Below are 134374 nucleotides of genomic sequence, written 5' to 3'. Positions count from 1 at the left end.
TACACAAACACACACTGTATACACCTTGCACACACAGTACACAAATGACACCGTAATCTTATATTATTACATACGAATCGAATAAATTCAAGATACAAGATCTTTGGACCAATTTTATGAATCAATATTCTGTTAAACGTCCTTGATTCGGTATCAATTTCCTAAGACACATAAAGCAGAATAATAGAGCAACAGAGTAAAACCAGAACTCAAACTAATCAATCGTGCCTCAAGAAGATCTCCCTATTTAGATCATATCACCAGATTCACCACATCCATTTCTACCAAATATCACGATGCAGACTATCCGTTCCAAACCATTAACGTAATCCGAATGAAACACTCAAAACCAAGAGCGATGCACACATCTAAACATAAAGTTGATAAAAATCTCAACATTAAAGAACCATTTCAACTATATTGGCATAGAAGAAAAACCAAACGTCTGTGTGTGTGTATACATATGCAACTCAACCACTACATTCCTCATCGAAACTTTTGATTCGTTTATAAAATTGAACAAACAACAATTACCAAAATCAAATTAATCCGAATTCCAACTAATAAACAACCTAATCAAATCATACATCGATCAAGCAAACCAATCAAATCTCCACAATTTCCATCAATAATTTTCAATCAATGGATTTGATTAAATCCAATAAATACCTAAACAGATCCAACGATGATATTGTTGATGGGGATGAAGATCAGCTTGACGAAGAACCTGACGAAACCCATCACGACGAACCCGATCGCTGTCCGGAGCGCGACCTTGGAGAATTCTACACGACAATCAACCATCAAATCTCATCAATTACACATGCATATCAAAGAATATAACTTGTGAGAAAACACAGATCCGACCCGAATGCTGAATTACCTTTGCGATCGGGCTTGTGGCAGCGCTTGACGAGGCGAATGCTGTCCTTGGAGAACTCTCGGAGCAGATCTGTTACATGAAGACGAGGGAGCGGACGACGAGAGGAACAGATGAGGAGCAGGATGCAGATGAGGGCGACCAGGATGCAGCTGACGGCGAGCAGGACGCAGAGATGAGGATGAGGAGGACGACGTGAGGGAGGAGGTCTTACGAATCCGGACGTTTTTGGGGTGGTTCGCTAAGAACTGCTAGCGAAGGGTTTAATCCGTGCGAGTCGGATCTAATCCCATTAAACGTAATCCTTGCCCCTACCAAACATCAGACTACAATACCAATTAGTGTAGTCTAGTCCAGTCCCCCCTAAGAAGGTCAAACAAACACGCCCTAATGGTATTAGTCAGGATCCATTAAGTGGAATATAATCTTAGTCAACACGCATTACTTCTCAACTTACATCTTACGGACATGCATAACACAGTAGGTGTGAGATTCTATCACAAAAGAACTTTGAATTTTTAAAGTGGAACCACATGAATTAACCCACATTTAAAGCTTTCAATTTTCCTATATGAGATTCTTGTGTTCTACCTCACCCCTTAATGTGGAACCACTTCATTATGGGCACACGTGTAACTAATTTCATATCGATCTTAAAAGAACGAAGCAAAACAAAGCATTAAACAAGGTAACTTAGGCAAGACAAGGTAGACCTAGTTGGCCCAATTGATCAATCAACTCACTCTAATACTAAGTTAACATTTCATATACTCGGCCAATCGCCCCCTACTCTAACCCTACTCACTCTAACCCCACTGATATGGTCCCACAATTTACATCTAATGACCTGCACAACAGTACAGTTGAGAGGTTTATTACAAAAGGTTTCCGTCATCTTAGAAGTGGAGCTATTTAATATGTCACATTTAGGTCTATCAACTCTTTATTTTAATTTTTTTTTACAGCTACTAGTATATAGTCTAGTGATTATCTTCTCTATTTTAAAGTAAAAAGTTTCATGTTTGACTCATTTAAATGAGTTCAAGTTGAACCGAAACTTTTTTAAATGAGTCAAACATTTTTCGTTCGGGGTGGATTCAACTTGAACTTTTTACTTTTACCGGTTTTCGGTTCAACTTGAACTCAAACCGAAACTGAACCAAAACTTTGAAGAGTCAAACCGAAACTTTTTGAAGAGTAAAAACTTTTTTATTCGGTTCGGTTTTTTCGTTCGGTTCGGTTCAGTTCGGTTTTCGGTTTTTTGAACCCACCCCTAAGTTCAACACTTAATTAAATAGTGGTATTACAAGCCCCACACTCGTTAGAATATTGTTGCATCACACTACTGATGCCTTAATCAAGAACTTAACTAGACCTGAAATTCGTGTCGTGTTTTTTGTGTTCGTGTCGTTTGCGTATCATACCTGATATCTTAAAAGGTCGTGTCATGTAACACCCATTAAAATAAACGGGTAAAATAACCCGCCCCGAAATCGACCCGATAATATTATAACAGGTAATATGACCCGACTCATTACCCGTTAAGGAAAATATATTTTAAACCAATAAATAATCAAATGAAAAACATAATACTAAATAAGTATATACATACCATATTGTTATATCCAAAACATAAAAACTCAATTTTCTTTTTTAAGTATATTTTCACTTACCTAAATTGATTGCTTTTATTTATCTTACGGCTGGTATTTAACTAAAGTCTTTAATGGTTTTTTAATTAATGTAGAAGTGTAAAAAATATAGAAAAAAAATATATAAACGCTTGTAATGACAAACTTTACAACTTTCATGAAAAGCTTAACTTCAAAATTCACAACTATAATCATATAAATCATATATCAAAATTTAACTGTTGATTGTTGTTTACATTTACGCTTCATTGTTCTCATCAAATTTTGTTCTTTCAGATTTTCTTTTTGAAAACATGATCTATGAGAGGATGCATGAAGATGAATGATTTGGATCGTTGATATTATATTCAGAGTTTTACAATTAGTGAAAATATTGCTTGATGTTTATAAAGTTTCTACAAACTATATGACATCGACTCATATTTTAGTTAACCGTAAATATCGAAACGTGATATCAAAGATATGAACTGTTCATCTTCTTACATCCGCTAGATGATCATGTTTTCAAAAAAAGAAAATTTTAAATATGAATTTCAGTAAGAAGAATAAGGTGTAAATGACAATCGACGGTTAAATATAAATTTAAGGTTTATGGATTATAGTGTTGGATTTTGAAGTTGACTCATTCATGAAAGTTGTAAAGCTTGTCACTATGAGTGATTGTATATATATATATTTTTACATTTTTTACACTTCTACAATAATTATTATTAATTTTGTCCTCAAATAAAAAACATTATTCATGAGGGTTTGGAGGATTTTAAAAATCTAAAAGATAATTTAAGTGTAACCATTATCTACTCGTGGAGGAATAATGATGAATCACAAGTGTTTATTTATTCTTTCACATTTTTCATACTTGTATGTATGTCTTCTTAGTTCTTACCTATATAAATACTATACTAGTTTATTTTAATTTTGGACAACAACATGTTAAGTAAATTTTATCATAGTAATGATAATAATGAACTCTCATAATAAAAATAAATAATGACTAAAAGTTTTTTTTAACTTATATTAATAATACAAAACAATATATTTAATATAGAATATATTGTATTTATTAATATGGCTATTGTATTTTATAATATGTCTTTTAGTAATTAAACTTTAAAATTATCAAAATAATTTTTTTCTTAACGGGTTGAAATGGGTTACCCACGTGTTACCTGCGTGTATACCCGTTAAGAACCCGTTATTAATGGGTCATCCGATAATGACTCGATTAATTATTGTTTTGACCTAAAACCCGTTATTTTCATGTCGTTTTCGTGTCATGTTAGAAACAGCTGGGTCTAAACTCAACCCATTTGCTGGGAAAATAAGGCTTTCACCTTGCACTTCTCTTCAGCCTAGTTTCCCAATTAGGACCCAATAGCTATGTTTTGTTCTTCAACAACTATCAAATTCAAGCCCAATACACACAGATACGATGGGCTTGGTAGCACCTCCTTCCTCTGTAAGGAAATGTACGATTCCTTATTTGGCCACCAAACATTAATTTTGGTGGCCATATCCTCGACTCCATAAAAAGAGAAAGCTGTTAATGAGATTCAAATTATAGGGGAGTCGAGAGAATGAGCGACATACCATCAGTTGTAGTGAGAGAGATGGGGGACAAATCATCCCTACAAATGTTGGAGTTGAAGATGTATTTGAATTCAATACTATAAAAGGGGACATCACTGGCGCTTTAAAACCGACAAGAAACACCAGTTAATGTCGGATATTTGGAAAAAATCTAACATTAAGTCGTGCAATGTCGGATATAGTAACTGACACCAATACTACCGTCACAAAAGGGTAATGACGTCGCTTAGACCCCCTTAATCCGCCACCAAGAAGACAGGTAATATAAAATAAAAATAAACAGCAGTGTCGCTTAAAATCGACATAGAGTCTAACGTCGCTTTTAAGCGACATTAAAATGGCACATTATGTCAGTTAAAACCAACATTACCTAATAAATAAATAATTAAAAATCACACTTACTGTCAGTCAAAACCGACATCATGTAAGTTAACTAAATAAAATTCTCTAGGTACTGTCATCCATAAAGCGACACCACATACATTAAAATAATAAAAATTATAGGAAAATCTCATTTATAGGAAAATAATAAAATTCTCCCTCAATTTTTAGTTATTAACAAATACAACAAATTATAGGAAAATAATTTCAACTATATTTCATTTATAAACCAAGGCTACGATTAACAAAATCTCATAACAAATATTTTATATTACACATAACGTACAAAAACTTATCCGTCATAACAAACATTTAATCCGACATTACAAATTCAACATACGAAAAAAAGAAATAGACCATAAATGCTACCACAAGTGTCATACATATCCGACAAGAAAGCGAACCACATAAACTACTCAGCAGAAGCGGAGCCCGAATGTGACCCAGTTCCTTGCCTGGATCCTTATTTAGATCCTCCTTGTGATCCAAAAACCCTTCCCATGCCAACATCTAAAGGAGCACCTGCGAGCATTCCAGAAAACCCTTCAATTGGAACATCATCAGAAGAAGGCATCCCAGGTTGATATACAGGCATTTCATATGGCGGCTGCTGCATGTATGGCATGTGTGGCTGCTGTATGTATGGCATGGGCTGTGTCGGATACATCGGATGTGAAGGAGGTTGCTAATAATAGCCTGTATACGGATATACAGGTGCTGCAGGAGGATGACTTTGGGGTGACTGTTGAGTTCCTTGTAGGCATGAATATGGATGAGGCTGACTTTGGCCTGACTGCTGGGTTCTTGGGCTATACGGTGGTGGTGGCTGAAATTTTTGCAAAAACACCGCAAACAACTGATTGTTTACTTGTTGCTGGCTGCGTGTTTCTTCAAGCTTAACCTCCAGGTTTGCCACCTTTTTAGCATTAACTTATCCCTTCCTTCTCAATTCATTATTCTCAGTCAACAACACTGCCACTGAACTCCTGGATGATCTTCTGGAAGAATTAAAACTAGAAGATGAAGAAGATGAATACAACACCATATCCAGAGTCACACCATGTCCATACCCACGTACTCTATTATGTTGCTCAGGACCCATAGTCTCTACATAAACCCGGGTCCTAAGGTCATCACTATCCTCTTGTCCAGACTAAATCATAGTTTGAATATGCCCCTCCATAGTTGCCTTGCAATAAAAATTCAACTACAGATAATAACAATAATATACTGCCACAAAAGAAAAAAACAATTACCCCAGTAAACTCAGATGTTTCATCAATCCAAGAGTTATCTTTCCGAGTATGATAGTAACAAAAAAACGAAACAAGATTAGCCTCATTCCCATGCTTTTTCCGCTATAATTATAAGTCAATAAAAAAAAACCAATTTTCAGCAACCATCAAATTAAAAATAAAGTTCTACCAATTATATACTAAATTTAAAATTATCTACAATTCTTCAAATGTACAACCCTTACAAGATCTGCCCGTATTCTTGCATAAGATTTTGCACCCGTTGTGTGATTCATTGTTTTCAACCGTCGATTATGCTTATTTTTTGAGGCAATCTCCCGGAAAAAAAAAACAAATTTATTATACAAATTTTTATGCCACCAAAGTCATTGAAGCAATCTCCTGAAAAAAAAAAAATATTATTAAACATTTACCTTTGTTTTTTCCTTATTCCAATGTGTCACCAATTCAGCCCACTGTTGTGGATCCACATTAGAAGGAGTCTTCTGGTGCTCCTCAACTAGTTTATTAGTATAAAAAAAAATTTAACTTATTTCTATATTCTTTATGTGCATGCTCCACAATAGGAAGTGTCATTTGACAGATCATTGGCATTCTCGGAATATCTTCTTCTTCAAAAATAATAGTTTCCTACACTCATCATAAAATACAAACAAATTAACAATTACTATAAATATTGACTTATTCTACTCTCTTCAAGTAACAAAATTTTTTTATACCTTTATTCTATTCCAAAAAGCTTCCCTGTCATCTTCCTTGATCTTACGACTCACCGGCAAGTAAATAGATTATTTATCATGCATGCAATGTGGACAGGCTTTATAGCCATGTGTACTCCATCTTGACAACATTCCATAAGCCAGAAAATCACTTATAGTCCATAAGACGGCAGCCTTCATCGTAAAACTTTGGTTGGAATACGCATCATAAGTGGGAGTGCCCACCTCCCACAACTCATTCAACTCATCAATCAGTTGACGCATGTATACATCAATCTCTTTACCAGGACTACATCAATCTCTTTACCAGGACTGCGCAGTCCTGGTATTAATATAGACAACAACAAATTTGGTTGCTTCATGCACATCCAAGGTGGCAAATTGTAAACAGAAAGCACCACAGGCCATGTGCTATGATCATTCCTCATTTTCCCAAAATAATTAAATCCATCACTGGCTAACCCTAATCGGACATTTCAAATTTCTGACGCAAAATCCGAATATAAATTATCCAAATGCTTCCATGCTGGAGAATCTGAAAGATGCATTATAAACTCATCCTTAGGATATTCAGTTGCGTGCCACCTCATATGTTCAGCTGTATGCTTCGACATAAAAAATCGTTGCAATTGTGGTTTTAAAAGGAAAATACCACATGACCTTAGCTGCGATCTTTTTTCTCGACATATCATCTGCGTTGGTAATTTTATATCTTGATTCACCACAAACCGAGCACATGGTCAAATTCGAAGTATCATTCCAATAGATCATGCAATCATTGGGACATGCATCAATTTTCACATATATCAGACCCAAGTCATTTATAAGTTTTTTTGCCTTGTAACAAGATTCAGACAAACAATCTCCTTCAGGCAACATTCTTTTAATTAACTCCAGTAAAGTGGTGAAGATCTTGTCTAGCATTCCCGCTAAACACTTGATCTGATATAGTCTTACAACTGCTTCCAATTTCTTAAACTCCTTACAACCTGGCCACAAATCTTGATCTGCCTCTTCAAGTAACCTCAAAAAAGTCTCCACCTCTTTTGGACGCCCTTCCCCAATAGAATGTTCAGTAGACGGCCCAACACCTTCTTCTGTTAATGGTTGGACAAATACATCATTAAGAAAATCATGCATGCCAATCACCTCATCTCCTATTTCTTCTTCTCCAATTGCCACATTTTGTTCTCCAATGTTTTGCTTGCCATGATGTTGCCACAAAGCGCTTTTATAATCTTTATCCATATCGTACAATATGAGATGTTCAACAATAGTGTTCCTAACAAAAGTATATCGATTACAACATCTTTTGCAAGGACATCTAAACTTATCAGGACCAACACCATTTGCAACTGCTTGATCCAAAAACAAATTAATTCCAGCTGTATACGCTTTAAAATTTTGGGGTATCGTCAACCAACTCTTGTCCATGCTTTACCACTTTACGAGCGCAAAATATTACGTGAACACTAAGATGCCCACACTCTTTCAATCCGTATCATGTAGGCATAACTATTAGAATTTTCAATTTCTATCTTTCAACCCTCGAACTCTACCACGATTGCAATCTTTTAATTTTCAACACCTATTATAGTAAAAACAAATTAAAATAACAACAAAAAGTTATCAAAATTATGCTCATCTAATCCATTCTAATAAATAACAACCAAAAGTTATCAAATTAAAATAACAAATTAAAATAACAATTAAAGTGCAAAACAAATTAATTTAACATAATATATTTTTATGTTATTTAACATAAATGCTTATAAATAGTATTCATTTCCATTTTCTCATAACAATTCAAGTGACAAAATTAATTAATTCGACTAAATATTTATTAATTTAACAAAAATAGTAGAAAATTATCTAAGTACTTAAATTAGAATTTTTAAATAAATAAACTTGTGTATTATATAATTTAAAAATTAAAGAATTTAGTGATAGAAACCTGAATTATGGAAGAATTCCGACGTCGATCAACTCTTTATGTACTTAACCAACTCAAATAAATTCCCTACAAAAATAAATTGTAAATAAAAATTAAACATAAGAGGAGAAAATAAAAATATTAAAAGCAAGAAAAACTTACTATTGTGAGGAAGGAACAAATGAAGTTGGAAGAACAAATAAGAAAAGCGCAAGAGAGAGAACACGGAGGGTTTGTAAATTGGAAGAACGAATAAGTAAAATGCAAGAGAGGAAGAAGAAAACACCGCCCGGGGGGGGGGGTTATAATACCATCAAGTTGTCCTTTACAACCGACACCAGGTTTCAAAATATTTAAAAAACTAAAATCTATGTCACTCATAACCAACGCAGACTTTAAAAAATTTAAAAACAATAAGGACAAGTTTGTGTGGCGTCGAAATAAGGACAAGTTTGCGTCGGTTAAAACTGACGTGTCCCTGATAGTCTCGACTGTTGTATGAATGGCCTCGAAATAGGACTTTATGTCGCTTAAAAGCGACACCAGTGTTCAAAAATATTATAATGTATGTTTACGTCGGTTTAAAAGCAACACCAGTATTTAAAAATATTAAAATGTATTTTTACGTCGGTTTTTAAAAAATATTAAAATGTATGCTTACGTTGGTTTAAAAGCGACATTAGTATTTAAAAATATTAAAATGATTGTTTACGTCGGTTTAAAAGCGACACCAGTATTTTATGAACATTAAATCTGACGTCATGTTCAATTAGTGTCGTAACTGTCTTGTCCGCCACTATATTAGATTAAACTGACACCACCCACTAACACTATAAGACCATTTTGTAGTAGTGATTATTACCTTTAAAAGAAAAAGTTTAGGAAAACTAATGAAAAGGGCTTGAAAACTTTGAGTTTTAATGATAAGGACAAAATAAAGGGTAAAGTGAATAGTACCATGATTGACTTTTTAGTGTAAAAATTGTTGTAAACATTCATAGTTTAAGTATGATTGTGTAAATCCTAGATAAGATTTGATTCTAGTTATCCTTTCCTATTACAACTTGTATTACTTGGAGGAGAAGGAATATATTCTCTCCCTTTACTACTATAAATAAAGGCACAATGTAGGAGGGATAATAACACACACATTCCCCTACAATTCTACAAACACACATCTCTCTCCTCTCTCTCTCTGCCGCCGGCCCTAGTCCATCTGTCAGATAAAATAGACCACAACACGTTATCAGCACGCTCCTACCGCTGCGCTTAGGAATCTGACGTTGGAAATTTTTTCTGCATCAAACCAGTTCATCCATATCATCACGCAATCAGGTTCTTTCCAAACAACGGTTTTTAACTCGATATTTTGCAAGCCCTGATAGCATGAACATTCACCATGATGCATGACCCAACTTTACGTTTTACGTATTTTAGATTCTACGTAAATTGTGTATGCTTCATAATCAAAATTGCTATAATTATGTGAATTTGATATTTGTCATGAATTGAATCCTACATATGTACATGCATTGAAACTATTATTTGCATATGCATCAACGTAAATATGTGATTCATTAAAATTATACATGCATATAATATAATTGAATACAAAAAAAAAAAAAAAAAAAAACGAAAAAAAATATTTTTAGGGTTGCACACAGCAGCCCATTCCCCTCTTCTCACCCCGTGGGCCTGTAATCCCACCCGAGGGTTCTTGGCCTATATTTTTAGGCCCCGAGATTTTATTATTTAATTTTTTTTAAATAATATGGGTTTTTTTTATATTTTCACCCACATTTTAATTTGGCCCCGAAGACCAAAAAAAAAAAAAAAAATTAATTCACTTATCATTATACAATATTTCTGCATATATTCTTTGCATATTTGTTTGCATATATATTTGTGTTTGCCTGCAGGAATATATGAACCTGAAGTTCATAATTACTTTGAAACCCGAAGTTTCTTATACACATGCCTTGTTAGAAAACCCGAAGTTTTCACTTAAATATATCACCCATGAAAACCCGAAGTTTTTCATGCAAAATTAAACCAATACATGTCTATTAGAACCTGTATGTTCTACTCCTATGTGAATGGATTGATTTTTTCTCCATTACACTAACCACATCTTGTCCATCTATTTTGTGATAGGACCATGTCGAATTTGAACAAACTCGACTTCACCGCTTTGGAGGTTTCTGGAAGGAACTACCTCAAGTGGGTTCAAGATGTGAAGCTCCACCTCACTGCAAAGAACTTGCGTCCTGCTATTGAAGAAGCAACAGATAAACCTGTTGGCGAGGCTGAAAAAGCCACTGCTATGATCTTCATCCGAAGACATATCCATGACGCTCTACAAACTGAGTACCTTGCTGAGGAGGATCCACGTGCATTATGGGTCGCTTTGGCTGATCGTTTCGATCACCAAAAGGACATATTCTTGCCTGAAGCAAGACACGACTGGCAGCACTTGCGCTTCCAAGACTTTAAGTCTGTGAATGAATATAATTCTGAAGTTTGTCGAATCCGATCACTTCTCAAGTTTTGCAATGAAACTTTGACTGAAGAGGATCTCCTGGAGAAGACCTACTCGACCTTCTCTGCTTCTAATATTGTCCTGCAGCAACAATATAGAGCTCAGAAGTTCACTAAGTTCTCGGATTTGATCTCTGTTTTACTTCTTGCTGAAAAGCAGAACCAGCTGCTGATGAAGAATCATCAAGCTCGACCTACTGGGGCTACTGGTGTGCCTGAAGCACATTATAGCACTAATCAGCACCTAAAACGCCAAAAGAGGCGTGGTAAGGGCGGCCAGAAGCCATCCCACCAAGGTCAACAGAGCCAAGGCCCATCCAAGGGAGGAAATAAAGCCCAGAAGCGCCCAAACCTCGCTCCCAAGGCCCCGAACTTCAAGAATAAGGGCAAAGCACCTGCCACAATGAATGACGATATGTGCTATCGTTGTGGTTCCAAGGACCATTGGTCCCGTATTTGCCGTGCTCCCAAGAAGGTTGTGGATGCATATCATTCTCGTCGTACGAAGTTTGAATCAAACTTCCTGCAAGTGGACGAACCGGAAACTACAAAGATGGAGGTTTCTGATTTTCAGGAGGATACCACTCCTTTGGAAGATTAGAATCTTAGACATAGACTTCTTTTTCAGTTAAAATAAGACAATTGGGGCCGAATTCCACCTTGTGGCCGAACCCCCCCTTGTTTTTTGGTTGATTTTGAACAATTTTCCTTTATGTTTTTGGATTATTAGTTGGCGATTTATTTTGGATATTAAGTTTTTTCCTTGAATAAATGAAATTATTTTGAATTGATACTTGTTTTTATAAACTTTTATGCATGTGACCGATTCAAATTAATTTTTCATTCTAGGTATGACTAGTGGGAAAGTTAGTTGTCTGGCAGATAGTGCAACCACGCATACTGTTTTGCGTGAACGCATCTATTTCACTAACTTCGTACCTAAGAATGCACCTCTGACAACCCTCTCAGGCCCATCCAACCTGATCGAAGGATACGGTAAGGCACGTATAATGTTGTCCAATGGTACAATCTTGACCATTGCTGAGGCACTCTATTCTCCACGTTCCGGAAGAACGTTACTAAGTTTCAAGGACATTAGAGATAACAATTACCACGCTGAAACCCACGTAGAAAACGGAGTTGAATTTCTGTGCGTAACTTCCTACGAATATGGCCAGAAGCGTATTCTAGAGAAGATGGAGCGTAACCCGAGTGGTCTGTATACTACGACCATACGCCCCATAGAATGCCACTATGTGGCCGGCCCTACCACAGGGACCGCGCACGAAATTACACTTTGGCATGATCGTTTGGGACATCCTGGACGAATAGCGATGCGCCGTATCCTCAAAACTTCACACGGGCATCCACTAACCCGAAGCTTAGGTTCGATCCATGAAATTGCATGTCAAACATGTTCTATGGGAAAACTTATTACTAAGCCTTCTTATGACAAGATTCGTTCGAATCCTCCCATTTTTCTACAACGGATTCAGGGGGACATTTGTGGACCGATTCAACCTCCCTGCGGACCATTTAGATATTTTATGGTTTTGGTTGACGCTTCTACACGTTGGTCACACGTGTGCTTGTTGTCCACAAGGAACGCTGCATTCTCCAAACTGTTGGCTCAGGTTATCAAGCTCAGGGCTCACCACCCTGATTATCCGATCAAATCTATTCGATTGGATAATGCTGGAGAATTCACATCTAAAACTTTTGATGACTATTGCATGTCGGTTGGGGTTGAAGTTGAACATCCTGTACCCCATGTTCACACCCAGAACAGCCTGGCAGAGGCTTTCATTAAGCGTTTACAAATGATTGCTCGATCGTTGGTCATACGTACCAAGCTACCGATCGCTGCTTGGGGCCATGCAATATTGCACGCAGCAAAGTTGGTCCGCCTGAGGCTTGTTGCGACACAACCATTTAGTGCCCTTCAGTTGGTCACCGGATGCGAACCCGACATATCGCATCTGCGCGTTTTTGGTTGTGCGGTCTATGTGCCGATCTCGCCGCCCTTACGTACAAAAATGGGGCCTCAGCGAAGGATGGGAATCTATGTCGGATATGATTCTCCTTCGATTATTCGTTACTTAGAACCTTTGACAGGCGGTCTGTTTACCGCTCGTTTCGCGGATTGTCACTTCTATGAGACAGTCTTCCCGTCGTTAGGGGGAGATAAGAACGTCAACGTTCCTAATGAACGACGCGAATTATCGTGGACGACTCCCACTTTGTCTCATTTAGATCCCTGCACCGCTCAGTCTGAAGCTGAAGTGCAGCGCATATTAGATCTCCAGAGCATAGCTCAGAGCATGCCAGATGCTTTCACCGATCTAGCGCGCGTGACAAGATCACATATTCCAGCTGCGAATACGCCTGCAAAGATGGATGTACCAAATGTACGACGGACTACCCTCCTGGAAGCCCGGGACGCCAATTCTGGTGATCCACGTACATTAGCGGCTAGCCAATCATCTGCCCCTACACAAAAGCGTGGCAGACCCCTTGGTTCAAAGGATTCACACCCCCGGAAGAGGAAAACCACGGCACAAGGTCCTGAAGAGCCTACCGTGAATCCGACTATCGCTTACTCATTTTACCCAACTCATGAGGAAATTCTAGATTATGGAAGCGTCCTTGAAGAGACGAATCCTCCTCCCGAGAATCGTGAGATTTCGGTCTATTATGCTAGCTTAGATGATGTGTGGCGTAGAAATGAGATGATTGTCGACGATGCATTAGCATTTGCAGTAGCTACTGAGATCATGTTGAGCGATGACATTGAACCGCGTTCCGTTGATGAATGTCGACGTAGAGCTGATTGGTCAAACTGGAAACAAGCAATCCAAGTTGAACTTGATTCACTTGCGAAACGTAAGGTGTTTTGGACCTGTAGTTCCTACTCCTCCACATGTGAAGCCCGTTGGCTACAAGTGGGTTTTCGTTCGGAAGCGTAATGAGAAGAACGAAATTGTGCGTTACAAAGCTCGTCTTGTAGCACAAGGTTTCTCACAACGCCCCGGGATTGACTATGACGAAACTTACTCACCCGTTATGGATGTGATTACTTTTCGATACCTTATCAGTTTGGTAGTTTCCGAACAACTGGATATGCAGCTGATAGACGTAGTAACCGCGTATCTCTTTGGGGATCTTGATACGGAAATTTATATGAAAGTTCCCGAAGGACTTACATTGACTGGTTCAAATATTTCCAAACCCCGGAACACGCTCTCAATTCGGCTGAGGCGTTCACTATACGGTTTGAAACAATCCGGAAGAATGTGGTATAACCGTTTAAGTGAGTATTTGACTAGTCAGGGATATGTGAATAACGAACTATGCCCTTGTGTGTTCATTAAGAAGTCACATTCCGGATTTGCGATTGTTGCAGTATATGTCGATGACATGAATCTCATCGGAACTCCTGAAGAGCTCGCGAGAACTGCTTCGCACCTGAAGTCGGAATTTGAGATGAAAGATCTAGGTAAGACTCGATACTGCCTCGGCCTCGAGATAGAGCATTGTTCGGATGGAATCCTAGTACATCAATCGAACTACACCCAGAAGGTGTTGCGCCGTTTTAATGAGGATAAAGCGAAGCCTTCGAGTACTCCTATGGTCGTTCGTACGCTAGATGCAAAGCGAGATCCCTTCCGTCCGAAGGAGGATGATGAAGAGATTTTGGAGCCTGAAGTTCCTTATCTAAGTGCGATAGGCGCTTTATTGTACTTAGCTCAATGCACTAGACCCGACATCTCCTTCGCTGTTAATCTTTTGGCAAGATACAGCAATGCACCAACACGCAGACATTGGACTGGCGTGAAAGACATCTTCCGTTACCTTAAGGGTACTACGGATTTGGGCTTATTCTATCCCTACGAATCCTCGAGTGATGCCGCACCCTATGCTCATCGGGTTGATTCTCGCCTTGTTGGTTATGCCGACGCTGGATACTTATCTGATCCGCACAAGGCGCGTTCTCAGACGGGTTATGTCTTTACCGTTGGAGGCACCGCAATATCTTGGAGGTCAACTAAACAGACCTTAGTTGCCACTTCGTCTAACCATGCTGAAATTCTCGCCTTACATGAAGCAACTCGGGAATGCTTTTGGTTGAGAGCAGTAGTGGGCCATATTCGAAGCTCCTGTGATCTTCATCCCGCCGTTAATGCCCCGACGACGATTTTTGAAGACAACGCAGCTTGCATCGAACAGCTCAAGAAGGGTTACATCAAAGGAGACAACACCAAGCATATTGCGCCGAAGTTCTTCTTTACACATCAACAACAAGAGCATCAGAAGATTGAAGTCACGCAAATCCGATCACAAGACAATCTGGCCGACCTCTTCACCAAATCACTACCGAAGGCGACGTTTCAGAAGCTTGTTCATGGAATTGGTATGCGTAAACTTTCTGAGTTGTAACTTTGCTATTTCTCTGTGGAATTATGTCAAACTCAGGAGGAGTATCTTCTAGATACTTGCTTGATCTTAATGTACTCTTTTTCCCTACGATTAGGAGCATTTTTCCCACTGGGTTTTTGCTACCTAACTAGGTTTTAACGAGGCACCCACCTTGGGCTGGTCATATCCCTGATGACGTCCTGTAGACGTTTCTTTTGACTTTGCATTTCTCACGCATTTTTCCTTAGACTATGGATTTTGTCCCTACTTGGGTTTTTGCCATAGCCTTAGGGTTTTTTAGTGAGACTTACTACTTATGCAAGTTCCTACCTTATTGAGAATAAGCGTTGTTCCTTGGAATCAATGCCAACGAGTCGACTTCCTCAACTTCTGCATGATGCTGAATCTACCTTGAGTATTTACCCACTCAAGGGGGAGTATTGTAAACATTCCTAGTTTAAGTATGATTGTGTAAATCCTAGATAAGATTTGATTCTAGTTATCATTTCCTATTACAACTTGTATTACTTGGAGGAGAAGGAATATCTTCTCTCCCTTTACTACTATAAATAAAGGCACAATGTAGGAGGGATAATAACACACACATTCCCCTACAATTCTACAAACACACATCTCTCTCCTCTCTCTCTCTGCCGCCGGCCCTAGTCCATCTGTCAGATAAAATAGACCACAACAAAAATATGGTTTTTCGTTAAAGTGAACAGTACCGGGTGCTTTTCGTTAAAATTCCGTTTAAGTTTTTCAATTATGTAACATCGTGAGTGTAACTATACTGGCTAAATTAGAAGGGCAAAACCGGAAAATTAAAATAGTAATCCATCGAACATCCCTCACATAATTTACCTATCCCATAATCTTCACGTACAGCTCTTTCACCTTCTCTAGTCTTCTTCTTCTGCATTGCTGCGTTCCTTCTGAACTCCTCCAACCAATATTACACACACAGAGATCCGAGGAGTTTGGGAAAACCCTAACCCGGATTCAATCCACCGTCCCGTCATTAGAACGCATCACTTTGTCCAACTCCCAACTGCTATCGGGGTTCGCTCTGTTTTTATTTATTTAATTCCTTTTAGGAACTAATTTAATTATGCTGTCGTTGAATTTCTCGATCCTTTTGCATATAATTTGTTCATAGGTTATGGTTAGATCGATTATATATCCGTGAGTAATTGGTATTGATTTTGATTATTTTTTATGCGCCAAAAGATGGAAACTTTAGGAGAAACTGTATGAACTGATTTACATTGCGGTTTTAGATAACCATATATTTTTTTAAATTTTATTGAATTAATCTATCTCATTGTCCCGTTGATATTGAATTTGGATTTTCAAGATTCCTAGAAAAAATTATCATAAAAAATGAAGGTTCCTGTATAAAGGGTTTGATTTTGAAGAAAGAATACACCTTTCAATTTTGAAGTCTGGGATCATTTGAATGTGATAATTGTGTAAGCTGAGATTATTGCGATAAGGTGAGTTACGATTGTAAGCGTGATGTCTTGTGGTTGATATTTTCAGTTATGGCTGCTGTGGCACCGGAAGGATCCCAATTTGATACTCATCAGTATGATGCAAAAATGAGTGAGTTGTAAGTTTTATTTTGTCCGCTCGCTGTCTTCCTCTCATACTTTTTTTATTCCCGTATTCCATATTTTGAATGTGGTGCATAATTTGTGTTGCCAACGATAAAGATTTATTCTTGGTTTACTGGATTGATGGGAGCAGACTTGGAGCTGATGGGCAAGACTTCTTCACATCGTATGACGAGATTCATGACAGCTTTGACGCTATGGGATTGCAGGAGAACCTTCTTCGGGGTATCTATGCATATGGTAAATCAAACAATGCTACAAATTGTGTTCTCTGGAAGTTAAGAGTTTCTGATATTGTACTTTTTGAAATTTGTTGATGGGAATTTTTTTTTGGCTAGATATATTTGATAAGATGATTTTAGTTTATCAACATTTTAGGAAGATAGAAGCTTATAAATCCATTTTTCATCAATTGAGTTTACTGAGGTTTTCGGACAATGTTGTTTTGTGTGTGTGTGTGTGTGTTTTAGATAACAGAAAATGGTGGGTGGGAGTAATATTTTAGGCTGCAACTTGTAAGATTGTTTACGCGAGAAGTGTGGGGTGTGACCTTCGCTTGAAGTAAAATCCTTTACCATTTAACACTGCCTCTTCTTGATTTACACACACACACACACACACACATGCATATGCATGTTTGTTGGTATGATATACTACGAATGTTAGTCATCCCTGTGGTAAAATGGAAAGCTGATATATGATTTAAACTTTTATTCAAGGTTTTGAGAAGCCCTCTGCAATTCAACAAAGGGGAATTGTTCCTTTCTGCAAGGGACTTGATGTGATTCAGCAGGCACAATCTGGAACTGGAAAAACAGCGACTTTCTGCTCTGGGATTTTGCAGCAGCTTGATTATGGCTTACTTGATTGCCAAGCATTGGTTCTTGCACCCACACGAGAGCTTGCTCAACAGATCGAAAAGGTTATGAGAGCACTGGGTGACTATCTTGGTGTCAAGGTCCATGCTTGTGTTGGTGGGACCAGTGTTCGTGAAGATCAACGCATTCTCTCCAGTGGAGTCCATGTCGTTGTTGGCACTCCTGGTCGTGTTTTTGACATGCTACGAAGGCAGTCTCTTCGTTCTGATTACATTAAGATGTTCGTGTTAGATGAAGCAGATGAAATGCTTTCACGAGGTTTCAAGGATCAGGTCCTTAATTTCTTTTTCATTTGTATTCTCTGTTTCTTCTGTGTGCTGATACTTCTTGCTACAAATAATGAGTTTGGTGATGTTTCAATTTCGCGTGCTATTTTGGTTAAGTGGTGTATTGTACTAACAATCCCATTTCTTATTTTCAGATCTATGACATTTTCCAGCTGCTACCACCTAAAATCCAGGTGGGGGTTTTCTCTGCCACAATGCCACCAGAGGCCCTTGATATCACTAGGAAGTTCTTGAACAAACCTGTAAGGATTTTGGTGAAACGTGACGAGCTCACCCTTGAAGGTATCAAGCAGTTTCATGTCAATGTTGAGAAAGAGGATTGGAAACTTGAGACACTTTGTGATCTTTATGAGACCTTGGCAATTACACAGAGTGTCATCTTTGTGAACACCAGGCGCAAAGTTGAATGGTTAACAGACAAGATGCGCAGCCGTGATCACACAGTTTCTGCCACCCACGGAGACATGGACCAAAACACAAGGGATATCATCATGAGAGAGTTTCGGTCTGGTTCTTCTCGTGTGCTCATAACCACTGATCTGTTGGCCCGTGGTATTGACGTCCAACAGGTCTCTCTTGTGATTAATTACGACCTTCCAACACAACCAGAGAACTACCTCCATCGTATTGGTCGTAGTGGACGGTTTGGGAGGAAGGGTGTTGCCATCAATTTCGTCACCAAGGATGACGACAGGATGTTGTTTGATATCCAGAAGTTTTATAACGTTGTCATTGAGGAGCTGCCGGCAAATGTTGCTGATCTGCTCTAAATAAGGTTTTGCATTGTTTTGGTGAATTGCCATCGAATTTTCGAAGCCGTATTCATCTTTTTCCTAGGGGCGATTGTTTAACATTGTTTACTTGGAACAGGGGAATTCCCGTTTCAGGTGCGGAAAAAACGACTTGAAATTTTTGGTCGAAGTTTTGTTGCGTGTTTTTATAATTTTAGTAGGTCAGAAGTTTTGCACCATTAAACTATGTTAGGATTGAAGTGTTCAAAGTGGTTTTTGAGATAAAATATGGGGTGTGCTATCCACACACCCCATCTTACTTTTCACGCACCCCTTTATAATTTCTGTTTGTTGATCTTCTTTAATTCATCCGATCCGACGGCCGAAAATTAAAAAGGTGTGTGAGAAGTAAAATGGGATGTGTGGATATCACATCTCTAAACTATAAAGTTGGAGTCACGAAAGCTTCTCGCTTGAGTGCGCTGAATATTGATGCAATTTTGACTTTTGAGAATTTTGTTTCTGTTGTGAAAGAGCGAATAGAAAAATGGTAAATGAGGAGATATTCTTATTTACGATTAGGAATATATACATATATCTGATATCTCTACGTGTCTATAACATCGGAAATTCAAATAGTGATGGAGCAAAATGACCCCAAACATAAAGGGGATGGACTAATTGGGATCAACTTCTCAATATAGTCAAAGAAAAAGAAGAATAAGGTTCTTTTTTTTGGTTAAAAGTCCTTAAAAACAAAAAAATAAAAAGAAGAAAGATAGATGAGACTCCCTCATAACAATATTTGTTGACAACCAACTCTTACAACAAAGTGTAGCTATTTGTATAATTGTTTAGTGACCAGTTTGATGATTACCTTCCTAGGTGAAGTCGGGCTTACACAAAATGGGTTTTACCGACCCATGATGAGCATGATAAGTAATTCATTTGTATTTACCAACACATGAAATTTTGATAAAATATGGGCTCCGGATTAAAATAAGTAATCGGATATCTTAAAAAAATCATGAATGAAATCAATTAGAGAGGCAACTTGATGCATACGTATTCCTTCTTTTTAGTCTCCGATTCATGGTTTCTTCCATTCCATATAAGCAATCATCACATTATTGTACGTTTAGCTATCATTCCTCAAAATTCTATTTTTGATTAAAAGTTCGTAACTATTTTATTTGTGTATATTTTTTTTGAAATTGCTTCATGCCAAAACATATTCAAATGTGAAATAACATTTGGATTCATAAAATGGTTTTGCCAAACAAGGGCAAACTTGCTTCTTTATAGCACATATAGAAGGAGAAAAACTTACATGGAACAAGTTCACCGCCACATGACGTCCTATGTCCAATAATACATTGCCAAATGCAAGTTTTTCTCCACATGGCAAGATATTATTAGATTAAGACACCATGTAACGGTGAACCCATTCAATATAAGTTGCTCTCATATAGAAGGCCTAAAATTTGTATTTTATAGCAATTTAACCAAAATGGTCTTTGAAATTGACATAACTCCTTATTTTGGTCTCTAAGATTTGAAATCGATAGAAGTAGTCCCTAAGTTTATCCACTGTGAATCAATTTAGTTATTTCATGAAAATCTCTTGTTACTAAGGATTAAAATGATAAAAATACTCTTATGATAAACAATGAGCCAAAATCATTTAACAAAAATTAAGGGCATTTTTGTCATTTTCACCTTGTTTAACGGAATTTTTTTCAAAAAATATCCAAAATAATTAACAATGGAAAAACTAAAATAGTTAAATTTTAAAAACCAAAATGAAAAGTTATATTAAACTCGAAACGTATTTTAGTTCGAAAGTCTTCTTTTATTATTCCATACTAGCCTTCATGCACGCGCTCACATGCGTGCATAAGACATTTTTTGGATCATAGTGTGCTAAGCGCGACTTAAATGTTTTAAATGTATTTGTATGCGTAAATTGACAACAGGAAAGTCAATTATTTGAAGTAAATGTATAATCTTAGATCATGCTAGAATAAACCCCTCATAAACCAATTAAAACAGCTGAATTTATAGAATAAAATCGGTTTTTATAGAATTTACATTAAGAATAAAGAAAATAATATTTAATAAACAATTGATTGAATCACATTATTGATAGCCCATTGTGAGGCTAAGCCCACCCTTCCCTTTTAGTGCAGATAATATCGTTTGTTAAAAAAAAAGCATTCAACAACTAATTTAATCACATCATTATTCGCGTGCGAAAGACTTTTTTTTTAACAGACATTCAATAAACAACTGATTGAATCACATTATTGCTAACTCATTGTGAGGCTAAGCCCACCCCCTCCACCTTAGTGTAGATAATATCATTTGTTAAAAAAAAAAACAATTATTTGACAACTAATTTAATCATATTATTATCCACATGTGAAAGACCTTTTTTTATAACCGGCATTACATGCCTCTTAAGATGTTTTGAATGTGTTTAAAAATAGAGAAAATAATATTTAGGGTAAATCTTAGTTTACTACCCTCAAGTTTTATGGTTTTCAACATTTAGTACATGAAGTTTTTTTCATCCCAGAGTCATACCTAAAGTGTTAATTTTGGGACAGTCTCATACATCCGTTAGTCTGGCTGTTAAGTATTCCATTAACTGATGACGTAGTACCCATGTGGACAATGACTGAGCACCACATGTCATTAAGGGGTTCACGTGGAAATTAAAAAATTTAAAAAAAATTCCCCCAAATTTAAAATATTAAAATAATTAATTAAATAAAAGTAAAAAATTAAAAAAAAAAAAAAAAAAAAGCCCCCCATAACCCCTTCATCTTCCCCACCCGACACCCTTCATCCCTTCTTCCTCAATTTCCTTGTTATGATTGTTGTCTGCAAGTCTCACCTTATATGAAACTCGACCTTCAAACAGACCCAATAGTTGAAGACCTCGCCACCGTCTACACCTTTCTCCAACAATTGAAGACCTCGCCTCCTTGTCGTTGCTTGAAAAGCAGGAGAAGCAGGACGAGCTCAACACGACAGGGCATCGAATGACGACACGTCGTTAATAGAAGAGACACACAAGGAGAGGAACAAGGCCATTCTCGATTACTACTCTGATTTGCAGGAGTGCTACTCAGAGATGGAAGAATCTGAAACGATGAAGCGAAGAAAATTGAGAAGCGCCTCATGTGCGACGGTAACTGATGAAGTCGAAAAAGGTAAGCCAGGAGTCGGGTCGGGTCACCATCGGCGACTATGGGTTAAGGATAGGTCGAAAGAGTGGTGGGACGAGTGCAACCAACCCGATTTTCCGAAATCGGAATTCAAAAAGGCTTTTCGGATGGGGAGTCGAAGATGGAGGGGGAAGGGTTGGTTGGGTGGGTGGCTGGGTAAATGGGTGGTGGAGTCGAAGATGGAAGGGGAAGGGTTTGGTGGGTTGGTGCAGAGGAGAGAATTGAGAGATAAGGGAGGAAGGGCTAGAGGTAGAAGACGACCAAAACACTTATTTATTTATTTATTTATTTATTTTTGAAATTTTAATTTCTACATGGACCCCTTAATGACACGTGACACTCAATCGTTGTCCACATAGACGCCACGTTATCAATTAACGGAAGACTTAACAGCTAGACTAACAAATGTATGAGACTGTCCCAAAATTAACATTATAGGTATGACTCTGGGATGAAAAAAACTTCATGTACTAAATGTTGAAAACCACGAAACTTAAGGGTAGTGAATTGAGATTTACCCTAATATTTAATAAACAACTGATTGGATCACATTATTGCTAACCCATTACAAGGCTAAGCCCACCCCTCCCCCTTAGTGTAGATAATATCATTTGTTAAAAAAAAATCATTTGGCAACTAATTTAATCACATTATTATTCGTGTGCGAAAGACTTTTTTTATAATCGGCATTACACGCCTTTTAAGATGTTTTAAACGTGTTTAAAATAGAGAAAATAATATTTAATAAACAACTAATTGAATCACATTATTGCTAGCCAATTGTGAGACTAAGCCCACTCTCCTCTCCCTTAGTGTAGATAATATCGTTTGTAAAAAAAATCATTTGACAACTAATTTAATCACATTATTATCCGCATGCGAATAACCTTTTTTTATAACCGGCATTACACGCCTCTTAAGATGTTTTGAACATGTAAAAAAAAAACAATTATTTGACAACAAATTCAATCACATTATTATCCGAGTGCAAATGAACATTTTTATAACCGGCATTACACGCCTCCTAAGACTTTTTTACGTGTTTAAAAATAGAGAAATTGAATCACATTATTATTAACCTATTATGAGGTATGTTTGTACCATACTTGACTAATTCTGAAACTACTAAGCACCGATCAATGTTATACCGTCAAAGATCCATAAAACTTTCCCTCCAACCAGAAGGCCAATCACAGCGCGACACATGTCGACATCAGAAACCAATCATGGCGCGACATTTGTCAACATCATAAGCCAATCATAACACGATACGTGTCAATGTCAGAATGAAACTAGAAACTTTCTTCTATAAATAGAGATCATTCTCTCACAATATTTCCTAATGTCATCTGTACTAAATCATTCACTACTACTCATTAAAGGAAAGCTTGAACCTATGTACTTGTGTAAACCCTTCACACTTAATGAGAACTCCTCTACTCCGTGGACGTAGCCAATTTGGGTGAACCACGTACATCTTGTGTTTGCTTCTTTGTCCCTATCCATTTACATACTTATTCACACTAGTAACCGGAGCAATTTAGCGAAGGTCACAAACTTAACACTTTATGTTGTACCAAAGTCCTCACTGATTTTGTACATCAACAATGTACTAATTATAAAATAAAAAATAAATTAAAAAAACACACACACAAAAATTAATTATTAAAAAATACTATTAAAATGACAAAAAATGTCCAATCTTATTTGATGCATTATTTTGAGATGCCTTTGAAATTTTTTATCTTAAAGATATTTTTGTTTTTGTTCAAATATTTTTGTTGAAATTTGATCGCAGTAAAACATTATCGATCTTTTCCATTGACTTTATATATAGATAGAAGACCTAACATTCGTATGGACTTGGATTCTCTGCCCTCCCATTTCGGTGCCCTTCCCGTGCCCTCCTGTTTTGTGTGGTCACGGTTAAGCCACGTTAATATTTTATATTGTTTTTTATAAAAATAATAAGACAAAAAAATAATAATAATATAAAATATTGACGTCGCTTAACCGTGACCACGCAAACAGGAGGGCACGAAGAGGGCACCGAATTAGGAGGGCAGAGAATCCAAGTCCCATTCGTATTCCTTTATTCTTTTATGCATAGAATTCAGCTTTTTCCTGGAAAATAATATTAACAAACAGACAAGACAACCTGATTCCCCGCGAAACACGCCATCTAAAATCACTCATAAGGTCAGCTTTTACCAAAAAAAACCTTAAAAAATGAAACCCAAACAAAATATCTCTCTAGTTTTTTCCTCTTACTTTTCTTCTTCTTCTTCTTTTTCCTCCTCTGTTAGAATCCAAGCCCACCAAACGGTTTGAAAGCTCTCTCTGCCCCCATGGAAGAAGACTACAGCAGATCAAGGTCGTCGTACGGCGGCGGCGGGAATAAGATGCAGGTGGGAAGCTACTTTGGACACCCAACGAGGCCGCCACCCCCCACTTCCTCCTATGAGCTGAGGAGCTACAGTGTTTCATATGCACAAACCCAGAAGGCTAATCAGAATTATAACTATAATAACAGGGAGATTAAGCTGAAAAAAGGGAAAAGCATTTCTGGGTCGTCTTCGAATTGGGGGGTCCTGGCTGATCCGGAGTTGCAGAGGAAGAAGAGGGTTGCGAGCTACAAGATGTACTCTGTGGAGGGGAAGATGAAGGGCTCGTTCAGGAAAAGCTGCAGGTGGCTTAAAGATAAGTACACCCAAGTGCTTTATGGCTGGTCGTGATTAAAAGTGATTAATAAGTGCTTTTTGGTGGGCAATATTTAGATTTTATTCTGTAATTATTCTTATTTGTAAGTCTTTTGAAATGGAGTTTATGGTTGTGATCGTATAAAAAAAAAATCACGATTTGAGTTTGCTGCAAATTAATAAATTGAACTGAACTGTAAATTGGAGTGTATTGTTTCTGGTTTTGAATCAATTTGTCACCTTCTGTGATTATCCATGTTGTTCTTGTTAAAAGTTATACGCTTTGAGGTACGCTGATAACGATTTGTCGGTGTACACAAAAACTATTTGTTTGGAGATATTGATATTTCTCACCTTCAAATTGGTTCAAGATTTTGATTCTCTGTTCTGGTGTTAGGTTTTATCTATACTATATAAATCTGGATGCTCTAATTTTTCCCTTGCCTTTCATATCTAACCTTTTTGTAGTGTGCTTTAATTTGCGACCTGCATATATGAGAGGTGCTTTAATTTTCATTGTAAGCAATAATCTTGCTTGATTACTAAGTTTCTGTTAGGAATCCTTTTTGGAAGGGCGAAAAGCGCTTTTGATTGCATTTGGCAAAAAACTTAGAAGCACTTTTTGATAGGTATGTAACCGCTTTTGATTGCATCTGACAACAAACTTAAAAGCGCTTATGACTCACACAAGCGTTTAATGCAGAAGTACCGACCAAATGCTTCTTGTGGGAGCATTTTCAAGTGCTTATTTTAATTGAGAATAACGTGTTAATAATCAAAGTACTTTTATTATAAGCACTTATGAGCATAAGTGTTTTTTAGAGAAGCAACGCAAAAGGGCTCGAAGTGTCATCCATGGCTGTTTATAGAGAAAGACATAACCATGTCACATGATGAGTATAACAATAATAGGTTATATCTCCGGTTGTATGCAAGATTCTCACCTATTTATGTGTTTTGTTATCATCTTTTGGTTTTCATATCCATCAAGCTACTTGGCTTATGGGATCATCTCTGTCGTGAATGATTTGTAGCCGTTGAGTCGGTTGACTCCTTATGCAAGGCCAAGTAGTTCTGTGGTTGAGATGATTTTAATATGTAGCAGGACCAACCTATGAAGTTTTGGCTTTGGAATTTCTGCCAGCCCATGTGCTTGTAACCTCCCCTACCATAATATAATGCCATTGCAACTGTTTCCATCACCTCCTTTCTGTCCGCAAATGGCTTGTAGTTTGAGTAGTTAAAAATATCGTTACACTCAAGCTCTCGTGTTTGATTTCTCCTCGCCAGTTTGATTTCTTTTGGAAACGGTTAATACTCCTGCAATTGAACAAGTAGACCATTGGCTGGCATTTATGCACAATGATTCACGGTGGCAGGGGCATCATCGGTTGAAAGAAGATACAATCTAAACTCCGTGAAAGGGCTCCATAAAAATCTTTCAGAAGTGCAACTTTGTTTTGCGGGATTAGATACAGCTAATCGACCCGCAAAAACTAGGTCAGATTGATACTGCCAAGCAAGCAGTACTATGTGCCAGTTGATCAGCTGGTATCTGATCCCGCATGGCCTGGATGGCTGGATGCGCCTGTTCAAACCATTTCTTCCAACCAAAATAAAAACTCCTAACTCTACCATTTGAAACTGCAACTAAGAGAATGCATTACTTTCACCTGAACTAATTTCAGAGACTGACCATATTCCGCTCTTTTTTTTTCAATGGTTTTCAATGCCACCCCAAGACAAAAATGGAAATTATTGAATTGGAATTGTTTAATATGTAAGAGTACATACTTAAGCACCAACATATTATAGGGTTACAGATCAATTGTAATTGTTTAATGGACAAATCATTTTGGTCTATTGTTTACTAAATTGAGAGTATTTTTGTCATTTCGGTCCTTATTTAACAGCAATTTTTCACGAAATGATCAAAATGATTGACGGTGAACAAGCTCAAACCAATTATGTTAATCTCAGAAACCATTTTGGCTAAAAAGACATTCTTTGTATTTACTTGAAAAGAGTTCCTAGAAATTAGTTGCATATAGTTAAGACTCCATAATCTTACTCTATTTGGGGCTTTTTGACTCCTTGCACATTAAATAACTTGTATGCCAAGTTACTTAATTGTCCAAGCAATCACTACTACAAAATTATCTATAACTGACGGTCCAAAAACCGACAAAAAACGTATATTACTGTCGGATTTTAAGCAAAATCTGACAGAAAATGGATGCAGTGGCGGATATAATAAGCGACAGAATTGCCTACGTTAGGAAATGAATTTTCCGACAGAAAATATTCTAAAACCGACATAAATCTTGTCGGTTATATCCGACAGGATAAAACCGACAGTATATCTGTCAAAAATATTTTAAAAAAGGATTCAAAAATATTATCGGTTATAACCGACAGTATTTTTTTGATAACCGCCACTAAATATCCGTCAGGAATTTATGTCGGATATAACCGACATAATTTTTCTAATATCCGCCACTAATTAAATGATGTGTCGGATATAGTTTATCCGACAAGATTTTTCTAATATCCGCCACCATCATCCGCCACCTAAAGTTGTAGTAGTGAATCGTATCATAGCTCGTTGTCAAACACGTGAGATTTTACATAACGACTAAATTACTTTGTGTGGCGTGCAAGTAAATTTGGCTATATATTAATAGGACAGCTTAGCATCTCCTTGCTAGGTCAGATTACTTTCCCAGTCAAATTATCTCCGTCTCAATCACCTGCGGTACCTGAATACCTCAACATCCGGAAACGCCTACACTATGGCACTACTGGAAGCGAATTCTACACAAATAGCGCCGGAGCTTGAAAGCGAAGGAGGCGAAGATCACTTGCATGGAAATCGAAATCAGGGCTCAGGAGAGCCAAACTCAAACGCCAGAATTAAACATGCTCAGATGCTGGCTGCAAAGACTAGTCGAGATAAATTTGAGCTGGATAAAGCTTTAACGAAAAAGACGGTAAGTCTGCAATCTGCATGAATTTGTTTGACTGCATTTCCTAATTCATTCATCAGATATGATCATGAATTAAACTATGTTGTATTTTATTGAAATTTATGTATTAACAGTGTGATAGGAATCAGTTGAAAGAACCGAATAAGCATGAACGGAGACTCAAATTCTGTTTGGCCACGATGAGGGAGAAAATGAATATACTGCAACTATTTTTGCTTCATTTCGGAAACAGAGCTCATCAAGGAAATCCAATGAAGCCCTTCTTGCCACGAGAAGAGATAGCTAAACATGTAAGAGTTTTACTTATTATGTATGCACATACGTCGGTATGTAAATGTTTCTTGATTATATAGCCTTTTTGAGTTGTTGGAAATGTGATAATGTATTCTGCAGAAAATGAATTTCCGGATGGTACATGAAACAAACAGTTTGGCGGAGGAAAAAAAGCTTTTGAAAGAGATCAATGCGAGGCAGAAGGAGGTGGTTGATTCAGTTTCACCATTGGGAAAAAATCGTTATTTTCCGCCTTCCATAGATGTAAGAAATTTTAATTTCTCCTAGATTAGTCAACTATACGCTTTTTTTTTTGTTTAATCTAATTTGGATTTGGTTTTATGGTTTGGAATATTGAAACAGACTAGGCACTTGCGCCTCGACGAGTATTTTATGGTGATAAACCCGAGGAATGTAGTTGAAAACTGCCTAAGACAAATCCAAGAACTCAAATGGCGAAGCGCAAGATCTGGAATTATATTTCAAAGCCAATGGGATGGTGAAGCCATTGCTGATCATGCAAGTTATGATGCTAATGCTGCTGCCTATTCTATTGCCAATGCCAAGGGAAAGATTTGGGATTCATTGAGTTCAAAAAAAGCGTTACAAGAACAAATCAGAGTAACATACATAATTCTAACTCAAAAAGAATTGGAAAATTTGATTTTTGTGTTTTTTTACTAGCTCATTTGATTTAATTTCTTGACACAAATATTGCAGGTAACTGCCAAGGAGATGGATGAATTAACGAAATCACTGGTGGCCCTGCGGCGAGGGCAGAATATAAAGAGAGCTGGGAGAAAATTGAAGGTCGTTGAAAGAGATATAGAATGCTTGAAGAAGAAAATGACATTGATGGATCAAAAGAAAGATGAAGCATACGAGTGCGTTTTTTAATTGAGAAAACAAGAGAGTACATCAGTTCTGCCATTCACCAAATAAAAAGACACAATGCCATTGCAACAAATTTTATCGTCTCTTTCCGCAAGAACTCAAGTAGTTAGTGACATCATTGCATTCAGCTCTTGTTTCGGTTTCCCTTCAATGTGATCTGTTTTGCGGTAGCATATCCGCTCTAGCCAATCGTGACAACGTTCATATATGTGGGCCCACTTAAATCATTTCAACCAAAGTAAAGCTGTAAACTGGAATGTATTACTTTCAGTATAATTATTCTCAGAGACTAGGTCCATATTTTGCTCTCTTTTGACTAAATCGTGCACCTCTGGTTGGAAATATTTGGCGAGTAGATGCTACTTCTGGTAAAATTCACACTAGATAAATATTAATAAATGATCATTTACGTTGACATGGTAAATCATATAAAATAATGAAACAACAATGAAATGCTTTTGTAGGGTAGAAAACGCTCTTCATGCTTAATTAGAACAAAATCTAAGGTTGAGGCGTGTAAGATCACTGTTCTTAAAAGTGGATTTCACCTCTCCGAGACTCTTGGTGTTGTAAGTTATGATGCCCTACCCTCCAGGATACAACAACCTTGTAAGCGTACACTTGCTACTCCAGTCACTCGATTTTTCCATTGGTACAAAACCATTGAATGACATAGCAACACTTGAAAGAATGAGAGAGGAGAGAATTGGAGAGTTAGTATTCCTGAGAAGCTTCATACACGGATGAGTGGTTCAAAGAAGAGGATCACTTGATCAACTCTTTTCAAATGGTTTATATTCTGGAGATATAAGGCTTATAATGATTCACATCAAAATAATGACTAACAGTTATGAAGGAATTAACACATATGATCAAGGTTCTAAAAAACTCTAGGCGCTAGTCGGGCGGCGGGCCTAGCGCCTAGGCAGGGTTGAGGCGGATTTAGGTAATTTTTTTGTATATTTTGTAAATAATTGCATATTGACACTTACAAAAATTATACTTGTATGAAATACATAAATAAGATAATAAAAGAATGATAAAATGCAAACAAAATATCTAGCAAGTCCACAATTTAAAAACATATTAAGCATATATACCATATAACTTAAGACATTTTAAATGACTATATCTAATTTTTAAAGATTAAAAGTAAAAATCCGGTTAGGTGGTTCATAATAAAAAGAATTTTGAAAAGGTGCATATGCATCCTTTCCCATTTCATAAAGTACCACGTGTGTGGTGTGACCCCTTCCCTCTAACCCTAGTTCCCATGCCTCACATCAGACAAGACCCATGCCTCACATCAACCAAGACAATCAGAGACTCCCAAACCAAGGAGTCCATTTTGACGCCTTGAAAATCGGAATCTTCTATTCTTTTTTATTCTTTCCTTTTCCTCATCCTCTTCATTTTCTTTCCGTTCACTTTTCTTCTTCTTTTTTCCATTTTCCCTCTGTAAACTCTCTTCTTCGATTGCTCTGCCCGATTCCCTATCTTTTCCACCTAATTAAGTTTCTTGTTTCCTCTCCCTTCATTCTTCTTCGATTGCTCCGCCTGATTCCCCATCTCTCCGCCTAATTTCCATCATGAGTCCAGTCAATTTCCTCAAGCACAGCAAAGAAATCCTCTCCGACGAAGAAATTTGGGCTTCCAGTCAAAGTTATCGTTTTTTTTCCCTGTAATTGCACTGTTATTCTAATTCCTTCTACACATCTCTCTCACGTTTACTCTTCCCTCACGCTCTCTCGATTTCTCTTTCATCACCATCGCGGTGTAGTGAGACGGAAAATTTTAACAAAATCGCTGCAGATGCCGCTTAGCCCGACGCCTAGGCTGCCTAGCCCGCTTAGTCGGCTGCCTAGGCGCCACCTAATACCCATGCCGATTTCCTGAACGTTTTGAAATAATCACGGCGGCGGCCCGACGCTCATCGCCTAGGCAGCCGCCTAGACCGCGTTTTAGAACACTGCATATGATATTAAAATTAAGATGTTGATATGCACAAGCAATATATATGTGTGTGTATGTGGCTGTTGTAGAAACGGTTCACTAGTGATGGATACCAACTAATTAAGTGATAATGTTAACCACTATAATTTTAGAAAATAAATCGACTTTTTTTTTTCTTTTCGGAAAACAATAGTATCTACACTAAGGGAGAGAGGGTGGGCTTAGCTTCACAATGGGCTAGCAAGAATGTGGTTTAAATCTACACTAAGGGAGAGAGGGTGGGCTTAGCTTCACAATGGGCTAGCAAGAATGTGGTTTAAACTCGCATTTGGCGAGAATTGAACCTAAGACCTCTCACTTACAAGTGAAGAGGAATACCATTAGATCGTAGTACTAAGTGGCAATTTTTTTGAGTACATCGACATTTTTAAGGGGAGAGAGAGTTTGGCTAAGCTACACAATGGGCAACCTAATTTAATATCAAATTCGCCATCCATGAGATTCGAACCTAAGACCTCTCACTTCCAAGTGAAGATGAATACCACCAGACCGTAATACTGAGTGACAATACTAAGTGGCAATTGACTTTGTATTTTGAAATACCCTAAAAATACCAACACTTCTGGCACACGCCATGTCCATTAATTTACTCAGCTTAATTTGTTTAATAAGGTTTTATGAATCAGTTGACTAAATTTGCGTGGGGTGCAAGAAAAATCGGCTGAATATTAATAGGAGAGCTTAATAGTTTACCAGCATCTCCTTACTGAGTCAAATTATCTTTGTCTCAATCAGTTGCAGTGTCTAAATATCTGTACGTTTGAAGGTAATGTACAAATGGTTTCCCCGTTTTCCTGGTAATTTGGTACGCTGATGCATTCGGGTGCCAGTCGAAGGCACAAAACCTGTATTTCATCTATTAATGTTGACGGTATACTTTCACATCCTTTTGTTTCTTCATTTTACTCTTTCCTTTGCATCACATCAGGCAAGGTCAACACTATGGGGGAACTGGAAGCTAACAGAGAAAACAATCGCTCGCAAGAGCACGTGCATGAAAACTGGAATCGTGGTTTAGAAGTTGATGTTGTGGGTGAAGAGATAACTATTAAAGGCAGAATTCAAGAGGTCGAGAAGCTGGCTGCAAAGATCTGTCAAGATAAAATTCAGCTGAATGAAGATATAGCGAAAAGGAAGGTATGCGAAATGATCCGAACGTTCTATTGGATATATAATATATATATGTGACTGCATTTCCTAATTCAATCATCAAACACCATATCTGACATTTTATTGAAAATATTGTCAACAGTGTGATAGGAGCAGTGTCCTTTTTCGGTTGGAAGACCTGAATGAAAAGGGACTCAAATCCAGGTTGGCCGTGGAGAGGGAGAAAATGAATATTCTGCAACTATTTCTGCTTCGTTTAACAAACAAAGCTCCCCAAGGAAAACCGGAGAAGCCCTTCATGCCACGAGAAGAGATATCTAAGCATGTAAGATTTCCTTATTATACATGCACACTCGCCGGTATGTCAATGTTCTTGATAATACAGCCTTTTGAGTTCGTTGGAAATGTGAACATGGATTCTGCAGAAAATGAATTTCCGGATGGTACATGGAACAAACAGTTTGGCTGACGAAAAGCAGCTTGTAAAAGTGATGAATGTGAGACAGAAGGAGGATACTGCTGGTTCATTTTCGCCATTGGGAAGGGATTATTATTATTATATAGCTCCGCCTCTTATAACTGTAAGATTAAACAAGTAATATTAAGTTCCGCAGAGTTAATTAGTCTACTATACAACGAGTTTTTCTTTTTCTTTAGATTTGATTTTTATCGTTTGGACTACTGAAACAGACTTATTACTTGCGTCATCTCTCTGCTGTACAATATCTTCGGAATCAGAGAAGTATAATGCATCACCGCCTAAGACAAATCCAAGAACTTCAATGGCAAGGAAGACAAATACAAGAACTTCAATGGCAAGGCGATAGACCGGGAATAGTATTTGAAAGGCAATGGGATGAAGCCATTGCTGAAGCAAGAGCTACTGCCAATCCTAATGCTGATGCTAATGCTGCTGCCAATGCCATTGCCACTGCCAGGATTTGGGATTCTTTGAGTTCGAAGAAAGCATTACAAGAGCAAATCAAGGTAAAACACATAACAATTCTAACTCATCGAATAGAGTAGCTAAAAGTTCGAACTTTGTTTCTTTTAACTTGCTAATTTAATTTCTTGACACAATATTGCAGGTAACGGGTGAAAAGATAGAAGAGTTAACGAAATCACTAACAGCCGTGCGGCCAAAAGTCAGGAAAGTTGAGAGAGAATTGAAGGCCATAGAAAGAGATATCGAAATCTTGGAGAAGAAATTGTCGTTGATTGGTCAGAGGAAAGATGAAGCAAACCAATGCATTCTTAAATTGAAAAACCAACAGAGTGATCATGTCCATGTATTCTTAAATTGAACATAAAGATTCACAGTTGTGTAAAATAAACATTGGTTGAAGAACTGTTCTGCCCACCCATATTATTTGGTTTGTTTTCAACACACCAAAACTCCATTGTTTAGGTTCGGAAAATATAATCCAAGTTCTTTGTAATTACAGTTACTTAGTTAGAAAATTATTAAAACCATGAAAAGGGAAATGATTTCTACACACTACACATCCCGATTTTTTTATTGTCATTGGACCGCACAAATCAAGGGAGAATCAAACGCTATAATTATGAGGGTCAAGGTGTGCAAAAATCACTCACTCCATAAAAATCGTTCAGATGTGTGGTTTTTTTTTTTTTTTTGCGGGATCAAATACAGCTAATCGACCAAAGAAAACATCAGATATAGCCAAGCAACCACTACTAGTAGTGTGTGCCAGTCGATCAGTTGGTATCTGATCCTGCAGAATGGTATCCGGCTTCTAAACTACGGGGAGGTAGGATTTGAACTCGGGTATAAAGGAGGGGCGCTTCCGCTCTAGCCAATAGTCACAACGCCCACTTTCACTTGAATTGTTCTCAAAGACTAGGACCATATTTTACGCGGCTTAATTTGACAATGCCACCCCAAGAAAAAAATATCTGGATATTCAAGGTAATGTACAAATGTCCCATTCCTTGTTTTTATGTTAATGCACTGATTCATTCGGTGCCAGTCGAATTCAAGATATGTGTTTTATCTATTAATGTTGATATGATGGTCTTGTTGAGAGTGAATTTCACGATGGGAAAATAAGAGATTTTGCATATACGTTTATAAGTAATTGGGTTACTCCCCATATTGGACAAAAAAAAAAAGGTTTTAGGTGGAACCTCAACTTTCTTTATGTATCAGAGCAGTTTGTCTCGTGTGTGAAGCCTAACGGCCACATGTGAGAGGGCGTGTTGAGAGTGAATCCTACATCGGAAAATGAGTGACCTTGCATGTATTTGTAAGTAATTGTAGTACTTCCCATATTGCCAAGAACTTAAATGGAAAAGCGCAAGACCGGGAATGCTCTTTGAAAGGCAATGGGATAAAGCCACTGCCAATGAAGCAAGTGCTAATGCTAATGCTGCTGCCAATGCTATGGTCAATGACAAGAGAATGATTTGTGATTCTTTGAGTTCAAAAAAAGCATTACAAGAACAACTCGAAGTATCATACACAATTCTTACTGATCAAATAGAGTAGGTGAAAATTCAAACTCTGTTTCGTTTAACTTGCTGATTGAATTTCTTGACACACTATTGCAGGTAACTGGTGAAAAGATTGAAGGATTAACCAAATCACTATCGGGAGTGCGGCCAAAAGTTATGAAAGTTGAGAGAGAATTGAAGGCCATTGAAAGAGATATAAAATGCTTGAAGGAGTAATTACCATTGATGGATCATAGGAAAGATGAAGCATACCGATGCATTCTTAAACTGAGAAAAAAACAACAGAGTGGTGAGGTACAAGAAATTGTGATGACAGGAAGGTGTCTGAAATTAGTTGCTTGGGTCTCAAATAAGCTCTTTCGTCAAGGATCAGCGGAGGTTGAAGAACGTCTAATTCTTCATCTTCCTTGAATCTGTAAATTGAAATGGTTCATATTAATTAGTTCTTAAAGTTATCTTGTGTCAGTACTGTAAGCAATTGTACTATTAGACCGTCGGCATTTATGCACCAAGATTCACAGTTGTATTGTAGCAAACATTGGTTGAAGAAATGATCTGTGCACCCATTTTCTTTTGTTTGTTTTCAACATCATTAAAAGTCCATTGTTGAGGCAGTGAAAATACAATCCAAGTTCTTTTTTATTTTTTTTCTAGTAACAATAATCCAAGTTCTTTTTAGTACAGTTTTATTTAAACCATGAAATAGGAAATGATTTATACACGTCATTTTCACCTCTTGCGCACTCCTATTTTTTTTAATTGTCATTGGATTGAACAAATCAAAAGAGAATCAAAGACTTAAGACGGGTCATGCAGAAATCATCTCCCCCCGGATGAAAATCTTTAAGAAGCGCTATTCTGGTTCGTGGGATCAGGTACAGCTGATCGACCGGATATATCGAAATCAGATACAACTAAGTAATCAATAGTATGTGCCGGTCGATAAACCAGTATCTGATCTTACAAAATGGGATCTGGATCCGAACTTTTAACCATTTCAACCAAAAAAAGTTAAACTGCTATTTGAACTTGGAACCAAGAGAACGTATTTCTTTCAATTGAATAATTCTCAGAGACTAAGACCATATTTTTCTCTCTTTTTCTAAATGTTTTTCAAATCGTGCACTTATTGCACATGCCGTGTCCATTTACTCAGCTTCATCTGACAATGCCAACCCAAGAAAAAAAAATTATTGAACAGGAATTGTTTAATAAGGTTTTGAAATCTGTTGACTTAATTTGCTTGGGATGCAAGGGTAGTTGTTTAATAAGGTTTTATGCATCCCATTAGTGTGTATTTATATTGTGGTTTTTGCTATAATTATTAATAGGACAGCTTAACCCTTATATCAGCATCTCCTTGCTAAGTCAAACTCAAATTGTCTTTGTCTCAATCATTTGCAGCACCTGATTATCTGGATTTCAAGGTAATGTACTAATGGCCCTTTCCTTGTTTTTATGTTAATTTGTGACGCTGATCCATTCGGGTGCAAGTCGAACTTAAAGACCTGTGTTTCATCTGTTAATGTTGACGATCTACTCTCGCATCATTTTCGTTTCTTGATTTTTACCTTTATGCCAGTGCATAAACCTATTTATACTTTTCATTTGTATATAGTGTGATTTAACTCCGCCGTGTAAGTTTATCTTACATTGCCGGTCCCAAGCCCGGATAAAGGAGGGGGGGAGGGCGTCAGGTAGTCGACAGCCGGCACTCCATGATCACGTCGAATCCTTATGAAAATGAATCCAGAACGAAATCGCGCTAAAGCTAGGGCGTCACCCGTAAGTGGCGCGCTGTGTGGCCCGAGCACAGTGATAAGTGAGCAAGGGTCGCTGTATCTCCATCGGCACCCGGATGCAGTGTTAAATGAGCAAGGGGGCTATAGAAACTTCTTTTCGAACGACTCCACTCAAAGTTGTTTGTGAGCATATGCTCCTATCAACTTTACACGGGATACACAAAAGAAGTACTTTGATCCTATTAGACGGGGAAGGGTGAAGAAGCTAGGACAGAAGGGTAGAGTTCAAGAGAGCAAAATGCGTTTAGGAACGTGGAATATAGGAACCTTGACGGGAAAATCTATGGAAGTAGTAGAAGTTATGGTGAGGAGAAGGATAAATATTATGTGTCTACAAGAAACTAAGTGGGTTGGGCATAAGGCAAAGGATCTAGAAAACTCAGGGTTTAAACTATGGTATTCGGGCACAAATAGAACGAGAAACGGTGTTGGCATCATCGTGGACAAGACCTTGACACAAGATGTTGTAGATGTCAAGAGGGTAGGAGATAGAATCATGGCAATCAAGATTGTAATAGGACAAGAACTTATCAATGTGATTAGTGCGTACGCACCTCAAGTAGGGTTGGATACGAGTTCGAAGGAGAAATTTTGGGAAGACCTTGGAGACTTGGTGCAAGGAATTGCTCAGACGGAGAAGTTATTTATAGGAGGAGATTTAAATGGACACGTGGGCAGGGAGACAGACAACTATGGAGGTTTTCATGGTGGCCATGGTTTTGGGGAGAGAAACGAGGATGGGGAAGCTATCTTGGATTTTGCAATGGCATATGATCTCTTCTTAGCCAACACCTTCTTTAAGAAGAGAGAAGAACATGTGATCACCTACAAGAGTGGGTCGTCAAAAACACAAATAGATTTTCTTCTAATGAGGAAAAGGGATCTATAACTTGTAAGGATTGCAAAGTTATACCAGGAGAGAGCGTGGCTAATCAACATCGCTTGTTGGTGATGGATGTACATATCAAAAGAGTGAGAAAAAAGAACAAGACTTGGAAGTGCCCAAGGACTAGATGGTGGAATCTAAAAGAAGAAAAACAAGCCATTTTCAAAGAGAAAATAATCACCCAGTGTGTGTGGGATAGAGAGGGGGAAGCTAACCAAATGTGGGATTCCATGGCTAGTTGTATCCGAAAAGTAGCAAAAGAGGTATTAGGAGAGTCCAAGGGCTTTGCCCCACACCAAAAGGAATCTTGGTGGTGGAATGAGGAGGTACAAACAAAGGTGAAGGCTAAGAAGGAATGTTGTAAAGCCTTATACAAGGATAGGACCGATGAAAATGGTGAAAGGTATAGAAAAGCGAAGCAAGAGGCGAAGAAAGCTGTGAGAAAAGCTAAGGTAGCGGCTTATGACGATATGTATAAGCGACTAGATACCAAAGAAGGAGAGTTGGATATCTATAAACTAGCTAAAGCAAGGGAAAATAAGACAATGGACCTAAACCAAGTGAGGTGCATCAAGGATGAGGATGGAAAGGTTCTTGCTACAGAGAACGCGGTTAAAGACAGATGGAAAGGTTATTTTCATAATCTTTTCAATGAAGGACATGAAATGAGTGCTTCTTTAGGGGAGTTGAGTAACTCAGAAGAGTGTAGAAACTACTCTTTTTATTGTAGAATCCGGAAGGAAGAAGTGGTTGTAGCTTTGAAGAAGATGAAGCATAGAAAAGCAGTAGGCCCAGACGATATACCAATCGAAGTGTGGAAAGTTTTGGGAGAGACAGGTATAACATGGCTCACTGACCTTTTCAATAGGATTTTGAAAACGAAGAAGATGCCAAATGAGTGGCGAACGAGCACTTTAGTGCCTATCTACAAGAATAAGGGCGATGTACAAAATTGCATGAACTATAGGGGTATTAAGCTAATGAGTCATACAATGAAGCTCTGGGAGAGAGTCATTGAGCATAGATTGAGGCAAGAGACACGGGTTTCAGACAACCAATTCGGGTTCATGCCAGGGCGCTCAACCATGGAGGCAATCTATCTCTTACGAAGATTGATGGAAAGATATAGAGATGGGAAAAAGGATTTACACATGGTCTTTATTGATTTGGAAAAAGCGTATGATAGGGTCCCAAGAGACATTCTTTGGAGGATTTTAGAGAAGAAATGAGTACGAGTAGCATATATCCAAGCTATACAGGATATGTATGAAGGAGCAAAGACTGCTGTAAGAACTCATGAAGGACAAACCGAAAGCTTTCCCATAACTGTAGGATTACATCAAGGCTCATCCTTAAGTCCTTACCTTTTTGCGTTGGTAATGGATGAGTTAACAGGACATATTCAAGATGATATTCCTTGGTGTATGCTTTTCGCAGACGATATAGTGTTGATAGATGAAACTCAGGAAGGGGTAAATGCAAAGCTTAACCTTTGGAGAGAAGTGTTGGAATCTAAAGGTCTTCGCCTAAGTCGATCAAAGACAGAATATATGGAGTGCAAGTTCAGTGCAAATGGAGGCCAAAACGAGTTAGGGGTGAGGATCGGAGATCAAGAAATACCAAAGAGCAACCGTTTTCGTTACCTAGGATCTATCTTGCAAAAGAACGGAGAATTAGATGGAGATCTCAACCATAGAATACAAGCTGGATGGATGAAGTGGAAGAGTGCATCCGGCGTGTTGTGTGACCGCCGTATGCCACTGAAGCTCAAGGGAAAATTTTATAGGACGGCAATAAGGCCGGCGATGCTGTATGGCACAGAATGTTGGGCGGTGAAGCATCAACACGTACACAAAATGGGTGTAGCGGAGATGAGGATGCTTCGTTGGATGTGTGGGCACACGAGAAAGGATAAGATTAGGAATGAGGATATCCGGAGTAAAGTAGGAGTAGCCGAAATTGAAGGAAAGATGAGAGAAAATCGGTTACGGTGGTTTGGACATGTGCAAAGAAGGCCTACTGACGCTCCGATTAGAAGATGCGACTATGGGACAGAGGTTCAGGGCCGAAGGGGTAGAGGAAGACCCAGGAAAACTTTGAGAGAGACCCTAAGAAAAGACTTAGAGTACTTGGATCTAACGGAGGACATGACACAGGACAGAACACAATGGCGTTCTAAGATTCATATAGCCGATCCCACTCAGTGACTTGGATTTTCCAAGTCTCCAACCGAGAAGTTGTCCTCGCTCGGGAAATTAAGGGAACACTACCTCAACCTACATGCTCCACTCACAAAGCTCCAACATACAAGCTTCAACAAAAGAAAATTCAAAGAACTTAGCGAAGAAGGCTTTGGTGATTTAACACAATACGTTGAAATGAAGGAAAGCTTATTTATTGATATCCCCGATAAATTACAAATATGTACATATACTTGAGTCAAAATAAACAAACAAGAGGGAGCCTTCACAAAGGTTGCTTAGGAGAAGTCTCGGCAGTCGGTAGAGCCCCAGAAAGAGAAGGCACCGGAGGGGGATCATTCAGAGCCTCAGTACTGGACAGAACCCTAGAAGGAAGAGGCATCAGAGGTTGATCATTTGGAGCTTCATTACGCGGTACAGCCCCAGAAGACGAAGGCAATAAATGCCTTTGGAACAAACCCACAAATCTCTGATGATCAAGTAAAACCTAACCATCAGATTCCTTCATCTGGTCAAGCTTCCTCTTCATGTTTGTAGCATAGTCATGTGCGAGCCGGTGCAACTGTTTATTCTCATGCTTGAGCCCTCTAATCTCCTGTTTGAGACTCATCACTTCAGCCGCCAATGATTCAACTTGGCGGGTTCGAGCAAATAGGCGTTGGGCCATATTAGACACAGAACCTGCACACTGAACACTAAGAGCCAGAGAATCCTTAACAGCCAACTCATCAGACCGTTTGGAAAGTAGTCTGTTATCTTTGGGAGTGAGAAGGTTCCTGGCCACTACCGCAGCGGTCATATCATTCTTCATCACGGAATCCCCAACGGTAAGAGGACCAGTAGGGGAGACGAAAGATGGGCGCCATATGTTGTCTGGAGAAGGCGGGGCTGCCTCTTCAACAAGGTTCAAGTCAAAACGACGGTCGGAGGGGCCAGACATTTTCAAAGGTGTAGAAGAGAGAAGAGGTCGGACAAATCAAGATCTTAGAAGTGCAAGAATGGAGCTTCTACTGGTGGATATTCAAGTGTGCTTTGGAACTTAATGTCAGCCTCTATAAAAATCTGCACTCGACGAAGCTTCAGAAATCGAAGAGGCGTTTGCTTTCTCAAAAGCTGGGCTGCTCAGAGACCACGAGGGTCGATCTCAGAAATCGAAGAGGCGTTTGCTTTCTCAAAAGCTGGGCTGCTCAAAGACCACGAATGCCGATCTCAGAAATCGAAGAGGTTTGCTTTCTCAAAAGCTGGGCTGCTCAGAGACCACGAGGGCCGATCTCAGAAATCGAAGAGGTTTGCTTTCTCAAAAGCTGGGCTGCTCAGATACCACGAGGGCCGATCTCAGAAATCGAAGAGACACCTACTTTTCCAGCCTTGTCAGCACCTGTCACATGCACACTCAGTTTTGCGGAAATTATGGGCATTCTGTCGAAGATTTCTGGCGAAGTAGAAAGCACATGAATCGTACTGTTCAATCACCCACTTCCCACACGCAACAGTAGCTCATGGGTACCACATATAACTTTGCCAAAGTTCTCTGACAAAGTTGAGACTACTTTTCCAGCCTTGTCAGCACCTGTCACACGCACACTCAGCTTTGCGGAAATTATGGGCATTCTGTCGAAGATTTCTGGCGAAGTAGAAAGCACATGAATCGTACTGTTCAATCACCCACTTCCCACACGCAACAGTAGCTCATAGGTACCACATATAACTTTGCCAAAGTTCTCTGACAAAGTTGAGACACGTGAAGCTTGCAACTCTCACTACATCGCTCTGACCAAGAAGGGTAAAAGAATAGCAAAGAAACAACACTAACAAAGTTTAGACACATAAATTTTGAAGGCCTAGCTACCATATTATTACCCACAAGGGTAAAGGAACAGTACCACTGTTGGATAATTGGAAAGTCCCGGTGTGTCAACCTCTGTGCTTCGTGGCAAGGTAGACTAGCAAACATGCCCAACCTTTACTCACATTCGAGAAAACACTCCCAACAAGATTGCTTGCCCCAAAATCGAAGAGGCATCACCCTCCGAATCTCGAGAGCCAGACTCCCAACATGATTACTTTCTCAAAAATCGAAGAGAGGGTAAAGGAACAGTACCACTGCTGGATAATTTGAAAGTCCCTGTGTGTCAACCTCTGTGCTTCGTGGCAAGGTAGACTAGCAAACATGCTCAACCTTTACTCACATTCGAGAAAACACCCCCAACAAGATTGCTTGCTCCAAAATCGAAGAGGCACCGCCCTCCGAATCTCGAGAGCCAGACTCCTAACATGATTACTTTCTCAAAAATCGAAGAGAGGGTAAAGGAACAGTACCACTGCTGGATAATTGGAAAGTCCCTGTGTGTCAACCTCTGTGCTTCGTGGCAAGGTAGACTAGCAAACATGCCCAACCTTTACTCATATTCGAGAAAACACTCCCAACAAGATTGCTTGCTCCAAAATCGAAGAGGCACCGCCCTCCGAATCTCGAGAGCCAGACTCCCAACATGATTACTTTCTAAAAAATCGAAGACACCGCTCTCCGAATCTCGAGAGCCAGACCCCCAGCAGGATTGCTTTCTCAAAAATCGAAGAGGCATCGTTCTCCGAATCTCGAGAGCCAGATCCCCGACAGGATTGCTTGTTCGAAAACCGAAGAGGCACCACTTTCCCAACTTCAAGAGCCGGATCTCCTTGGATAAAGCTTGTCTGTAATCTTCACACGCAACATCAGCTTTCCAGATACCACAGACCACTTTTTCAAAGTGCTCTGACAGAGTTAAAACTTGTGAAGCTGGCAGCTCCCACTACCGTGCTATGACCAAGCAGGGTAAAGGAATAGCATTATTACTTGATGTTAGGGAGACTCCTATATATGTCGACCTCCATCCCCAACGGACAGGCAGACCTGCAAAAATGCTCAACCCTTCCTCTTATCTGAGAGGGCACTCCCAACGAAGCCTTTCGAAATATTCAGCTTTCTTTCCCCCCGATAATACCTCTGTAAACAAGCTATACTAGAGCAAGAATATCTCATATCATCATGGTTAAAAGCAAGAGTATCCCATATCATGCTTTTTCCCTGTCTTTTCCTTTGGCCTTGTTCTTACCTGCAAGACAAGGAGAAAGAGAGCAATCAGTCAGCACTTGGAATCAAGCTTCCAGCTAGGAACTGACTGCCTGGAACCCCTTACCTGATTACTTACCTGGCATTGCTCTCGAGTACTCATCTTCAACATCTTATGCTTCCAGGGAAGATACCGCATCTGCTTGAGGAACAGATAGTGCAAGTGAGAAGGATACAAGGAAGCATGTGGAGACAAGCGTAACAGCACACGTGCCGATACATCCACTACTCTGTCAAAAGCAAAAGTATCCCATATCAGCAGGGTCGAACGTACTCTAGATTTGATGGACTTGTTTTGACCCTCAAATTCTTCAGTCGGCCTTATACTCTAGAGGAAACCAGAAAACCCTCCAGCCCGGTTCAAGAATAAGCCTGTGGAAAGTTACTTCTTCAAAAGCAAAAGTATCCCATATCATCTCTTCTCATTTTTCTTCTCTTTATCCTTCATGCTGCCTGCAAGATAGGGAGAATGTGAACAATCAGCCGGAGCTCTGATTGCTTACCTTGTCTGTTACCTCTTTCAGCAGATCCCCTAGCTCGGCGACTTGGGGGACTCCTACTACATGGTTTGTATCGCGCTTGACCAAGCCTGAAACTACAAGTAAGCTTCAAGTGACATTGATACATTACCTTGTGCATCTCCACCAGTTACAGATACCACCCCTGGATGGAGGAAGAGTACTTCCAGAGAAGATTCCACATCTACCTATGAGACAGATAAGGAAAGTCAAGACGATACCACACTCCGGTACTTAGAAGTTTCGTGGTTACGAGATCATTCTCCCACAATATTTTCTAATGTCATTTGTACTAAATCATTCACTTGTACTCCCTAAAGGAGAGCTTGAACCTATGTACTTGTGTAAACCCTTCACAATTAATGAGAACTCCTCTATTCCGTGGACGTAGTCAATCTGGGTGAACCACGTACATCTTGTGTTTGCTTTCCTATCTCTATCCATTTATATACTTATCCACACTAATGACCGGAGCAATCTAGCGAAGATCACAAAAAGTGACCGTTTTCGCTACCTAGGATCTATCTTGCAAGAGAACGGAGAATTAGATGGAGATCTCAACCATAGAATACAAGCTGGATGGATGAAGTGTAAGAGTGTATCCGGCGTGTTGTGTGACCGTTGTAGGCCACTGAAGCTCAAGGGAAAATTTTATAGGACGGCAATAAGGCCAGCGATGTTGTATGGCACAGAATGTTGGGCGGTGAAGCATCAACACGTACACAAAATGGGTGTAGCGGAGATGAGGATGCTTCGTGGGATGTATGGGCACACGAGAAAGGATAAGATTGGGAATGAGGATATCCGAGGTAAAGTAGGAGTAGCCAAAATTGAAGGAAATATGAGAGAAAATCGGTTCCGGTGGTTTGGACATGTGCAAAGAAGGCCTACTGACGCTCCGGTTCGAAAATGTGACTACGGGACAGAAGTGCAGGGCCGAAGGGGTAGAGGAAGACCTAGGAAAACTTTGGAAGAGACCCTAAGAAAAGACTTGAGTACTTGGATCTAACGGAGGACATGACACAAAACCGAGCGCAATGGCGTTCTAGGATTCATATAGCCGACCCCACTTAGTGGGAAAAGGCTTTGTTGTTGTTGTTGTTGTTGTTGTTGTTGTTGTATTTGTATATAGTGTGATTTGCTTATTCCTTTGTATCACATCAGGCAACGCATAATGGAGGAATTGGAAGCTAAACGAGACAACAATAGCTTGCAAGAGGACTTACACGATAACTGGAATTGGGGTTCGGAAGTTGATGCTGCTGCTGATGAAAAGACAGATTTAAAAGGTAGAATTCACGAGGTTGAGAAGCTGGCTGAAAAGATCAGTCAAGACAGACTTGAGCTGAATGAAGATATAGTGAAAAGGACGGTATGATAAATGGTCTGCAAAAATCTGTATGAATTTAGACTGCATTTCCTAATTATTACTTCTGAGTTGTTGTTCTGGTGTCAAATTCTTTCATCAAACATGGTCAGGATTCATAAATAAAATATGTAAAGATCGATCTTATTCAAAATTTATGTCAACAGTGTGATAGGGCATGCACCCTTTCTCGGTTGGAATCCCTGAAAGATAGTGAAATGGAACTCGGATCCCTTTTGTCTGCGGTGAGGGAGAAAATGAATATACTGCAACTATTTCTGCTCCATTTTGCAGAAAAAGCTTACCAAGGAAAGCCTATGAAGCCCTTCTTACCAGCAGAAGAGATAGCTAAACATGTAACGGCTAAATGTTTTGTCATATTTCCTTGAATATTTTTCTGTTTTTCTCTCTCTAAGCGTTTTGATCCGTAGGTTTTGTTGGAAATGTGAACGTCTGCAGAAAATGAATTTCCGGATGGGACATGGAACAAACAGTTTGGTGGAGGAAAAACAGCTTTTGAAACAGATGAATGTGAGACCGAAAGAGGGTGTTGATTCATTTTCATCATTGGAAGGGCATTGTTATACTCCGCCTTATGTAGATGTAAGATTAAACATGAAATATTTAGTTCTCTTAGGATAGCCCGTGCATTTTTCTTAACCTTGGGATTGCTTTTACGAATGAAATATTGTAACAGACTTGGCACTTGCCTCTCAACGAGTTTTATTATGTGAAGAATCAGAGAAGTATAGTTCGAAACCGCCTAAGACAAATCCAAGAACTTAAATGGAAAAGCGCAAGACCAGGAATTCTATTTCAACGCCAATGGGATGAACCAAATGGTTATGTAGGTGACAATGCTAATGCTGCTGCCAATGCTATTGCTAATCCCAAGAGAAGGATTTGGGATTCTTTGAGTTTGAAAAAAGCGTTACAAGAACAAATCAAAGTAATGTATATACATAATTCTAACTCATCAAATAGAGTAAAGTTAAAACTTTGAAGTTTGTTTCCTATTAGTTTGCTGATTAATTTCTTGACACAATATTGTAGGTAAGTGGTCAGAAGGTTGATGAAGTAACAAAATCACTATTGGCCGTGCGGGCAAAAATTAAGAAAGTTGAGAGAGAATTGAAGGCCATTGAAAGATATACAGAATGCTTGAAGAAAAATTTGACGTTGATGGATCATAGTAAAGATGAGGCGTTGCCTGCCTTCGGCAACCAAGAAATTAACAGAGATATCAGCGGAGCTTAAACGACTCCATTAAAACTATGGTGTTAGGATAAACCAAAGGCGTTGTTATGGATGCAATTTACTCATCAGTGTTAGAAATCTTCTCTTCAACAATCTCTCGCAATATTTTCGCAGTCATTGGCGAAGTATTTGTACTCAATCTTTGTTGTATACTCGAGATCACCATTTTCAAATACCTTAGTTATCAAATTTCATCTTCCTTGACTTTAGTACCATTCCTTGCATATCAACACTGTAAGCAATCACGGCGACATTTGGACACTACCAAAATTCCTTTGTTCAATGTGCAAACTCCATTTTAGATGAAACTGCAATTAGACGTTACGCAATTATTGAAGCGTTAAACCATTTCAACCAAACAAGTGGAACATCAACAGAGGACATTTTGCCCTTTTAATGTTTAGTCCTAGACGACATTCACTTCTCCCAGACCCTGCGTAAAGCGGGAGCCTTGTGCACTGGGTACGACCTTTAATGTTTAGTCCTAGACTGCAAAATTTCTTTTCGTTTCGAATCAACTAATATCAACAAAGATTGCAAAGTGCAAACAAGGCTTCTTCGATCATTTTCGTGTGTTGTGTTTCTATGTTCTTTTGTGCTAATAGTTTATATGAAAAATGATGTTCGTACTTTACAGAAAATTGACTGCATTGGAGTTTAATTTCCTCAAGAAGCGGTGGAGTTGAAAGAGATCAGCGGAGATTATTTTGGGAACTTCTTTGAAATATAATTTACCTTTTATTTTGTTAAATTTAATAGATTTTTGTTAGTATATGATCCCATGTAAGCAAAAAAGTTGGGCCAGCACATGACACGTCATCACTTAACGAACTCAACTCAATCGTCACAATTTCGTAACATAAGCTTTAATGTACCAAATTGTTGATTGAGAACTAAGGTTGAATGTTAGACTGATCGGATCAAAAACAAGGTTTCTAGTTTCCATTTCAAAATTTACAGTTGCATTAGAATTTTTGAACTTCCGAATTTACGGATTATTCAGAATCAGAACAATCTCAAAAATTTTGAAACATAATTTTCAGAATTCATATTATCTATTTCAAATACTGCACATCTGGCAGACTAGTTCATTTAATTTGACAATGGCGCCCCAATAAAAAATAAATTATTGAACATGATTTTTTTAATAAGATTTTGGAATCATTTGACCTTATTTGCGTGGGATGCAAGTGCATTTGGCTTAATATTAAAAGGACAGCTGATGCCAGTATTACCCGCATCTCCTTCCTAAGTCAGACTAACGTTTCTAGCACTATGGAGAAACTGGAAGCTAATTCTACACAAACAGCGCCGGTACTTGAAAGCGAAGGAGACAAAGAGAACTTGTATGAAAATCGGAATCAGTGTTCACAAGTTGATGGACTTATAAACGATGCCGCTGATGAAGAGCCAAATTTGAAAGGCAGAATTCAAGAGGCTGAGAAGCTGGCTGCAAAGATCAGTCAAGAAAAACTTGAACTGATTGAAGATATCGCGCAAAGGACGGTATGTTAAATGGTCTGCTAAATCTACATAAATGTATGTGACTGTATTTCCTAACTGAATCATCAAACATGATCATGATTGAAAAATGTGTAACATCTTATACAAAACTATGTGGACAGTGTGATCGGAGCTGCGCCCTCTCTGAGTTGAAAAACCTGAATGATATTGAAATGGGACTCGGCTCCTCTTTGTCCTCGGAGAGGGATATAATCAATATACTGCAACTATTTCTGCTTCGTTGTGCAAAAAAAGCTCACCAAGGAAAATCAATGAAGCCCGTCTTGCCACGAGAAGAGATAGCTAAACATGTAAGAGTTACTCATTGTTTGGATTAAAACTTGATTTTTGGCCCAAGGATGGAGTCAGGCCCAAGGATGGAGTCAGGAGGAATAGAAGATCAAAGCCCAGCCGAAACTTGGGAAGGCAGGAAATGGCCTTTTCTGACTTGATACAATTCACAAATGCCACTTGCCTACCTACCCAAGGATCAAGTGGTGTAGACTGATCAGACTGCACAGCCCATAAAATACTTTATGGTGGCATTACATGTAATAAAGCTGATGAGTCATCACCCTCAGACCGCATTCGGGCAAAGCTGTCGCTACAGGAGCCAAACCGAGTAGTCTATAAAAGGAGGAAGAGGAGACAGGAATAAGGACACTCAAACAAACAAACAAAAGCACAAACTCTGCTCAAAAAGCCAGATTTGCCTTTCAAAACGAAGCTGTAGTCAGCCCAAGCTTTCATCCCCCTCGGGATAATCTTTTCTCCTAAACTTTGTAATAGCTCTGCTACCCTGCTCTAACTTGTTGTAGTATCGATTCACCCTTTTTGTATTCTCTTTTCCCCTCTCCACCTCTAAGCTTTCAGACCTGTGATAAAACCACAAAGATAGGGACCTGCAAGACGATCAGCCTTAATTGATAAGGTTTAATCTTGCCCGACCTGCTTTGCGCTGTCTTTGTCTTTTCTTTCTTTAAAGTCTAGCAATATGTTGTATATTTTTAGTTATATGCAAGATTGTTTCTAGCAAAATCACGATGACAAAGCTTTCTCAATACTTGGATCCGATTTAAATACATCTTCAATGCTTAAATCAGATCCAAGTTCTAAGCCTGCAGGCATGTAAATCTGATTAGTTTAAAAGTCCTTGGCCTCAAGGCATAAAAAAGAACTTTATGTGGACTTAACCCATCCACGACAATCCTTGATAAACGAGAAGTCCGAAGTTACTTGGGGCGCAAGTAATCGACCTACCTTCTAGTTTTCTTTCTATTATATCATGATTATCATAGAACGCTTAAGCATGGGATGGACTCTAATGGAAAGCCTCAAGGCCTACACCTAATGCCTCACAAAGGCATCCATTTGGATTCATCCTATTCAGCGATCTTAAGAGTCTAAGCATAAGAATGAACTCTGATGGGAAGCCTCAAGGCCTACACCTAAGGCCCCACAAAGGCACCCATTTGGGTTCGTTCTATTCCTTGGATTCGGGTAATCAGAAATATAATAGTTAGAAGACTCCTACAATCACAAGAATACATATGATGCGTTCGAGGACTGGTTTAGTTATTTATGAGAAGCCTCAAGGCCTATATTTAAGGCCCCACAAAGGCACCTGTTATAACTAACACGGTTTCTTGGATACATATATATATATATATATATATATATATATATATATATATATATATATATATATATATATATATATACAATGAAAGAACGACAACCATTTTACATCTGCCATGCTAAAGATGGCAGTGGCACGCCTGAGCACCTAAATGTTAAACTTGATTGCGAGCCTCAAGGCCTATACCTAAGGCCCCACAAAGGCACCTCTCAAAGTTAACGCTGTCCTTCTCTTTCAGCCTTGCCCGAAGAGCCTTGCCTGAAGAGTCTTGCCCGACGAGACTTGCCCGACAACGCCCAGAAACGAAGCAGAAGCCCGACAGCAGCCCTCAACCGGCGCCAACCTCCAGGGGAGCTGTGTGCTCGTCGGCCAGGAAACATCCCCAGCGGAAATTCCTGCCACGAACACTCATCACATATATGCACATGTGGCGGTATGTAAATGTTTCTTGACTATATTTTTTCCACTATGTCTTGAATTTTATGGAAATGTGGACATGGATTCTGCAGAAAATGAATTTCCGGATGGGACATGGAACGATCAGTTTGGAGGAGGAAAATAAGCTTTTAAAGGAGATGAATGCTAGACAGAAGGAGGGTACTGGTTTATTTCCCTCATTGGAAGGGGATTGTTATACTCCGCGTTCTGTAGATGTTAGATAAAACAAGAAATATTTCTCTTAGAATACCCTTTGTTTTTCTTTAATCTTTCAATTTAGTTTTACTTTTGGTTTTGGACTATCGAAACAGGTACGGTTGTTGCCCCTCAATGAGTGTATGTATGAGATGAATCAGAGAAGTATAATTCAACACCGACTAAGACAAATCGAGGAAATAAAATGGCAAAGCGCAGGACCTGGAATTCTGTTTCAAAGCCAATGAGATGAACCAGTTGGTCATGCAAGTGATACTGCTAATGCTGCTGCCAATGCTGTTGCTAATCCCAAGGGAAGGATTTGGGATTCTTTGCGTTTGAAAAAAGCGTTACAAGAACAAATCAAAGTAACATACATAATTCCAACTCATCAAATTTGTAGTTAAAATTTTGACTTTTGTTTCGTTTAACTTGCTGATTTAATTTCTTGACACTATATTGCAGGTAAGCCGTAAGAAGGTTGATGAATTAACGAAATCACTATTGGCCTTCCGGCGCGGGCCAATTTTTAAGGAAGTCGAGAGTGAATTGAAGGTCATTGAAAGAGATATAGAATGTTTGAAGGGGAAGTTGCCATTGATGGAACAGAGGAAATATGAAGCACAACAATGTATTCTTACATTGAGAATATAAGGTGTTAGAGTTTTGAGACTCTTGTCCCACATTGGAGAAAATAAGATTCTCAATGACCTTTATATATGTTTTTTCCTCTATAATATTAGTTATGTATTGGACCACTTGAAATGGGAATTGAGGCTTGGGTCACCATTTTGTGTGGATTGGGCTTGATGACTATACTATAATATTAATATTAATTAATCTAATCAATTAGTTTTAATTTTCAAATTAAGTTTTTAATTAAAAACGTTTTGATTAATAGACACAACTCTTTCGTATAGCTTCAGATACATCCAAAATGTATTTGAAGAGGTATGAAAGAGCTTATATAACTGGAGTCCTCAGTTCCATTCCAGAAAAATCTTTTCTTCCTCCTTTCTGATTAATAGACACAACTCTTTCGTATAGCTTCAGATACATCCAAAAGGGTATTTGAAGAGGTATGAAAGAGCCTATATAACTAGAGACCTCAGTTACATTCCAGAAAAATCTTTTCTTCCTCCTTTCTTCTGTACGAAATTTCCAGAGAGTAAACACACAAAGCAAATTCGGTAGAATTAGGTAGTTGAATCCTGATCGAGCAGACGTTGTTGAACCACAAGCACAAGAGTGAGATGTAAATACTGTTCGAATGACATAGCTATTACGCTAGTCTGTACCTTTTGTAATCAAGTTAGTACCATTGATATTCTTGTATTTATTTCTGTATTTCATTATGAACAGCAAGTATTTTGATTAATATATATTCTACAATTTCAAGTTCTGTTATTTTTATTTATTTCTGAATTGTTCTCCAACATGAGGTATGATGACTTTAGGTGGTCTGGTGTTTTAGCCTGTTGATCAAAGTACTTCTCTCAAGACGAGGAACTCCACGATGTACTAAACCAAGACAATGAGATGACAAGAAGGTGTCTAAACTTTGCTGCTTATGCCAAGTCTCAAATAAGCATTTTCGTCAAAGATCAGCGGATAATGAATCCGTCTTAATTTATAGTTCACCGAAACAACAAAATCTGGTTCCTTTGACGCGCTCACCATATCAACGCATGATGTTATAGTTCTTCTGTTATTCATCAATTTCTTGCAATGTTTTTGCATTTATTGGTAATAACCTCTATGTATTAATTCAATCCTTTTATTATTACACTTGTGGTCACCGAATTCGAATACCTTAATCAAATTTCATCTTCCTCAGCACTGTAAGCAATAATATTTCATGGTTACTAGTGTCATCGATTGCTGCAAATTGATTGGCTAAAACAAAGAAAATTATAACATGTTCGGTTTCTAATATTCACTCCCCTAAAGGGAAAAACTGCAAAAGCCGCATTCGATCTTGTAACAAAGAAAACTTATTCTAAACGCCCATTTCGATTGAAAGATTATGGTGTCACCCTTGGATATCTCATCGTGCTACTCTCTCTCCTCACGTCATAAGTCACGTGAGGAGAGAGAGTAACAGAATGGGGATATGGAACGGGAGTAGGGAAGTTTGCCTCATTTTTAAGACGACTTTTACTTGCAAGTTGGAATTGAGACTCAATTCTTATTGCTTTCTTTATGTTTTTCAAATCCTGCTGGTCTGGCACACGCCATTTCCATCCATTAGAAAAATAAATTATGGAAGAGAAATTGTTTAATAAGGTTTTGGAATCAGTTGACTAATTACTTTGCTTGGGGTGCAAGTGAAATTGTTTAATAAGGTGTTATGCATCCCATTAGTCTATACCAGTATTTATCAGCATCTCCTTGCTAAGCCATCAAGAAAAGCCAACACTATGGAAAAACTGGAAGATAATTCGACACAAATACCGCTGGTGCTTGAAAGCGAAGGAGATGACATTCACTTGCAAGAGAGCTTGTATGAGAATCGGAACCAGTGTCCAGAAGGTGATGAAGAGCCAAATTTAAAAGCCAGAATTGAAGAGGCTGAGAAGCTGGTTGCAAATACAAGTCGAGATATACTTGAGCTGATGAGAAATATAAGCCGAAGGAAGGTATGTTAAAATGGTCCATCTGCAACTTGCATGAACGTATGCGACTCTGCATTTTCTTATGTAATGAAATATGTGATGTGATATTATTGAAACTTCTTCAACAGTATGATTTGTATTGCGCCTGTTCACTGTTGGACTACTACCGGAATAGGCACAAAGCGGGGATCAGAGACTGTTTGAACCTGGAGAGGGAGAAAATGAATATACTGCAACTATTTCTGCTACGTTGCGCAAATAAATCTCACCCCGGTTTGTCAGTAGAAGGCATAGCCAAACATGTAAGAGTTACTCATTATATATACGTACAATGTTTTCCAGTTGTTTCTTAGTTAAGCCTTTTGAGTTTGTTGGATTTATGGACATCGATTCAGAAACTGAGTTTCCGGATGGTACATGGAACAAACAACTTAGCCGAGGAAAAGCGGCTCTTGAAAGAGATCAATGTGAGCCAGGAGGTTTCTGCTGGCTCATTGTCCTCGTTGGAAAACGACTATCATATGCTTCCTGAAAATGTAAGAATAAACATTACATATTAAATGTGTTAGAACTTGTCAATTCAATTATACCTTTATTCTTTCTTAAAATTTGGATTTGAATTTTTCTTATGGACTATTGAAACAGACTTGGTGGTCGGATCACCAATCGCGGTATGTGCTTAATCAGAGAAAAATAGTTCATTACCGCCTAAGACAGATCCAAGAACTTAAATGCCAAATAGCATCAAGAACGGCAATTCTATTGCAACGAAAATGGGATGGAGTCATTTCTAATGCAAAAGCTAATGCTAATGTTGCTGCTGCTGCTATTTTCAAGGGGAAGATTTGGGATGCTTTGCGTTCGAAAAAGTCCTTGCGGGAACAAATCAGAGTAACATACATATAATTCTAACACATCACAAAAAAAAGGTTGAAAAATATTAACTTTGTTTCTTTGCTGATTTATAGTTTCATTCATGCCGTAATATTGTAGGAAACTGGCACGGAGATCGATGAGTTAAAGAAATTATTATTTGCTCCTGTGCGGCCGGAAATTAAGTGGGTTGAGAAAGAATTGAAGGTGATTGAAGAAGATATAGAATGCTTGCTGAAGAAACTGCCATTGATGGACCAGAGGGAACGCGAAGCATACGGCCTGCATAAGTTGAGAAAACAACAGAACTTGCCATTGATCACAGCAAGAAAATGAGATTCCAAGAAGATGTCTGCTGATTAGCTTTCTTGGCCCGAGTCTTGAATGATCTTTTTCGTCAAAGATCGTTCGATGTTGAATGAATCCTTCTGAATGTATAACTTTACCAGTAAAACATAAGTATGTGTTTTCAATAGAGTCCTTGAAGAAGAGAGTGCAAGTGATGCGTCAGAAAAAAAAATGAAGCACACCAATGCATTCTCAAACATGTTGAATAAAATGAAAACATCAAGTCATTGGGCCAAGACAGTATGCTCGCATCCTTAAAGTTGAGTTCGAATTCCCCTCCATGTAGATTATACTAATTTATAATACAATATCTTATTGTCAAAGAAACCCGGTGAATCAATGCATTCTCAAACATGTTGAATCAAATGCAGACGTGAGTTAGGTCAGTTGACAGAAACAGTGTGTTCGCACCCTTAAAGTCGAGTTCAAATTCCCCACCTTGTGGATTATACTAGTTTAGAATACATTATCTTTTTGTCAAAGAAACCTGGTGAATCAAATTACTGCGAACTGAAAGTGACAACTAACAAATGGGTAATTGGAGGATTGAAGTTTGTGACTTCTTCATGGTTGGTTGAAGTGTCAAAGACTCAAAAACCAAACTCTTGTTGCTGACAATGACAGCAACAAGTAGAAGAAAGCTTTTATGAGAAAAAGACTTTCCTAGTTGGTGGGTGGGTTTGGGTTAGTCCTTTTCTTAAGGAACTCCACCAAATACCAAACCAGAGATTCAGTCTCATGAAGAACATGATATGGCCAGAAAGTGCCTGTAATTAGCTGCTGCTTTTATCAATGTCTCAAATAATTTGCTTAATTTGCAAAGGACTTGTAGTCATTTGAGGTTCCGCATTCGATTCCTTAGATATACATAAAAAGGATTTTACTTAATGTAGTTTTCTGCTTAGTAATTATGATATACTGAGTTATGCATTTGCAAGTTGAACTCAAGACATGTTGACCTTTTCTTATATCACACAAACATTAAATTACAAACGGACCAACACTTTAATGTAATTTTAAATATAATTTTTACACTAAAAAGTCAATCATGTTACTATTCACTTTACTTTTTATTTTGTCATTATCATTAAAACTCAAAGTTTTCAAGCCATTTTCATTAGTTTTCCTTTTTAAAAATATGAACTAACTTTTGATTTAATGGTATTTCTATTACAACTAGTGAATGAAATCTCAAGTTTGAATCACTAGTCTCTATTAGTTTATTTTATAAAATAAAAAAAAAAATTGGATTCCACATATGGCTCTTTATTTTTTATTGTCAAATTGAATAAATCAAATAAAAACAACGTAACCAAAAAATGTGTACAGGGAAAGAAAGAATGTGTTTTGTTTTTGTTATCCCTTCAAAAAACGAAGGATTGTTAACTTGGGGTTTGGGTTTTCTACATGGACTTGGATTCTCTGCCCTCCCAATTCGGTGCCCTTCCCGTGCCCTCCTGTTTGTGTGGTCACGGTTAAGCCACGTCAATATTTTATATTACTATTTTTTTTTTGTCTTATTATTTTTATAAAAAACAATATAAAATATTAGCATGGATTAACCGTGACCACACAAAACAGGAGGGCACGAGGAGGGCACCGAAATGGGAGGGCAGAGAATCCAAGTCCTTTCTACATGACATGGAGCCTTAGGTTCTTTACTAAAATAATATATCGGAAGAATTCCAATTTTCAATGAGTTGTGCTATATCCATACACAGCTTTTCACATTTTCACAAATTTCTTTAATTTATGTTATTTAGGGGGTGTATTCAATTGGGAATTGAAGAGATTTTAATGGATTTTTATGGAATTTAATTTATTTATAGAGATTCCATGTAAATTTTTTATTCAATTCCCTTAAAATCTCATGAGGACATGAGAGATTTATAGATGCTTAAAATACACTACAAAATCTCTCAAATTCCCTCTAATTCCTCAATTTTTTGAAATTCTTTAAAATCTTAATTGAATACATCCAAATTTCTAATAATTTTAATAAACTATCTTAAAATCATGATTGAATACACATTGAATTTCAAAGAATCACTTAAAATCCTGAATGAAAACTCTTAAATTCATTAAAATAATTAAAATCCCTCAAAATTCCAATTGAATACATCCCTCTTAATCTTATTCAATTCATTATATGTACTAGAATAATACGCTAACAATTACAATCATTTACCCAATTAATTGTAAAACAGGTAATTAGATAAAAATCTCCCTCTCTCCAGCGCACATGTTCAGTAATTTAATTCTTAATTCTTCAATCCCTTGGCGTTTGCCCAGAACTGTATTGCTGTAATGTCCCACCTAATCTTTTTTTGTTTAAATCTAAACCCAAAACCAAAACAGTAACGACACAAAATCAAAGATTCAATTTTGACTGGTTTTAGAGAGAGAGAGAGAGAGAGAGAGAGAGGGATGTGGGAGTCGATCTTCCTAACGCTGGCGGCGACGGCCGGAAATAACATCGGCAAAATTCTTCAGAAGAAGGGCACCGTGATTCTTCCTCCTCTCTCTTTCAAGCTCAAGGTAGGTACTCCTTCATTTTTTGTTTGCCCATTTTGCCGTTTTCGATTCTGTGATTGCTGTTCGAATCCCAATTTGTAATCTTGGAATTGGATTCCGGGATTTCATTTCCAAATTGGAATTGGGTTCGTTTCAAATTCCCAATTTTTCAGGATTTACAACAAAATTTCAATTTTTTTTATGTGTTGTGCGTTTGCAGGTGATCAGGGCGTATGCTTTGAACAAAGCATGGCTGATAGGTTTTCTGATGGATATATTTGGAGCTTTGCTAATGTTGAGAGCACTGTCTCTAGCTCCTGTAAGTGCTTCAACTCGAAAGTTCCGATTTTTCGATTATTTTTTTTAGTTTCGGTTTTTAGGGTAATTTTTATTGCAATTTGTTCATCTATTTGGTGGTTGGAATTAATGGTGTGCCACATTTTGGTGAATGTTGGATGATGTAATTTGCAGGTGTCAGTCATACAACCAGTTTCCGGGTGTGGACTTGCGATTCTCTCAATCTTTTCCCATTTTTATCTGAAGGAAATGATGAATGCTGTTGACTGGATGGGGATTACATTAGCAGGCATTGGCACTATAGGTAACGTAAGTTCTTCATAATGCTTGGAAGTTCAGTTTTCTTTGATGGGAACTGTTGCATTACTAGCTTTTGATCTTGTGTTTTGTTTTAAGAATAATCTGTGTGAGATTTTGTATTTGTAGGCGTTGGTGCCGGAGGTGAGGAGCAAAAGGCTTCCGCAATATCTGTGTTTCATCTACCATGGTTGGCAATTGTAGTCGCCTTCTTTTTTGTAGGTACCTAACCTTATACCTTGCATCATCTAATGTTTATAGTTGAACACTTGGATTTATGCAATCTAATGATTCTAACCCTGCAAGGCATCTTTAAATAGGCCCTCCTTAATGGGTGGCTACGCATCTACAGACGTCAACGCAAAAAACAGGAGTTGGTAAGCTGATTACTTCTTTTTCGTCTATCTTTAGTGTTTGAGTATGGTGCCCACTACCAATTCACTGATATCTGCTTGTGGTACAGATGGAATATGAAGTTGTTGAAGAAATTATATGTGGCTTGGAATCTGGCATTTTGTTCGGGTATGTTCCGTCCAGCACTAGTATGCATTAATATGTTTCTTATCATATATAGATTCATCTCTCTCATCCTTCAATTCTAGGAGGGAAATTATTAAAAAGCATGTAGAGTTATAGTTGTGCATGCTAGTACATGTCAATGATGTGTTGAGCATGTAAGTTGGGTGTACTTTATGTCACAAACGATAGATAGTTTAAGTATTGTTGACTTAAATCATGAAGCTGCTGTTGTTGTCGAGCCACGTTTAAAATCATAATGTAACTATCACACATCTTATTGCAGGATGGCATCTGTAATATCGAAGATGGGATTTGTATTCTTGGAGCAGGGTTTCCACAGCATACTGGTTCCAATATGTGTCATAATCAGCATATGTTGTAGTGGTACAGGGTTTTATTATCAGGTGTGGTGAATACTTTACTAAGTTCATAGTTTCATATCCATGTGTTCACGTAAACTGAAGTCGGTCCCATGAAATGCATTTGTAGTTTCTTTAGTTAGTTATTGTCATTGTTAATGAGTTATATCTTTTGACAGACTTGGGGCTTAAAGCATGGGAGGGCAATAGTAGTGTCTACATGTGCTGCTGTGGCATCAATTGTGACTGGTGTACTTGCTGGAATGCTTGCTTTGGGTGAAAAATTGCCTTCAGCACCAACAGCTCGTCTTTCACTGATGCTTGGATGGTAAATTACGATAGCTATACTGACTTATTTGCTCGCTTTTTTTTTTTTTTTTTTTTTATTTAAAGCTTTCTAAAACTTAGTTTTGGGCCTCAGGATGTCTTTAAACCAGATGGTTTTGACGTATGGTGTATGTGGAATGATTCATCAGCTATCATGATTCATTTAGGAAACCTGATTAGCACTTCCGTGAGATGAAAAATTCATTTAGGAAATCTATCAATTTCCCAACACTTCTTTTTTTTATTTTGGTTGAATCCACATACATATCGCGTAGAATTTATACTGATTCTCCTCATTCTCAGTCTCAACTTGCAAAAACTCTGTTCACGTTGTTTGAGGTGCCGAAATATGGAAATTTTCCATGAAGTTTACTCCAATTATTTTCTACCACAGGTTTCTCATAATTGTCGGTGTGATTTTGCTTGTGAGCTCAACACGGCTGATGCGACGCCTTCCTCGACCATTACGACAACTTTTACAGAGTGGCGTTGATCAGAGGAAATCCGGGACTATCCGTGTTAGGGATGGAAGCCCGAGCACCGTTGTTCAGGCAGCAACTCTGCATCATTTGATACCAACTTCCTCGAAAGAGAAGGCTTGATGTGATGACATTGGAAAGGTTGTATATGCATGAAGTATCTCACATCGGTGGACTTGCAAGTTACGAGAAGCAACTCCCCTTGGTTTAGGCAAAGCTGGTGTATAGTAGGGTATGAGTTTTAGACATCATTCCTCTTAGGATAAATCTTTACACCGTATTTCATGAACATTTAATGTTTCTAACTTTTTCCTCGATTTGGTACGCGGATATCTCACTGTTTATCAATCGCTGTTCGTTTTCATGAAAACGGTGTACCTTTCATCGCCATATGATTTCTTCGCCCCCAAAGTATAAACATGAAATTTATACTTTGAAATGGGGAGAGAGATTCCACTAGACTAAGTACTAGTTTAGTATCGAGATACTTTTATAAAACGTGGATATCAAAAAAAGTTGAGCTCAAAAGGTGTTTGATAAACATTTAAAAACAACTTATTTTCACAGTTTTGGGTGAAAAAAAGCTGAAAACGTGAAGCAGTAAAAATGACCTTATTCTCACAGCACAGCAATATCAAACTAGCTCTAATAGTTAGTTGGTTTTCGAAGGTAGCTCTCTGATTTTTGTAAGTTTTCACCTCTTTTCGCCTTTTCAAATGCAATGCCTGCTTTTCTTTTGGGAAATACTCTCGAGAGAGATTATTTTCACATCTTAAATTACTTCTTCCACAATTTTTTAATTTTTTAATATTTTCTACACACCACACCACTAACACTTGATAGAAAAATATTAAAAAATTAAAGGATGTGACATAAACAATTTGGGATGTGTGAGTATAATCTCTCTACTCTCAAATACCGTCCAATTTGTTGTCGATATTGTCCCGGCTACCGGGGTTACCGGTACATCTTTAGCAAATAGTCTTATATATTCTATGATATGACATAAATAAAGTATCAACGTGTCGTCTATACAAGCGATTTGCTACATTATTTGAGAGCTCTCCCTCCTTTTTTTTTTCTATGAGAACATTATTGTGATATTTCTTGGAGTACAGGCAAACATAATGATGATGACAAAGACAATAATGCCAAAACAAGACATGAACGGAGAAGAGATCCTCTTCAAATCTTTTCTACCAAGATCACCGAATTAAGTGATCCGGACCTTTGAAATTTTATCCAATGATAAAAAATTATTATAGCTTTTAAGGGGTCAAAACAGATGGATCGTTGGATGAAATTTCAAATGTCTGGATCACTTGATCCGATAGTTTTGATGAAAGTGATTCAAAATGAAGAATGAGCATAGAGAAAAAGTTGTCGTAGGACCCAAGTAAACAGTTAGTTACCTCTGCAACTTGACCCAGTAGCCCCAAGTAAACAGTTAGTTATCTCTGCAACTTGATTCGGTAGCTTTGATGAAAGAGATCCGAAATGAAGAATGAGCATAGAGAAAAAGTTGCCGTAGGACCCAAGTAAACAGTTAGTTACCTCTGCAATCACTTCAGGGGACGACCCCCTTACAGCCAGTTTTTAGGGTTTAGGACCTCTCTTATTGTACGACAAAACCCTACACCTCTAGGGGCCCACCATTACTTGGACTAGTGCAATCAACCACGAGTGATATGAATGCATTATGCAAAACCCCAACACTACCAGGATGGGTAGGGCACAAGTGTCATGTCACCCACCATTTCTAGTTGCCCTACTTTTCTATTTGTAGGGAAACTAATCAGAGCCAATCCTACATTCGAAATGTCACTGTGCAGTATCTTTAGGCTGACAAGCCATTGTCATGACTGGTGTTTAGGGAAGTGATTTCTGTACACGTCTTTTTAATCTCTGCACCACTTTTATCTTTAGCAACTGAGTTGAATAAATCAAGAGGGGTAAAAATAAACAATGATGTGCAGAAGGAGAAAATGAACGTACAAAAGTCAGTTCCATGTTATTAAATTTCTCCCATACTAAAACATTTTTAGCTTGAGAAACTATCACAGTAACATTTAAGATGTAGGTGAATCGTTCTCCTGACGATTTCCTGTTCAAGATGTAGGTGAATCGTTCTCCTGACGATTTCCTGAGCATTGCATGTGAGTTGCCAACCTTTACATAGAAAGTTACATGAAAGGGCTCTTCTAAAGTAGTAAACTGACAGATCATATGGTTTTTGCCTCCCATGACTGTACTACTCTGTTTTCTCTCTCTACAGGGCAAAGTTCAGTACCCAAAATGGCCAAACGGAAGGGAAGGAACGAAGAGAAAATCAGAGAAGATGGTCCCCAAGATGGGAAAGGGATCATTTTCGGATCCCTTCCACCAAATCCTCTTCATCAAACAATCCGGACCCTTGAAATTTGATTCAACGGCTGAAGTTATTATAACTTTTAAAGTGGACTCCTGTTTGTAGTCATTGGATCAAATTTTAAGGCCTCAGATTAGTTGATGGGAAGGATTTGGTGAAAATGATGGATCCCTTTCCCCCGAGATGGATAGCCTCTGTCCAAAAAGCAGTTGATAACTTTGAAATACTTTTATTTTCCGACAAGACGATAATTTACGGGCCTAATCCGCATCTTCAAAATTGACACAACATTTTTCTAGCCAACTAACCTAGCCCGCATCTTCGAAATTGACAAGACAATAACTTTGGTATACTTTCAGTCTTCAAATTATGACTTGTAGACCAATTAAGTCTAGCAAGAACCTCTTTGTGGGACCTTGCAGAATTCAGTGACTTATGATAAGCTATGATTTCTAAACTTAACTAACAATATAAGCTGCAGAATAAAAGTTTTGGGATGCCTTAAGTTCTGCACTATTTTAGAACTGTAATAATTTCCTTCCGTTTCAATCGATCATGAACGAAAGTACGCAACGAAAGACGGAATAAATTCACTTGAAATCGGATTACCGCTGCGAAAAAGCACATGGAAAGGAGAGGTCCATGGCCTCATGGAAATAGTTTCTTCCACACAACTCAAGTATTGATGAATCACAGCAGGAAATAATTAGTCTAGGTGAAAGAATTATTGCCGGTGACAGTTTCACCTTGCGTGTTCTTGGCCTGAGTTTTACCGAGTTGCTCCTTTTTCCAGCTTTCATGAGAAGCAACATGGTCATGGGAAGGAATGTATTGCTGCCAAAGCACACATTGTGAATTTATCAAGGCTTCTGTTTTGTTTTGGAATTCAAAACCATTTCTTCGACTAATAAACGAGTAAGCTCACTCATCGACAGGATGGAAAAGTCGGGTTATCACTATACCTCCATCTTCTGAACAAGTTCTTTGGCTGTTGGAGCAGAGACAACTATATGCCGAGCACCTGGCTTGATGAATCCTTCTTCGACACCATTGTCAAATAGCGCAAGCAAGGTATTATAGTACCCATCTACATTAAGCAAACCAACCTGGACAGAGTAATATCTAAGTTACACATTCAAAATTAGTAGGAGTTGATCGTAACATTTTCAATAACGGAAATTGATGCATTACCGGCTTCATATGAATCCCAAGTTGCGCCCATGTTATTATCTCCAACAGCTCTTCCATAGTTCCATATCCTCCTGAAACCGAAATTAACACTGTACTAAGCACAAGCATTGTAATTTTTTAAAGTTTTTAGTGAGAATTTGTGATGTAACTACCAGGAAGAGCAATGAAGGCATCAGCCTCTTGAGCCATCAAAGCTTTGCGTTCATGCATGTTTGCAACTGTTCTTACTTCTCCAAAGGATGGACCAGATATCTGTCAAAGTTATCCGTAACATATCTTTTAAACCAGAGAACTAAAACTGAGATAATAAAAGACCATGAACAATTTCTTCCCCGAATCCACTAAGAATGTGCACGATGACCCCGTTTAAAATGTGAAAACACTACATCAAACATTTTCAAGAATTAAGGGGAAAAAACAGCATGAAATCAATCAAGAACAGTTGCATTTACAAAATGACGAGAGAAGGCGAGGATAAGATCAGTATATGGATGTATAGAAATACCTCAAGAGGAATGAGAGCTTTTGGAATGACCCTGCATGTAAAAAGCAGGTATGATTTTACTTGAGCGACGTTTTTATGATCAGCAGAGACATTGTTTGCATTAGTAACATGTTTATGAAGTAAGAGACCAAATTATACTATATAACTCAAAGCAAAAGTTTCATTTATATATACCCAAGAACATGGCAACCTCCGTCATACACTGTCTGCGATACCAAACCCATCAACCCGACACTTCCCCCGCCATACACCAAATCTATCTTCCTTTTCACCTGCAATATCCACCAACAAAAGTAAACAAGTAACTCCCAGATCATCTTCTAGGGGAAAATTAAGCATCGAAAACAAACGCGTATAAAATCCTTTGTCAATGCATCTGCATAAAGATATACACTTTGCAAAAGTGCTTAATATTCCTGACCAGAAATCACAGCACACGAATAGCCCCAGTGGTGATTAGCAAACAGAACAAACCCGGTTCCGGTTCGAGGAGAGAAACTTCCTAACATATTGAATATATCTCCCCCCCCCCCTCCCTCTCTCATCCGACTAGAGAGAGATAAAGAGAAAGGGGTATACAACACGTGATAGACAAGTTTTTCTCCGTTTCGAGGCATTACAGAATACACAGCCATTTGACAACTCTAAACTAAACAAATCAACAAGAAGCTCTTTTGTGAAACAATCAAAAACCAAAACAATCCCATTATCCGTAAAAACACCAAAAACCCATCAGAAAGCAACTCGAGTGGATTCAAACTCATCAAAGATTACATCTTTATACCAAAAAACCCTGCACTTAAACAGCAATAAACACGATTAAACAAAGATTAAGCAAAAAGAGCGTAAAAAGTAGAACAAAAGCAGTCATACCAGTTCATTACCCAACTCCAGAGTAGCATCACTGAACACTTTTCTGCGGCCAGAGTTGCTTCCACAGAACACACAAATCCTCCTGAACTTGCTGCTTTTGTTCTCTTCCATTCACAAAGTCTGCAACTTTTTTTCACACTTTTTGGGGTCAATCCAGCATCATTTGTCAAAAAAGACCTGAAGGCAAGAAAAACCGAGGCAAATGGGTGAGTTTTATGCAGATTATATGGTATTTTAACATCAAAAGCACAAAACTTTATGCAAAATCGACGGAGGACGAGAGAGAGAGGGAGAGCATACGAGAGGGGTTCTTTGAAAGGACAAATGGGTTGATCCTAAAATTGGTATAAAATCAATCAAATTGGTGCGCTTGTTGGGTTTCATGTATCCGGTGAGTGAAGCACGGATAACCCACATGCTCCATTCCCTTTCTAAACCGACGTCATTTTGTCTGGAATTACAAACCGAACACTGTATATTGTCATCGTGACGTCTTATTTAATAATATAATGTTATATGACTCATTTTACATAAGTTATTCTCGTATTTATGAATTAATTAAAATTATAAATCAGAAAATAAAATTAACTCACAGTTGTAAATTGTTGCGATGGATAGAAGTTTATTTATTTACTTCTCTACGTCTCGAGTTCAAATCATCTACAAGAGCTCCGGTGTGTAATTTAATATGGAAATAGTTAATTTGAAAACTTTTTTTTTGTCAAATAAAATAAAATAATTAGAATTATATTCGTGAAGATTTGGGAGAAGACAGATTAGTGTAGACTCAGCAAATAGCTGGGACTGTTAATTAATGCTCCAAATATTGGCGGGCATTGACTTCTACTTAACAAAATTTTTATTGTTAATTAAATTAAACCCTTTTTTAATGGAGATTAATTTCGACAACCGCGTGTTTTGTGTTTGTTGTGTGCCAATATTTTTGTAGCGACGTGAAGTTGTAAGCACAGTAAAATTAGTTTTAATTTATTTCGACTTTTTAATCAAAATAGTTTCTAAGGTTGACATAACTCTTTACTTTAGTCTCTCTCACATGTATAGTTTCCAAACTCAGGTGGTGCTGGGACCACCTTGTCCGTATTTCCATCCAGCTTTGCTTGAGATTATCCACGGTCAATCATTTTGATCATTCTGTGAAAAATCTCAGTTAAATTGAGGGTATTTTTGTCATATCAACCCCTTCACTTGTACAGGTGGTTCCTTCATTTTAACGAAATTTTTTCAAAATGAGCAAAATGATTGATGGTAGGCAATCGTAGGGACTACTTCTATTAAGTTTAAATATCAAGACCAAAGTGAGAAGTTATGACAATCTCATAGACTATTTTGATTAAAAATAAGCTTTGATTACTTACCAAAAAAATAAAGTTGATCTCATACAATATTACGTGAATACTCACTGACTTGACTCCTTTTTTTTTTTTTTATTGAATCCACTTACTTGACTTGTTTGAGCAATACTTTTTACATACATAAAATTTAGTTTGACACATATACAAAAGTAACCCGTTAAAATTACAAAACGAAATTATACGCATAAAGCGTTTCCGTCTCACAGTCCATACTTCATAGCAATAAAGAATAGTGGATGCTCAATTTCTATTTGTCTTTTGTTTTGTTATGAATGCATGTGTGTCGACATGAATTATAAATCAAATGCAAGACAATCAACGTTTTAGTTAAGTTGATTGGTTGGCCTAAAAGGAAAAGGAAAAAAAAAGTTGATTGGCTACCTTTGTTTGGTTGGTGCTTTGATGTCAAATCTTTCATACACGGTGAGTTATTAGGGTCAGCTCAAGTGGCAACTGGACGTGATAACAAAATGAAATAAAGCGTTTTTGAGTTTAGTACTTTTTAAAATAACAACAAAAATATCTTTGTTTTTATTTATATTGTTTAAATGTGGACAGATTATTAGGAAGATAAGAATGTATAATTTCATATTTTCCGCAATCGCATTAAGCTTAGAGCTCGTTTGAAAAATACGACCTCAGCATTTTCAAACATGGGAACAAAAATTTCTCATCCTCCCCCACTAGAAGTAGGGGTGGAAAAAATTCCCGAAAATCCCGAACCGAACCGAAAGAATTCCGATCTCAAACCAAAAATTTCCCAAACCGAAATTTCGGTATGAGATTCAGGATTGGCTTCTCGATATTTCGGGAACCTCATACTGAACCAAAAATATATAATATTAATTATTATATATATATTTATACATATATATTATATATATTATTCTTTTATAATTGATGCTAATAGTTTATAATTCATGCTCCGCAACCTGAATGCCCTACACCTTGCATATTTTTCATGTTCTGTTTGATATTCATTCGGATTTTATTATTGCTGCTGCCATGGCTGATGATTTCAGAATGCTTGATTCTTTTGTCTCTTAACATATTGCAAAAAGGGTTTAATTAATTTGAATTTTGACTCTGATAAAAACAGTCAGGCATGCCAGTTTTAGATTAAATGGTAGTGTGAATGAAATGACATTCCTAGTTCATGAATGTGTTCTGAATTATATATTTGAAAAACAATTCATAATTTCATATTTCAATTTGAAATTCTCGATTTGTCCCGAAATCCCGAAAATATTTCGGGATTCCCGAAAATTTGGTTTGAGATTGGTCTTTAAATTCCAGTCCCGAAAAATTTTGGTTTGGGATTCGGGATACTATGCTCGGTATGGGATAACATACCGAAAATGTTTGTGTAGTTACTTTTCCTCTTATCTACGATGCATGGATACTGACACGGAGATACAACATGACATGACATGAGGATATGTCAAATTTACAAGGATAATTGTTGTATGACCACAAAAGAATACAACGCGACATGACACGGGCATACGAGGGGATACTACCGTGTCCATGCATCTTAACCTCTCATTTCCTAAACTCAAGCATTCTGTTTCGCATCCTTCTAATGACTTTCTTTCGGGAACTCCATTGTTGTTTTCTCAGGAAAGAAACATCAAACCAAATAACATTGTGGAAAAGAAGGGACCCCTTTTGAATTCGAACCGAAGATTCAAACCAAAAGGGGCCTAAAAGAATAAGATAAAAGTAAAACCACAGAAAAACATGGAAAGAAGTTAACATTTTGCAAATTTGCAACCTTATTTCCCAATTTGTTTTTGATGTTTGAGACCTCCTCATGGGAAGAAGAATTTCGACAGATGAGACAAACCGGCTAATCCATCCGTTGCTATCTTTGTCTTTCTTTGCTGCTGCCATGGCCGCCACCATTGCCATGATCACGGCTCTTTGTAGTTTTCGAAGAAAATCTTCTCCGTCCCCTTCTGAATCCCCTGCTTCTAAGGAAGCAGAGGAAACCGATGCTTGCAATGTGCAAACATCGGAAGCTGCATTGGCGGAGACAGGGAACAAAACACCTCAACAAGATTTGGAAAGAGATCAAGAAAATGAGGATCCAACGATGAGTAAAGAGCTGCCTTTGCCTCCAAGAATGAAGAACTCAGGACAATTTTATTCAGGACAGCTTTATTCCGGCAACCTCGACATGAAACCTAAATTGAAAAAGTCTGCATCCGAGCGAAGGCTCTTCTCGAATTTGAGCATTAAATTGCCACGAAGCTTGTCGATGGCACGAAAAGATAAGGTAAAGGAAGAGTACAACAAGCGAAAGAACGGAAAGTTGAAGCCGGAAGACTCAATCTGGATGAAGACGATCATACTAGGTGAGAAATGTAAAGTACCTGATGAGGATGAAGTTGTGATACATGATGCTAAGGGGAGGAGGATTCCGGCTTATCGCCCAAAAAGTAGGCAATCCTCCTTCATTGATCCGAACGCATTACCGGACCAAAGAATGAAGAGAGTAGAAGTAGAAAACAAAATTAATCAAGAGGCTGAGCACAAACAAGAAAACAAATACCAAGAAAGTGATCAAGAACATAAAGATAACGATGAGGATAATTAAGGTCAAATGTACATTTTTTTTATCTTAATTATTTGTTTATCTTGAAGTGTATAGTTTCATTGGTTTGTTTTGTTTTCGATTTGATCATGAGGCTGAAATTCTTTCTTTCTTTTTTTTTTTTTTTTTTTTTGTGTGATGATCAGCCGATTGGATATCATTATCATGTTAAGGTTTCAGGCAGACAGTAAAAGATGAACTTGCATAGTTGAACTTTCCAAGCCTCATTGACAATGAATAAAGAATTAAGATTTAGAATTGATCCCAAAATTAATTAAAAGGTCTCATTGAAGAAGTCATGGTATTCTCAAATTTTCTATTATATTTGATCCCACACATTGGGATTGGGATCTTTGATGTTTGTATCATGCGAAGTCTCCATAATTTTGTCTTGGGTTTAATTTCTAGTATTGATGAATCACACGATGATGATCAATGTGAAGTTAAAATGCTTTTATCAATCTTTTCGATCTCCAGAAAGTGACTAACATGACAAAATCATCAGCAAATCCCCTTAAAAAAAAAAAAAAACAGTTTCAATAATCATGTTGCCTCAGTAGCAAACATGTAAACACGTGCATACATACAAAACAGCTCAAGCCTCAATCTGCATTTCCAATAACATTCTCAAAGCAAATAAGAATAACTAACATTAAATGATTCACGTAATATTTTGATTTAATAATACAATGTTATGCGTTAAAACTTACTCACATTATTATTCTATCGAAACGAAGCGACACGATAGCTGGCTTTGTTGAAAATCCAATTCCATATAAGTCATTATCCAAGAAGACAAGATATTGAGCATAAAGCATCACATTAATGTAGAACCTTATTATTTGTATGGATACCCTTTCCAATAAAAAAATTAGCTGGCTTGATACATCTGCATGTATCTATTAATTGAAGTAATGTTTATCATCTTATTTATGAGTTTAAATTTTAAGATTTGTATCTATTTACTAAACAGATCTCGAAATTCAAATTCATCTAACAGTAATAGATAGAGTGGTGAACATCATAATCACTTGATCATGGTGAACAAAAATATTCCCTATATGATTTTCAACTTTCTTTAACCACTCAAGTCTAACACGTGGTGAGATTAGTTTCGATGTGAGTTTATATTCATTCACATCTACGATTTGTATGAGTCACACAATCCAAAGACATAATTGGTCTCTAATGTTATTCATTTACACAATTGAGCTTGTTTGAGATTGTTTTTGTAAAAAAATTATAAATTTAAGTTTCTTTTTAAAACATTTAAAAGTCCTTTTTGAAGAAGTAAATATGACAATTCTAACCGTTAAACCCGATAACCGCTCAAATGAATTGGATTTGGGTATGAAAATTCGGATATTTTGGATATGGGGAAAAACGATGAATATTATTCGGTTATGGTTTTGGATATAGTTATAAAGGTACCCAATCCGTATCCATCTCCAAATCCGAACCGAACAATATAGAATATAATTATATACAATATAATAGCATATATATGTGTTTGGACCCGATTTTACACCATCGGCCCGAGTAATCGAGGCCGTTGAGTGAGCATGGTTCTCAACCATCAGATGAAAAAATAGAGATATTTTTGCTAAAGGATAATATTATGGATTTTATCATAATAATTATCTTGGTATCTTCTTAAACCAGATAAATAGGATGTGATTTATATCTCAAATAAAATAATACAGTTCGAATTGATTTGGGATGTCTGACGGCACTTGGAAGCTTAAAATGAATTTGAAATTCGTTTGATCAAAATGTATCCACGACAATAGAGATGATGGCTTTTGGTGATGATGTGAGGATGAGATGAGAAACCTAGGTAGGCTAGGTTTTTAATGCATGGTGATAGTGTTGTCAGATTGAGTACAAGGCCATAAGAATTGATGATGGGATTAGGCCATATAGTATGCATGCCGTGTGGACTGGGCTAACTATATATATATATATATATATATATATATCAGAGAGCTTAAGGGGAGGGATCCCCATTTTTTGAAAAAAAATGGGGATTAGGTGTGGGCCCCACTTCACATCAAATTTCAACGATCCGAACCGTCTATTTTATTAGTCTCGATTCATAGATCATCCTTGCAAAAATTCAATTCAATCCGAAACCATTTGCCTATTTAATTATCAATATCAAATTTCATATTTTCTTATATAACAAAGTATTCGTTCATTTCCTTGAACCCAATTAGATGTCTTAAACATTTCCAATTTAGCTAATATTTTGCAAGGATGATCTATGAATCGAGACTAACAAAATAGACGGTTCGGATCGTTGAAATTAGATGTGAAGTGGGCCCCACACCTAATCCCCATTTTTTTCAAAAAATGGGGATCCCTCCCCTTAAGCTCTCTGTATATATATATATATATGTATGTATGTATATGTATATGTATATGTATATATATATATATATAAAATAATTGGTGGCTATTTATTTGTTCATCTCCAAGCATGCGGATTATTTGGGGATTTGATGTGATAACTGATAAGAATAAACATAAGGATCGAATTTGGTTGTATTTTTGGCTAAGTTCAGAGTCTTGGGGGGAGTAAAGCTTATCCGAGGCTCAAATAAGTGGAAGAGTTCTAATAACATGGTAGTCTTTACCAGCTTATCAATCAGCGCATACTCGTCCTTATAAATACAAGGCTACAAACAACGTTAATGCCCCTCCAATTCAACACATAAACTGCCATGCGCAAACTCTTGCTCTACTCGAAACCTCTCAACAACCTTAAGATTTTTATTTTCTTTTTCGCCAACACATCTTTAGTTTGGATAAACAGTACTGTGAAAGCAACCGGCGAACATCTTCAGTTTGGATAAACGACACTATTGTCGTAGAATCAGCCGACCGCAAAGCACCTTTAGTTTGGATAAACAACATTGTGACGAGGCCGACTAGTTATCTATCCAAGTCTCGGTCGAGAAGGATTTTCGAATTCTTATTGGCAAAGGTCATCTCATTAGCCTTCTCGGCGAAGTGAGGTGTTACCAGATTACTACATTCGGCACCCTAGGAGCTGAATTTGATATTGAACTTCGCAGAACTAGCAGCTTTGTCTTCAGGCTCTAGAACCTGAAGGCCGAGACGTGTTCCTTCCTCGGCCGCAGTCGCGAGATTCAGAATTCAGCAGCGTGCCCAACGGAACATCAACAAATTTTACTCATCGGTCGAGCTCGGCTGTCGAGTTGGCACGCCTCGCACACAACCGAAGGACGTAGTTAGCTTATTAATTATTTGGTCTGCGCGCCACGTAGGCTTGGTAGTTTTTAGGGTCAACAATATGTATATTAATTATTCATCGAATCCGTTAGCTTAAGAATACAAAAGTTGCATTGTGTGAGTTGTATTTTGTGAGAAAGTTTAAAAGTTTTGATATGAATCAAAATCTATAAGAATTCAATAGTACTTATGAGAGATATCAAAATCAACCAATATTATTAATGTTTAGCTTTAATTTTTATGCTCTACAAGATCCATTCATCAAATCATTTTATACATCAAATATTTAATAGTGAAATTAATATTTACTAGACTATAATGCGTCAATTGAATGAATATATTTTTTGTAGTGACGAAAATGGATATAACCGTTAATCAATGGGAAATCCGTTATCCGGTGGATAAGGTTATAGATAATACCCGATGGTTTATTTACGATTATGAATATGATTAATTTTCATAATTATAGGGATAAATATAACATTTTCATTCTCAAACCGAACCATTGCCATTCATCTAAATAAGCATATTACACGTGAATTTTCATTTACCTAAAAAAGGAAAACTCTATTTTAACTTCAGCAGAGGGTACACCTAAAACTCCACGTGGATAAATGCTAGTGATGGATCAGTGTAGTCACATGTACACAATTCTAACCAATCACGCACAGAGATGGATATTTTATATTAATTTTTTTATAAAAATAATAAAATAAAAAATAAATGTTGACATAATTTAACTGTAATCGTAAAAAACAGGAGAGTAGGAAGGAAGGTATGGAGAGGGCAGGGCAGAAAATCCATCTCGATCATGCGCTCCCTCCATTTTTCCTTATTTTCCCTTTAAATATTTAACGCTCGTTGGGAAGAAAGAGAGAGAGAGAGAGAGAGAGAGGTCAGGTTACTGTCGACAGAGGATTCTGAGAAAGTCCGAGGAAACCTCTCCGTCTCCTTTTCTCCTCCCGAAGGGAGACGGGCACTTGATTCATTCATTTCCAACATCATAGGACCATCAAGAAAACATCATATATTTTTGCTAAATTCCAAATCATTCGTGCCCGTTCTTCTCTCTCACCCGAATCTTCCAATTCCAATATTCCTGGTAGGTTTCCAATTCCCTCTTCGATTCCTCCTCCTCCGTTTCCTGTTTCAAACAAAACCCACAAACCGATTCCTTTTTTTGCAACCAAAAGGCTGCGTCTTTCGATTGGATTAAAGGGGTTTCGATTGTTAGGAATTTGGGGTCTGTTACCGAAGGAGAAACCTTTGATGGGTTACGTGTGATTTTCAATTTCGTTTATTTTTCGATAGTTTTCGGTTCGGGGGTTTGTGATTGATTCAATTGAGAATTGCTGTAATAATTGAAGGGGAATTTTGAGTGTTTTGGTGGTGTGGTTGCTCGGTCAGATTTATATCCTTGAATGTATCTTGTCATCACTGCGGTGGAGGATCGGTTTCTGAGTGTGCCCGACTCGATTCGGGGTGTTCTCAGGCCATTTTACCTGCACATTGAGCAAAAGCCCGTCTCGTTTTGTTTTCCGAGAGATAGATGGGATAAGGAGTTCTTCAAGTTGCAGGGCGGATAATAACTTACTTGTCGAATTTACGAAAGGTTCTGGCTTTGTTGGTTGTTTTGTTTCGAGGAATTTGAGATGGGTTCGACGCAAAGGTCTACCTTGCCTACTAATGTGGCGGAATTGGTTGATGCTTCCCCATCAAACGGCCAAGAGGTTTCGTACATTGGTAGTATGCCGGTTTATGTTAGGGAGTTGATTGCCGGTGGCGCTGCTGGGGGATTCGCTAAAAGTGCGGTTGCGCCGCTGGAAAGGACCAAGATACTCTTGCAGGTGAGGCATTTAACAACCTCCATGTTTTTCGAGGCTAATTAGTTTAGTATATAGTGAATGGATGTTTGAGAAATTTTTTCATTGTGAATGATTTTGCTCGTATATGTTTCTATTGCCATATTCTTCATGCTAGGCATCTTGTTGTTATCTGCTCAATTTCTGCATTTGTTTTCATGTACTTATAGACAAGGACAGAGTTCCGCTCTCTCGGAGTGTGGCAATCTCTGAAGAAGATATTCCAGCACGAAGGTGTTCGAGGATTCTACAAGTAAGTTAGACGTGAACAATTACTGTTTGAGTTTCGATATCAAACTTTATACATGTCTCGGTAACAATTATTCTCGAACTTTCTTGTCTGTTTTTCAGAGGAAATGGAGCAAGTGTTGCTCGAATTATTCCTTATGCAGCCTTACATTACATGACATATGAGCAGTACAGGTGTTGGATCTTGAATAACTATTCTGCTTTAGGATCAGGGCCTCATATTGATCTTTTAGCTGGTGCAGCAGCCGGAGGGACAGCAGTTTTATGCACTTATCCCTTGGACCTAGCTCGCACCAAACTTGCTTATCAGGTCAGTGTTTTGCATATATCTTATCGGTACCTTTTTCTTTTGTGTCAAAAACGATTTTTGTAATAGTTCATTGATTCATTGTTTAATCTCTTTTTGTTATGGTTTTACAGGTTGTTAATACCCGAGGAAACATTAATTATGGCATGAAAGGCACCCACCATCAAATTGCTTATAAGGGCATAAGGGATGTGCTTTCAAGTGTTTACAAGGAGGGGGGCTTCCGTGGTCTCTATCGAGGTGTAGGTATGGATTTGCTTCTTTAATTATGATGTGGCAAAACCATTTGTCACCACATTCTGTGTATCTCATAGCTGAGTGTCCTGCTAAGACTTTACTGATTGGAGGTGCCGTTTGTTCATATGTGATGCAATATAATGGACAAGCTAATATTAACTTGGAGCTTCTTTTACTTGATCAGGCCCAACTCTCACCGGAATACTCCCCTATGCTGGTTTAAAGTTCTACATATATGAGAAACTTAAACTGCATGTTCCTGAAGAGTATGAAAAGTCCATTGTAATGCGTCTTTCTTGTGGAGCTTTGGCTGGGTTATTTGGGCAAACTCTAACATATCCGTTGGATGTTGTTAGGAGGCAAATGCAGGTATCGCTTTGTCAATGTTATTTATAATTTTTTAAGTGTAGATTCGTTTTCTCCCTTCTGCCTTTTAAATTATTAGATGTTTGTTACGAAATGAAGTTTGTTGCAGTAAGGACCACGGAGTCATAAGGTTATATGACATTTAATTTGGATTTTCACATATATGGTGGGATGTTACAGGTTGAGAATCTGCATTCTTCAGATCAAGGTGGTGTTAGGTACAAAAACACGTTGGACGGTCTTAAATATATTATCCGTAATCAAGGATGGAAAAAGTTGTTTTCCGGCCTAAGCGTTAACTATATCAAGGTGATTTCTTATTCTCTTTGTGTCAAATCAGTATACTTTGTCTGAATTTCAGATTTGATTGAGCGTGCTTTTGTGAGGATAAATTTGTGTTTTTGGTTCTCTGTTGATACTTCAATTAGGTATCTTTTCTTTGTGCTTTTCTTAAAGATAGATTCAATAGAGATTTTAGGGAAATAAAATGCCTACGTTTTCATTGGATTGTGATGCATCTTTCCCGTTATTCCATTGCATTTGAAGTAGAAAGCTAATAGCTTTAAGAGTTCACAGTTCATATTATAGCTATGCTGGTTTCTAGCTTCGGCCATGATTTTTCTTGTTAATGAAAGATTTGTACTGTATATGCTGGTTTCTAGCTTCAATTAGCTAATAGCTTTAAGAGGTCGCACTTGGTGCGATGGCAAGTGCCTTCGCCCATGAGCGGTAGGTCTCGGGTTCGAGACTTGGGAGCAGCCTCTCCATAAATGGGGGTAAGGCTAGCCGACATTCACCTCTCCCAGACCATGCGTAAAGCGGGAGCCTTGTGCACTGGGTACGACCTTTAATGAAAGATTTGTACTGTGTTGTCAGATTGTTCCTTCTGTGGCAATCGGTTTTACTGCGTATGACACGATGAAGGGTTGGCTCCACATTCCGCCCCATCAGAAAGCCCAATCAAATAACTAGTGCGGCATAACCAGAAATTCAGAATGTGTAAGCTTACAAACTCCACCCAATACTTGGAATCTGGTGCTAATACAAATGTTGCGAATTCAGATTCAACCTCTTTGATGAGTAGAAATCGTCAAATTGTACTGTGGTTATCACGGGCTTCTTTTTCGTCAATGCTGAACTGAGAGTATGTGTGTGTGAGCATATATTCAAGCAAATTTCTATCTTGTCCAATTTCTTACATCCTTCTCTTTAACTTCCTTCAACCCAGTGGTCAATGGTCATCTACTGCACGGGAAGTACAAGGAAGAAGAGCAAGACGAGCGTGGATTCTTAAACTCATTTGGATTATTGATTTGCATGTAAAATTGAGCTTAACCTTGTTCATAATATTAATTACCATTTAATTACTGTATATCAATCTCTGATGCTCTTGTAGCTATTTGGCCATTATGCTTTGATGGGTTGTATTTGATTCAAGTGTTTCCGTGATACCTTAATTTGATAGCCGATATTTTAAACTACTTTGATCTTAAGGGTCAGGAGGCTGGGATACAACACACTGACCGACTGACCTAATCTACGCCTGCCTGTTTCCTTGATACCTAGCCTGCACTGAATTGTATGGTGCTGGACTGATCAAGGCAGGTTCAATCATTCTTGAGACACAGACCAAAATTCTTCGGTGATTGCAACATTCATGGATTGAGATAATAAAGACCCAAGCTTTTTGGTTGAATGGGCACCACAGAAACAGTTAGGGTGAAATCCATGAGCTTTAAAAAACAAGGAGAGACGATTCAGAAACTAAGAGCAGCTCCAATGGATCTGATAAAATTTACATAGAAAGGCCAATAAGCTTCAAAAATCGGGTATCTACATAATCGAAATATTTGAGAATTTGCTCGACGGCTCAAAATGTTTACTTCGTACGGCTAAAAGATTAACTGAGAATCACCGTGATGGACACAAAGATTAGGACAAAGACCTATTTGTTCTGCTAAGTTTCGGTTTCCAATTTCAATTTAGTTATACAAAATGTGTTATGCTACATTATGCTACAAGTGTGAATGGAAATTTGTTCTTTGATTAATATAATTAACAAGTGATTTGTCCAAGCTCTAGATTAATACTATTGTTTAATTAATGCAAATTGTCATTCATTAATGTAGATTATATATACCTACCCAAAAGATGGAATAGATTCAAGAAAGACTACAGAAGTCATGAGTCAAATTTATTTAATCTCACATTAAGCTTAAGCCCGTCATTGAATATAGGTGCTTTTACCTTCCTTGAAACTCCGTGCGACAAACATTGATTTTCAAACGACTATGCTCGCAGCCAGTCTGTCTGCTAGCATATATATGGACATGAACGTCTTCTAGATATGTATGTATTGTCTTCAACCTTCGATTGGTTCAGTATTTGAAAGAGATAAAGGAAGAGCTAGGGCCTCTGAAGGTTATTTTGTTTTCGAGCCCTCCAATGGATGGAAATCATGAAACATTTTTGGTTAGTGAGCTCGATGCTGCAGCAACTAAGCTTCAGAAAGTGTGTAAGGGTTACAGGACTAGATGTAACCTTGCAGAAGCAGCTGTTGTGGTTGAGGAATTATGGTTCATGATTGCACCTCAAAAAACCCACGTCATGCTTTGTTACACCTTTGTTCCTTGGTGTACTAGAAATCCCTTGTTTATTATGTTTGTCTAATTGTTGCAGGTGGAAGGCCGTGGACTTTGCAGCTCTGAAACAAGGCTCGATATCTTTCTTCGACTCGGAGGAAAACGAAACTGCTGTGTCACGGTGGACATGGTCTAGGACAAGGGCTGCCAAGGTATTTTTTGGTGACACACACACGTATATGTATGTGTGTATATATACTGTTATACATATATATATGAATCAGATTGCTAATTAAGATGTGTTTTGTGGAGGTTAATTCAAAATTAACTGCATAAGTTTTGTGTGTTATGTAGATAGGGAAGGGTTTATGCAAGGACGAGAAGCCTCAGATACTAGCTCCTCAGTACTGGCTTGAAGCTGTGAGTCTATATATCTACCTTTAAATTTCTTGATCTTGTTTTGAAGTTTTTTATGCAACAATTTTTCATTGCTCCATCTTTTTCTCAGATTGATCTATTGCATCGGTGTGGAGACAATTTGCAGTTATACCGCGAAATCTGGTCGGATTGCATTTTTGGCTGCTTTGTTTTCATCCTTTTGCTCCTCGCTTCCTCTTTCGTGTACGGGTTATATAGTGTGGAGGATGGACAGGATTGGCTCCTTTTTTAGCTGACCTTACCGAGAGATGATTCTCCAGGAGCTTTTCGTTAAAGTTCCCTATAATAAATACTTTAACAGGTTTTCGATACAATTGTGTAAAACCGCTTCTTACAAACAAAAACATTCTCAAATGAGCCCACACTAATGGTATAATGGTATTGATATGCAACCACAACCACAGTTGAATTCGTTAAGCGCTAAGCAGCATGCCACAAAAAATGTAAACATGATGAATGGAAGGAAAACCCCCCTTTTTTCTTGCGGAAGAGAGAGTTCGAAGTTATTACAATAATTTATAAGAGGGGAAGTTTCGCACCTGGGACGCATGGGTAGAAACCCAACCCTATCTACAAGTATATTAGACCATATGCAAACATAAAACAAAATAATATGCATATCCAGAATTTTGTGGTGCGAAAGTGCTTTCAGATTAAACAAACCAATATATATTTTCATGCCAAATTATTTAGTAGACAGGATTTGTTCGTTGCGGTCTCTGCTCCTGTGCTCCTCCATGTCTAAGTTCGGATCTTAAAATGAGTTAAGGCAGAGGTTCCATCTAGGCCTTTGGCATAGAAATGGGTGTGGTAGTCCCTCACAGTAGTCTCCCTGTACTTTGGAGGGTTGTCTTCTGATACTAAGTCCTTGATAGGTCCATAGAGATTTGTAAATGGTAGCATACCTGTGCTAAAGAAGCTGGCAACGGATATCCTTGGACCTTCACGGTTTGCCAATACCCTGTGTTCTACGCTCTTGAATCTATCATTTGATATGAGCTGAAAACCCCAAAAAGAATTCAACATAAAAGATCTAATTATGATAATCGAAGAATTTTAAGACATATTCTAAGAGAACGCTACCATGCGACCAAAGCTTGTCTCGAGTATTAGTCATAACAAACTAGCTTAGTTTACGATACTATTCTCTTAATTTAATAGTAGTTTTTACGGAATAAGGGCAATTGTATACGTGTGCTTACTTGTAAAAGATCTCCAATGTTCACCACTAAAGCCCCAGGCACAGGGGGTACATCAATCCACTTATTTTGACGATCAACAACTTGCAGACCACCAATATGATCTTGCAGAAGGACCGTAAGGAATGAATTATCGGCGTGCTTGCTTGTGCCCAAAGTTAACTCTGGCTGTGGACAAGCAGGATAGTAATGGCCTAAAACCTGTAGCCCCTTACTACAATATATGTTATTCAAGTGGCTTGGCTTTAGCCCAAGGGCCTCCGACAACAACTCGAACAACAATTTCCCCAACTCCATTACTCGCTTTGAATACTCGATGAGTACGTCTCTGCAAGTTGAAAAACAGGAAAGCACATTAAACTTGTCAAAAGTATGGAGTTTAAGTGATCTAATCCATCAAGGAAGGAATCTGCACCAGGTTAATGTCACCAATTAAACCAGAGAATTGAGTTGTCAAATACCTGCATACTTCTGGCAAGTCTTCTGGCTTAGGAGGATTTGGAGCCATGTAACACAGAAAAGTATCCCTCCAATTCGTTGCCAGTGAACTATAAAGATCAAAGTTGGTATTGTAAAAGAAAGGTTTAGAGTGATCACGAGTGTAAAACTCTTTCTTGACTCGAGTGTCCTGCTCATAAAACCCACGTACCCCATCCTTTATCCTCTCCAAAACACCAACAGGTATCCCATGATTCGCTATTTGAAAGAAGCCCCAAGTCTCTGATGCCTCTCCAACTTTCGCAACAATCTCATTGCGCTTAGTTGGATTACCATGGCCTTCAAGGTCTACTAGCGGAATGCTAAACTGGGTGGCTTCTGAATCACTGCTTGTATTGTTGATGGAGTTCTGATCATCCAATTCTGGTGGTTGATGAAAAATTCTAGGAACCTCGGCTACCCCGGCATCAACAAGACCCTTAACGCCTTCCCTTGTCTCATCAAAAACTTTCACTTCGCTTTTTCGATCGTAATTGGTTGGAACCTCATTGGTGTTGGGAGCTACCATCTTCGCTGGTAAAGCTTGAAGTTTTAGTGGATATGAGGGTACTACTAGGTATGGTTCAGACAATAATGAGTGGGCAGGAGTTTGGAAGAAATTTAAGCAACATATTTGGAAAGACTAGAGAGAGGAAGTTGATTGATGCCAAAGATATTTTGTAAAAGGATATAATGCTGCCACTTCATTCTTTTACTTAGATTGCATGTAACCCATACCACAAAAAGAACCCAATCAACATTAGAAGAAGAGAAAAAAAACCCCACACGAAACTATAACAAGGCAAAAAAGACAATTTACGGTGATATGTCAAAAGTAGCACACGGAAATCAAGAATCTCACCAAATGAACCCAGCCAGATCAACATCATAGTTAGCAAAACAATTCGCAACTTGGTTACCTTTACAATAATGAGTAACTAGAATAGTCATTAAGAAAACAGTCGACGCCAACTAAACCAACAAATGCAAAGACGTCACTAAAGATTTGACTGCCCTTGGATTTGGCTTTTCTCAATGCGATCGTTAACCGAAGAAGGAAAGCATCTCACGTCAGTCAGGTATTTTTTATGCCTTGTGTTTAAGATCTTTTGGAATGGGAGTTTGACTTCGATGATGAGTGAGAAGTGTCTTGATCAAGATGGCTATAAAGTGTACTGGATTTTATTATCAATGTTGCAGTAGGTGATATAAGTGTAGTGGATTTTATTTGACAGAGAACTGACGTCTAAATTAACAATACTGCTCGGAAAAGTTAACATGCATAAAGTAAAAGCGGAAAAATAAAAGGACAACAAACAAGAGTGCATAAGAAAATTAAATTTAAATTACTTGATTGGGGTATTGGAATGAATTGAAATGACAGTTTGAAAAATTGAAACAAAAAAATATGAATGAAAGATACGGTTCAACCTAGTTTAGAATGGATGCAAGAACAATACATAGAAGGGAACTTTAAACTGTTCACTTTAACGAAAAATCACATTTTTACACTAAAAAATTAATCATCGTACTATTTATTTTACCCTTTATTTTGTCTTTATCATTGAAATTCAAAATTAACAAATTATTTTCATTAGTTTTTCTTATATAGAATGTAAAAGTGTGGTGATCTTTGACAATGACCTACAAGGTTCTGTTTCTATTGGTCTATGCAGATGACTTATTCATTTTATGTAGAAGTGATGGTGTCACCCTGCGTAATTTGCAAGGTTTCTTCGATAGATATAGTAGAGCCTCTGGTCAATTTATCAATAAGGCAAAAAGTACTTTCTACTTGGGTTCTACCTCAAGGCATCGCAAAGTTGTGGTTGAGAGTTACTTGGGTTTCAAAGAAGGCAAAGCACCTTTTGTCTACTTAGGAGTTCCAATCTTCTGTGGCAAGCCTAAAAGGAGTCATCTTCAAGCCTTGGCAGATAAAGCCAAAGCTAAGTTAACTGGTTGGAAGGGGAAACTTTTATCTATGGCAGGAAGAGTTCAACTCACTCAATCAGTTTTTCAAAGTATGCTCTTGCATAGCTTTTCTGTTTATAAGTGGCCTTCTTCCTTGCTAAGGTTTCTCTCACGATGTGCTCGCAATTTTATATGGTCTGGTGACGTAACCTCCAAGAAGTTTGTTACCGTTTCTTGGCATCAGATATGTGCTCCGAAGAATGAAGGTGGTTTGGGTTTGCGTGATCTTGGCTCTCTTAACACTACAGCCCTCTTAAAGCTTGGATGACTTATCATTACTACTGATTCCCCTTGGAGTATTTATCTTCGGGAACGTTTCAAGCTACATGGTCGCCTATATTCTTGTAGTTATAAGCGATCTTCTATATGGCCTGGTATCAAATCCATTCTTCATATCTTGTTTCAGAATTGTCGTTGGGTGATTGGAAATGGTTCTACTACTTCCCTTTGGGTTGATAAATGGCTGGATAAGCCTATTTTGGACGTCGTTGGTGCAACAGAGATTGCTCCTTCTTTATCTCGTACTAAGGTCTCAAATATTATTCGTATGGGAAAATGGGTTATTCCTTCTATTTTTTCTTCTACTTTCCCAGACCTAACTAAAGAGATTTTAGAAATGCCTCTTCCAATTGATGAGGATAAGGACGTTTTAATTTGGGAAGTTTGTACATCTGGTGTTTTTTCGTTTTCCGATGGCTATGAAATTGTTCGTCATCGGTTTCCTGTCAAGAGTTGGGCTTCCATTATCTGGCGTCCTTTCATCCCACCTCGTTACTCTATTTTAGTTTGGAAGATTCTTTTCAATAAGCTCCCAACGGAGGATCAACTTCAGCGCCAAGGCATCCCGCTGACTTCAATATGCCAACTATGTTACAAGAATTCTAAATCTATCGACCACTTATTTTCTAGCTGTGAATTTGCACAATGTGCTTGGCGTTGGCTAGCTACCCAATTTGGCACTATTATTCCACCTACGGGCTCCCTCTCTGTCTATGGCTTGATTTTCTGTCAAAGCGGTTTTCTCCACATCTTCGCAATGTCTGGCTAACTTCAGGGTTTTTCTTACTAATGGCTATTTGGAAGATGTGTAATAAAGTGAAGTTTGAAGGCAAACCCCCCTCCTTCTCACGTCTCTGCCGCTCCACCTCGGCCTGGATTAGGCAAGTTGGAGCTCTCACCCCTGGCCATGTACGAGGCATTTTGGATAGGCAACTTTTAGTCTCTCTTGGAATATCGCCCAACTCCTGTGAAGCTCCTTCTATTGTCCCTGTTCTTTGGCACCCCCCTCATTTTTCTTGGGTCAAAGTGAATACTGATGACCTTGCTAAAGGTAATCCGGGTCCTGCGGCATGTGGCGGGGTTTTTCGAGATTCTGCGGGTTATTTTCTTGGTGGTTTCTCCCTAAGCTTGGGCCATCGTACTTCTTTCTATGCGGAGCTCCATACTGTCATCCTTGCTGTCGAATTGGCCCACACGCGGGGCTGGCAAAATTTATGGCTTGAAAGTGACTCTTCTAGTGTAATATCATGTTTTGCTTCTGGATCTTTCTCTCCCCTTTGGTCGCTCCAGACACGCTGGAACAATTGTACTCTCCATTTGCAGAACATGGTTTTTCGTTGCTCTCATATTTTTCGGGAAGGGAATGTTGTTGCTGACAAATTAGCCAATTTAGGGCTTCTATCATCTTCACTTGTTTGGCATTCCACTCCCCCAATAGAGATCCTTCCTCCTCTGCACTCAGATTTCTTGGGCATGCCAACCTACAGGTTTGTCTCCTCTTCTTGATGTGTGTTCTCCTTTCTTTTCCTAACCTTTTTGGATTCCCTTTTGTTTTGCAGTTTGTCTTGCAGGTTTTTACCTTTTAAGGTTTATAGAGGGTTTGGGCTTATGTCCGCCTAATCTTTTCCTTGTATTTTCTTTTCCAAGAGGGGTACGGTCTATGTCCCCCCTCTTTTTCCGGTATTTCCTTTCTCAAAAGGGGTAAGGTGCATGTCCCCCCTTTTTCTTTTTTGTATTTCTTTTCTCTTGTTCTATGAGGGGTTAGGTTTATGTCCCCCCCTGTCTAGGTGTAACTTCTTTTTTCTTATCAATAAATTTCCTTCGTACCGCCGAGGTTTTCCAAAAAAAAAAAAAAGCTTCGTCTATCAGTATCTGTTAACTCTATCAACAAACTTAGACAGTAAGTAATCGAGAGAGAGAGAGAGAGAAAATAGAAGTTAGAGAGAGAAGGAACTTATGAAGAATGCACTGATCAATTTTTCATTACTTTGAGATAATTACACTTGGATATTTATAGTTTACACCTTATAACACCACTCCACTAATCTAACAACACATGGCACTATCCTAGTCATCCATTCTATTATACAATCTATCATCCTCCCTCAAGCTCATGCGGAGAGCAACCAAGCATGAGATTGGAACAATTAAACCGAAACTGAGGAGAACACAACCCTTTGGTAAACATATCAGCACACTGATCACTGGAATTAACAAACTGCAACATGATGGTACCTTGTTGGACTCGTTCACGCACAAAATGACAGTCAATTTCAATGTGTTTTGATTTGGAATGGAAAACAGGATTAGTAGCAAGCGCCATAGCAGAAATATTATCACAATGGAGTAAAGGAACAGCAGTCTGTGGCAAGTGAAGATCTCGAAGTAATTGTTGAATCCATACCACTTCGGCAGTGGTAGTGGCCATAGCCCTATACTCTGCTTCGGTAGAAGACCTGCTCACAGTATGTTGTTTCTTAGAGCTCCAAGAAATAGGATTGGAACCAATAAACACCACAAAACCAGTTGTTGATCGACGGTCATTAGGATCACCGGCCCAGTCAGCATCCGTATAGGCATGTAAATTCAATGAACCAGGTGTAAAACGTAAACCTAAATCCATAGAGCCCTTGAGATAACGCAGGATACGTTTGACTGTAGTAAAGGGTGATTCAAGAGGGTGGTGCATAAACTGACAAACTTGGTTCACTGAGAAGGCAATGTCAGGCCTAGTAAAGGTGAGGTATTGCAGAGCACCTACAAGACTCCGATAAGTGGTAGTATCGGAAATAGGAGGACTGCCATGAGTCAAAAGCTTCTGATGAGGATGACAGGGTGTAAGACACGGTTTGCAATCTTCCATATTAGCCTTCTGCAATAACTCCTTCACATACTTATGTTGATGAACAAAGAGACCGCGGGCCTGATAGTCAATTTGTAATCCAAGGAAGAAATGTAAAAGACCAAGATCTTTCATATCAAACTCTGTGGTCAACTGAGAAATCACAGATTAGACAGCTACATCACTATCACCAGTTAAGATGATATCATCCACATACAGAAGAAGAACAACAATGGAGTGATCCGTGGTCTTGACAAACAAAGATGGATCGGCATAGGATGTCTTGAAGCCTAACTGAAGAAGAAACTTAGAAAATCTCTCATTCCAAGCCCGGGGAGCTTGTTTGAGACCATACAACGACCGTTCAAGCTTGCAAACATACTCAGGATGCATTTTATCAACAAACCCCGGAGGCTGAGACATATATACCTCTTCATCGAGAAATCCATGCAAAAAAGCATTTTTTACATCTAATTGTTTGAGTTTCCAACCATAAGAAGCAGCCAATGCTAAAATCAACCGAACTGTAGTAGGTTTCATAACTGGACTAAAGGTTTCATAATAGTCCAAACCAACTTCTTGAGAAAAACCTTTGGCGACCAATCGAGCCTTAAATCCGGCCACGGACCCATCTGGATTTTTCTTGAGTTTATAAATCCACTTACATCCAACACAGTTCTTGTGGGAAGGTAAAGGAACAAGAGTCCACGTATGCTGCTGTAAAAGAGCATCCATTTCATCTTTCATAGTTGCTTGCCACTGCACAGATTTAGAAGCAGCTTGAAAGGTAGATGGTTCGGTGATATACACTGAATCAGAGCATTGTTGAGCAACAAAAGCTTTCTTTCTGGAAATGCCAGACTTAGACCGAGTCTGCATTGGATGACAGTTAAGTTGCACAGACTGAAGATCAGCAACCTGAGAAGTAGTGACATCTGGATTGTCCTCATCAGGTATTATTGAAGGAACAGAAGATTCCCTTGGTGCAGAAGCAAGTGAAGCACACGAGCTAGAACTCTTGGATGAAGAACAGACAAGGTCACATTGTGGAGTTGATGAAGAGCGGGACTGAGTAACAGGCGAACCAGGAGCAGTGGAATATGGAACCACAACAGGATAAGGAATTGGAATAGAGGTAATGGGAGTAAATGTAGTAGGATGATCAACAAAGGAAGGGTGGTTAGGTGTATGGGAGGGGGACGGATATGTAACAGGGAAACCAGGAAACTTGTGTTCATCAAACAGGACATGGCGTGACACAATGAGTTTATGAGTTTGAAGAGCATAACATATATATCCTTTATATTGAGATGCATACCCAAGAAACAAGCACTCAGTAGTTTTTGGTTCCAACTTAGTGGATCTATATGGTTTCATAGATGGATAACAAGCGCACCCAAATACCCGAAGATGATGAAGTATAGGTGGGGATTTGTATAAAACTTCAAAGGGAGATTTCATATGCAAGACAGCAGTTGGCATCCTATTAATAAGAAAAGTTGCTGTGGCACATGCATGAAACCAAAACTGAGAAGGAAGAGAAACATGTTGTAAAAGAGTTATGGCAGTTTCGATTATATGTCTGTTCTTTCTCTCAGCCAACCCATTCTGTTCAGGGGTATATGGACATGACTTTTGATGAACAATACCCTTATCTTTTAGAAAATTTTGAAAATGATGACTAATGTATTCCCCACCCCCATCACTTTGAAGTATCTTAACTTTGGCAGCAAACATAGTGGATATGAAAGCCAAGAAGTGACCAAATGTATGAAAAACAGCTGCTTTATTCATTAATGGAAAAATCCAAGTGTACCTCGTACATTCATCTATGAAGGAAACATAGTACTTAAATCCTTCTATAGACATATTAGGGGATGGACCCCAAACATCTGTGTGGATGACTTCAAAGGGAACAACAGATTTGGAAGCAACAGTAGGAAAAGGCAGTTTAATGAACTTGCCTTGCAAACAAGCAACACAGATTTTGGAGGGGGAAGTACAAGGTACAGGATGATTACATTTATTTAATGCAGTGGACACGACTAGATTAGTTGGATGACCTAATTGACAATGCCACAACTCCGAAGAAACTTTCTGACCAAGAAAAGCAGCAGGGTAGGAGACTGTAGAAGAATGTAACGTGGAGGGTTTGAGAACCGAAAGAGGATATACGGCATTGTTACTCAGTCCTTTGTAGAGGATTTGTCCTGTGACCTTGTCCTGTATACAAAGGGAAAATTCATCAACAATACAGCGACAATTGTTATCACGACATAACTGATACATTGAACACAAGTGCTGTGATAACCGAGGCACATGCAACACAGATTTAAGATGAAACTTATGTTGTGATGTAGAAAGACAAGAATTGCCAATATTTGCAATTACTAAACCTTCACCACCAGCACCAGTGACAGTCTCAGATGTTGGATAAGGAACTGCCTCTTGTAAATTTGAGATATCAGATGTCATGTGGTTGGTGGCACCAGAATCAACCAACCAAAACTCTTGTTGAAGTGCGGAAGAAGATGCCACAGTCCTAGCAGTCATAGCAACAGGTGGTGATGGATGCTGATAAGAGGTGCTAGCTGGAGATGGATGAGTGCCATAGTTGTGCGGAGCAGAAAACTGTTGAGAATAGGGCATCACAGGAGACGGAGAATATTGAGGACAGGGAGGAGAAGCATTTTGCCTATCAAAGCAAGTGGCAGCAGTGTGACCAACCCGATTGCAGATTTGACAACCCTTTTGAAAACAATTTAAAGTAGAATGCCCCTTTCGATCACATATTTGACAGATTTGAGAAGGGTTATAGCCAGAAGTAAGAGGAATGTGTGGTACAGGAGTTGAGTACACAACAGGAGAACCAGCTAACCCAAACTGTGACTGGGGAGAAGCCTGAGAATTAGAGTAAAATTTCTTCCCTTTCCCTTTTGATTTGTAATTATTGCTGCGAAAATTGTTATAGGAACCAGAGGGATGCTGAGTAGCATAAGCAACTGGTGCAGAAAACATCTGAGGATATGAAACAGGTGGCAAATTGGGCAGGGATTGTATAGAGTGCAGGGTTGACATAGTGGGCATATGAGACATAGACTGCACCGGAGACTGAGTAAAACTGGAAGAAGGCATAACAGGTGAGCCAGAAGAAGATCCTGATGCATACACCGAACCAGACCCATGTGCCAACATTGCAGTCATGAATGGAACTTGTTTGGTAGCTTCATCGAGAGTTGATTCTTCAGCCTTCAACTGAGATCGCAGTTCAGTCAAAGATACCAGATTCTCTCTGCCTCTTATAACAGCCTTAATAGTATTGTATTCAGATGGAAGTCCCCGCAATGCAACAATGACAATATCCTCATCTGATATAGTAACACCGACTGCAACCAATTGGTCCCTGAAATCTTTGATACGCTGCAAGTATTGATCAATGGTTTCTGGTCCTTTTTTAATGTTTTGTAAATCAATCTTCATCTAAACAATACTAGTGCGACTGGTACTAGCAAATCTCTGACGCAAATTACTCCACATCTCTTTAGAACTTTGAGAGCCAATTATGCAAGATAAGGCAGATGAAGACAATGTGGCAGCAAGAAGAGTCATCAGAGCCTTGTCATGAATTTTCCAAACTTTATATGCATCAAAGAGCATGGGAACCGTATCCACAACCCCATCTTCAGAGTCAGTTTCACCAAATTTCTCCGGACATGGAATACTGCCATCAATGAAACCCATAATTCCAGTTCCTTCCAATAACAAGTCCATTTGAAAATTCCAAGTAACATAATTGGTGTCATCCAATTTCACAGTGACAGTGTTCCCAACACTCGGAATCAAGGACGAGATCGGTGATTGAGTGAGAGCCAACAAAGTAGAATTCACCATTGTAACAATCCAAAGACTTACAAGCGAAGCAATCGAAGAAGCAACACAGAAAGACAACAATCAAACAATACAGTCAATCAAGAACAACGATCAGTGAGGACTCACACCACTAATCAAAGACAATCAATGCAGAACCAATAGCAATGCCCAATCAAGAATAGGGAGAATCACCAGCTCTAATAAACAAATCAACAAATATACGAGATGTAGAAGAGAAGACACCTCGCAAGCAAAGAGGCAGAGACCGACGCAAGCAAGAAACAACAGGCACCGACTTGAACAAAAAATCCCCAAATTTTCTAGGGTTTCAACCACCGACTGCAAAAACAAGTATTGATCACTGACAGAAAACTCCACCGAGCAAGAATGACGACGTCACAACACGAGAAAAGAGGAAGCGGAAGCACAAGGATCATCAACCGACGGCGGCGGCCATGATCGGCGAAGATACCATGTTAACTCTATCAACAAACTTAGACAGTAAGTAATCTCGAGAGAGAGAGAGAGAGAGAGAGAGAAGATAGAAGTTAGAGAGAGAAGGAACTTATGAAGAATGCACTGATCAATTTTTCATTACTTTGAGATAATTACACTTGGATATTTATAGTTTACACCTTATAACACCACTCCACTAATCTAACAACACATGGCACTATCCTAGTCATCCATTCTATTATACAATCTATCAGTATCTACTCTCAATTCTCATTGGCTTTGTTTACCACTAATTTATATGAAGCGCTCACTTCTCGATATGATTCACCGAAGAGTTTAAGATTCAAATTTAATTTCCACTTAAAAGCGTTAGTTGATCAAATCCCTATTTTTGTGCATGCATATCACCAATTAACTTAGCTGACCTGATTGGAGCGGAATGGTTTCCTGCAAAATTGAATGTCTGATTTGTCCGTGATTTTGTGGTCATGTGAACTCAGGTGCCAACTTGTTACTCACTCACAGACTGGTCCAGGATCTATTAGTACGAACTAAGTAGATCGGGGCATAGATTACTTTGCATATTGAGGGTACGAACTACTTAGGGCACGTTTACTAATCTGTAATCAGAATAGAGTGAATTGAATTGAGGAAGAATTGAATTGAGAACGAGTTGAATTGAGGAGAAATTAGAATTAGATTCTTATAAAAGCTATGTACTAAACTGTCTGGAATCGGAATATGAATGGTGCTGATTCCAAACCCCCTGAATCAGGATTAAAACGAGTTTAATTATTAAACTGCCATGTCCTAAATAAATTCATTTATGGGTTAGTTAATAAATTTTAATTTCCAAAACAACATATACTTAGACCTAATTTTATAGGACAATACTTGGGTACTCACTGGAGAGTAACCAAAGTACTGATTCCTTGAAGTGGCCCAAATGCAAATAAGACACCTGTTAAAGTTTAAGTTTTATTAAAACACTAGTAAATTTTGCCGGCACGTTGTTGCGGGTGCAAAAATATAATTATAGATTATATTTAACATATAAATAACCAAGGATTAAGATAAACATTAAGTAGAAAATGGAGCAAATATTTTTACAAACATGTCTAAGTTTATATAACTTACAGAAAAGACATTGTCAAATGCCTTGTCATTGATATACAAAAATGGCTAGCCTAGTATTCCCCATTGACAGTCATCCCAGTGCTTCATTTGTATAATTACTTGAACATAGAATATCTCATAAGAGCACATTGTTTATACACAAAAAAAAAGAATGGGGAATTCATGTTAAGATCAACTATTTACAAACAAAAAATATTAAGCAACACTTGTCTATTTTGGATAAGACATGACGACGTCTTCTAACACTCAAGGAAAACTTTTTTCCTTGAAGCAGTCACTATAAATAAAACAATTTCGATCATCAAAAAAAATTTGGATAAGAAAAAAAAAAGAAAGAAGTTAAAATTGTAACAAAATGTTAATACAATTGTAATAAATGTTAGAGATGAATAGATTTATAGCATGGAAGAACTAATAGTAAACCAGAGTTACCTAGTTTTTTTTTTTTTGTGCAGAGCAAGATCTATTTTTGAGCTGGTTGGGGAGGATTTTCTTTTCAACAACTTTATCAAAACTTGATCAACATCTTGTATATCTGTTTCAAATATTTTTCCTACTTCATTGTGTTAAAAATATTAAACACATTGAAAATATAAATTTAGATTAGATTAGATTGAGTTCAATTTGAGATGAAATTAAAAATATTGAGATGCAGAGTATAACCTTTTTTTCAGACTCTATAAAAAGAGCTCTTCTAGGCGATTCACACCTTACTTTCTCCTTCTTGCACCTCAAAGGTAATTGACTATCAGTTAAATGCTGCAAAACGAAAAATTTGGAAATCCACACTTTGTCACCCCATCATATAAGAGCCACAAAAACAACGCAAGAATTTTATACCCGGACAAAAGGAAATTGACAGAATTTAACCAAATGTAATTTCAGCAGAAAAAAAAACCCAAAATAAATATTGCAGTAAACAGAATTGACACACTTCCGACTTATAGGAAGAAGAAACAATGCTATATATGGATGTGTTACAAATATGTTGCCCTCTCCGTGCTTTTCTTTTTTTAATATATACTAGCATATGGGCACACATAAAGTGTGTGAGAAAGTTTTTTTTATTTTTGTTTTTGAAATAGAAGGGAAGAGAAAGAGAGTGATAGAGAATGTGGAAGTTGGAAGTTTTTTTTTTAATTTTTAAATTAGAGATATGTTAGGATTATATGTAGGTAATGCTTTGAAAAAAACAACAAATTTTGGTTGTGTGAAATTACATTTCTGCTCCATATTTTTTATTCGTGTTTTTTTTAATTAGATGATTAAACTGGTAATTTCATAGAATTTTGATTGACAATGAGTGTTTTATTAATTAGTAGATATATATATATATATGTGTGTGTGTGTGTGTGTGTGTGTGTGTGTGTGTTACAAATATATATATATATATATATATATATATATATATATGTGTGTGTGTGTGTGTGTTACAAATATATATATATATATATATATATATATATATATATATATATATGTGTGTGTGTGTGTGTGTGTGTGTGTGTGTGTGTGTGTGTGTGTATGTGTTACAAATATCTTTCTTCAACTCGGAGGAAACCGAAACTGCTGTGTCACGATGGGCACGGTCTAGTACAAGGGCTGCCAAGGTAATTTTTGGTGACACACACACGTATATGTATGTATGTATGTATACTGATATACATATATATATATATGAATCAGATTGCTATTTAAGATGTGTTTTGTGGAGGTTAATTCAAAATTAACTGCATACGTTTTGTGTGTTTTGTAGAAACTCATTGGGTTCTTTTATCTCACTGATGTGAGACTTTAACACTCTTATCATGTGTAACCTCATTTAGTAGTTTATACGTGGAGATCTTGTTTCCTTATGGATGACAAGCTCATTGGCTTGCACACAAACTCATTAGCTTGCAAGGCCCGAAACCGTGCGCTCCGATACCATGTTAGATTTTGAATTGTTGGGTCCACCTCACTCTAATGACACCGATACTGTTCTTAACTTTACCATCTGTCTAATCCGTCAGATATGTGTTGAATAATTGGCCAAGTGGACAACATCCTTCCTTGTTTTGGGGAGGAAAACATGTTCCTTGTTTTATGTTTCCTTGTTTTGTGGCATCTTTTGTGGTTTTTTTATTACCATAATTATTGTTGTTGTTTCGGGTAGAAGAGAAGAGAGTGAGGGCTCATTTTTGTGGTGTGAGCAGAAGAGAGAAGAGAACTGCAGAGAAAAGGAGTGCAAGCTGCAGAGCATCAGAAAAATAGAAAGGGTGCAGCAACCCTTCGTTGAAGAGAAGAAGAAAGTGCTCTTCTTTTTTGGTTAGAAATCATCCATCATAGTTGTTGTTGTAATAGCTTTGAGCTATATGTATAGAGAAGAAATTATACATTATATTTCTTGCTCTATTTGTTTCTTTGGTGTGTGAGAGCTATTGGGTGTATTGGGTTATTTGGGTTGTGAGATTGCCAACACTTTGTAAACTCCCATTTGGTTGATAGTGGATTATTGGGTGAGCTCCTACTGCTCCGAGGACGTACTCCAGTTACACTGACTGTTGAGGAACCTCGTTAAAATCTTGGTGTCTTTAATATTTTGTTCTTGCATTTTCATTTGATATATTTTCTGTGGGTTATCAAGAGTTGGTTCCATAAGGTTTGGTGTTATCCCAGCACAACAATTGGTATCAGAGCACTGGTTGCTCTTGGGTACTGTCTAGTTGCCAAAGATGTCAGACGGGCAAGATGAAAATCCTTTTGGAAGCAGCTCCGGGTTTGCAAGAACTACGGTGCAAAATGCAAAGTTTGAAGTTGAAAAGTTTGATGGCACAAACAACTTCGGGATGTGGCAATGTGAGGTCAAAGATGTGTTGGCTCAACAAGACCTACTTGCCGCTTTGGGAGAGAAGCCGGAAGCTATGTCGAAGCTGGAATGGGAAAAATTAAATTTGTTGGCTTGCTCTTCAATTCGGTTGTGCCTTGCAAAAACTCAGAAGTATTTTGTGATGCGGGAGACGGTAGCAAGTGTGTTGTGGCAAAAATTGGAAGACAAGTATATGACGAAGAGTGTAGAGAACCGGCTACACTTGAAGAAAAAGCTCTACCGCTTTCAATACAAAGAAGGTACAAAAATGATTAGACACCTTGATGTTTTTAATAAGTTGATTGCCGACTTGTTAAATTTAGATGAAGATATTAAGGATGAAGATAAGGCCTTAATATTGTTGAATTCTTTGCCGGATTCTTATGAGCATTTTGTTACCACTATTATGCATGGTAAAGAAACTGTGAAATTTGAAGATGTGTCAAATGCCTTGATGAATTATGAAATGAGGCATAGAGACAAAAATCATGATAGTACCTCTGAAGCTTTATTTGTTAGAGGTAGATCATCGGAGAGAAAATCATCTTCTAGTAGAAAAAAATCACACTCTCGACCTAGAGGAAACTCTAAAGGTAGAAAAACTTTGGAAATGGATGAATGTGCCTTTTGTCATAATAAGGGTCATTGGAAGAAAGATTGTCCTAAGTTGAAGACCAAAGGAAAAGAAAGTTCTGAAGCCAATGTTGCTGAAGTTGAAACAGATGTTTTTGATTTTGCTTTAACCACTTCCTCATCATTTGATTGTGCTACTAAATGGGTGTTGGATACGGGTTGTACTCATCATATGACTCCTCACAAGGATTGGTTTTCAAGCTTGAAAGAGTTTGATGGTGGTGTTGTGTTCATGGGAGATGACAATCCTTGCACAACAAAAGGGATTGGTACAGTTCGTTTGAAGTTGCATGATGTCATGGTTAAAGAATTGACAGGTGTTCGGTATGTACCGAATTTGAAGAAAAATCTTATTTCTTTGGGTACTTTGGAATCCAAGGGTTTCAGGTTTCATTCAGATGGACAGACATTGAAAGTTACTTATGGTGCACTTGTTGTGATGAAAGCTCCTCGATGTGGCCATTTGTATCTATTGCAAGGAAGCACTGTGACAGGTGAAGCATTTGTAGTCTCAGAAAATATGGGCACATCCGATTCTGATACTACTAGACTGTGGCATATGAGATTAGGCCATGCCGGTGAGAAAGCTCTATAAGGGCTTGTGAAACAAGGTCTTCTAAAAGGTGCCACGACTTGTAAGCTTGATTTCTGCGAGCATTGTGTCTTGGGGAAGCAAACTAGAGTGAAGTTTGGTACTGCTGTACATCAGACGAAGGGCATTCTTGATTATGTGCATTCGGATGTTTGGGGTCCTACAAAGACTCCCTCTTTGAGTGGTAGACATTGGTTCGTGACATTTGTTGATGATTATTCAAGAAGGTTTTGGGTCTACACTATGAAGCACAAGAGTGAGGTGTTGAGCATTTTCTTGGGTTGGAAGAAAATGGTTGAGAACCAGACTGGGAGAAAGATTAAGATTTTGAGATCGGATAATGGTGGTGAATACACATCCGACCCTTTCTTTAAAGTTTGCAAAGAGGAAGGAATTGTGAGACATTTCAGTGTTCGGGGAACTCCACAACAAAATGGAGTTGCAGAAAGATTGAATCAAACCTTGCTTGAGAAGGTTAGATGTAGATTGTCTCAGTCGGGTTTAAGCAAGTCATTTTGGGCAGAGGCAGTTAATTATGCATGTCACATCATCAACCGGTTACCCTCAGCTGCTGTTCAGGGTAAGACACCAATGGAGGTATGGACTGGAAAACCTTCTTCTGATTATGATCATATTCATATTTTTGGTTCGCCTGCTTATTTTCATGTAACTGAAAATAAACTTGATCCTAGAGCCAAAAAGGCTATCTTTCTTGGTTTTAGTAGTGGTGTCAAAGGTTATAGGTTGTGGTGCCCAGAATTGAAGAAACTTGTAATCAGCAGAGATGTGACATTTGATGAAGAAAGTATGTACAAAGACTCTGAGAAGAATGTGAAAGATGTCCAACAGGTGGAGCTTGAGAAAGTTGCCTCTGGTACTTCAAATCCTATTTCCGCTGATGTCGAAGCCACTACAAGTGAAGAAGTTGGAGACCATGAGGATGTTGAAGAAGTTGAACTTGAAGATTCTATTCAAGTTGAAGAGCAAGTTTCACCTCAAGAGTCTATTGCAAAGAACAGAGGAAAGAGACAAATTACCAAGCCAGCTCGGTATAGTGACTATGTTGCTTTTGCTCTTCCTATTATCATTGATGATATTCCATCCAATTTTGAGGAAGCCATTGAGAGTGAGGAGAAGAAGAGGTGGTGCAATGCCATGGGTGATGAGATGAATTCTCTCTTGAAGAACAAGACTTGGGAGTTAGCTAAATTGCCTAAGGGCAAGAAAGCTATCGGTTGCAAATGGGTGTATGCCAAGAAGGAAGATGCTGATGAGAAAAGCAATGTGAGATTCAAAGCAAGATTAGTTGCTAAAGGGTATGCACAAAAGGAGGGCATTGACTACAATGAAATCTTTTCTCCGGTTGTGAAGCACTCCTTAATTCGCATTATGTTAGCTTTTGTTGCACAGTATGATCTTGAGCTTGTGCAACTTGATGTGAAGACGGCTTTCCTACATGGTGATTTGAACGAAGAGATCTATATGTGTCAACCGGATGGGTATATAGTGAAAGGGAAGGAGAATTTGTTTTGCAAATTGAAGAAATCACTTTATGGCTTGAAGCAATTTCCAAGGCAATGGTATTTGAGGTTTGATAAATTTATGAGAGGCCAAAATTATTCTAGAAGTCAATATGATCATTGTGTGTACTTCAAGAAGTTGCAAGATGGGTCTTTCATTTATTTGTTGATATATGTTGATGATATGTTGATTGCCTCAAAGAATGTCGAAGAGATTGAGAAATTGAAGAAGCAAATGAAGAATGAGTTTGAGATGAAGGATCTTGGTGAAGCGAAGAAGATCCTTGGCATGGAGATCACTAGAGATAGAGATAAGGGTTTGGTCAGTTTGAATCAAAGACAATACCTTGAGAAGTTGATAAAGAAGTTTGGAGTTCATGATTCAACCAAACCGGTTAGTACCCCTTTGGCTCCTCATTTTAAATTGAGTTCTCTACAGTGTCCTAAAACTGATAAAGAGAAGCTGCAAATGAAAAATATACCATATGCAAATTTGGTTAGTAGTTTGATGTATGCAATGGTATGCTCTAGACCGGATATTGCTCATGCAGTTGGCATGGTGAGTCGATATATGCATAATCCAGGTAAAGAGCATTGGCAAGCAGCTAAGTGGATATTGAGATATCTCCATGGTACTCGAGATGTTGGTTTATGTTTTGAGAGAGATGACTCTGGTATTGGTCATTTTGCAGTTGGTTATGTTGATTCAGATTATGCATGTGATTTGGATGGAAGGAAGTCTACTACAGGCTATGTGTTTACTATGGCTAAAGGACCAGTTTGTTGGAGGTCCATTTTGCAGTCGTCTATTGCCTTGTATACTACAGAGGCTGAATATATGGCAGTTGCTGAAGCTATAAAGGAGGCCATTTGGATACATGGGCTAATTAGAGATTTGGGGGTTGATCAGAAGCAGGTGGAGGTACATTGTGATAGTCAGAGTGCCATTTATTTGGCTAAGTATCAGGTTCATCATGCGAGGACCAAGCACATAGATGTGCGTTATCACTTTGTTCGTGAAATTGTTGGTGAAAGGGAAATCATTCTCCAGAAGATTCCAACTAAAGACAACCCCGCTGATATGTTGACTAAGGTTGTTGGTGTAGCCAAGTTTGTTCACTGTTTGAACTTGGCTCACATTATGCCTATATAAAGAAGGCGTTGAGCAGTAGGAGTTTTGGAGCATTTGGCTCGGCATGAGTTGTTCTCTTGCTAGTGTTTGGGAGTGATGTTGTGTGTTAATTGTGTTGGTTGGCTTATCATGGCGTTTTTCGGAACTTGGCCAAGGTGGAGATTGTTGAATAATTGGCCAAATGGACAACATCCTTCCTTGTTTTGGGGAGGAAAACATGTTCCTTGTTTTATGTTTCCTTGTTTTGTGGCATCTTTTGTGGTTTTTTTATTACCATAATTATTGTTGTTGTTTCGGGTAGAAGAGAAGAGAGTGAGGGCTCATTTTTGTGGTGTGAGCAGAAGAGAGAAGAGAGCTGCAGAGAAAAGGAGTGCAAGCTGCAGAGCATCAGAAAAATAGAAAGGGTGCAGCAACCCTTCGTTGAAGAGAAGAAGAAAGTGCTCTTCTTTTTTGGTTAGAAATCATCCATCATAGTTGTTGTTGTAATAGCTTTGAGCTATATGTATAGAGAAGAAATTATACATTATATTTCTTGCTCTATTTGTTTCTTTGGTGTGTGAGAGCTATTGGGTGTATTGGGTTATTTGGGTTGTGAGATTGCCAACACTTTGTAAACTCCCATTTGGTTGATAGTGGATTATTGGGTGAGCTCCTACTGCTCCGAGGACGTACTCCAGTTACACTGACTGTTGAGGAACCTCGTTAAAATCTTGGTGTCTTTAATATTTTGTTCTTGCATTTTCATTTGATATATTTTCTGTGGGTTATCAAGAGTTGGTTCCATAAGGTTTGGTGCTATCCCAGCACAACAATATGAGGTTTTACCACAAAAAACCCCAGTATTAATTAAAGTAGGATAATCCTCTCATATACTAGCTACTCAGTACTGGCTTGAAGTTGTGAGTCCATATATCTACCTTTAAATTTCTTGATCTTGTTTTGAAGTTTTTGATGAAATAATTTTTCATTGCTCCATCTTTTTGTCAGATTGATCCATTCCATCGGCGTGGAGACAATTTTCAGTTATACCGCGAAATCTAGTCAGATTGCAATACCAGCCAACCTTTTTTGTACCAGTTGATGAAATTGAGATTCCATCATAAAACCAATTGGCAATATGGGAAATAGCCCAAGACCACATAAGCACATAGCAAATCTTGTCCCTCACTGATGTGGAACAACTCTCAACACGTATCCGCATGTGTGGCGGATTTTCAAGCTTACACGTGGACAACAACTGGATGACGTGGAGCGCGTGTGGCCGTTGGGCTTCACAAGTGGACAACCTTGCTCGGTTCAGCTTTAGGCTTAGAACTCTGCATTGGCGGTTTAAGGGGTTTCGCAACCTTGGTCTTCTTGGTCCTGACGACATCGTCCTTAGTCTCATCAGCCATCCATTTCGGACTCCCGTAAAAAAGTCGTTTCTCCGCCGGAACGTTTTGTAGCTGGGGGCTAACCCTGCGATGAGTGGAGGAATCGTTCAGTTCACCCATCGATTTGCTATTTCCACCCCCAAAACCGATCGGACAATGGAGCGATTTGGAGTGGAACGATAAACTCGGGGAAGATAGAGAGTTCGGAGGGAAGGAGAATACTCGGGGCTCGAGACGTCGCTAGGATTTTGAAAAGACCGATAGTGGGAAGTTTAAAACCTTGTCCCTCATCGATGTGGGACAACTCTCAACACGGCTCCGCACGTGTGGCTGATTTTCAAGCCTACACGTGGACAACACAACAAGGTGACGTGGAGCGCGTGTGGCCGTATGACTTCACACAAAGACAATCTGCTCTGATACCATGATGAAATTGGGGTTTCACCATAAAACCAACTGGCAATATGGAGAGTAGTCCAAGACCATATCAGCACATAGCAAACCTTGTCCCTCACTGATGTGGGACAACTCTCAACACTGGTAAGCGTCCGTGTGTTTGCCTGAGGAAAACCATTTAGTTTCTACGACAGTTTAATTTGCATGAATGATTAGCTTTTTTTATTTCTTCTATTGCAATGGTAATATTGATATTCTGTTTTTCCTCCTCTGGAACTTAGGTTGGATGTTGGTGAGGATAAAGATATAAATCTCGAGAACTGCCCGAGAATCGATCTGCAACGTCAATGCATCAAATATCTTGGATAAGTAAGGACTTAACTTACAAATCAAAATATTGTGGGGGAAGAATGTAGATTTTATGTTGCAGAAAGGCAGATATTATCGATAAAAAATCCGTGGCTCATTCTTTTTCATTTTCTATTGCAGTCAGAGAGGGGGACATATAAAGTGATTGTGCAAAATGGAAAGCTTATGCACAGGCAAACTGGGATACTTGTTAACACAATTGAAGGCTCTGAGTTCATTTTTGTGCTCAGCACATCAAGGGATTTATATGTAAGGCCGAAAAAGGAAGGTGTTTTACAGCACTCCAGCTTTCTGTCCGGAGGGGCTGCAACTGCAACCGGAAGATTAGTTGCCCACAATGGGGTTCTCGAGGTACATTAGCCATTCTCCGCTCATAAACATAGGTGTATCGATATTGTCAAAAATGCATTGATAAGTGATAAGATGTTCAGTACCTTATGTTGGAGTTAATGATAAAAGCGCACTGTTAATGTCTTTCGACTTCCGCTCTTTCGTTTTATGGAATTTTTATAAATACTGATTTTTATTTCTTTAACACTTCAATTATTTAGCTTAATTAAATTCCTTGTCTTGCAACTCTTCAGGCTATGTGACCAGACAATGATCACTATCTCCCAACGGTAGACAATTTCAAAGCATTCATTAGCTTCTTGGAAGATCACCAAGTAGACCTAATCAATGTCAAGGTAATTAACTTGGAATTACATTCAACTCCCTTAATATTACAATGTTTAGTAAATGGCACTCAAAGTTAAACTAAAATAGCTCATTCTTAAAACGAGTTTATAGCTCAACTGGTTAAAAACATTTACTTGGGAGCAATTATATTTGAATTTGCTCCCCAGATATCGCTTGTAGAAATAACAGCCAATGGCTAATGTTGGTCTTCTATAGATGCGTGCAATAGATGATCGCTATGACTCCACTAGTCCAACTGATCATCAGCATGAGAGTGTGGGGCCCGATGCAACCAATGGAGAAGTACCACCTGTACTTGACTTGTCGAAACATTTGTCTCCAAATGGAGGAGGAATCTTATATTGGGTACAAATCCTCTTTGGATTTTAAAAAAAATAAACTTAAAATCATATAATCTGGATCATTGAAATTTGATCCAACAGTTACAATTATTATAACTTTTAAAGGAGTTTCTTGTTTATAACCGTTGAATCAAATTTTAACAGTCCAAACCATTTGATCCTTAGGCTCAATTTTTTTAGATTCGAAAAGGATCTGTACTCCCTTATATTGGCCCATTTCATTGATGAAATATGTCGTTTCTCTTATAAAAATACTCTGAGACTTGTAAATGGATATTGTTTCCTTGACAAAAAGCTAGTAGCCGCAAGGAATGCTAAACAAATAATAAAACATATGTAAATTAGGGTTTAATGTCTTTTTGTTTTATAGTTGTTTATAAAATTAGTAACCGATTTTACTGGTGCATATTTATGAAGTTAGATAGTAAATGAAATGAGGGGAGGCCCTTGTTCTTGTGGATAGACCCAAATATAATTTATGTATGTACATATATACCTACCCATAAATAGATAAAGGAATTAATCTAACTATAGTGGAAAGTGACACCTCCATTATTGAGATGATGATTGATGACCAAGGCATGAAGCCAAAATTTACAACATAAAATTGCTTTAGGAAACTGTTTGAACCCAATTTTGCACCTTCAGCTTATTTAATTGAGGCAGTTCAATTTAATATTTTTTTTCTAAAATATTATGAGAACTGTTATTGTCACTTCAAAAATTTTATTTTACAATCTTTATAAGTGTATTTTCTTTTCAAATATAGAAAGTTGGGAGTACAAAATGATTATTTTGGAGTGCAAATAACAATACAGTATTATTATTGAATTATTGTAGTAATTATCTTGTGAAAACATTTTGATGAACTTGAAGATTCCAGATTGAATCAAGGATTCACGGATCTGTGAGGGATTTTCCCTGTGGTTGAAGATTACTCCCCATGCAATTCATGCACGTGGGGATCTAGAGTCCAACTTGTGAAAGACAACGTGATTTATGGATAATTGGCAAGGAGATAGGCATGCACGTGAATATGGCTGATCAAATCAAAATGGAGATAAAGCTGAGATGATCATCAATTGAATTTGAATTTGATAAAAGTTGGATTCAATTGGAACCTTATTGCCCGTGGTATTGGTTGCATGAAATCCACCTGGGCTTATTCTCAGCCAAGTATTTCAAATTGGATGCTAAATGCATGAGCACATAGTGTTTAAATACAACTATCGGTAGAAATATCGATATGCAAATTTGTAAAAATATTTACAGATATATCAAAATATCGATATTGATATGTATTGCTTTCGATAGAAATGATAAAAATTTAAAATGAAACTTTGGAGATTGTCAAACATTGGACTGTGAGGTGAAGTCTCTCTCCCCCCCCCCCCACACCCAAAATTCCATTTCTTTCTCTAAATTTTTAGATATTTCCATGATAATATCAACCGTATCAAAGAAATTTTAAATATGTACAAGTGAATAATTGTGTGGCCAAGGATGGTGAATACTTATCGTGCAGAGTTTGTGATAACTATTACAATTACTCATGTGCAACATGATTTCGGCTAAGGATGGTGATGATGAATATGATCATGTTTAGTCGTGGCCCCTTCAGAAACAAAGCTTGAGTGCTGAAAAGTTCCTTCTTTTTCTGCCCTACATATAAAGATCTTGATGCGCTGAGCACAAAAATCTACTTAGACTCTTCAACTGTGTCGACAAGCATTCCACTCTGCCTGTGGACAAGCTTCCTATTCTCCATAATCACTTCATATGCCTCCCTCTCTTGCAATACAAAATCAAAAAAAAAAAAATTTATTAGCAACGGATTTTGTAACGGTAATGTCTATGTTTCTATGAATAATATCAGTACATTTTCTATTGGCATGCTATATGTCAATGTTATCGACAATCTGTCCTTTAGTAAAGAACGAACGTCCTGTTCAGAGAAGAATTGTTGCTTTAAGTATAATTAAGTAATGAAGTATATGAGTACACAGTTGTAAGTCCTTGCTGGTCCAAGATATTGAATGTACTGACGTTGTAAACCAGGACTTCTTGGGCACTTGTTAAGGTTTGTGCATTTGCCATCGCCAACATCCAGCCTTCACGTTGCAGGGGAGATAAAAAGAAAAGATTAATATAATATATAGTGTTTGGTGGTAAATGGTGGTAAATGGTGGTAAATAGTAAAAAGATTATATTATAAAACTGTATCATAGGAAAAGTTTTTCCTCATGAGGCAAACTTACCAATTAGACCACACATCGTGGTAGAAAATGCAAATTGTGTCCGTGCCGATGGCGAGGATCAATCTGAGAAAATAATGAAGCAAATCCTTCACGGTTAGCTTGAGTGTTATCGTATAAATGAGTTAGGATTAGATTAGGTCAAATGTTCGATTCTCTTTCAAATGTAACAATTATTAGGATTGAAGTGTGATACCCACCTGCTTGTGCATGAACTGCATGAACAACCGGTTGATTTAAATCGTAGTGGGTGGTTTGGTTCGGTTTTGATAGTAAAAGATTTCATACAGTCTGACTAATGACTATAATAAATTTGGATTCTTAGAACAGTGCTGATGAACAAAATTAAATTTGGATTTCAAGCCAGTGCTGCAGAGCTACTTACTGAGCCTTCTCATCCTTGCGCAAACCCTTCCCTACCTACAAAACACAAATCAAACATTTTCTGTTAACTTTTATTTCTCCATAAAAACACATTTCATCAGATGTCTGATTCATACATCACCAAAATGTGTACCTATTGGCAGCCCTTGTCCTAGCCCGTGACCACTGCGATCGGCACTGTCATGTTTCTCAATGTTGTAGAAGGACACCGAGCTTCGTTTCAGAGCTGCAAAATCCAAAGTCTGCCACCTTCAAAGGTTAAACAAAGGTTAAACAAACAAGAAGGAAAAAAACAGATTGATTGAGCACAAGCAACAAAGCGTACAACAACAACAAAACATTTTTCCACTAAGTGTGGTTGGCTATATGAATCCTAGAATGTCATTGAGCTCGATTCTGTGTGACGTCTTCTGTTAGATCCAAGTACTCTTAAGTATTTTCTTAGAGTCTCTTCCAAAATCTTCCTAGGTCTTCCTCTACCAAGCAACAAAGTGTAACAAAAAAAAAATATACGACTTAGTATTTTAAGGTAGAGTTGCGAACCACAGTTCCTCAACCGAAGCAGCACAATCTGCAAGGTCTCTTCTAGTCCTGTAACTCTTGTACACTTTCTAAACCTTGGTTGCCGCAGCATCGAGCTCGTTCACCGGCCGCGGAGTAAACAACGTAGCCGATGCAAGAAGCAAAATAGTGGGTTTCTTTATCTGCAATGACACATGATTCTGCCCTTTGAATGATCAGATGCTTCAAGTTTTGGTTGTGTAAATTCCCAATAATTGAAGCTTATTGACCTTTCTAACCCTTTTCTCAAGTCTTCTAACTCCCCTTGTTTGGTGCCCATTGAACCGAAAAACTAGTGGTTAACTACTATCACAGTCCATGCTGATAAGAGTAGAGAAAGGGAGAGAACCATCAGTTTTAATTACTCAAAAATACAAAAAACCCAACTGGGAATTGGGAAAAGCACTTAAATTAAAAGCATGCATATCCAAAATTACACGCACAACCCCCACTCGACGGGAAGTAATTTTCGCACTCGCTTTTCTTTCGCCGTTTCTTTTATGAATTGAACAAATGGAAGAAAATAAAGATATAGAAATAAGGGAAGGGATACAAAAGGAGAAATAAGGGAAACGTGAAAATGCAAAACAGGGAAGACGCTCAAGACGAGCCACAACTGCGGCCGGAAGATCAGTTGCTTAAGATGGGGTTTTTGAGGTAAATACATTTATGATCTTTTGATAACTATTTTGTTTATGAGTTTTTTTAACTAAAAATTTGTTTGGTTAATGTTTTCAACCAAAAACTGAAACCTCAAACTCAAAACGGAAAGTTACTTTTTGAGTTTTCAAATTTAAAAAAAAAAAAACTAAAGTGGTTATAAAACCATCCTCTGATTCTTTTAAAGTACAATTTTTTAGGCAGTGAGCTAAAATCTTCATGTCTTTTAACTTGTACAAGGTTGTTTGGCCATACAGTGGTCATTGTCTCCCAACTGTGAGGATAATTTCAAGGAATTCATTATCTTCCTGAAGGAGCACCAAGTAGACAACCAATGTCAAGATAAAATTACCGAACCAACATTCATTTTTTATTATAGAACAAACTAATGATATATATGATAAAATGTAAATGTCTTTGTCGTTAACAAAACATAACGACAATGTTACCTGTACATTCTAAAAAAATATTCATCAACCCAAAATAAACGTTATACGCAAAGAATTTCCTAAGAAAAATGGCTAATTAGTTCTGTCCTCGTTTTTTGGTGGTACTTTAAAGATGTGTGCAACAGATGATGACAAGGGATCATTCAAATTTCCTTAAGAGGAATCCAGTCCAGAGATTAAAGCTGCCAATCCTGATGGGCCTAAAATCAACGGCTCCGATGGCTCCATTCCCACTGATCATCAAATGCGAGTATGGGTCCCAATACAGGCAATGCAGACGGACCAGTATTTGACCTGTCCAGGCGTCTGTCTTGCAAGTGCGCATGAGGGTTTGGGCCACGCATTGGGTGTGTGAGGGACTATCCAGTTAACCTACAACGCAAAACACTTGAACAAGTCAACCTATCACCAAAGATACAAGCTCTTCTCCAATCCCTTCCCCTAGACCAAACCCAAAGATCGGGGTCTCCCCTAGACTTGCCTACATGGAACTGCCTAGCACGACGGTATTGGTTTGCGCTAATTTGGGCATAGTTGTATACAATCAGCGATATATAAGTTTTATCGAGTTAGATAACTCGAAAGCGTATGCATTAATTTTGTGCGCAAGTTGAGTTTAGTCACATGACATTAAGTTTGACCTTAAACTCGTAACTATCAGCCTCGTCTACCAGTTGAATTTGGTCGAGCCTAAAAGGCTTTGTCTAGGACTTAAGTAGAAAGTAGTTGATGAGCTGCTACTATGACATACTAGATCAATATTGCATTTTGAATCCCTATTCCAATTCTCCCATGAGCCTAAGTTTGTTATTCTTTGCCCTAAGGATGGGGTAGCCTACCCTCCTCCTAAACTTTTTATCAGCGGCTGAATTTGTCATTATTTTCTTTTCCACATTTTGAATCCCAATATCACTAGGATTTTCAATCTTTTTAGTGTTGTTTAACTAAGGTTTTCTACCTAAGAATCTATAAATATACTCACGTACCGACATTTGTTTTAGTATAATTGGAACACGAGTAGATACATCACGTATTATAATACAAGTGAAAAAACAGTAAAAAAATATATATACCATAGCTCTACTATGTTATACGATACATAATGTACAAATTTATAATTTTAGTACTAATAATGTCATGTCGTTTCGATGTTCCCCCCTCACATTGTATTTATGAATGATGAGAAAACAGATTCTTTCTCTGAGTTTTATGTGGTAGATAGAGATGACTCACTTTCCCGCTTATTTATTTGGATAAGAAATACAGAAGACAAAGCATTAGGTAGATGACCATATTCATACTTTAACTCCACCTCCATGTATTTATTCCAAAGGCAGAAAAAGCAGATTTATTCGAGAAAGAAACAAGGAATTTTCTGAAAAAAATTAAACCGGAAAAGAAGGAATCCAATGTGGAATTTTCCATTTGAAGAACAAGAAAGGACAACCTTTTTTTTTTCTTCTGAAAGTTGATTAATTTATTCAGAAAATTAGGAAAAAAACTGGAAATTTGAAATCTTGGTGGGAAGAAGGAAGGAGAGACAAGAGTGTGGAATCTCGGTGTCAACGACTGACAAAAACATGAATGGTCCGGTTGGTATTTGTCTGGTTGGGAAACCTCCAGGTCGAAATCGGTTAGTAAAATGAACAACAAAGGAAAAGCACTTTTCTCTAAATAAATGCTTCTTTCTTTCCCAAAAGCACTTCACTGTACCTGCCCAGATTCAAACACAATTGATGTGATGACCTTAATGATAAAAGCGTTTTTCAACATTTAGAAACGTTGTTGATTATACGCAACACTGACGCTTATTTTTTAACTGAATTTCTTCTCACAAAAAAGTAATACGTGACTCACCTTTTATATTAGTTCGAGTGGTGAAAAGAGTATGAGGTGATAAATTAAAATTAAGATAAATTCGTAATTCGATTTTCTATAATAGAATAAAAATACATGTGATATGTCGTTTCAAACTTTAAAGTAAGTCATTTCATATGATGTATCAAGCTTCCAATGCCTCTAAAACCTACATGTCACATGTTTATATTTCATAACATTTTAAAAACAGCGCATCAAACATAAGTCATCAAATCGAATTATTGTATATGACTATCTGTCACATTAAAATCAAAATTTTAAGCAACGGATGAATGTGACAACTCAAACATCATTTTCTGAAACCACCCCTAAAACTTCCAAACATTTCAAATGACTTCATCAGAGCTGGTCTCTATCTTTAGCAGTAAATCATCCAATCTTCACTTTGATCGTCCATTTTTGGTTCTTGGATTAGTAACTTTGTTGGTGAAAACCACAAAACCAAATATGATTCATCAAAACACGCGGTCACATTCCACGTGGCCAAATCCCATTAGCCACAGGTGGTCCCACAAACACAATCAACCATCTGACTGCGATAGAATGCTATCCAATCCAGGAGGATCTTTTGTCGGTTTGCTTTTCGTACTTTTCGTAACTTTTCGCAACTTTTAATGTACTGACAAAACGGGTCGTGCCGTCGTGGCCTCCGGTCGTTTTTCCCCAGAAAAAGCAGTGGCCCTAGTTGGGGGTGCAGTTTCGTAAATTTATCCCCCCACAGTGGCAAAAACTGCCCCTTCCCCAATAGAACCGAGCGCCATTTGCTTCCCAATTTGTCCCTTGTTGTTTTGAATTTCAAATATCGAACGGCTCTGTTTTTTGGGACCAAAAAAAAGCCCTACAAAACAAAGCAAATCACCCACGTCGCAGAAGCTTTGAGTTTCATAAATCCACCCGGAAGTTTCACTAATCCACCCGGTAGTTTCATTAATCCACTAGGAAGATTCATTAATCCACCTTGAAGTTTCATAAATCCGCGCTGCAAACCTCTGTTTTTGCTTGTTTTTCTGCTGAAGCAAATTTGTTTTGCTCAAATGGGTGCTTCTGGTAAATGGGTCAAGGCTCTGATCGGGATGAAAAAACCCGACAAGGACGACCCGGTAAAGCTTCGATCTTTACCATAATTTCCAGGTTATTTTTTAATTATTTGTTCCGGGTTTATGAATTTCTGAACTTTTATGTTTTTGGGTTTGATTTGTTTAGGAGAAGGTGAGCGGGAAGAGCAAGAAGTGGAAGCTGTGGAGGAGTTCTTCAGGCGATTTGGGGTCTACTTGGAAGGGTTTCAAAGGTAATTACTGGGCGGGATCGGAGGGGTCGGATTCTCCGAGAGGGGCGGATGTTTATAATGCAGCGGTGGCTGCGGTGGTTCGAGCTCCGCCGAAGGATTTCAGGGTTGTGAGGCAGGAATGGGCTGCTATCAGAATCCAAACTGCTTTCCGAGGCTTCTTGGTAAGAAAAAAAATCACTTTCTCAATATTTATTTCATTTGTTTTTTTTAAATCTGCACTCATAGGCCATAGATCTTAGTGTCTTAATATGAACAACCTGCTTGTTGATGTAAGAAAGTGCTTTTCTGTTATAATTGTAGCTTTTGATTAGCAGAGCTTTTGAAATAAGCACATAGTTAGTGTTGAAGTTGCTCAATACATTCAGTCTGTTTGATAAAATGCCTAGCTGCCTATTGTGCTTAATTTTAAGGATTTGGCTGCTATTGATGAAAGTTTGAAGCTTTTTATATGGGGAAACTGATTTGCAGGCGAGAAGGGCTTTGAAGGCCTTGAGAGGAATAGTGAGGCTGCAAGCTCTGGTTCGGGGCCGGCAAGTGAGGAAGCAGGCTGCTGTGACACTGAGGTGCATGCAAGCTCTTGTTCGAGTTCAGGCTCGTGTGAGAGCTCGTCGCGTGCGAATGTCCATGGAGGGACAAGCTGTGCAGAACATGATCAATGAACGTCGCACGCAGGCCGATCTCTTAAAAGAAGCTGAGGTAACTTGAGCTTTAAAGTTGTTTGCTTTCATTTGAATATTGTCACAGAAGAAAATATTCTTGGTTTGAACTTTGAAGCGGCTCTTTCGAACTTGCGTTTTTGTAGTAAGTACTGAAAAAGGATAAATAATTGCAGGAAGGGTGGTGTGATAGCAAGGGAACAATAGATGATGTTAAAGCAAAGATTCAAATGAGGCAAGAAGGAGCATTCAAGAGGGAGAGAGCAATTGCTTATGCTCTTGCTCAGAAGGTAATAAAACACGGAAATTGACTTCGTCGGGAACCTCCTTGTAGTTTGTCTGTTAAACTAAGTAGCTTTCTCTTCACATTACTGATATAAGCAAGATTGTGTTCCTATTTGTCTTCTCAGCAATGGAAATCAACCCCAGATTCGAATTCGAATTCTCGTACCAGATCCTCAGTGTACTCTCTCAGTAAGAACAATGAATTTGACAAGAACAGTTGGGGATGGAGTTGGTTAGAGCGTTGGATGTCAGCGAAGCCGTGGGAGACTAGGCTGATGGAAGAGTCGCACAATGACTCTTCTGAGATCACACCGCCTCCTAAGAGCTGTGCAGACCCTTTCGTGGGCAAACAACATTCGAAATCTTCAGAACCAAGCTCGGTTAAAGTCAGGAGGAACAACGTCACCACTAGGATTTCTGCAAAGCCTCCTCACATTGGGCAAGCTACTCGCTCATCTTCGAGCCCAAGTTCCGAATTCCGGTATGATGAGAGCTCTGCTTCATCTTCACTGTGCACATCCACGCCGCCAGTTTCTGGGAACACCGGTTTGGCATCAGATAGAACAGATGACGGCTGCAACTATAAGCCGAGTTACATGAACCTGACTGAGTCAACTAAGTTGAAGCAGAAACCACACAGTTATCTGTCTCAAAGAACTCAAAGGCAATCCATGGACGAGTTTCAATTCCTCAAGAGGTCTGGGGCATTCTCTAATGGGGATTCAAAAAGTAGTGCTGGTTCTGAGCCATTTTCAGCCAACTTCTCCAAGCCGCTTGGCATGCCAACGCGGTTGGATAAGAACTCTATGAAACTGAGGTGAAAGGGGCACCTCGATCAGACGATCAGCTGGATTAAGTTCATTTTGATTGAGAAGATCAACGGCTAGTTGTTCCCTGTTCCCTGTTATTTAGAATGTGTGATTTTAAGTGTGTGCTAGGAATAGAAGAGTTCAGTCTTCATTTGAACATAGTTAATTTATGAATATGTGGAATCGAATATTTACTTAATTCTAATGTGATGGATCATTGAACTCATCGCGGGCTTTCTTGCAATGCATTGGTCTCCAGCAAATTTAGCTTCAAATTGATGATTTATATCACATAATCTACATCGAAGATGGCTTATACATTTTGTATATCTAATCTTTCAGTTGCCTTCTAAAGTGAAGGATAAGTATCATGAGGTCTGATCGAGCGAGTGGAAGAATGATTCTTGCATCATGTCCGCTTTATGACTCGAAGCTTGACGCCATTCTTGAACTTGAGAACAATGCCATATTCAAGCTCCAGAGGTACCTCCATAAATGGAGAGTGCCGGAACACATACTTCCGGTATAAGTGAATCAGCGCAAGCTTTATTTCTTGCACAGCAAATTTCTGACCAATGCAGGTTCGAGGCCCGAGTCCAAACGGTATAAAGGCATATGGATGCCTTTGTTTCTCTTCTTTGCAACTTGGATCAAACCTCTCTGGCCTGAACTTTTCTGGCTCTGGGAAGTTCTTTTGATCTTTCGCTAAAACTCCGAGGGCCAACCAAACCCAAGTTCCCTGCTCCTCAAAAACAAGACGAATTAATCCAACATATACACAAACCACTTTCAAATCACAGACAAAAAGACATTTCTTCAAAGAGGTCCTTAGCAGAAGCAGAGCAATACCTTTGGTAGAAGATAACCGCCTATTTCGATTTCTTTAGATGTTTCTCTTGCAACTAATGGGGAAACCATGTAGAACCTCATTGCCTCTTTAACAACCTGCATTCGAAAAACCGACAGGTAAACCAACTAATGAGGAAGCTTCCTCAAATGCAACACTGAAATTCGAGAAGCCTTACCTGATCAAGATAAGGAAAGTTGTGTTGGAGATCAGTAGCAGTTGGCATCTGATCTGGCTGTCCAAATCCATCGATCTCTGCCAGCAACTTTTTTTCAACTTCGGGATGTCCAGCAACCAAGTAGACCACTGAAGACAATGTGAATGCTGTGGTGGCCGACCCGGCAAGGAGATGCTCATAAGAAAGTGCACTAATGTAATCCTGTGTGAAAACATTTTTCGAAACCCTCCCCGACTCCCTTGCATTCAGTATGAGTGACAAGAAGTCCCTTGAACCTTGTCCTCTGTCTTTCATTCTCTTTTCCACAACCGCATCAAGCCGGCTAACCAAATGCCAGTTACTACGTTCGATTTTTCTGTCCATAGTCCCAGGAATTCTCTTCAACATCTGCCAAAATGGCCACTGGAGTATGGGGACAAGTAGTCCTAGTATGATCGATAAGGAACCCGAAAAGTCCAGCTTAAGTTGTGCTGTGGAATACATGTGTTGGTTGATGAAGTCCGAGACTTCATCGTCATTGTTGTATTTTCCATCTATCTTTTCCACTGACTCGCCGAGGGATTGTGGTTTAGAAAGGCCAAAGTTGACACCAAATGCAGCTTGTCCTATTACATCCGTAGTCAATTGAAGGGAGATGTCGGAAAAGGTAATATCTTCTTCTTCTTCCGCTGTGGAGGCAAGTTTTTGAGTTGTACATTCAACAAATGACTGCATTGTAGGCACAAGATTGGCTAAGTGTGATGGTTGATACATTGACAATATAGTGTTTCGCATCGTCGCCCATCTTGCATCCCTGCAGGATGCTCAAATTCCATCAGATGTTCTTCAATCTTCATTATTACAATCAACAAGAAGAGAGATTCGAACTTAAACGTAAAAAAAGCGAACTCAATGTCCTGACTAATTGACTTAATACACGTCTACTATAACTTTAACCGTGGTCCATGGGTAGATGTTCCATGTCATTTTATAACAATATAACATACAAAAAATATACCTGGTTAAAAAGAGACCCTTCTGATGGAGAGGGGAAGCTGCAAGGGGAGATGGAATGCTTCTGTTCTTCATGTCTTTGAATTTCTTTATTCCAACTTCCCTACAAAGCTCTGCATCTGCTACAATTACGAGTGGTTGTCTACCTATATGAAACCTGCCAGGATGTGTTACCAAAAACTTAAGAGATGAGTTACGCACATACATAAGCGGCTTACCTTAACATATTATAAATCAAAGTAACACATCATTGCGACGTTGGATTTATCACGAGATCTAATTTTTAACTAAGGTCCTTCATTTCAACCATATTAAAAGGCACACAAAAAAGGTAGCAAAAACGTAACTTTTGCACAATCCACTGTCCACATGAAAAGATGTCAAACACAGTTGGTAAGCTTATAATTTAGAAAACAGTGGATCAAATGTAGCATGACCTACATGGCACTAATTTGAAGTCTCGTTTCTTTTTAACAAAACGATAGATATTACATTCTAAACTACTCTATTAATTTATGAATAGTGAGAATTTGAACTTGAGTACAAGAGATCTGATACACTATCCTGGACAATTGACCTAACCCTGTATGCAGTCTCACACTTGTTGTCAAATTTCTTCGGAAAAAATTCGGGGGAAAAACAGACAAATTATGCATAATCAAACATATACACGCATAACAGCTACTAACCTGAAAATAGGGCCATACTCTTTGGCAAGAACTGAGAATACATCAGGACCATACTTTGCCAACAAGGGAATGTGTCCTACCAGAGGGATAGTTGGTGGGCCAGGTACCCTTCTCATTCCCCAGTAGGGCCAATACAAGTACCCCAAAACTCCTCCCAGTATTGCCAGCACCATGAAGATGGTAAACAACATTTCAATGCTGCCTATCATTCTCTCAGTCTCTTCAATCTAATTCTTCAAAGGAGCTGAGCTCAGGTTGGTTTAATATATAGACTGGTGATGGAATATTCGGGGGGGTCCCACTACTAACCGGAAGCAACAGCTACGCCGTCAATAGTTGATCCTTGTCGCAATCAAGATGATTGTTTTTCAGTCGTGCTTTAAAAATGATTACATTCCTGAAAACTGAGAACCAATAGTCGTGCTCTCATTGACCAACGATTACTAGCAAACGAGCGATTAGTTTACTAATATTTCTCTTTTCAATGTTGGACGAGATTCCGTATCTCTCTTCGCAATGCCAGGCGCGACGTTGAGAATCCACTCTGATTCGTTTTCACAGAACTAGCAATATTTGTATATTCTCTGCATACACATCGTTGCTGTCATGTCATCAAAACTTTCATGGTGGATGGTGATCTCAAAAGTTCCAAGTCCCCAGCTTCTAATAAGTTCGTACATTTGAATATCTTTCACCCAATCATCGTTAGAATACTTGAAGAAATCTATAAGTGCACCCATGACTTTCCAAAGATCCCCATACGCAAGGCAAGCGACAGCAGAAATTCATATGGTCACCTACAGGGCCACACGTACCCAACTAAGCCGAAAGCACTAGAGGCTTCTCCAATGACAGAAGCAGCCATCCTTCTATTGCCTGCCACCCAAAGTTTGAGGTTGAAGAATCGAAAAAGTCTGAAGCATCCCCACCCAGAATGACGCCGAGAATTGAAACATCGAAAGTCGTATAATTTTAGCAAGAAAATTTGGAAGGAAAGAAGACTGTTTGCGAGCTCTTCGGTCTTGTTGGCTGACTAACAAGTGGTACGTTCGTTAGTTTTCACTAAATCATTGCCCGCGGTGAGCTGCCGCACACAATTGTCAGAAATTTTTTTGGGTGAAAGCTGCTCTCCGATCTTAAGCCTGACACTTTATTCTGCATTAAGAGCAATGCCACGTATTTTTTATGTTTTTTTCTTGTATTATTAAGGGTTTTTTTTTTTTTTTTTTGCCAAACGGTAAATTTTGTTAAATTAGTCACCGACGAAATTCAAACCCATGATGTATTTTTTTATCCTTTTTTCTTGTATTATTAAGGGTTAAATTTCTATCCCCTAATGACACGTCCCGATCCCGATGTCTGTGGAACATCGGAATGGTCACGTGCTGCCCGACACCCTAGGGTGACGAAAGTCATTTATTGAAAACATGAGAACTAAAATATGAATAAGATAAAAGAATTTAAATATAATTAATATGCAAATGAGAAACGTGTTCAGAGCATACAACTAACTAGAACACTAAAAGAAATAATATAAAATTGAATGAATAAAAGAATGGGTCCTACACTGAGAGGACTCGAAGATTCCGATGCGGAAGTACACTAACCCCCCAAGTTTTATAGAAATTCAATAGTATAATATGTAATAGATTTTCCGAAAACTTTAGCATGTCATAAAACCTTTCATAAAACATATTTCTTATATAGTGTGCTAACTAGTGGTATTATAATCTACCCAAAGGCCCCTATCACCCTACCCAAAGGCCCATATATAAATCTTCAATCGACCCGAAGGCCCATATATAAATCTTCAATTGACCCAAAGGCCCATATATAAATCTTCAATCGACCCGAAGGCCCCTACAATGACCACTAGATACGCACAAAATCATTGAATATACTATTTCCAAACATAAGTACATATATCTCAAAACCATCTTCACAACATATAGTCATCCAACATATATACTATAAAGAAGTGTAAAGAAAACTTGTTCATAAATAGTATATAGTCATCCATCATATATACTATAAAGAACATAAGTTCGATAAAATATGGTATTCTAAAATATTCATAGTATAGCATGATAATCAATAAGTGTAAATCCAAATTGCTTATAAAACATTTTCACAAAACGTAATCATTAAAATCAAGCTTTTTCATGACACGCCCCGACCCTGATCGTTTAAAGGAAAAAGAATGTCTAGGACCTACAGAACTAGAGGGGCCCACTAATTCTCTGGTACTTCGCGATTGGAAATTCCGATTCCTCTGATTCTGATTCTGCTGTCTATTCTGTCTAGGACCTACACGTGCTGGCCGACACCCGAGGATGACGAAAGTCATTAATTGATTACAAAAGTAATGATTAGGAGAAAATATTCATGAATAAACATTAAAATTTAAGAGTAATAAGCAAAGTTCAAAGAAGTGTCTAGAGTGCATAGAACATAATCTAATTCAAGATTTACAAGAAGGAAAGATCATTACAAGATATCACACAAGTGGGTGATATATTGCTACTAGTAGGGGAATGCCTCATACGTCGTGTTGTAGTCTTCGTTTTTAAGACCTAAATGTGGGCGCAAAACAAAGGTGAGTGGATCAAGTTCATATATACAATAATAATAAAACAGTTATCAAAGTACTAACCACCACAGTTTATATATAATGAAAACTACTAGCATAATAAGTGATGGATTTAATCAAAATCCTAGCATGCCAACAATATCTCAAAAGTCATATCGCGGAACAACATCGCAAAAATCAAAACAGTAAACGTATCATCGATCATCTCGTAAATGCGGTGTGCTGCTAGAAAGATCACTGAATAAATATAACTCTCGGCTCAATACCTACTATGTGGTCTCTGAGCCCGTAGCCAGAGATTACCAACTCCTGGCCCAATGCCTGCTCCGTGTCCCTCAGCCCGTAGCTAGGTATTATTTCTCCCGGCCTAAATGCCAACACCTGATCCTCGCCTTAGGCGGCATAGTGTCCTCTAGGTACGCACAAATAGTTACGCCTCTCGTAAATAACCACTTCATAGTATAAAGTTATCCATTGTCTATACTATAAAGAGAAGTTTCTAAAACATGTTCTAGTATCCTATCGTCATCCATCATATAGTCTACCAGTTCATGATTTTTATAGAAAATTACGATATATTAAAATATAGCTCAATATAGGCTAACAATTAATTCCTCACCAAAAACAAGAGACGAAAATCAATAAATTCAGTAAACAGGCTTAACATAAATCTAATCATAAATTCGTAGGCATGCTAATCATTTATGCAATTAAATTATAAAATCATGAAATTTTAGAAGGGGTCCACTCACAAATATTCCTTAGCAGAAGAGTTGCGAGGATAAAGATTAAGAATTTCCTCACTAGCAACTTCACCTAGGCATAAAATGTAATAAATAAATAAAAATATTTTCTAAAAGATTTGGGTTTGAACTAAATAAATTAAGGGATTTGGGTTGAATGGGTTAGGGTCTAATGGGTTTTTGGGGTTAAAAAGGGTTTTAGGGTGAAAAAATGGTGGTATGGGCTTAAGCCCAAACACACACACACACCACAAGCACACACACATGCATGACATGCATATATACACACGCGCGCACACACACACACACACTAATTAAACACACACACACGAGTTGCACACACAGCGTTTACGAGACGATCTATGATACGTTTACTGTTTTGATTTCCGCGATGTTGTTCCAAGATATGACTTTTGAGATATTTTTGGCATGCTAGGATTTTGATTAAATCCATCACTTATTATGCTAGTAGTTTTCATTATATATAAACTGTGGGGGTTAGTACTTTGATAATTATTTTATTATTATTGTATATATGAACTTGGTCCACTCACCTTTGTTTTGCGCCCCCATTCAGGTCTTAGAAACGAGAACTACAACATGACGTACGAGGCATTCCCCTACAAGTAGCAATATATCACCCACTTGTGTGATATCTTGTAATGATCTTTCCTTCTTGTAAATCTTGAATTAGATTGTGTTCTATGCACTCTAGACACTTCCTTGAACTTTGTTTATTACTCTTAAATTCTAATGTTTATTCATGAATATTTTCTCCTAATCATTACTCTTGTAATCAATTAATGGTTTTCGTCACCCTCAGGTGTCGGCCAGCACGTGTCTATCCTGATATTCGAGGAATTTCAGGGTCGGGGCGTGTCATTTCATGTATGCATTTCTACTATTAAGACATGCATTTCAGAAGGGGTCCACTCACAGATACTTCGTCGTCAAATAGTCATGCAACTAGCGAAGATGAAATCGCCACAACAAATGCCCTAAGCACATAAAGGGTCCAATTAATAAAACTCTACTCGAACAATTGAATTTGAGAAAACGAACATAAAAAACGGATTCAGGACGTTGAAATTAGCTTAGGAGGGGTCCCGACCAAAAATTTGAAAAAGTCAACAAAAATCAATGTTGACCGTTGATCGGTCAAAGTCAAAGTCAACGATTAGCTTTGACCAGGTCAAACCGGGTCAGTCAAACCAGTCCGAGTCAAATTGGGCTGGGTCAAAGGGTCCGGTCAACTGGGTTGGGGGTTCTGGGCTTGGTTTCTTAGGCCTGGGCTTAGCCACTAGGTTAGGTTCTAAGGTCCAAGGGTTTTGGGCTAAAGGGGAAACGAGCTGGATGCCAAGGCCCGAAAGCCTAAGCCTACACAGCTTTAAGGCCTGAGTCCGAAAGGGGATTAGGGTTTCCAATTGGGCTGGGCATTGAAGCTTGGCCCGATTGTTTTTTGGGTTAATAAAATTAAACTAAAGGATTTAGGTTAGGCTTTAGAGGTAACGGGCATAAGGCCCAAGTTCCACTTAGGCCCAAGGCTGGTTCTTTGGGTTTGGGTTTAGTTTTCCCAAAAGTGTTTTGGGCTCGGACGCAACGGCCCGAAGGCCCAACTTGCACAGCCTCAAAGGTATGGGTTGGTTTTCTCACCGGGGAAGGAGACCGGAGCCTTTCGTGCTCCGGTCAACGTCAAAATGCCATCTTAGCCTACGATCTAGGTGCGGAAACGAAGGTAAAGACAAGAGGAAAAGGTTGCTACTTGCGATGAGCCATGAAACAGCCGGAGGTAGCCGGACCTGAGCTCGCACACCCATGGTTCACCGAACTTGAGTTAGGTGTCCTCTGGGTGCCCCAGAGCTTCACGGAGGGGAATGAGGAAGAGAGAGAGAGAGTACCTAGTGGTAGTGGTGGTGATGCGCCATCGTCAGGGTACAAGGATTTAGATGGGTGTGTCGATCGAGAAAAAGAGTGAGAGGGAGAGTTTCAAAAGAGTGAGAGTTGAAAGCTAAGACAATGAAAGATCTGAGGGAGCTTTGAGGGAAGTAGAGAGAGAGAGAGGTAGAGAGAGTTTGTGGGCTGCCACATGGCAGCGTGAGGGAGAAAGAAAATCTAGATGGAGGGTTCGGATTAGATTAGGATAGGTGACCAAATTGCAAGATTCTATATACTTTTAGACAAAAATTAAAATTACATAATAATTTTGGGGAGAGGTTTTACACCTAATTAGGTGTACATAATAATTGAATGGGCTTTGCATAATAATTTTGGGGATGGGTTTTACACCTAATTTTGGGGAGGGGTTTTACATAATAATTGCATGGGTTTATATCTAAATAACTTTTTTTTTGTAATATCAATAAAATTCCTTCAGTACCGTCGAAGTTTTCTAAAAAAATAAAATAAAAAAAACAACAAAGAAACGGAGATTTCTCCATATTAATTAGTGAGTTTTATTTTGTTCAAAATCAGTTAGAGTTTTTCTCCTTGTGAGGAATATTATTTCTACCAATGCATCCGAAAGGCCCCATGTCCAAACAGTATAAACGTACAAGGATGTCGATGTGTGGAAATGAAACTTGAGGTTCCATCCTAAGGCAACACATGAACCAATAGAATTACGTGAAACGTGTATGATTTTATACATAAGGTAATCAGTGAAAACACAGTTCATCATAATTTCATAAATACTAGTTCATATAGAAAAACAAAGCATTACATTAACTAAACAACAAAATTAAAAGGAAACAAATTAACGCTAATCATCCATCAACAAAATTAAGTTGAATACTGCTAACTGATTCATCTTACTTAACTGCTAACTGCTATCTACACAGGCTACATCGATCTAAAGCTACATCAAATTAAAGCATAAGCTTCAAGGATCGAAACCCTTCTCCGGTCTCCGATGGCTCCTCCGCCTGCAATGCAGGAAAGAAGAAACAGAAAATCAAGACCATTGGATACAAAGAAACACACATTCAAATAGTACAAGCAGGAAGCAGCAATCACTAAAATTAAGCACAATCATCAAAGGATACAAAGAAACAGCAGCATTCGTGTTGGGCCCTTTGCAACGTTCACCAGCCCTTCTGCACGTCACAGATCGTTGCATTATTTATCGCTTACAGCAAATCAACAAACATACATACCAATTAGTTAATGAAAAGCCAAGTTCTTGAATCAATATACCAATATATAGATATAGGAATGGAGTTGTAGGGGACCAACTAGCACACGTTGCACTTTAAATTTTGTTATCGTCGTCACAGCTTGGGTTGGGTCTGATAACCCATTTGATCAAGAAGGTCTTGCAAGTCCTTACCCCAATCAGCCGGCTCTGCAACCAAATCATCCACCTCAACTTCGATTTCTGATTCATCGCCCACCACGACAACTTCCTCCTCCGGGTTGCCACCAATGAGGTCATCACTCCACAGCTCCTCCCATATAGTCTCACTAACAGAATCCAAGTGGCCTCCAGTAGTACTTGTGGGTACTAAACTCGGATTAGGGTCCTTGATACCACTGCTCAATTTGTTGTCCAATGCAGCAGTTGAGAGAAAGTTCTCAATATCTGGCTCCATATTTGCCAACTCTCCCAGATCCTGGTTCGCTGAGTAGTCTTCGACGTCGATTATAGGCGCTTCTTGCAGATTCTCAAGACCGGGACTAGCAGCCAGTCTGCGTTTTCGACCAATTTCAATACCGTGCAACTTTCTGTTCTTAGCATTCTTCTCAACAAGGTGCTGGAGAAAAGATGGACTATTGAGTGCTTTGGCAAGGAATGTGGTCATCTGCTGCTGTTTTTTCTCCGTGGCCAGCAACCGGCCCTTCATTGCCATGACTTGCTCCCTTGAATTATGTTGCTGCTGCCTCAACTTCACAATCTCCGTCATCAAAACGTTTCGGTCTCTTTTCAGTCTTTCAAGCTCGGTTTCTACTCCGCACTGCCCCAATTCAACACAAGCTCCTCCTCCTCCACCTTCTTGTTGCATACTCTGTGAGACATGTCTCCTCCTCTTGATGGTCTTCAGCAAATGCCTCTGCCCTCCTAGAAACCCTTCGTTGGCGAATTCCCATCGGTCCGAATCAACCTTTCTGAAACCCTGCATGCATTCAGTTGATGAGCAAGCCTTGATATTTCCCGGATAAGGATGTAAAGTAATCCAACAAAGGGACAATTCGAGTAATTCTTACACTAAACCAAAAAAATGTTTAGAAAATTAGCAGGCAGATAATTTTTTTAGAAAATATGAGATGGAATTTGAACTAATTACCAATCATGCAGAGAACACTCATGAGAATCCACAGGCAAGTTGAACAAGTAATTGAATATGAAGAACCTATGAAGAACAATGCAAGAAAAATCATGTTTTTAAAGTACTTACGTAAGTATTGAGCTGACGAATGAAGCTGGAGAAGTTACTGTGCTTGAAGTAGCGAGTAAGGAGAGTGGTGGAGAACTTCTGAGAGTCCCACACAACGAAGCTGTTGCGAGCTCTGGTCCAGGAAACAATGGCGTCCGTGGAAGGATCCTCCACCATTTCAAACGTCTTAGTGAGAAACGGCGGCGGACCCACCTCGTGCAGCCCCTCTACTGGCCGCGGCGATGAGCCGACGGTGCATGTCACAATCTCCTCCTCTTTCACCACCACTCCATCCATGGTTCACGGTTCCCACAAATTATTAGTAACCTCAGTACCAAAAGACGGGATTTTTACTTCTGGAAGAGGATTTTGAGAATTGGGTTTCGGATTTGATGCGATTTCTGGAATTTGAGTTGCTGAATTCGAGCTCTGCAGTGAAATTTGAGAGCTTTCTGGGGGAAATGGATCCTCTCCTAATCCCAAAGATATTTTGGAGTGTACTTTCTTTGTGATGTGGAGGAGAGAGAACGTGTTATATTTAAGGCCGTGGAGAGGAACTTTCTAGAGAGAACTGGTACTTGCTGTCTCGTTTCTCAAGTTTGTAAGAAGGTTCTTCTTCCACTTGTCAATATTATATTGCATTTAGCCTTAAATTATCACATAAATATGATAATTCATTCTTTTATTATTCGTATGGAAAGTGTTATAATTTCATTCTACACTCCTTACAAGTGTATTTTTCTTTTTGAATATAGAAAGTTAGACGTGTAGAATAAGAATTTTGAAGTGTTAATAACAATTCTCATTCATATTAGTAGTTATTATCTTGTCCGCTTTATAAACTTTATTGGAGTTGGAGGTAATCAGCAATTCTTGTGGTTTGAAGACCCCCCCCTCTCTGACTTTATTAGGGATGTTTTATTTGATGAAAAATTGTAGGTTGGATTGGTTTTGTATTGTCATGTGAGGATAGTTTTATTGTCGTGCGGAACGCTATTTTCACTTAGACCGGGTTAAAAACCTTGACAAGATTTTATCAAAGCCCAAAAAACATAATATCCTTAGTATTTACGTGATCTCCGCTTTGCAATAAATATCGTACTTTTTACCTCAAAAAAATAAGGTGATCCAGCAAAGGAATTCTTAGTGGAAGATTATTTTATTAAGATCTAGAAAGATGCAAAGACTTTATTAACTAATTTCACGCGGGGACTTCCCATTTCACGTAAGAAGCAAAAATTAATTATTTTATAAGGGCAGTTTAAGATATTTTAAAACTTAACTATTTTAAACTTTCCTCATTGGGGATAAGAATATGAAGTTTAAGATTTTTACTTGTGTCTGAAATGTTTTTCTGTTCAATCTATAACTTAATCAAGTAGTCAACTCTAAAATTTAAAACGCCTAACTTTTATGTAGACAATTTTAAATTGTTGATGCAGAAAAAATGTGGTCATTGAACTTCATTCATGTACAAATTTCGTCTGATACCAAATACGAAATTTGAAGTTACACACCAAAATCTATAAGATAGCAAAAGTAGTCCAACTTCTTATATACAACTTCTTAATTATTTAATGCGAAACTTTAACTAAAAGGAACTCTGAGTGAGGACAGTGAGGTGACTTCTTGTGGTATCCAGATGGACCAAACCAGTTGGATAAGATTTTAGAGTATGCTTTGGCTACGAATATTTATCCAATATTCAGATTTAAAAATAATGTAAAAAGAATGAACAAATTTCTTTCATTATTCAGCCCAAAAATATTATAGGAAATGAGCTCTTGTAGCTCAGCTTTTTTTAGAAAATTTTATTGATATGAAAAAAAAAATATTACATTTAATTATAGGGATGTAAACCTTACACCTCATAAAGTGATAAAAATAAAATACGAAAAACAGAGAAAAGAGAGAGGACATAAACATTACCCTTTCTTGAAAAACCAAATACAAAGAAAAAGGGAGAAGACAAACATTACCCCTCAAGGGAAAAAAAAGGCTTATTTTTATCTACGCCAATTGGAACTCGATTTTAATTTCATTTTACTCCCTGTAACTCTAAAGTCGCTATTTTACTCCCTGAAACTCAAAATTTGCTTCACTTTGCCTTCTAAAACTCGATTTTATCACAATTTGCCCCTGAAACTTGAAAGTTGTCTCTATAAAACTCAAAATTCGCTCGACATTGCCTTAGATCCGTTAGTTTCTTATGTGGGTTTGATTTGTGTGAGCTAGGCTAATCAATTTCTTTTTTATTTTTTTCATCTCTTCAAAAAAAATTTAAACTTATTATTCTCTTATTGTTTAATGTTCATGCATAATGAAGAATTATAATCAAATTTATAACACATGTGGCATAATCTTACTGGGTGTTGTGTCACATATATGTTTCAGGAGACTACCTACAAGTTTCAAGGAAAACAGAGAGTCCACAAGTCAAAGTGAAGCGAATTTTGAGTTTTAAGAAGTAAAGTAGTGACTTTTAAGTTACAGAGAGAAAGTGAGATTAAAATAGAACTCAATGAGACGTAGCTAAAAATAAGCCGAAACAAATACATTAAAAAAAAAAGACGACATAGGACCAAACCCCTCTAAAAAAACCTAAAAAGTAAAAACATGCAAGATAAGCTACAAAACAAAAACAAAAACGCATACGTTTAGTAAGCAGAAGATCTTGAATTTAACTCTCAAGAGCATTATGTATACCCAGCCCAAAAAGAGAAGTTTATTTCACTATCTCACCCAAAAGAGCAACATATGTGATAGGCCCACCATATAGATAGTGGATCACCATACTCTCAAATGCCATATCTTTTGGAAATTGGGCTTTGATAAGTCTTAGCTTTGGCTCTGTATCTGACTTCTCCCTGCGGATAATAGTACACTTAATTAATGGCATGGTAACGATGCTTATGTTCAGTACATATTACATCGATATATGGTAAATATTCTTGATATGTTAATATAAAATTAAGATGACGTTGATATTTGGTTGATATATCGTGGTATATGTCATCCACATCGTTTAATCGGGTCATGCGCCGTCCATGAAGTGTGCACAACCCACGTGTGCGCGGGAGAAATCCTCTATATGTTAATATTGCCAAGAAAAATACTTGGCTTTTTATATTCAGTAACAATGTTTTAGGAAGTAAACATCACTTTTAACATTTGTTGTAGTACTTTTTTGGAAAAATCGGGCATAGGCCTGAGCTGGAGGTAGGACCTCAAGCACCAAACCCATCAAAATCAATCCATATATAGAGCCGGAAGGCTGTTTTGGTGTCACTGGCTTCGACAAAAATAATTGGACCAAATTGCCCCTCAGTCAAAAAAATCCAAAAGCAGCCCAATACAATATATCAAATAATGCAAGGGTAATTTGGTAATTGACCATTATAAAATATAATATTATAGCAATATATCAAATAATGCAAGGGTCATTTGGTCATCATAAAATATAATATTATAATATAAATAATAAGTGGGGAGGGAGAAAAGAATTAAAAAATAGAATGATGAGTGAAAGTTGATGGTGTCCACGTGAAGGGTAAAGAAAAATATAATAAAAATAAAGAAAATCATAAAAGTTGTGTTCAAAACATCTTAAAAGACGCGTAGCGCCGGTGATAAATTAGTACATTTTTTTTAATTAATACCTTACAATAGGCTAGCAATAATGTGATTCAATCAAATGTTTATGAAATATTAATTTCTCTATTTTTAAATACATTCAAAACATCTTAAGAGACGTGTAATGCCGGTTATAAAAAAATGTATTTTTCACACAGATAATAATGTGATTTGCTGGTTATAAAAAATATATTTCTCAAGCGGATAATAATGTGATTAAATTAGTTGTCAAATGATTATTCTTTTTAACAAACGATATTTGATATAAGATTATTCATTTACTTCAAATATTTGACTTTCCTTTTGTCAATTTACACATATAAATACATTTAAACGTGTAAATCACGCATAACACGCCGTGATTCTAAAAATACCTTCTGCATGCACGTGAGTGCGTGCATGAAGGCTAGTTATATATAAAGAGAGAAGAAAAGGTGAATAGTGTTTTGATGTCACCAAGCTTCAACAAAAATAATTGGACAAAAATGCCCCCAAAACAAAAAACTTCAAAGGCATCCCAAAATAATGCATCAAATAAGGCAGGGGGTATTTTCATCATTTTAATAGTATTTTTTTTTAAATTAATTTGTTTGTGTTTGTGTTTTATTATTATTTTTTATTTTTTATAATTAGTACCTCACAATAGGCTAGCAATAATGTGATTCAATTTCTCTATTTTTAAACATGTTCAAAAAGTCTTAAGAGGCGTATAATGCCGGTTATAAAAAAGATCATTCGCACACAGATAATAATGTGATTAAATTTGTTGATGCACAAAATCTGCGAAGACTTTGGTACAACAGAAAGTGTCAGGTTTTGTGACCTTCGCTTGGTTGCTTCGGTCACTAGTGAGGATAAGTACGTAAATGAATAGAGACAGAGAAGCAAACACAGGATGTACGTGGTTCACCCAGATTGGCTACGTCCACGGAGTAGAGGAGTTCTTATTAGTAGTGAAGGGCTTACACAAGTACAAAGGATCAAGCTCTCAATTTAGTGAGTTCTTGTGAATGATTTAACACAAATGGCATTAGGCAATATTGTGGGGGAATGACCCCTATTTATAGAAAAACTTGTAGCTTTGTCACATTGACATGTGTCATGTTATGATTGGTTCTTGATGTCGACACGTGCTGCGCTCTGATTGGCTTCTAATCTTGACACGTGTCGAGTAGTGATTGGCCTCCTGGTCGGAGGGGAACTCTTCTGGGTCCTTGACAGTATAGCGTTGGCCGGTGCTCGGTAGTTTCGGGATTGGTCAAGTATGGTACAAACAGTGCTCCCCTAAGTTCCCGAGTGAGGGAAACTCCTCGGTTGGGGACTTGCAAGATCCAATCCCTTGAGTAATCACGAAACTTCTAAGTACCGAAGTGTGGTCTGATCTTCATCTGCCCTTCTCTGGAAGTACCTTTCCTCCATCCGGGAATGGTGTACTTAGCTGATGTTGACGCACAAGGTAATGTATCAATTTCACTTGAAGCTTAGTTGTAGTTTCGGGCTTAGTCAAGTGTGATACAAACCCTATAGTAGGAGTCCCCCAAGTCGCCGAGCTAGGAGATCTGCCGAAATAGGTGACAGACAAGGTAAGCAGTCAAACTTCCAAGTAAGCAACCCAGGATCAGAGGTTTGACTTCGGCTTCCGGTTGATTGTTCTCCTTCTCCTTGTCTCTCATTCAACTGCCAGGATAAGGAGAAGCAAATGGATAAGAGATGATATGAGATACTTTTGCTTTTGAAGAAGTAACTTTCCACAGGCTTATTCTTGAACTGTGCTGGAGGGTTTTCTGGTGCCCTTCAGAGTATAAGGCCGACTAAAAAATTTGAGGGTCAAAACAAATCCATCAAATCTAGAGTACGTTCGACCTTGATGATATGGGATACTTTTGCTGTTGACGGAATAATGAATGTGGTATGGAAAGGTGTCGTGCTGTAGTGATCTGTTTCAGCCCACCGTTGAACCTTCTGCTTCAATCTTTTGCATGGCAGAAGTGGTGTGCAACCTTTGCATTTAAATGGTCTTTCAGAACATTCCTTCGTAGTGACTCATCCCCGCTTGGCAGCTTCAGTGTAAAGAGCCAATATCTGATCAACTGTCATGAGGTATTTGCCGGTGGAATTCGTGACCTTGACAGCAGTTGAGGATGAGTACTCGAGAGCAATGCTAAGTAAGCAACCAGGCAAAGGCTCCAGGCAGTCAGTTCTAAATTGGAGGTTTGATTTCAGGTTCCGACTGACTGCTCTCTTTCTCCTTGTCCTGCAGGTGTGGACAAGGACAAAGACAAAGACAGGGAGAAAGCATGATATGGGATACTCTTGCTTTCGACCCTGATGATATGAGATACTCTTGTTCTTGGTGTGGCTTATTTGCTGAGGTATTATCGGGGGGAAATAAAGCTGAGTATTTCGAGAGGTTATGTTGAGGGTGCCTTTTCGAATGCGAGAAAAGGTTGAGCATTTTTGCAGGTTTGCCTGTCCGTTGAGGAGGGAGGTCAATGTATATAGGGATTTCCCAATAACAAGTAGTAATGCTATTCCTTTACCCTTCTTGGTCACAGCAATGTAGTGGGAGCTGCCAGCTTCACGTGTTTTAATTTTGTCAGAGCACTTTGAAAAAGTGGTATGTGGTATCTGGAAAGCTGATATTACGTGTGAAGATTACAGACAAGCTTTATCTAAGGAAATCTGGCTCTCGAAGTTCTGAGAGTTGTGCCTCTTCGGTTTTCGAACAAGTAATCCCGTCGAGGATCTGACTCTCGAGATTCGGAAAGCGGTGCTACTCCGGTTTTTGAGAAAGTAATTATGTTGGGAGTCTTTTCTCGAATGTGAGTAAAGATTGGACGTTCTTGCCAACCTGTCTTGCCGCAAAACACGGAGGTCGACACACATAGGGACTTTCCAGTTGTCAAGCAGTGGTGCTGTTCCTTTACCCTTATGGGTAATAGTAGGGTAGCTGGAACTTCGAAATTCTCGTGCCTAAACTTTGTTAGAGATCTTTGACAAAGTTATATGTGGTACCCGAGGAGTTGATGGTGCATATGGAGAGCGGTGATTGAACAGTAAGATTCACGTGTTTTCTACTTCACCAGAAATCTTCGACAGATTGCCCGTAATTTCCGCAAAGCTGATTGTGCATGTGACAGGTGCTGATGAGGCTGAAAAAGCAGGTGCTTCTTCGATTTCTGAGATCGGCCCTCGTGGTCTCTGAGCAGCCCAGCTTTTGAGAAAGCAAACGCCTCTTCGATTTCTGAAGCTCCGTCGAATGCAGATTTTTATAGAGGCTGGCATTAAGTTCCACAGCACACTTGAATCTCTACCAGTAGAAGCTCATTTCTTGCACTTCTAAGATCTTGATTTGTCTGACCTCTTCCTTCTTCAACACATTTGAAAATGTCTGGACCCTCCGACCGTCGTTTTGACTTGAACCTTGGAGAAGAGACAGCCACGCCTTCTCCAGACAACATATGGCGCCCATCCTTCATATCCCCTACTGGTCCTCTTACCGTTGGGGATTCTGTGATGAAGAATGATATGACCGCTGCAGTGGTGGCCAGGAACCTTCTCACTCCCAAAGATAACAGACTACTTTCCAAACGGTCTGATGAGTTGGCTGTTAAGGACTCTCTGGCTCTTAGTGTTCAGTGTGCAGGTTCTGTGTCTAATATGGCCCAACGCCTATTTGCTAGAACCCGCCAAGTTGAATCATTGGCTGCTGAAGTGATGAGTCTCAAACAGGAGATTAGAGGGCTCAAGCATGAGAATAAGCAGTTGCACCGGCTCGCCCATGACTATGCTACAAACATGAAGAGGAAGCTTGACCAGATGAAGGAATCTGATGGTAAGGTTTTACTTGATCATCAGCGGTTTGTGGGTTTGTTCCAAAGGCACTTATTGCCTTCGTCCTCTAGGGTTGTACCTGGTAATGAAGCTTCAAATGATGAACCTCCAATGCCTCCTCCTTCTGGGGTTTTGTCAAGTACTGAGGCTCCGGATAACCACCCTCCGGTGCTTTCTCTTTCTGGGGCTCTACCGACTGCTGAGACTTCCCCTAAGCAACCTTTGTGAAGGCTCCCTTTTGTTTGTTTATTTTGACTCATGTATATGTACATATTTGTGGCTTATCGAAAATATTAATAAATAAGCTTTGCTTCATTTCAACATATTGTGTTAAATACACCAAAGCCTTCTTCATAAAGTTCTTTGAATTTTTGCTTTTGTTGAAACCTGTATTGTTGAAGCTTTGTGAGTGAAGCATGTAGTTTGAGGTAGTGTTCCCTTAATTTCCCGAGTGAGGAAAACTTCTCGGTTGGAGACTTGAAAAATCCAAGTCACTGAGTGGTTGTGAGACTGCCGAGTATCAAGGTGCAGTAGCATATGGTGGGAGTCCCCCAAGTCTTCAGGCGAAGAGAGTTGCCGAATGAGGTGTCTCGCGTGTTACTAATTTGTCAAAGTAACGAATCCTTGTTTCGATGTCACACATTCGTATATGCTTTATCTAAAAATATTTCCAACTTTTGTGTGTTTGATGCTGCATGCTATTGACTAGACAAGATCAAGTGCAATTAGTAGCTTTTCTCTCTTTTTCATCTTTTCTTTGGTGGAATTGCTTTTCGTTTCCACTAATCAGCCTGAGTGGATGCAAGATAACACCTTTCTCTATAGTTCAGATTGCAAAGTCGTCTTCATGAAAGTTTTTTCTTATCTTGTGAACTACAACATATCCAAATTTGAGATCCATCGGAGTAGTACAACTTCAGAAATTCAAGTATGATGAGTAACTGTTCATCAATGTTCTGTTAATCCGTCAGACTTGTTGTGAGCTTCGAAACTCCATTTTCTCTTGTTCAGATCAACATACTTTCTTCATCGAAGTTGTTCCTTAACTTGTGAACTACAACATATCCAAATTTGAGGTCCCTCGGAGCAGTATAACTCCAGAAATCCAGGTATGATGAGTGACTGTTTATCATTTGTCTGTCAACCCGTCAGATTTGTTGTGAGCTTTGAAATTCTATTTTCTCTTGCTCAGATCAGCATGCTTTCTTCATTGAAGTTGTTCCTCAGCTTGTGAACTACAACATATCCAAATTTGAGATCCCTCGGAGCAGTATAACTCCAGAAATCCAGGTATGATGAATGACTGGTTATTATTTTTCTGTCAACCCGTCAGATTTGTTGGGAGCTTCGAAACTCCATTTTCTCTTGTTCAGATCGGTATGCTTTCTTCATTGAAGTTGTTCCTCAGCTCGTGAACTACAACATATCCAAATTTGAGATCCCTCGGAGCAGTATAACTCCAGAAAGCCAGGTATGATGAATGACTGGTTATTATTTTTCTGTCAACCCGTCAGATTTTTTGTGAGCTTCGAAACTCCATTTTCTATTGTTCAGATCGGCATGCTTTCTTCATTGAAGTTGTTCCTCATCGACTCTTTCATAACATATCAAAAATTCAGGATGAACTAACGGTTAAATATTTCCAGATCTTCGAAACATCACAACAGCTTCGAAATCTGCAAGAAGCCGACTATCATGTTTGGAGCTTCAACACTTTAATTTCCGTCGCTCAAACAGAAACGATTCCTTCTTGAAAGTTGTTCATATGCTCAAAAACTATAGGGTGTCCAAAATTCAGCTCCATTGGAGAAGAGCAGAGGTTGCAGAAATTTGATAGATGAAAGGAGGCGGAAGAGGGAGAGAAAGAAAAAGTCTCTTGGGTTGGATTTCTATTTTGGGGCAGATTCCAATTTTTGTAGCACCTTCATTATTGATGAATTGCTTGTACTTTTGTCCATTATGAAACTTGGGACTTTGGCTTGTTGTTGGATCTATTATAATATGTTTGGGAACATATATAAGTGAATAAATAAGAAGGAAAATTTTGGGCCCTTGTGGGTGTAAAACAAAAAATGTTTATGTTTACCCAAGTGTTTTTGTACAAGTTCAAGGGCATCTTGGGTTTTGTGAACAAAATTTGTTTATTTGGAGCAAGGTTTTGTGTTGAAGCTTTGTAGGTGAAGCTTTGGTGTTGAAGCTTTGTAGATGAAGCTTTCGAGGTGAAGCTTTGATGGTGAAGCTTTGTAGATGAAGCTTTCTGGGTGAAGCTTTGATGGTGAAGCTTTGCAGATGAAGCTTTGTAGATGAAGCTTTCTAGGTGAAGCTTTGATGGTGAAGCTTTGTAGATGAAGCTTTGTAGAGGGAGCTTTCTAGGTGAAGATTTTTTAGGTGAAGGTTTGTAGGTGAAGCTTTTTTAAGTGAAGCTTTTCGGGTGAAGTTTTTTTTTGGGTGAAGCTTTGTGGGTGAAGCTTTTTAGGTGAAGCTTTGTGGGTGAAGCTTTGGAGGTGAAGCTTTTCGGGTGAAGCTTTTTGGATGAAGCTGTTTTTTTTTTTTTTTTTTTTTTTTTTTTTGGCGCTTGACACGGTCTTCATTTGCTTGTTTTGTAGTGACTGTGGAAGACGGATTGCTTTCTGATTGAGAAGGGTTCCGGCATCGCTTGCTATGAATGTAAAAGAGTGAGGGCTGAGTTGGCTAAATTACCTCTTTATTGAATTCATTGCCAAATGGCCTTCATTACATAGGATGTCGAACGGCTATAGCTCAACACTTGTACATCGTGAGTCTATTTGTAGTAGTACTTCAAGTGATCAGCGTTCCATGGATGGCCAAGGGTCTTGCCATCGGAGCTTCTAAGTGTGTAAGAGCCAGGGCGACTGATGCCAATGACTTCATACGGTTCATCCCAGTTTGGACTAAGTGTGCCTTCACTCGGGACTCTGTCGCAGAGTAATCTTTTCTTTAAGACCCAGTCTCCTATTTTGAAAGAACGAGGCTTGACCCTAGAGTCATAATAGTTGGAGATACGCTGCTTGTAGGCGACATTCCTCAAGTGAGCTTGGTTTCTGTGTTCCTCAACTAAATCCAAGTTGAGGGTGAGTTGTTTGTCATTTTCACTTTGAATGTAGTTCTGGACTCGGAATGTTGCTTGCTCGAGCTCAACAGGGACAACCGCCTCTGTGCCAAAGGCAAGTGAGAATGGAGTTTCTCCTGTTGAAGTCCGATATGAAGTGTGATATGACCAAAGAACTTGGGGTACAAATTATGGCCAACAGCCTTTAGCTTTGTCCAAGCTGGTTTTCAAAGTGCGCTTGATTATTTTGTTGATGGCCTCAACTTGTCCATTAGACTGGGGATGAGCTGGAGAGGCAAAGCATAAGTTGATGTTGAACTTAGAGCAGAACAACCTGAACTTCTTGTTGTCAAACTGTCGCCCATTGTCAGTGACTATCGCATTGGGAATGCCGAATCTACAAAGGATGTTCTTCCACACGAAGTCTTCTATCTTTGCCTCAGTAATGGTTGCCAAGGGTTCTACTTCGGCCCACTTTGTGAAGTAGTCCACTGCAACGACTGCGTAACAGACTTTGCCCTTCCCTGCCGGCATTGGGCCGATCAAATCAAGTCCCCACTGGGCGAAGGGCCAAGGGCTGATCATAGGAGTAAGAGGCTCTGGAGGGGAATGAGGAATAGTTGCATATCGTTGACATTTGTCACATGAGCGGGATACTTTGATGGCATCCTGGTGGAGTGTTGGCCAGTAATATCCTTGGCGAAAAGTCTTGTGTGCTAGGGACCGAGATCCAGCATGATCTCCACAGACTCCCTCATGTATTTCCCGAAGGACGATTTCCGCCTCGGCAGGCGTAAGACACCTTAAGTATGGCAGGCTAAAACCTCGCTTATAGAGTTGATCATTGATGATCAGGTAGCGGGTAGACTTGTATCGAATTTGCTTAGCCTGGACTTTATCATTTGGGAGGGTGCCATGAGCAAGGAAATTATAGATCGGGGTGATCCAACTATCCCCCCGTTGTAAGTTGCATACTTCTGCGGCCATGGTGCTTGGTGTTGCCAACAGTTCGACATGAATTTTTCTTCCAATCTTGTCTTCCACAGCCGAGGCGAGGCGAGCCAGGGCGTCTGCATGACTGTTTGCCGCTCGCGGAACTTGGGTGATCTGGTAGTGGAAGTGCTTGAGCAAAAGTTGTGTTTGCGCAAGATATGCTGTCATGGAGCTGTCCTTAGCATCAAAGTTGTTGGTAACCTGGTTGACCACCAATTGGGAGTCACTGAAAACATCAATTTGTTTAACCCCGAGGTGTTTGGCCAAACGTAATCCTGCTAGAAGGGCTTCATACCCGGCCTCATTATTTGATGCCTTGAATTTGAAACGAAGAGCATACTCCATTGCTACTTTGTCGGGTGTGGTCAAGACTAGTCCCGCTCCACAGCCCTGTTGGTTGGATGAGCCATCAACATACAGACTCCATGCTGGGGTTGTTGGTTCTATCTTCTGAGCTTCCGGGGGTAATGAAGCCACTGCTTCAGGTGTAGAAGCAATGTCAACCGGATATGTGAAGTCGGCAATGAAGTCTGCCACTGCTTGGCCCTTCTCAGCTGGCTTTGGTTGGTAGGAGATGTCAAACTCACCCAACGCTATTGCCCATTTGATCATTCGCCCTGAAGTGTCAGGACTTTGGAGTATCTGTCGAAGAGGATAATTGGTAAGCACGATGATGGAGTGCGCTTGGAAGTAAGGGCGGAGTTTTCGAGCAGACATGACCAATGCCAGAGCCAATTTCTCAATGTTAGAGTACCGTGTCTCCGCATCTTGTAAGGCTTTGCTAGCGTAGTAGACAGGTCGCTCAATATTCCCATCCTTTCGAATGAGAACGGAACTTACGGCTGAAGCTGATACCGATAGGTAGATAATGAGAATGTCTCCTACCTTGGGCTTGGAGAGTAGAGGGGCTTTACTCATGTACTCCTTGAGGTTTTTGAATGCCTCGGCACATTCATCAGTCCATGTAATGTACTTCCTACTTCCCTTAAGTGCTTTAAAAAAGGGAGCACATTTGTCTGTGGCCTTAGAAATGAACCTGGTTAAGGCTGCCACCTTGCCAGTAAGGCTCTGGATGTCCTTTGAAGTTACCGGTTCCTTCATGTCGAGGATTGCTTTGATCTTCTCGGGATTAGCTTCAATGCCTCGTTGGCTAATCATGAAACCTAAGAATTTGCCAGAGCCTACGCCGAAGGCACATTTGTTGGGGTTTAACCTCATTCGATACCTCTTCAAAATAGTGAAAGTTTCAGATAGGTTGGTGATGTGTTGGTCAGCATGTTTGCTCTTGACTAACATATCATCAACGTAAACTTCCATGCTCTTCCCAATCTGCTCGGCGAACATTGAGTTGACTAGTCTCTGATAAGTCGCTCCTGCATTCTTTAGGCCGAAAGGCATGACTTTATAGCAGTATAGTCCTCTGTCGGTAGTGAAGGCTGTGTGTTCTTGATCCGAAGGGTTCATGAGGATTTGGTTGTATCCTGAGTAAGCATCCATGAAGCTCAGGAGTTCACACCCGGCCGTAGAGTCTATAAGTCTGTCAATAAGAGGAAGAGGGAAGCTATCTTTCGGACACCCTTTGTTTAGGTCGGTGTAGTCAACACACATTCTCCACAAGACCTTTTGAAGCAAAAGACTTTCTTTGGTCGGATTTTTCTTAACAAGGACCACATTTGCTACCCATGTCGGGTAATTGACTTCGCGGACAAAGCCTATGCCTTTGAGTTTTTCAACTTCTGCTTTCATTGCCTCATATCGTTCAGCGTCATAAGATCTTCGCTTCTGTCTCACTGGCTTGATCTTGGGGTCAATACTCAAACGATGACATCGGGAGAGATGCCTGGCATGTCCTCGTATGACCAGGCGAAGACTTCAGTGTTCTCTTTCAAAAAAGATATCAATGCTAACCGAATGGGTGGTGACAATGTGGTGCCAATCTTCACCATGCGATCTGGATAATCTCTTGAGATAGGTACCTTCTCCAACTCTTCAGCAGGTTGGGCTTGCTGGGTGAAAGAGTCATCTCGAGGATCATCGGGTTGATTGTTGCTATCAGGAAGATCCAAGTTCGCTTCATCTAGGCTGGTCTTTGTGACTTGGTCATGTACAGACAGGGTTTCCTTGGGTCCGGGCAAGTGTTGTTGCTTAACTGAAGTGTTGTAACATGATCGTGCACTAAGCTGATCTCCTCTGATGTAGCCGTTGCCATGGGGGGTTGGAAATTTCATCAACAGCATATGCGTGGATACCATAGCCTTGAGATCATTGATGCCTGTGCGCCCAAAGATGACATTGTATGCCGTTGGGCAGTCAACCACTAGGAAGTTAGTGGTAATGGTAGCCGTGTAAGGGCCTGTACCAATAGTAAAGGGTAAATGTATGCTCCCTAAGGGTTGCACGATATCACCGGAGAAGCTTATCAGAGGAGAAATCGAGCGATCGAGCAAGTGTTCAGCTACACTGAGTGCCCTGAAAGCTTCGGCAAACATGATATTGACCGAAGCCCCTGTGTCTACGAGGATTCGTCGAACATCAAAGTTGGCTATGTGAGCCTCCACGATCAATGGGTCGTTATGAGGGTAGATGATGCCTCTTTCTTCCTCAGGGTAGAAACATATCGGATCCCAGTTAGGCTTTTGATACTTCCCTCCCCTGATGTCTTCCACGTGAAACACTTGGTGACCAGGCCTCAGAATTCGTTCACTGTTTTTCATGGCCCTATTGGAAGATTCAGATATGGGTGTGCCGCCACTTATGGAATATATGACATTCACCTGGCGTTGGTTACGGTTATCCCTTTGAGGGTGAAGGAGGAATTGATCAATTTTTCCTTCTCGTGCCAAAGCTTCAATACGATCACGGAGGATGATACATTTCTCGCTATCATGGCCGTTATGCTCATGGTAGCAACAAAACATGCCCGCGTTATTCGGGGGCGTGTAATCTGGGTGCCTCGGCTTTGGCTTTGGTATCAGGTGAGCTATGCTGGGGTAAATGGCCGCACATGTGGCATTCAAGGGCGTGTATGTCTCATACCTTGGGGTAGGGGGTATCTTGACGCGGGTTTGACCCACTGCATTGACTGCCTGGGGGCGAGCGTTATTGTGGCGATACCCTTGGTTATCGGAATAGTGTCCCTTACTCTTTTTACTGAAAGGAGAGTGGTGAGGATGGAAATCCTTCCTCTTGCCTTGAAATTGATATGTCTGTTGATTCGGCGAAGCATTATGCAAGGCATGGGGAGGTGCCACTGCTGTTTGGAAAGTCGAGGTCTTCTCATTTAGGTGAGTCTGGCTTCCACCTCCCACTTGTTGATAAAGGATGGTTGTAGGGGGTTTCTCCTGATATGTCTTTGCCTCGGCGGAGGCATGGTTATAAGCCTGCGCCATCACCTCAGAGTAAGTCTTCCAAGTATTGGCATTGATCATGTATTTAAAGAAACAATCACGTAGGCCTGCCGTGAAGGCTTTGATGGCAGTCTTGTCGTCTGCCTCGGCACACCGGGAGTATTCATGGCTGAAGCGGCCAGCATACATACGTAATGACTCGTCTGGCTTCTGGCGGATAGTGTACAGGTCATCTGCAGAGTGCAAGCGATCGGTTTGGAAAATGTGTTGGGAAACAAATAGTTTCCTCAATTCCTCAAATGAGTCTACCGTCTCAGGTGTAAGACGACAATACCAATTTAGAGCTCCGCCAGAGAGGGTGGAGGGGAAGAGAAGACATCGCTCTTCGTCGGTGTGCATCCGGTATGCCATGGTGGACTCAAAGAGGTTAAGGTGCTCAATCGGGTCCTCTTTTCCAGTATAAAGTTGCAAGCCAAGCTTCTGCTTTGTCTTTGCTTGAAGGGGGGTGTTGAGGATCCTCCTTGTAAGAGGGCCAGGCCTGGGTTGGTTCCAGTCAGGTATTTCAGCCTGACGTTCAGCCTTCAACTTGTTTACTTCCTCAAGAAGTTGTAGGACAAGGGGGTCCTGAGCGGAGTTATGTGCCACTGGAGCTTTCTTTCGTAAATCTCCATCTCCTCTTGGAATTAGGAAGGTTTGATCAAGGGCATGTGATTTTTCCCTGGACTCGCTGTACTGGCTTCCAGGGTATGTCTGTCGGAACACCTCTGAGTCCCCTGTACCCTCATGTCTCTCTAGGACTTGTTGTCCCTTCCCCAAATTGGTGGCCGGCTTGGGCCGTGGCAGGGGACCGAGTCTCTCAGAAATCCTTGGGTCATTAATCTTTGAGCTTATATGGATGGAATTCTCTCGACGTTGCTTCAGGAAATCCCGACAATCGCGAAAGACGGCTTTCGATCCTTCTGCCCCTTCAGCAAAGAGGTGTCTCCCTCCACTTCTCATGGTTCGGGTCAAAGCAACTGGGTTAAGAGAAGCCTCATGTTGATTATCAAGTCGAGGGGTAATCTGTTCCCTATCAGGGATATCTATGTCGAATGCATGTGACCCTCCATGTTGGAGGGCACCCAGTTGATGGTTGACTTCCACGGGGGCAACAAGCTCGCGTGTCTGAGCTTGCCTAGCTTCGTGGAGTGTCTCGAAGAGCTTCTCATATTGCTCCTGGAGGACCTCATTCCTCATTGCTATCTTGTTGTTCTGAGCTTCCAACTCATCGACTTTAGCTTGAAGAAGAACTCGTTTTCCTTCATTCTTTCGTTGTTTCGCACTATGTGCAAGGGGGGTGTCATTCTGTGTGCTGTGGCTTCCTTCGCTTCCCATGTTGGAGAGGGATGCCTGATCAAAAGAAAGTGTACGAATGATAGAA

The 134374-nt window shown here is 38.7% G+C and overlaps 17 protein-coding genes, 1 long non-coding RNA gene and 3 pseudogenes across 28 annotated transcripts; 16 read left to right on the top strand and 5 right to left on the bottom strand.

Annotated features, from left to right (window-relative positions):
* The first annotated feature begins 16247 nt into the window (after positions 1 to 16247).
* LOC126631551 (eukaryotic initiation factor 4A-14-like) lies at positions 16248 to 19203 on the top strand. 2 transcript variants are annotated; one of them, XM_050301668.1, is made up of 5 exons: positions 16248 to 16427; positions 16908 to 16977; positions 17115 to 17221; positions 17701 to 18131; positions 18281 to 19203. In XM_050301668.1, exons 2-5 carry the CDS (start codon positions 16910 to 16912, stop codon positions 18914 to 18916), a joined length of 1242 nt encoding a protein of 413 aa, XP_050157625.1. In that variant the 5' UTR covers positions 16248 to 16427; positions 16908 to 16909; the 3' UTR covers positions 18917 to 19203. The 2 variants fall into 2 exon arrangements, with proteins under 2 accessions (XP_050157625.1, XP_050157626.1); XM_050301669.1 differs by lacking the exons at positions 16248 to 16427; positions 16908 to 16977 and having other exon boundaries at positions 17183 to 17258.
* Positions 19204 to 24319: 5116 nt separating this feature from the next.
* Positions 24320 to 25061, top strand: LOC126631146 (uncharacterized). Its single transcript, XM_050301303.1, has one exon. The coding sequence runs from the start codon at positions 24459 to 24461 to the stop codon at positions 24843 to 24845; it is 387 nt and encodes a 128-aa protein (XP_050157260.1). The 5' UTR covers positions 24320 to 24458; the 3' UTR covers positions 24846 to 25061.
* Positions 25062 to 27536: 2475 nt separating this feature from the next.
* On the top strand, positions 27537 to 29204 carry LOC126633247 (uncharacterized). Its single transcript, XM_050303818.1, has 5 exons — positions 27537 to 27799; positions 27910 to 28086; positions 28190 to 28333; positions 28433 to 28690; positions 28790 to 29204. The coding sequence occupies exons 1-5, from the start codon at positions 27602 to 27604 to the stop codon at positions 28964 to 28966; spliced, it is 954 nt and encodes a 317-aa protein (XP_050159775.1). The 5' UTR covers positions 27537 to 27601; the 3' UTR covers positions 28967 to 29204.
* Positions 29205 to 31789: 2585 nt separating this feature from the next.
* LOC126631272 (uncharacterized) lies at positions 31790 to 32871 on the top strand. The gene is made up of 3 exons (XM_050301445.1): positions 31790 to 32113; positions 32229 to 32667; positions 32777 to 32871. The coding sequence occupies exons 1-2, from the start codon at positions 31790 to 31792 to the stop codon at positions 32553 to 32555; spliced, it is 651 nt and encodes a 216-aa protein (XP_050157402.1). The 3' UTR covers positions 32556 to 32667; positions 32777 to 32871.
* On the top strand, positions 32578 to 33390 carry LOC126632629 (uncharacterized). Its single transcript, XM_050303079.1, has 3 exons — positions 32578 to 32667; positions 32777 to 33073; positions 33175 to 33390. Exons 1-3 carry the CDS (start codon positions 32578 to 32580, stop codon positions 33388 to 33390), a joined length of 603 nt encoding a protein of 200 aa, XP_050159036.1.
* Positions 33391 to 44206: 10816 nt separating this feature from the next.
* LOC126632628 (uncharacterized) lies at positions 44207 to 45703 on the top strand. The gene is made up of 5 exons (XM_050303078.1): positions 44207 to 44452; positions 44614 to 44802; positions 44906 to 45049; positions 45144 to 45395; positions 45500 to 45703. Exons 1-5 carry the CDS (start codon positions 44255 to 44257, stop codon positions 45701 to 45703), a joined length of 987 nt encoding a protein of 328 aa, XP_050159035.1. The 5' UTR covers positions 44207 to 44254.
* A 1275-nt stretch (positions 45704 to 46978) lies between these two features.
* Positions 46979 to 47544, top strand: LOC126632627 (uncharacterized). The gene is made up of 2 exons (XM_050303077.1): positions 46979 to 47209; positions 47329 to 47544. The coding sequence occupies exons 1-2, from the start codon at positions 46979 to 46981 to the stop codon at positions 47542 to 47544; spliced, it is 447 nt and encodes a 148-aa protein (XP_050159034.1).
* Positions 47545 to 49333: 1789 nt separating this feature from the next.
* LOC126632626 (uncharacterized) lies at positions 49334 to 50132 on the top strand (annotated as a pseudogene).
* A 1766-nt stretch (positions 50133 to 51898) lies between these two features.
* LOC126633466 (uncharacterized) lies at positions 51899 to 52446 on the top strand. The gene is made up of 2 exons (XM_050304079.1): positions 51899 to 52117; positions 52222 to 52446. The coding sequence occupies exons 1-2, from the start codon at positions 51899 to 51901 to the stop codon at positions 52444 to 52446; spliced, it is 444 nt and encodes a 147-aa protein (XP_050160036.1).
* Positions 52334 to 53553, top strand: LOC126633467 (uncharacterized). Its single transcript, XM_050304080.1, has 3 exons — positions 52334 to 52395; positions 52489 to 52629; positions 52739 to 53553. Exons 2-3 carry the CDS (start codon positions 52504 to 52506, stop codon positions 52997 to 52999), a joined length of 387 nt encoding a protein of 128 aa, XP_050160037.1. The 5' UTR covers positions 52334 to 52395; positions 52489 to 52503; the 3' UTR covers positions 53000 to 53553.
* Positions 53554 to 55629: 2076 nt separating this feature from the next.
* On the top strand, positions 55630 to 58476 carry LOC126631003 (probable magnesium transporter NIPA9). Of its 2 annotated transcripts, none has more exons than XM_050301165.1 (9): positions 55630 to 55852; positions 56049 to 56147; positions 56300 to 56429; positions 56552 to 56640; positions 56743 to 56799; positions 56886 to 56944; positions 57225 to 57345; positions 57480 to 57628; positions 57722 to 57866. In XM_050301165.1, exons 1-9 carry the CDS (start codon positions 55742 to 55744, stop codon positions 57783 to 57785), a joined length of 879 nt encoding a protein of 292 aa, XP_050157122.1. In that variant the 5' UTR covers positions 55630 to 55741; the 3' UTR covers positions 57786 to 57866. The 2 variants fall into 2 exon arrangements, with proteins under 2 accessions (XP_050157122.1, XP_050157121.1); XM_050301164.1 differs by lacking the exon at positions 57722 to 57866 and adding an exon at positions 58022 to 58476 and having other exon boundaries at positions 55635 to 55852.
* Positions 58477 to 61052: 2576 nt separating this feature from the next.
* On the bottom strand, positions 61053 to 63494 carry LOC126631007 (cytokinin riboside 5'-monophosphate phosphoribohydrolase LOG8-like). Its single transcript, XM_050301169.1, has 8 exons — positions 63344 to 63494; positions 63044 to 63220; positions 62345 to 62442; positions 62171 to 62201; positions 61818 to 61917; positions 61666 to 61736; positions 61437 to 61580; positions 61053 to 61308 (listed from the first exon to the last, which is right to left on the bottom strand). The coding sequence occupies exons 2-8, from the start codon at positions 63152 to 63154 to the stop codon at positions 61186 to 61188; spliced, it is 678 nt and encodes a 225-aa protein (XP_050157126.1). The 5' UTR covers positions 63155 to 63220; positions 63344 to 63494; the 3' UTR covers positions 61053 to 61185.
* A 2552-nt stretch (positions 63495 to 66046) lies between these two features.
* LOC126631006 (uncharacterized) lies at positions 66047 to 67140 on the top strand. Its single transcript, XM_050301168.1, has one exon. The coding sequence runs from the start codon at positions 66230 to 66232 to the stop codon at positions 67013 to 67015; it is 786 nt and encodes a 261-aa protein (XP_050157125.1). The 5' UTR covers positions 66047 to 66229; the 3' UTR covers positions 67016 to 67140.
* A 3981-nt stretch (positions 67141 to 71121) lies between these two features.
* LOC126631000 (mitochondrial carrier protein CoAc1-like) lies at positions 71122 to 74769 on the top strand. Of its 4 annotated transcripts, XR_007626200.1 has the most exons (9): positions 71122 to 72114; positions 72300 to 72382; positions 72481 to 72688; positions 72799 to 72931; positions 73107 to 73291; positions 73469 to 73597; positions 74165 to 74287; positions 74351 to 74432; positions 74517 to 74769. XR_007626200.1 is itself a non-coding variant. In XM_050301163.1 (8 exons), exons 1-7 carry the CDS (start codon positions 71920 to 71922, stop codon positions 74258 to 74260), a joined length of 1029 nt encoding a protein of 342 aa, XP_050157120.1. In that variant the 5' UTR covers positions 71122 to 71919; the 3' UTR covers positions 74261 to 74287; positions 74351 to 74769. The 4 variants fall into 4 exon arrangements, 3 of the variants coding, with proteins under 3 accessions (XP_050157120.1, XP_050157119.1, XP_050157118.1); XM_050301163.1 differs by having other exon boundaries at positions 74351 to 74769; XM_050301162.1 differs by lacking the exon at positions 74351 to 74432 and having other exon boundaries at positions 71123 to 72114.
* Positions 74770 to 74906: 137 nt separating this feature from the next.
* Positions 74907 to 98470, top strand: LOC126631004 (IQ domain-containing protein IQM1-like; annotated as a pseudogene).
* LOC126630998 (1-aminocyclopropane-1-carboxylate oxidase homolog 1-like) lies at positions 76904 to 78639 on the bottom strand. The gene is made up of 3 exons (XM_050301158.1): positions 77969 to 78639; positions 77511 to 77835; positions 76904 to 77307 (listed from the first exon to the last, which is right to left on the bottom strand). The coding sequence occupies exons 1-3, from the start codon at positions 78511 to 78513 to the stop codon at positions 77050 to 77052; spliced, it is 1128 nt and encodes a 375-aa protein (XP_050157115.1). The 5' UTR covers positions 78514 to 78639; the 3' UTR covers positions 76904 to 77049.
* Positions 98471 to 100141: 1671 nt separating the features above from the next.
* On the bottom strand, positions 100142 to 102251 carry LOC126632625 (IQ domain-containing protein IQM4-like; annotated as a pseudogene).
* A 3116-nt stretch (positions 102252 to 105367) lies between these two features.
* On the top strand, positions 105368 to 107893 carry LOC126630997 (protein IQ-DOMAIN 6-like). Its single transcript, XM_050301157.1, has 5 exons — positions 105368 to 105729; positions 105833 to 106078; positions 106386 to 106613; positions 106750 to 106863; positions 106984 to 107893. Exons 1-5 carry the CDS (start codon positions 105664 to 105666, stop codon positions 107677 to 107679), a joined length of 1350 nt encoding a protein of 449 aa, XP_050157114.1. The 5' UTR covers positions 105368 to 105663; the 3' UTR covers positions 107680 to 107893.
* A 28-nt stretch (positions 107894 to 107921) lies between these two features.
* LOC126630996 (cytochrome P450 711A1-like) lies at positions 107922 to 110583 on the bottom strand. Its single transcript, XM_050301156.1, has 5 exons — positions 110375 to 110583; positions 109690 to 109842; positions 108693 to 109485; positions 108517 to 108612; positions 107922 to 108406 (listed from the first exon to the last, which is right to left on the bottom strand). Exons 1-5 carry the CDS (start codon positions 110581 to 110583, stop codon positions 108077 to 108079), a joined length of 1581 nt encoding a protein of 526 aa, XP_050157113.1. The 3' UTR covers positions 107922 to 108076.
* A 5742-nt stretch (positions 110584 to 116325) lies between these two features.
* Positions 116326 to 118597, bottom strand: LOC126630999 (heat shock factor protein HSF30-like). Of its 4 annotated transcripts, none has more exons than XR_007626198.1 (3): positions 118099 to 118596; positions 116900 to 117816; positions 116326 to 116799 (listed from the first exon to the last, which is right to left on the bottom strand). XR_007626198.1 is itself a non-coding variant. In XM_050301159.1 (3 exons), the coding sequence occupies exons 1-3, from the start codon at positions 118372 to 118374 to the stop codon at positions 116738 to 116740; spliced, it is 1122 nt and encodes a 373-aa protein (XP_050157116.1). In that variant the 5' UTR covers positions 118375 to 118597; the 3' UTR covers positions 116326 to 116737. The 4 variants fall into 4 exon arrangements, 2 of the variants coding, with proteins under 2 accessions (XP_050157116.1, XP_050157117.1); XR_007626199.1 differs by having other exon boundaries at positions 116326 to 116628; XM_050301159.1 differs by having other exon boundaries at positions 117033 to 117816; positions 118099 to 118597.
* A 7800-nt stretch (positions 118598 to 126397) lies between these two features.
* Positions 126398 to 127534, top strand: LOC126631009 (uncharacterized). 3 transcript variants are annotated; one of them, XR_007626203.1, is made up of 3 exons: positions 126398 to 126653; positions 126737 to 126834; positions 126942 to 126977. It is a non-coding gene; the product is annotated as an uncharacterized LOC126631009 (long non-coding RNA). The 3 variants fall into 3 exon arrangements; XR_007626202.1 differs by lacking the exon at positions 126942 to 126977 and adding an exon at positions 127191 to 127534 and having other exon boundaries at positions 126399 to 126653; XR_007626201.1 differs by having other exon boundaries at positions 126399 to 126653; positions 126918 to 127003.
* The last annotated feature ends 6840 nt before the right edge of the window (positions 127535 to 134374 follow it).

This window comes from Malus sylvestris, chromosome 8, assembly GCF_916048215.2.
Source record: "Malus sylvestris chromosome 8, drMalSylv7.2, whole genome shotgun sequence".
NCBI classification, from domain to species: Eukaryota; Viridiplantae; Streptophyta; class Magnoliopsida; order Rosales; family Rosaceae; genus Malus; species Malus sylvestris.
The sequence above is the reverse complement of the archived record's forward strand: the minus strand, read 5'-3'. Positions and strand labels throughout refer to the sequence as shown.

Bases quoted from the DNA above. Each gene is read 5' to 3' on its own strand.
- LOC126630999 (XM_050301159.1), bottom strand. From the start codon at position 118,374: ATGGATGGAGTGGTGGTGAAAGAGGAGGAGATTGTGACATGCACCGTC. The intron at 117,817-118,098 runs GTAAGTACTTTA...GAATGCATGCAG, and splicing joins TTCGTCAGCTCAATACTTAC to GGTTTCAGAAAGGTTGATTC. The intron at 116,800-117,032 runs GTAAGGACTTGC...TGTGACGTGCAG, and splicing joins TGCAGAGCCGGCTGATTGGG to AAGGGCTGGTGAACGTTGCA.
- LOC126631146 (XM_050301303.1), top strand. From the start codon at position 24,459: ATGGAAGAAGACTACAGCAGATCAAGGTCGTCGTACGGCGGCGGCGGG.
- LOC126632628 (XM_050303078.1), top strand. From the start codon at position 44,255: ATGGAGGAATTGGAAGCTAAACGAGACAACAATAGCTTGCAAGAGGAC. The intron at 44,453-44,613 runs GTATGATAAATG...TTATGTCAACAG, and splicing joins AAGATATAGTGAAAAGGACG to TGTGATAGGGCATGCACCCT. The intron at 45,050-45,143 runs GTAAGATTAAAC...ATATTGTAACAG, and splicing joins ATACTCCGCCTTATGTAGAT to ACTTGGCACTTGCCTCTCAA.
- LOC126633467 (XM_050304080.1), top strand. From the start codon at position 52,504: ATGGTACATGGAACAAACAACTTAGCCGAGGAAAAGCGGCTCTTGAAA. The intron at 52,630-52,738 runs GTAAGAATAAAC...CTATTGAAACAG, and splicing joins ATCATATGCTTCCTGAAAAT to ACTTGGTGGTCGGATCACCA.
- LOC126631000 (XM_050301163.1), top strand. From the start codon at position 71,920: ATGGGTTCGACGCAAAGGTCTACCTTGCCTACTAATGTGGCGGAATTG. The intron at 72,383-72,480 runs GTAAGTTAGACG...TCTGTTTTTCAG, and splicing joins GGTGTTCGAGGATTCTACAA to AGGAAATGGAGCAAGTGTTG. The intron at 72,932-73,106 runs GTATGGATTTGC...TTACTTGATCAG, and splicing joins TGGTCTCTATCGAGGTGTAG to GCCCAACTCTCACCGGAATA.
- LOC126631006 (XM_050301168.1), top strand. From the start codon at position 66,230: ATGGGAAGAAGAATTTCGACAGATGAGACAAACCGGCTAATCCATCCG.
- LOC126631272 (XM_050301445.1), top strand. From the start codon at position 31,790: ATGCATTCGGGTGCCAGTCGAAGGCACAAAACCTGTATTTCATCTATT. The intron at 32,114-32,228 runs GTATGCGAAATG...TATTGTCAACAG, and splicing joins AAGATATAGCGAAAAGGAAG to TGTGATAGGAGCAGTGTCCT.
- LOC126630997 (XM_050301157.1), top strand. From the start codon at position 105,664: ATGGGTGCTTCTGGTAAATGGGTCAAGGCTCTGATCGGGATGAAAAAA. The intron at 105,730-105,832 runs GTAAAGCTTCGA...TGATTTGTTTAG, and splicing joins AACCCGACAAGGACGACCCG to GAGAAGGTGAGCGGGAAGAG. The intron at 106,864-106,983 runs GTAATAAAACAC...TTGTCTTCTCAG, and splicing joins CTTATGCTCTTGCTCAGAAG to CAATGGAAATCAACCCCAGA.
- LOC126630996 (XM_050301156.1), bottom strand. From the start codon at position 110,583: ATGATAGGCAGCATTGAAATGTTGTTTACCATCTTCATGGTGCTGGCA. The intron at 109,843-110,374 runs GTTAGTAGCTGT...ACATCCTGGCAG, and splicing joins GAGTATGGCCCTATTTTCAG to GTTTCATATAGGTAGACAAC. The intron at 108,613-108,692 runs GTAAGGCTTCTC...TTTCGAATGCAG, and splicing joins ACTTTCCTTATCTTGATCAG to GTTGTTAAAGAGGCAATGAG.
- LOC126630998 (XM_050301158.1), bottom strand. From the start codon at position 78,513: ATGGTAGCTCCCAACACCAATGAGGTTCCAACCAATTACGATCGAAAA. The intron at 77,836-77,968 runs GTATTTGACAAC...TTCAACTTGCAG, and splicing joins GACTTGCCAGAAGTATGCAG to AGACGTACTCATCGAGTATT. The intron at 77,308-77,510 runs GTAAGCACACGT...TGGGGTTTTCAG, and splicing joins ACATTGGAGATCTTTTACAA to CTCATATCAAATGATAGATT.
- LOC126632627 (XM_050303077.1), top strand. From the start codon at position 46,979: ATGGAGAAACTGGAAGCTAATTCTACACAAACAGCGCCGGTACTTGAA. The intron at 47,210-47,328 runs GTATGTTAAATG...CTATGTGGACAG, and splicing joins AAGATATCGCGCAAAGGACG to TGTGATCGGAGCTGCGCCCT.
- LOC126633466 (XM_050304079.1), top strand. From the start codon at position 51,899: ATGGAAAAACTGGAAGATAATTCGACACAAATACCGCTGGTGCTTGAA. The intron at 52,118-52,221 runs GTATGTTAAAAT...CTTCTTCAACAG, and splicing joins GAAATATAAGCCGAAGGAAG to TATGATTTGTATTGCGCCTG.
- LOC126631003 (XM_050301164.1), top strand. From the start codon at position 55,742: ATGTGGGAGTCGATCTTCCTAACGCTGGCGGCGACGGCCGGAAATAAC. The intron at 56,430-56,551 runs GTAACGTAAGTT...TTGTATTTGTAG, and splicing joins AGCAGGCATTGGCACTATAG to GCGTTGGTGCCGGAGGTGAG. The intron at 57,346-57,479 runs GTGTGGTGAATA...ATCTTTTGACAG, and splicing joins GTACAGGGTTTTATTATCAG to ACTTGGGGCTTAAAGCATGG.
- LOC126632629 (XM_050303079.1), top strand. From the start codon at position 32,578: ATGAATGTGAGACAGAAGGAGGATACTGCTGGTTCATTTTCGCCATTG. The intron at 32,668-32,776 runs GTAAGATTAAAC...CTACTGAAACAG, and splicing joins TAGCTCCGCCTCTTATAACT to ACTTATTACTTGCGTCATCT. The intron at 33,074-33,174 runs GTAAAACACATA...ACAATATTGCAG, and splicing joins CATTACAAGAGCAAATCAAG to GTAACGGGTGAAAAGATAGA.
- LOC126631007 (XM_050301169.1), bottom strand. From the start codon at position 63,154: ATGGAAGAGAACAAAAGCAGCAAGTTCAGGAGGATTTGTGTGTTCTGT. The intron at 62,202-62,344 runs GTATATATAAAT...TTTTACATGCAG, and splicing joins GGAGGTTGCCATGTTCTTGG to GGTCATTCCAAAAGCTCTCA. The intron at 61,309-61,436 runs GTATAGTGATAA...GTGCTTTGGCAG, and splicing joins AACTTGTTCAGAAGATGGAG to CAATACATTCCTTCCCATGA.
- LOC126633247 (XM_050303818.1), top strand. From the start codon at position 27,602: ATGGCACTACTGGAAGCGAATTCTACACAAATAGCGCCGGAGCTTGAA. The intron at 27,800-27,909 runs GTAAGTCTGCAA...ATGTATTAACAG, and splicing joins AAGCTTTAACGAAAAAGACG to TGTGATAGGAATCAGTTGAA. The intron at 28,087-28,189 runs GTAAGAGTTTTA...TGTATTCTGCAG, and splicing joins GAGAAGAGATAGCTAAACAT to AAAATGAATTTCCGGATGGT.
- LOC126631551 (XM_050301668.1), top strand. From the start codon at position 16,910: ATGGCTGCTGTGGCACCGGAAGGATCCCAATTTGATACTCATCAGTAT. The intron at 16,978-17,114 runs GTAAGTTTTATT...TGATGGGAGCAG, and splicing joins GATGCAAAAATGAGTGAGTT to ACTTGGAGCTGATGGGCAAG. The intron at 17,222-17,700 runs GTAAATCAAACA...CTTTTATTCAAG, and splicing joins TCGGGGTATCTATGCATATG to GTTTTGAGAAGCCCTCTGCA.